This window comes from Camelus bactrianus, chromosome 29 (genome assembly GCF_048773025.1).
Source record: "Camelus bactrianus isolate YW-2024 breed Bactrian camel chromosome 29, ASM4877302v1, whole genome shotgun sequence".
NCBI classification, from domain to species: Eukaryota; Metazoa; Chordata; class Mammalia; order Artiodactyla; family Camelidae; genus Camelus; species Camelus bactrianus.
The window spans coordinates 25,270,762-25,392,657 of record NC_133567.1 but is presented as its reverse complement, the minus strand read 5'-3'; the positions used below and the strand labels follow the sequence as shown (position 1 = coordinate 25,392,657).

Sequence of the window (121,896 nt, the reverse complement as noted above, 5' to 3'; positions counted from 1 at the left end):
TCCATATAAAGGAAGGACTGCAATTTAAGAAATTGCAAATACACGGAAATAAGTAACTGGTGACTATATTAATGTCTTTAATTAGAAAATTTCCTTACCCTCCTAGAGCTTGAAGGAGCCTATTAACTTCCTCTGTGTCATTTTTTTAATGTGCAAAATTTGGATGATAAACAGTTACTGCCCTTGCGTGGTGAGAATTAATGCTTGCTGAGTAGCAAGTACTGTTTTAATAAAATAATCTTAGTTGTTTGCTTTGTAAAAAAAAATAAGAAAGTTTCCTTACGTTGCTTTGAAGCCAGTTTTTAAAATAATTTCCACTCACAATAGGAAAAAGTAAATAATCTTGTATTCGTTGAGTATCTTAAAAGAGGATCCTTAACTTCACAGCCTTTTAAAAAATAGCCTTTTAGTACAGCACATTTCAATCCAGGTTACGCTACTCCTTTCCTAACCAGCAGGTGGCGACCAGGCGCCCGGCTAGCTCTCCGGTCTACCCCGCGGCTCCCGGGAACGCGCACGCGCCGGAGGCCGCGCACGTAGCTCAGCGGCGATTCCCCGCGGCGCGTCGGCCCGGACCCCGAGGACCCGCACCCATGTGGAAACTGCTCCCCGCCACGGGCCCGGCCCGAGGTAAGGGGAGAAGGGAGACGCCCGGGGAGCGAGTTCCCGGAGCAGCGGCGGTGGGCAGCCGTGTGTGGAGCGGGATTTCCTCGGCGGGGTCCCGGTTCTCGCGCCGGGAGGCCGCGCTTCTGCGGTCCTGGGGTCGCGCGGGCTCCCTCGGCCGCGGAGCTCGGTAACCGGGCTGCGGCCGGCGGGCGCGGGGGCCGTGCGGCACCGGGCCCTCCCCCGGGGAGCGCCGGGCCTCGCCGCGGGGCCACTTCCCAGCTCCGCGGGCGGGCGGGACCTGCCCCGACCCCGGCCCCGAAGGCCTGCCGAGTCCAGCCTGGGCCGGGCCTCGCCGCGGGGCCACCTCCCGCCGGGCTCCCCGACCTCCGCGGGCGGGCGCGACCTGTCCTATCCCGGCGCCGACGGCCTGCCGGGTCCAGCCTGGGCCAGGGATCTGCTGTGACCCCTCATGTTTTCAGCTTTTGAGGAAACGCCCAGAATAAGTGAACACAGACTCAACCACAGGATGGCAACAGATGAGTGTCTGGAGCATATGGTTCATTTTTGTGACGAACCATTTGGAGGTGACTTGGGTAAATGACAGTCACGGGAAAGCATAGTTTGGTTTTTGTACGCCTTTTTCCATTTTGTCATCAGAACAACTGAAAAGGTGTTTTTTTTTTTTTTTTCCTTTTTTCCTTTTCTGCATTTCCAGCAACGGAAGATGTTAATCCCATGTTAATTTGTTGCCCAGTATGTGCAAATACTTATTAGTTGGTAGACGTGTAAACCTGTGATTGGATCTTGCCCTCAGGAAGTTTGCCCTATGATAAAAAGATCTATGTATAGGCTAAATTGACTGACAGTATAAGGAGGGATGGAGAGGGCCAAACGAATGGTAAGGGAAAAAAGTACCATGATGATACTATCGATATTAAAAAAATATAATGATTAAGGCATCACTGTGGACTCCGAGCGTTTTAGGGGTAGAGCAAAAACCGTTGGCCGACAAGTAGGAACAGTTTCCAGGAACACTTAGTTGTAGCCTGTGGCTAGCTGGCTCTTTGACTCCCTAGGGTGGCAGTGAGGACAAATGCCCTTAGCGCCGGCAGGTGGCATTCTTACCCTTTGAGGGATCTTGAACTCTCTTCAGTACGTAATGGAAGCTAGAGGGTGCCATCCTTCTAGGGAAAATGTAAGTAAACCTACACAAAAGTTTTTTCGTTGAAAGAGCCCTCTCTAGGTTAAGAATCTGATGAACAAAATGTAATCCAAATCTGATTAAGGCTTACTTGGACTGCTTCGTGCTTGTCTCGTTTATCTGCCCTCATCACTTTACCATTCCAGTAATGGACTTCAGAGCTCCCAGACTAAACTCCACAAGTTTCCAACACACATGCTATTCAATTTGTGATTTCCCCCAACTTTTGAAGCTAATAACCCTTTCCTATTGTTCTGAAAGCTACCTTTAACATAAATTCCACAAAATAGGCACTTGAATCTGGTCTGGACTTTTCTTGCATTGATCTATGCTTGTTTACTCTTGATCCAGTACCATACTTTGTAATTACTACGGCTTTCTGGCATATTTTACCATCTGGTAGGGGAAGTTCCCATAGTGTTCACATTTTTCTTGACGTTTTTGCGTTACATTTTCTAGATGGAATTTTGAATCTGTTCATCAGGTTCCAAACGTAGTGTTGTGATTTTGTGTGTTAATGTATTAAATTTATAATTTGGATAAGCATTGACGATTTTCAATATTATTTTCTCTTTGGAAAAATGGCAGAACTTTCCATCTATTTAGAGTTGCATCCTTCTCACTGAAGGATGCAACTATACTAGAAAACGCAAGTTTGATTTATATTAAGTTGATTACTAGCATTTAAATAGTAAAATAAAAATATTTAAATACTTGCCGTACCCGTATCTTAAATACATATTTATATGTGGGTGTATCTGTTAACTTACTTTTTAAAAATTTCTCTTAGAACCGTACAGACTTTTGACTGGTGTTGAATACATTGTTGGAAGGAAGAACTGTGGCATTCTAATTGAAGATGATCAGTCAATCAGTCGAAATCACGCTGTGTTAACTGCTAACTTTCCTGTAACCAACCTGGTAAATTACTAATTTTATTTCAGTAGCTTGTAATAAGAGGATTGAAATCACAAAAGATTACCTTGCTGTATATGTAAGAGAGAGTTCCTGAGACTTTTCATTTCATAAGGCTCTTTTTTCTTAATGTCAGTAAAATAAAACATTTATGTTTGGGAGTGGTGCTGGTGGTGTTTATTTTGAGATTTGAAGGTTATGTATCGGTATTTTACTGTTTGTTTTAGTGATTTAGACACTCAAAGGAAGTGGAATATATTTGTATTTATTTTCTTAAACATTTATTGAGTGTTTACTGTGTGTTAGTCACTGTACTGAGCCTGGAAATAGAGCAGTGAATAGACCATCACGACTCCTACTTTAAATAGCTTGTGTAGCTGTGTGAACACTGGTATTTCCCATATCACTTAGGTTTTCACGATAGAAACTGATTTATTTTACCAGGGAAAGTAGCTGTTGCTTATGCCCCACAGCTCCTTTGAATGGCTTTGAATTTCTTTTGGTGTGTTGGTCATTTTAATAACAGTGGGTTATAAAAGTAATGTAAATACATACAAATAGCTGTGCTCATGGTTGTTTAATGCAGGTGGCAGTAAGAAAAAGAAGCCATTATTTTGAACAAAGACTGCATATGGGAAAACGCTGGATCTGTTCAGTGATATTTAGGTTTTGTGCCTTTTAGATACAGAAAAATGTTATTGAAATTTGTAAAGAAAAAATAAAATTATTACTGCAAGTCAGACACTCTAACCTTTTCTCACTGGAATGATTATTACTATGTGATTTTGATAATGTTGAAAAAAAACTTTAGGAATGAAGCTCTCACATTACACATGAAACACAGAGGGGTCAGAAAATCGCCACTGATTTAAAAAATGAAGAAAATGTATGTTCTAAGAGGAGTGATTCTGGAATTAACATACTTTCTTTTAATTGCTAGTTGAGTGATCATTTTTTGTATGAAACCAAAACAGTAACTGTATTACTAGCGTATTGGGAGGTTAGCCACCTATGGCCTATTCAAAATGTTATTAATCTTTTCTTTTGAAATCTTTTCCCCTAGGAATAGTATTTACTGAGTGGTAAGAGACCTTAAATTATTTATCATTTTTTTTGCCAGAGTCAAGCTGATGAAATCCCTATATTGACAATAAAAGATAATTCTAAGTATGGTACCTTTGTTAATGAGGAAAAAGTGCAGAATGGCCTTTCTCGAACTTTGAAGACAGGGGATAGAATTACCTTTGGAGTATTTGCAAGTAAATTCAGGTAAGAATTTTTTAGTTGATATTAAAATGAACAGCTTTATTTTACACCAATCAAATTCTCAAGGAAAAGGATATTTATGGTTAACGAATTGGAACCAGTCTGTTAAGTTCCTGCTTCACCCAGTAGTGAACTTAGCACACCACATGTGGTCAGTGCTTTTTGTTAATCATAGGTAGTGACAGGAGTGAATGAGGGTTTGAGTGGGTCCTGGGACCCATGATGAGAGCTGGTTTTGTTTGATTCCGCATAGGTCAAAGTATAATGTTAAACTTTGATCATTGTTTTCTTAATTGTGACTTAAGACTTAGGAAGTGATACTTGCATAAGCTAGAGGGTTTAGTCATGCATAAAAATCATGCGATAGCAGCATGTGATGGGAGCTTCAAGTTTAAAGTGCCGTAAGTTGCCATCTCTGTAACTATGATAATATAACTTTATGTAACTTACTCTCATTTACAGAGTAGAGTATGAACCTTTGGTTGCATGCTCTTCTTGTTTAGATGTGTCTGGGAAAACTGCTCTAAGTCAAGCTGTATTGCGACTTGGAGGACTTACTGTAAACAATTGGACAGAAGAATGTACTCATCTCGTCATGATGTCAGTTAAAGTTACCATTAAAGTAGGTTGAATGCCTTGTTATCATGTTAAAATAAGTTCTGTGAATTTAATCTTACTCATTTACTCACTATACACAGGTGTTTTAAAAGTCATTTACTTTAAAATTACCCGAACTGTTGTAGATTTATATATACCGACCAATTCTGTGCCTGTATGTGGGCTAGAATGGTGTTTTAGAAAACCTGTTTATTATCTGGGACAAGCAGAGGGACATAAAATGTTATTTCAGATTTTGGTTTAGCATTTTAAAAAAAGATGTTATCTTTTCAACAAGAAATTCATTACAGTGCATAGTTTGTGTTCTTGGTCAAAAAACAAAGCAATTAGAGATCAACTGTCAGTCTGTAAAGTTAGCAGCTCACGTCTTTTCTATCAGGTTGTCTTCCTCCAGTCTCTGACATCATCCCATGATCTCATGCTTTTTTATTTAGTTGTTATTTGGTTTAAGGCCCTAATCACAAAGACTTTAAATTGTTAATGGTTTAATATTACCTTAATATATTGTCACAGCCTAGAGACATATAGATATGCACCTTTGGAAGATGCAGACGATTTGTTGAAACAGTGGTGTATTTTGATATGTTTTCAGATTTTGCATCTTCATCAGATTTGGTTATATCCAAAGCTAATTGAAGAATGACATTGGAAGGTGATTCGTCTCCTTTCAAACAGGTTGACTGTAGATAATGTGAGATTGTTTTAGGTTAATGTCTATAGTAAAAAGCAACAAATATTTATATTCCTTTATTAAATGGTGCAAAAATCCTTTAATATAGTTAATTAAATCAGAATATGTTTATTATAGCTAAAGAGGTATTGTAGAGAAAAGCTTGCTGCTCAGATTGAACCTCATGTTAAACTTGCGTCTTAGTGGGGTTATCTCTGACCAAGGAGCTTTTCATCTTTGTAAATTTATGAAACTGATTTATAAATTCCACAGAGTGATTAGCCTCTTGAGTACTAAATTATGCCAATAAACCCACAGATCATAGATTGATAAATCAAAATGTCCGTTTATTAGTTTATAGTAGTGATGCACCTTTATAGTGACCAGAATATTTGTGTGTGAACACCAACATGGTCCTCTGAAAGGTACCAAGTTACCTGAGAAGTAGACTAGGTAATCATGCCCTTGCTTGCTGGGTTTGGAATAAGACCAAAGTTAGTTAGGTGGTCTTGAAAGATGTTTTACTGAGTCTGTGACAGACCTGGAAACTAGCACCCATTCACCACAGTATACACTGTTCCAGTGACTGGGATGCTAATGGCCACCCAGTCGCTGGGACAGTAGAGAATACTGGATATATACTAAACAAAAGCTTGCGGAGCAATTCTCCTTTTTCAATATTTTTGATCAATCATGTGCCAGAAAAGAAAATTTTACCATTGTATTAATTTTTTTTAGTAGATTTTCCAAAAATATAGGTTGTCTTATGTTTTTAAAATTACTGAATGTTAGAACCAAATGGGAACTTAAAGATCATTCAGCTCAATTTTTATTTTCTGAAGAGTAAACTGAGGCAGTGAGCAATTAAATCCTTTGCCCAGTATCACCTGTATTGGATTTACTCAGTCCAGGGTTGGATTGCACGTTACTGCTTCATGCAAGAAGCCAATTACTTCATTCACATTTGAGGTTAGTGACTTTCAGATTCCATTCTTGAGAAGTACCCTAAATTACTTGCTCACATTTAGGTAATACCCCCGTTTATTAGATGCATACTTACAAATTCTTTAGTGGGATGATTTCCGAGAATTGCGCTGAGTCTTCTTTTTCATTGCCAGTGGTGTTATTTTTTAATCTTTCTTGAATTTTGTGGAGACATCTCATTTGAGGCTTATAGCTTCATTCACTTGCTGTTTGAAGTTTCTCCCCCAAACCCCCAAATGTATATACTTATTTTGAGGTTTTATCCAATCCCGGTTTTTTTTTTTTTTAATTTACTTTCTTGAAAAGACTTTGTTCTGTATAATAATCTGTGGGAAGGCAATTAGGCTAAAAAGATCTTATGTCTCTTGTTAGGGCAGATGTTACATTTCCTCAATTATAACTTTTTAACATTTTAATGTTTTTTAAAATAGGTATACATTTTAAAATTGACTTATATTTTATCTTACATTGTTTTGCCCCCTCTAAAGCAGTTTTTAAATTAATACTGTAATTGGTGGCTTCTTATGATCAAGTGATTATGTAGGAATTTGTATACTGAAACTATGCAGTGACCAAATACTGACTTCTATTTTATAGATTATGGCTCCTTTATAAATTTAAAGAGATGGAAAGAAAAACAGATTAGAATAGCCTCTTTGTAGTCTATAACTTAAAATTTTTCTTTAAAAAAATAGCCTATGAATATATGTATTCACATGTTTTCTTCTTTTTAGACAATATGTGCACTCATTTGTGGGCGTCCGATTGTAAAGCCGGAATATTTTACTGAATTTCTTAAAGCAGTTCAGTCCAAGAAGCAGCCTCCAGAAATTGTAAGGTATATTGTGTATTTTACACATAATAAAATACGACTGAAGAAATACAGTAGTGCTGATTTTGTTCAGGTTAATTCCCTCTGATGACTTTCAGGATGTAATTATGTTTCAGTTCAGTGTTACTAATGAAGTTTTATTTTTGTTAGTATGTAAAAAAAGTTTCCCCAATAGTTCTTTTGTTTTCTCGGTAAAGCAGATGTTATACATGTGCCAGTATTTAAAGGAAGACATTGAAGGGTGGTAATGGCATAGAGGGACAATGAATAGAGCACTTGAGCCAACGCTGGGCTTCGTGCAGGCGGGACCCCTGGAATCGTGTGGTGCAGCAGCCCCCTTCCGGAGCACACAGCCCTGAGCCAGACCGTGCCCAGCGCTGTGGCCTTGGGAATGGAGCTTACTTCTTCCAAGTGTCAGTTACCTCCTTTGGAAAATGAGGCTAATACCTATCCTGCCGAGTGTTTAGGGATTTAGTAGTAGTAGGGTTAGTATTAGTGGTCTTAACTAGTAGTGTCCTCAGAAAGTCTGAGCGAGTAAGTGCCTGTTAAAGGAAATGTAGTTGATTTCAGTGTCTGGGAAGATTCATAATAGCCTTATTTATTTATTTAGTGTTTTAGTTGCTTTGCTAAATTTGTGAACCACCAGACTGAAGATTCTGTCTGCTGTGTGTGTGAGGAACGCTTGTAGCACTGTGGCTGAGGAGGAGCATGTTTGGGGTTTTTCTTTTCAGATTGCATGGTTAAGATACTGGTGACTAGACGGTGGGTGTTTTTAGTCAACGTAAGGCCGTGCTTGCTTAAAATGTATGTCAGTATCTTGTAGTCTAGATGGCATAATAGATCTGAGGAGGTTTAAAAAATCTAAAATATTATGGAAGTTAAGTGTTTTATTACCACTTTGAAAAGATTACTACTATAAGCTGTGTCATCGGAAATAAAATGCACAACCTGTAAGTTGAGATTTATGTTTTATCCAGTGGACCTTCTGAGAACTTGAACCCAGGAGGCAGCCTCTCAGATCACTGTAAGAGACTGTTCCGCAGTGGCAGGGGAGAAGCTAGGATATATAGGAGTTTTGCCGCAAAGACCAGATAATCGGAATAACAAAAGATTACTGTTAATTAAAGAAAACCAGATATCTCAAGTTAAGGAATTTAGTGCTTTTCTATGTATGTGAAGGTGCAGAGGTCCAGGCTTGTTGAAATCATTTCTTTGAGATGCACCTTAGCTCTCTAGGGCCAGTATCCTGTTCTTTCCCATCCTGAATCCCGTCAGGGGTGCCATAGTGATGGCTGCAGAGGTGGGCTGCCTGCTTGTCTGCATCCTTAGTTCCCTCTGTCTACCATCAGGGTGGTGGCAGATGACTTGATGGCCACAGCATCCTTTGTTTACTGATACCACTGGCAGTATTTTTCGTTCACAGCTATTTTGCCCAGTGTGGGGCATTTTTAGGAACTATTTATACCTCATAATATGTATCTGCTTTTAGAAGTAAATGAAAACTAGATTTTCCTCTTTGTTTTAAATTTTCATTTGGGAGATTTCTTATATTTTATAATCTGGTTACAGTTAATATGCTTTGTTCTGGGAAGAGATCGTCAGGTTTTAAAATAGATGATTCTGAACCTTTTTTTGAGTCCTAATGTTGTGGGAGAATAGGTTTTTGCCTCATACAGGAAAGAATTTAAGAGCAAGGCCTGGTAAAGTGAAAGTAAGTTTATCTAGGGAGATGCGCACTCCACAGGCAGTGTGTCTCAGTCAGAAGGGAAGCTGCTTAGGAGACACACACTCCATAGGCAGGATGTGGGCCGTCTCAGAAAGGTGAGAGGGAGCGAAGCTGAGAGGCGTGGGGTATTTAAAGTATAAGTAGATACACTCTCCATAGGCAGAGTGCAGGCTATCTCAGAAGGCAAGCGAGAGCGACCCCAGGGTGCGGAGTTGTTAGGTTTTATGGGCTTGGTAATTTCACATGCTAATGAGTAGGAGGATTATTCCGGCTACTTTGGGGAAGGGGCAGGGATTGCCAGGAAGTGCCCCCCTCCGCCTACTTTTTTGACCTTTTATGCTCAGCCTAGGAACTGTCATGGCCCTGTGGGAGCACCATGAGGCTCAAGGTCTACTGGAAGTCAGATCTTCTGCCATCTTGGTTCCAACCAGCTTGTCCTGTCCTCAATGGCTGTGACATTCCTTCAGTGCTTGTGTCCTGCCCCCTTTCCTCCCACTTCCCTGTGAGAACATGAAAGCACTGGTCTCTCTTCTGGAAACTTCACTTACATACCACCAACTTGCATAGTATTTCAATAGAATTATATTTTCCCTGAAGCCTATTTATAAACCTACCTAGGGGAGTCAATAAATCCTATAAACAGTGACTCTTGTTACAGATAATAAACAGTTGTTAATTCTAGATTACTTGGGAGTGTGGGGGTCTGATAGGTTTCTACTACTAGTGATACGTTTTAAGGTCTTGGAGCTTTTAGGATTAGTCATTGATTCCTACTTATTGTTCAGATTCTCAGATTTATTTTACCTGGGTCTGTTTTTGATTTTAGATTCTGAATTTTTTTTCTGGCTTCAGTTAGTGACTGTAATAACTTAGATGGCTACAGTAAAACATCTCTACTATAAAATTGTGCAGTAACTCCTAAATCAGTGTTAACCAGGAAAGACTGTTGCATTAGTCCATATTTGATGGTAGCAATTGATGATCAAATTTTTAGTATTATTTTAAAATATATGGTTTTTTGTGTTAATAGAGTCCTATACCTGTCGGCATCCATTCTGATATGTTTGCTGAAGAGTTACTTGACTATATACTCAACTATTAAATAGAAAAATGATGAAATTTAAAATATGAAATAGGAGGATGAGTTTCAAAATGGATATGAAATAAATTGTGGTGACTCTTTTATTACAAAACTGCCTGTTCTTTTAGTTCTGTAAAAGCATTATCACTAGTCCTGGACTTAAATTAGGAAGCATATACACTATAATATTTTTACTTAATAAAGAGTGTAGTCCTTTTTAGTATAGTTATGTCTGCATCTCAGCACTATTGTCAAAGAGTCAGTAAGTCAAGGGGAAGACAGAATTTAAGCTTTCATGTACCTGACAGAGTTTGTGATGACCGATTTTCCTGTACTACCATCATAGTCCCAATGTTGATGAAGTCATTTTTAGAAGATTCCATTTTAAAAAAGTACTTAATTTTGCTGTTCTATACTCTAATATATTAAAGGAAGTTTATTAAAATATTCTGTATGATGTGAAGAAATGATCCTTCAGGGAAAAGGGAGTTTCCCTTTATTTGTAATTTTACAAAATCTCTCAAACTGTAGAACTTTATTTCAAAGAACAAGCACTGTTTCGGGAAAGCACTGTTGGGAGAGAGGCCTTGCCTCATACAAAACTTGCTGGATCTGACGAGAATGCTAGGCCTTGACCTCCCTGCACCCAGGCCATTTTTCACAGTTGTGTTTGCAGCAGAAACCTTGGAGGATGAGGTAATATCTCCCTTGCAAGATAAAGAGTAAGACTGCTTTTAGCTTGTAAAATGAGTAGCTCTTCTGTGTTGTCCCCGTGGGGCTTGATATGAAGGAGGCCTGCTACCAACACAGAGGCTTGTTGCTTGCTTGGTCTCTGACCTGGGAGTCTTGTGTCTTCTGCCAGCATCCATGAAAGAGGAACAGGTTAACTTACTAGCTTGTAATAAAATCCTAGGCCCAAGAGACACATTAGCCTGAAACAGTCTCAGTAAATGAAAGTTTAGGAAGTTTATAGAGTTGACCTTAAACAGTTAATTAAAATTCAAGGCAAAGAAATTTAACACATACTAGAAAATGTTTCCTGGACATGTAAGCTCAGATTTACAAATTGTGGATGCCATTGTTAATTAAAATCTTTAGAGATTATCCAAAAAGCAGCATATAGTAAGTATGTAGTTCTAGAAATCATGAGCATATATCTCTAGGACTAATGAAATAAACAGCTGTCTAGATGTTAGGCAAGTAAATACTGTGGTTTGGAATACAGGTTCCAGGACAAAAATTATACATGAATTCAGAAAAATTATGTATTTGGAAAATTTTGGGACAGAAGTAAAGATGATGTGCTCTGAGTTAGATGAACTTTATTGAGGATCATGTGAGCAATTTAAATAAAAGTTATAAAATATACATGGGAAAAAGTCAGCATTTCTAGATTAATATTTTATAGAATTTGTGAATAATATGTGCTAGTTACTACATAATAAAACACAATTACTTTATTTGTAGCTCTTAAAGTTTCTGTATAAATGTGCCAAAAATGTTTTAATTATTTCATTGTTAGAAGTTGGAGGTCACTTTATATTTGTGGTAGCCTTGTATTCAGGCAGTGTGCCTCTAACGTAGGTCTCCAACAAGTTAATTTACTGTCTTCTGATTTTCTTACTAGCTGTCAAATCACTAGAGCTTCAGAAATCCTTCAAAACTTCTAGAATGTAATTTTCCAGAAATACTGATTTTAAATTATATTTTCTTCATATTTATCTTAGTCTCTTCTTTCTTGTTTCCATCCTCACACTGTTCAAGAGAAAAAGACTTTTCTAGGTGTATGAAGTTCCAAAACATCTTCTATTAGTTATCACTGTACTATCGTCTATATATACATCATATATATGTATATATCTATACACGACTCCATTTGATTAGATTCTTGATAATAACAATGACCTTTTTTGAAGATCAGTCTTATTGGCTGTTGGGATGCAAATTTACTAGTGTTTTAGAAAAGCAAACTGTATTTTTCCAGTCCCAGAATTTTAATACTCAAATCTGTAATAAGAGATTTTTTAAAACTTTTCCTGTACTTCTAATTTTTTTCCTTTTTTTTTTTTTTTGGCTTAAAGAACAAAAATTTATTCTCTTGAGCTTTGGAAGTTAGGTGTCTGAATTCAAGGTGTCAGCAGGGTGGTTTTTTTTTTTAATTGAAGTACAGTCAATTATAATGTCAGTTTCTGGTGTACAGCTCAATGTACCAGTCAGGTATATACATACATATATTTGTTTCATTTTTTTTCATGAAAGGTTATTACAAGATATTGAACATAGTTCCCTGTGCTATACAGAAGAAACTTTTTTAAAAATCTATTTTTATATATAGTGGCTAACATTTGTAAATCTCAAATTCCTAAAATTATCTCTTCCCATCCACTTTCCCCAGTAACCAGGATTATTTACTGAATCTGTGAGTCTGTTTCTGTTTTGTAGATGAATTCAGTGTCCTTTTTTTTTCCTTTTTTCTTTTTAGGTTCCACATATAAGTGATATCATAGGGTATTTTTCTTTCTCTTTCTGTCTTACTTCAGTTAAGATAATGATCTCTAGGTCCATCTATGTAAAATAATGCTGCAAATGGCATTATTTTATTCTTTTATGGCTGAGTAGTATTCCATTGTATAAATACACCACATCTTCTTTATCCAGTCATCTGTCAATGGACATTTAGGTTGTTTCCATGTCTTGGCTATTGTATATAGTGCTGCTATGAACATTGGGATGCATGTATCTTTTTGAATTAGAATTCCCTCTGGATATATGCCCAGAAGTGGGATTGCTGGATCATATGCTGGGTCTATTTTTAGTTTTTTTGAAGAATCTCCATACTGTTTTCCATAGTGGGTGCACCAAACTACATTCCCACCAGCAGTGTAGGAGGATTCCATTTCCCCACACCCTCTCCTGCATTTATTGCTCATGGACTTTTGAATGATGGCCATTTGGACTGGTTGTGAGGTGATACCTCATTTTAGTTTTGATGTGCATTTCTCTGATAATCAGTGATATTGAGCATTTTATAATGTACCTATTGGCCATTTGTATGTCTTCATTGGAGAATTGCTTGTTTAGGTGCTCTGCCCATTTTTGGATTGGGTTGCTTTTTTGTTGTTGTTACTAAGTTGTATGAGCTGTTTATATATTCTGGAAATTAAGCACTTGTCAGTAGAATCACTTGCAGATATTTTCTCCCATTCCGTAGGTGGTTGTTTTCTTTTGTTAATAGTTTCCTTTGCTGTGCAAAAGCTTATAAATTTAATTAGGACCCATTTGTTTATTTTCTATCTTATTTCTATTGCCTGGGTAGACTGCCATAGGAGAACATTGCTAAGATTTACGTGAGAGAATGTTTTGCCTATGTGTCCTTCTAGATTTATCATGTCTTGTCTTATATTTAAGCCTTTAAGGCATTTTGAGTTTATTTTAATGTATAGAGTAAGGGAGTATTCTAACTTCACTGATTTACATGCTGCTGTTCAGTTTTCCCAACACCACTTGCTGAAGAGACTATCTTTTCTCCATTGTATATTCTTGCCTCCTTTGTTGAAGATTAATTGACCATAGGTCTGTGGATTTATTTTTGGGTTCTCTATTCTGTTCCATTGATCAATATGTCTGTTTTTATGTCAATACCATGCTGTTTTGATTACTGTAGCTCTGTACTATTGTCTGAAGTCTGGGAACATTATTCTTCCAACTTCATTCTTTTTCTTCAATATTGCTTTGGCAATTCTGGGTCTTTTATGATTCTATGTAAATTTTAGGATTGTTTCTTCTAGTTCTGTAAGAAAAAATATCCTGGGTAATTTGATAGGGATCCCATTAAATTTGTAGATTGCCTTGGGCAGTATGACCATTTTAACAATATTAATTCTTCCAGTCCAAGGATATGGGCTATCTTTCCATTACTTTAAGTCATCTTTAATTCCTTAATCAGTGTTTTGTAGTTCTCCATGTATAAGTCTTTCACCTCCTTGGTCAGATTATTCCTAAGTATTTAATTTTTTTGGATGCAATTTTAAAAGGGATTGTTTCTTTACTTTCTTTTCCTGTTGATTCATTGTTAGTGTAAAGAAATGCCACTGATTCTTGTAGGTTAATCTTGTATCCTGCTACTTTGCTGAATTCTTTTATTAGCTCTAGTAGTTTTTTTCTGGAACTTTTAGAGCTTTCTGTATATAGTATGTCATCTGCATATAGTGACAATTTTACCTCTTCTCTTCCAACTTGGATCCTTTTGTTTCTTTTTCTTGCCTGATTGCTGTGGCTAGGACTTCCAAGACTATGTTGAATAGAAGTGGTGAGAGTAGGCATCCTTGTCTTATTCCAGATTTTAGTGGGAAGGCTTTCAACTTTTCACTACTGAGTACTATGCTGGCTGTAGGCTTGTCATAAATAGTTTTTATTATGTTGAGGTATGTTCTGTCTATACCCACTTTGGTAAGGGTTTATTATCATAAATGAGTGTTGAATTTTATCAGATGCTTTTTTCTGCATCTGTTGAGATGATCATATCATTTTTGTCCTTTCTTTTGTGGATGTGGTATATCACATTGAGTGATTTGCATATGTTGAACCATCCTGTGTCCCTGGGATGAATCCAACTTGATCGTGGTGTATGATCTTTTGTATGTGCTGTTGAATTTTGTTTGCTAATATTTTGTTGAGGATTTTTCATCTATGTTCACCAGTGATATTGGTCTGTAATTTTCTTTTTTGGTAGTATCTTTGTCTGGTTTTGGTATCAGGGTGATGGTGGTTTCATAGAATGAGTTTGGGAGTATTCCTTCCTCTTCAGTCTTTTGGAAGAGTTTGAGAATGACTGGTAAGAGTTCTTTGTATATTTGGTAGAATTCCCCAGTGAAGCCATCTGGTCCTGGACTTTTGTTTGCAAAGAGGTTTTCTATCACTAATTCTATTTCATTTCTAGTGATCAGTCTGTTCAAGTCATCCATTTCTCTTGATTCAGTCTTGGTTGACTGTATGTTTCCAGAAACTTGTCCATTTCTTCTAGGTTTTCCAGTTTGTTTCCATATAGTTGTTCTTGGTATTCTCTTATGATATTTTGTATTTCTGTGGTATTGGTTGTAATTTCTCCATTTTCCTTTCTTATTTTGTTTGTTTGTGTCCTCTTTTCTTCCTAGTGAGCCTGGCTAGAGGTTTCTTAATTTTGTTTACTCTTTCAGAAAACCAGCTCTTGGTTTGATTGTTTTTTTTTTTTTCTATTTTTTTAACCTCTATTTTACTTATTTCATCCTTGATTTTTATTATTTCCTTCCTTCTGCTGAATTTTGGTTTTGTTTGCTCTTTTTCCAATTCTTTCAGCTGGTAGGTTATGTTGTTTATTTGAGATTGTTCTTGTGTTTTGAGGAAGACCTGTATGGCTCTGAAAAGCAGTCCTTCTTAGGACTGCTTTTGCTGCATCCCATAGATTTTATGTAGTTACGTTTTCATTGTCATTTGTCTCAAAGTATTTTTTTAATTTCTTCTTTAATTTCATCATTGACCCATTGGTTTTTTTAATAGCATGTTGTTTAATCTCCATGCTGTCGTTGTTTTCTCCTTTGTTTTTCCATGGTTGATTTCTAGTTTCATGGCATTGTGGTCTGAAAAGATGCATGAAATAATTTCTATCCTCTTAAATTTGTTGAGTCTCCTTTTGTGCCTGAGAACAGAATCTATTCTAGAGAATGTTCCATGCACACTTGAAAAGAACGTAAATTCTATTTTGGGATATGTTATGTCCTAAAAATGTCTACCAAGTCCAACTGTTCTATTGTGTCATTTAGTTTCTCCATTGACTTACTGATTTCCTGTCTGGAAGGTCTTTCTAGTGATGTTAATGGGGTGTTAGAGTCTCCTACTGTGATTGTGTTCCCATCAGTTTCTCCCTTTACATCTGTTAGTATTTACTTTATGTATTTAGGTGCTCCTGTATTGGGTGCACATATGTTAATGAGTGTAATGGTGTCCTTTATCTTTCTTTATGACCTTTGTCTATTTTGTCTGAAATCAGTATGCCTTCTCCCACTTTCTTGTCATTAATGTTTGCATGAAATATCTTTTTCCATCCTCTCACTTTCAATCTGTGTGTGTAAAGTAGTTGGGTCTCTTGTATGCAGCATATTGTAGTTTCCTGTTTTATTATCCAGTCTGCCACTCTGTGTCTTTTGATTGGAGCATTTAGTCCATTGACATTTACAGTAATTATTGATAGATGTGTGTTTATTGCCATTTTAACTTAGTTTTCCAGTTGATTTGGTATTTCCTCTTTGTTCCTTTTTGTTTTTCATTTTGTGGTCTGATAATTTTCTTTTGTATTATCTTGGTTTCTTTTTGGTTTTTGTGATTCTTGCGTGCTGTTGACTTGTGGTTACCTTGTTTTTCAAGTGTATTAACCCATTATTATATGTTTGTTATAAACTGATAGTCATATAAGCTCAAACACATCCTAAAAATAATGAAAAAAAGAAAAAAATCTATATTTTCTTGCTCTTCCACATTTAACGATTTTGTCCTCTTTCACATCTTCATGTTTATTCTGTTGCAACTCATTGTAGTTATTGCCTTTCCAATTTAGGTTTCCTCCTTTCTATAGCGTCCTGCTGCTTTTGTATTTACAGTAGACTTTTCAATATTTCTTTTAGCAAAGGTTTAGTGTTGCTGAATTCTTTTAGTTTTCACTTCTCTGTGATAGTCTTTATCTCTCCTTCTATTCTATAGGATAGCCTTACTGGATAAAATATCCTAGGTTGCAGCTTTTTCTCATTCAGGACTTTAAATATATCTTGCTACTCCCTTCTGTCCTGCAGTGTTTGTGTAGAGAAATCAGCTGAAAGCCTTCTGGGAGTTCCCTTGTAACTTACTCTTTGTTTTTCTCTTGCTGCCTTTAGAATCATTTCTTTATCTTTAACCTTGGCCATCTTGATTATAGTATGTCTTGATGGGTTCTTCTTGTTGGGGACTCTTTATGCTTCCTGTACTTGGATATCTGATTCCTTCTTTAGGTTTGGGAAGTTTTCATTCATAGTATCTTCAGATATATTTTCAATCCCCTTTGCTGTTTCTTCTCCTTCTGGGAACTCTATTATGCATAGGTTGGCACATTTTGTGTTATCCCATGTGTCCCTTATATTGCTTTCACTGGTTTTTATTTGCTTTTCTGTCTGCTGTTCTGATTGGCTGACTTTTGTTGTCCTGGCTTCTAAGTCACTTACTTGTTCCTCAGCATTGTCTAGTCTGTTTTGACAGCCTTTAGCTTGGCTCTTATCTCTGCCATTGTGTTTTGTGTTTTTAATTGGCTCCTCTTAATAGTCGCAATTTCCTTTTCAAAGTATTCTCTGTCTCCATTCATTTTAGTTCTTTCGGTGCTTTGATCACTCCCTATTTGAAGTCATGATCTAGTAGCCTATTGAGGTCTATTTCATTGATCGTTCTTTCAGGGGATTTCTCTTGTTCTTTTAATTTGGAGTAGTTCTCTGCTTCTTCATTTTGCTTATATCTCTCTAGCACTATGGATTATGGAGTATCAGTTATTTACTGTGGTCTTGAGGGGATTTTTTTTTTTTGAAGAGAATATGGAAATAAAACTTAAGAAAAAAACCCCAAAACAAATAAAACAACAGCAGCAAACACAATTTTTTTAAAAATTAAAAACAAATTTTTAAAGAAGAAAAAGAAACTTTTAAATAAAAACAAAAGAAAATTAAGGAAAATTTTAAAACATTTAAAAAGAAAATGTTAAAAAAAATTTAAAAACAACTAGTAAAATAATATAAAAAATATATAACAATTTTAAAAATTAAAAAAAAGTGCTCCTTTTTAGCCTGTGCTCCTCTGATAGTTTAGTTGTGAGGTCTGTTTTTAGTATGGATGGTTGCCAGGCCCTTCTTCCGTGTGTGTTGGCTGTTACGCCTTTGACTGGGGGTGTGGCCGGTGTTGTGGTGACCAGAGCCCGCCCTGGCTGTTGAGTGGGGCCACTTTTTCTTCTGTGGTTGTCACAGCCCTGACAGGGGCTGGGTCTGTTCCTCTTCTGTTGCAGTGGAGGCTTCCGGACCCATTTCTGAGCTGCCGTGCATACTAGGCGGGTTTGGAAAGCTTTAAGTACTCTTTGTTGACTCTGCCTTTGTTCCCACTTTAGCTGCAGGGATGTCATTGTGCTGTTCTGGTGTCCCTCAGGTTCTCTGGCCTCAGGGCTACCAATGTAGTTATGCCAATTTCTGGGTTGCACACCTGGATCATGGTGCACTATTAGATCAGCTCCTTTCCCAGCACCAACCACTGGCCCTGCACTCACCCTGCTGCGTGAACTCCGCTCTATTGTTCTAGAGGTCCGTGGGTTCCACCACTCTGTCTGTGCTGCTCCCCGCGCCACCTCTGCACAAGGTAGGCAGGCTGGCAGAGAACGGCCACACCAGCCCTTGCCCCTGCTGTGTGCCTGAACTCTGGGTTTTGGTCATTTGTCTTAGAGGCGTGGATACACAAAGGCACCGTGGAGCAGAAAGGTCCCGTCTGCCTGGGGCTGTAAACAAATCGCAGTTTTGCCTATGAGGTGGCAGAGGCCCTGGTTACGGATTCAGTTTTCATCCTCACCTCTGCCTGGCAGCTGAGCACTAGCAAATTTGGTGGCTGTGGCTGAGCCCCACCTCTCTTCTCCCGAGAATGCACCAGCAGTGGGGCCCTGGGTCTGAGGGGACAAAGGCTCTGACACCCCTCCTCCCAGCGCACACCAGCAGTGTTGCTTTTTTTTTTCTTAATGGGGGACCCACGCTGTTCTTTTCCATATGTACTCCTAGCAGTGGTGCACAGCACACTGCAGTCCCCGAGTCTGCCTCTGGGCAGCGGCCCCAGTCCTCCACCTGGCTAGGGCAGCCTGTCCTGGCCCCCCCACCCCCTGCCGGCTCGCCTTCTAGGGCTGGGGATCACAGGGACCTTTTGTGCCCATTTCACTTAGTTCTGTCTGCGCAGGGCTGCTGTGCACAGATCTGTGCCTCCATGGAACTCCGTCCCCACTGACCTCTTTGTTGGAGAGGTGGAGACCCAGCCTAAGAGCTCTATTCCTCCTTTGTTGCTCCCTCCCTGCAGGACTGGTCCTGCGCTAATTTCCTTTTTCTCATTTTTTTTTCTCCTACCAGATTTGTGATGAATTTTGTCTTTTGAAGAAGGTGATGTTCTGTCAGAGTTCAGCAGGTGTTCTGAGTGAATGGGTGGGTCTGTGGTTGTCTCTCGGTGTATTCGTGGGAGAGGGTGAGCTAATAATAAGCACGTCCTTCTACTCCGCCCTCTTGGCCACTTCCCCCTATTTTTAATTTATTAGGTGAAATTTTAATTTCTATTTTATATTATCAATTTGTTATTACCAAATATTTATTGAATGCCTACCGTGAACCAGGTGAGATAGACCTGTGGATGTCATGATGAGCCAGAATGCATTACAGTTTCTGCCAGCTTGGAATTTAGTGGAAGAAGCAAACATGAAATAATCATGCAAATAAAAGTTAGAACTCTGGCTAATGCCGTTAAGGAGAGCTAAGGACATATATCTTTAGGAACCTGACTCAAGGTATAACAAATGTTCACTCTTCATTGAACTAAACTAGAGTTAACTGTTCTCTGGATACAGTAAACTATTATCTGTGGCAAAACAAAGAGTGAAAATGTGAATAATAAAGCTGTAGGTAATTTTAAAATGTTTTATTCATTGGAAAGTAGTAAGAAACCTCATATCCTCTCATGTATGTATTATATATTTACATACCATTTTTGTCTGAGATTGGCTCTGTCATTTGGTGTTGTTACATTACTGTGTAGACTGATTCGTAAACCATTTGTATATATGTGAGACCTTTTACACTGAAAGAAATGTATGATAGAATAGAAAGAATTTTGTTAAAGGGGATGTAAGGCATTTGATAGATATTAAAATTTTATTCTATTTATAAATTAGAATGTCTTCTAATTTTCTAGTACTACATACTTTCTTATTGTACATTTAACTTTAATAGTTAAAACAGTTTCCACTATTCTCTGTATTGCTTTAAAAGTAGAATAAATAGAATTTTAAAGTCAGTTATTAAGAAAACCATAATAACTAGTGCATTGCATCCATCATGCTGACTGAATCTGTCTTATCTGCAAATAACTCACTCATTTGAGATTGTCAATTCTAGGAATCACTGCTTTAGTAGAGCATCCGTTGTAGCAGATTAAAACACATGAATTTGTGGTTCAGTCAATTATAAAAGTTTTTTAATTAATATAAATTAGATTAATATAACTGTTTAGTCATGACTCAGCTCACTTTATGAAATATGTATGTTGCCAAGTGTGGGAGCACCAACTTGAATTAAACTTTAATGCCACTCTGTTAATTGAGTAAGTGCTAAATGTCACTCTGTAAGATTCATGTAAGAGCATAAGTTTTGATTAACACACCAAAATACCACCCTGATCACTACATAAGTTTAGTTGCTTTAAAGCTGCTTTGCTAGCAGGAATCTGCTACAATCTGTCTTCTTGCCGTAAAAAAGCAGAGACATGCTTTGCTTGCTTTGCTTAGTTCAAGGTCATAGATCAGGGCTGCTTGTGCTTATGGAAAACCATGACTCGTCCCTTGCCCTAACCGGCAGGACATGCTTCGCTTATCAGGCGCAGGCAGATAGGGTAGGCGGCTGACCCTCACAGAAGACTGACTCGGCCCTTAGCTGGAAACAGCTGTGCTGCTTCCCATGCTTAGACAATTTCTGATCATTGGAGACTCTGTGGTGGTCTGGTTTTCGTTATCAATTGTTTGGAACACTGTAACCTTGCTCATGATTGAGGTTTGAAATAGCCCTTTGTACTATCAATATTGTAATTTCCTCACTAAGTATAAATGAAGATTATAATGTTTACGTTTTTCACAAGCTAGAACTACTGATCTGCATCCCTGCACGTACACCATGCCCCTTAACTCATTCCTATGACGTATTTTCCTTCTGCTTTGTCTGACTGTTCTCAGTAAACACGGGAGCTTTGGAGGAGCTTAGAGAGCTGGTCTCTGGCTCCCTCTCACTCTCTTGACTTGATAAAGTCTTGAGTAATTTCATTCTTCCGTGGTGGGACTTTTGCTGGACAAAACCCACAAAGAACAAAACCCACAAGTGGTGACCCTGACAGAATACACCACTCGCAGCGACAAGAACCCATGCCCAAGGAGAAATGTGGAGAGACAGAGGGAATTTAAGGAAATTAATTGTAAAGTACTGGATGGTGACTCTTAACAACCAAAACATTGTTGTCATATCAGATACTGCTCTCTGTGGATACTTAACTCTAGTGACTGGTTGTCCACATTGTGAATTCCCCCCATCCTACATTATCCTATCATCACTGTGATGATTTAGTAATTTTAAAAAATCTTTTTTTAAGACTATTTTTTAAAGCCATTTTAGGTTCACAGCAAAATTGAGAGGAAAGTAGTTTTTCTCTGTAAGCCCTGCTCCCACATATGCATGGCTTATCCTGTTTTTGATGTCTCTCACCAGAGTGGCACATCTGTTACAGTCTGCATTGACACATCGTAGTCACCCAAAGTGCATAGTTAGGGTTTAATCTTAGTATTGTACATTCTGTGGGTTTGAACAAATGTATAATGGCGTATATCCATCATTATAGTATTGTATAGTGTTTTCACTGCCATAAAAACCCTCTGTACCCTGCCTGTTCATCCTTCCAACTTACCCAGCTCCTAGCAACCACTGATCTTTTCCTGTCTCCATCATTCTACCTTTTCCAGACTGAAATAGTAGGGCCCATACAATGTGTACCCTTTCCAATTGGGCCTTCTTCACGGACTCACATGCATTTAAGTTTCCTCTACGTCTTGTCATGGCTTGATGGTTCATTTCTTTTTTAGCAGCACTGAATAAATTCCACTGTTTGAATGTACCACAGTTTATTTATCCATTCACCTACTGAAGGACATCGTGATTGCTTCCAAGTTAGGGCATAAGTTTAGCTCCTCTGGGTGAATAACGAAGCATGATTGCTGGATCGTATGCTAAGAACATGTTTAGTTCTGTGGGAAAGTGTCAAACTGTCCTCCAAAGTGACTGTACCATTTTGCATTCCACCACCAGCAATGAGTAAGAGTACCTGTTGCTCCACATCCTCACCAGCATTTGGTGGCGTCAGTGTTCTAGATTTTCACCATTCTAATAGTTGTGTAGTGGTATCTCTTTGTTTTAATTTGCATTTCCCTGATGATTCATGATGCTGAGCATCTTTTCCTATGCTAATTTTCTCTTTCTGTATTTCTCTGGTGAGGTATCTATTAAAAGTCTTTGGCCCAGTTTTTAAATCAGGTTGTTTATTTTATAACTGAATTTTAAGAGCTCTTTGTATATTTTTGATAACAGTCCTTTATCAGATGTGTCTTTTGCAAATACTTTATCTCAGTCTGTGGTTTGTCTTCTTATGCTCTTGATAGTATCTTTTACAGTGTGAGTTCCAGCTTACCATTTATTTCTTCCATGGATCACATGTTTGGTGTTATATCTAAAAAGTCATCTCCATCCCCAGGGTCATCTAGAGTTTCTCCTATGTAATCTTTAAGGTTTAGAGTTTGCATTTAGGTCTGTGATCCATTTAGAGTTAATTTTTGTGAAGAATATAAGTCTGATTCTAGATTCATGTCTTTTTGCATGTGGATGTCCAATTCCACCACCATTGGTTGACAGGACTCTCTAAGCTCCATTGTACTGGCTTTGCTCCTTTGTAAGAGATCGTTTGATTCTCTATGTGAGTCTATTTTTAAGGTGCTCTGTTGTCTTCTATTGATCTTTTTTTTTTTTTTTTTCTTTTCACCAGTACCACACTCTCTTGATTATTGCAGCTTTACATTAAGTCTTGAATTCAGGCAGTGTCAGTACTCCAACTTTGTTCTTCTCCCTCAATATTTTGTTGGCTATTCTGGGCCTTTTGCCCCTCCATATAAACTTGAGAATCAGTTTGTTAATATCCACAAAATAACTTGTATGGAGTAATTGGGACTGCATTTAATCTATAGATCAAGTCGGGAAGAACTGACATCTTGAAAATATTGAGCCTTTCTATCCATGAATGTTAGCAGTTTTCACCAGGAGGTAGAGAGATAAAAGCCAGTCAGTTATGAATAATAGCTATAACAAAAGATTTGATTATGTAGAAAGTTGCAACTATGGTCTAATGAGAGGTTTAAGAATTGTCTGTTGATTTTACTTCTCTGTTTTCCTCTTTTCCCTAATCTTCATGGGTGATTAAGCTGCACTTACAGAATTACATTAATGAGCTAAAATTTTATGTTTTTATTTTTTATTTTTTCCTTAAATTTTTATTTTGTCAAGTGTCAAATCTCTTTGAAAAGTTCCAAGAATAGTACAATAAATAGTACTCATATACCCTTTAGCTGTTCACCAGTTGTTAACATTTGTCACATTTGCTTTATCTCTGTATGTATAATTTTTAATTTTATCGTTTTATTCTTGAGCTGTTTGAGAACTAGCTGCAGATACCATGATACCTCATACTTTATAAAAGCTTGTGTTTTTAAATCTCACTTTGGAAGTTTTATTGAAACTGACAAAATGTAGCTTTTAAAATTCCCTGAACTTTTCCAGAGAGATTTATTAGAAAACACTTAACAGTAGTAGTTGATAGAATTCGAGTATGAACATTGCTAATATTGGTTCCCAAGCAAACACAAGATGCTAATGGAATCTGATCTTTAATGGACGATGTTTCTCTCAACCTTTGGTGGTTCACGGAACTTGTTTGATTCATGTATATTTAATTGTATCTCATTGCATTATATATTTTTAGAAAATAACGAACAGTTCCACTTTTCTGTGTGTCACCTGTCACCATGGATTTCTAAAAAAAGGAATTTAGATGCTTTCAATCTTTTTGTCCCAGTTAAGACTCTTACTTTTTTTAAAATAATATAATGGTATTATGGATATTAAGCTTTTCTAGTGTCTAGATTGCCGTTCCCACTTACAAATTTAATGGTATACATACAGAGTAGTATGTAATTAGAATGTACTTTATTTTTTTTTTGTAGTTTTTATCCACCTGTTGATGAACCAACTATTGGAAGTAAAAATATTGATCTGTCAGGACGACCAGAGAGAAAACAGATCTTCAAAGGGAAAACATTTGTCTTCCTAAATGCCAAACAGGTAATGTTATAAGCTAAATTTTCCCAAAGAAAACATTATAAAGTAGGATAGATTATGACAGTTATCAGTAGTTGTTAATGCATTTCTTTTTGAGACTTTGTGTAGAAACATAAAGTGGAATAAAAAACTGTGTAGGCACGAGAACCTGCCCAGTGTTCATTATATGACTATATTTTTTAACAGCTGTTAATTGGCCTATTAAGTTTATGTAAATATGTATGGGGAGGAGACAGAAAACTTGGTTGAAGTCCTAACGTGTTCGGTTAGTAAACAGCTGTTGCATGTCTTCTGTGTACTGAGATGGGGGTTCCAGGAGTTTATGTTGTAGGTGGAAAGGTCTTGCAGGCATGCCCCCGGTCACAGCGCTGTGTGGTGAGGGACTGCAGACGATGTAAGGATTCCACGGCTGCAGTGGTCCCTGGTCAAATAGGGATTTATCTCAGAGTGGAAGCTCAGATTATCCTCTCAAGAAGTATAACCACTTCTACTTCAAATTCTACTTCTATTTTACTTCCCAAATCAAATTCTTATAAAGTTACGAATGTATTTAAGAAATTAATTGTGGCTATTTAATTCCTTTTTTCTTTCCATTATTAGCATAAAAAATTAAGCACCGCAGTTATATTTGGAGGAGGAGACACTAGGTTGATAACAGAAGAAAATGAAGAAGATGATAGCTTCTTCTCAGCTCCTGGAACTTGTGTTGTTGATGTAGGAATGACAGACTCACAGATGTTAATTCCTAACTCTCAGAAAAAATGGATTCATTCAATTATGGATAGACTCCAGAGGTAAGGAATGATTCTTTATGAGTTAAAAAAAACAAACAAACAAGCAAGTAGGTGATTTTATCTGTAACCTTTGTTATACTCCACATAACAACGTTAAAGTATATACAAGAATTTTTATAATGATTTTATTGCGTATGCTGCTTGAAAATTTGTTGTGACTTAGTATGTTAGAAATAGAATGTATTTACCCATGACAATTTTTTCTGAGTATTTATTTTCTGCCTCTTTTTCATTACTTTAATAGAATGTACAGAATTTACTTATCTTAAAAAAGTATTTTTCTGTAGAATACATAGCAGTTGAGAAAGTTAAAATTCAAATGTGAAATTTTTTCTGAAACAGCGTAGAGCTGAAATGTATTTCTCCATTGATGATTACTACCCTTCATTGAAGAGATGTATAAAAATTTTTATCCCTCTTATATGTAGGCTATTATGGGAAAGCAGGAAAAAAGTGTCAAATATCCTAGAATTGTGTTTAGTGGGGATGGGGAGCAGTTAAAGGAGTTAAATCAATGATTTTTTTTCCTTTATTGGTGTTCAGAATCTTAGCATTGTTGAAGCAAAATGTATTATTAAAAAAATCAGTCTTGACAGTCTTTTGACTAGCGGAAACTAGTTAGGGCTTAGGGTATTTATATGCCTGAAAAGTCCATAGCTAGCTCCCTATTCATTTTTCCCATCTCTGAAGTCCTTCTGACCATGGAGATTGCTTTTTTTTTTTTCTTTTATGAGTTTGCTGAAATAAAAAGTAAAATTTCAGCCATCTGTTCCATGAATATTTTGCTTAATGGAGATGTATTAAGTGCTGTGGAAAAGAAAATAGCCATGTAACAAAAATACCATCTTACTATAACAAACCCAAATTTACTTTGATTCTGTTATGTTTTACGCACTGAGAATATAATGGGAAACAAGAAAGCCATGGTTCTTGGCCACCACTGGAGTTTACTGTCTAGAGAGAAAGATAAAGACAAGTAAAACAGACCATTACAAATATGTATAAAACAAAAGCAGAATAACAGAGCAGAGGGGAGAAGTTTATTCTACGTGGAGAGGCTCCTTTCGGGCAATATTTTATGTATGACCAGGCTTTAAAAGAGCCATTCAGAGCAATAGCAATAATACCTATGCTTAATGATACTATGCAGCAGATCCTCTTTCCAAGAGTTGTACGTATATGAAGACTTTAATTCTTACACAGCCCTGTGTATTTTTACTGTCATGGTCCCCACTGTGCAGATGGGGCAAAGTGGGGTTTGAGTAGAACACGGGGAGTGAACATAGGAGCCAGGATGTAAACCCAGGCAGTCTGGTTCCTGAGTCCACCCTCCTCACCATCACATCTTGCTGCCTTTCACGTACAGGACCCTGAGGTGAGAAGGTAGCTGGAGTGCAAGGCTGCTCAGAGGCTGGGCCCTTGACCATGAGGTGACATTTTGTTAAGGAGTCTTTGGCCCCTGTTTTGATTTGGTTTTTGATAGAGGATAGTTTTATAGTTGGAGAAAGACTGTGACTTGAAATGACACCTGTCAGTTTAGTCCAGGCCACTGAGCCACTGATAGCCATTGAAGGTGCAGTGATACCAAGCAAGTGGCCAGTAAAGCCAGCTACTGGCCGAATTTCAGACGACAGCCCAACACTGGGCTCAGCTAATGCCATGGCTGTATTGATTAGGTGTCAGAAGTGGGTGTAGGATGTCAGTGATTAAAATTAGTCATGTCTGAAGAAGACTGGAAGTCTAGAGGAACAGTGTAACCCTGATTTTTGTCCTTGTTGAGATATTCTCGTAGTATCTTAGCTCAAGTTTGAGAACTCTTCCCTGTTAAGTTAATTATTTTCTCTCCATCCTCTCCTTTGCCTTCTCCTCGTCTCTCCTGCTTCACAGCTTTGCACAAAAGTAGATGAATCATAATCTTTGGGTCATGATATACTATCATCACTGAACCAGAAATAATTCATTTGTTTATTTGTTCACTATTTGATTAGTTATTTTAAATAAATTTTTACTATTGTAAACTGCTACTAAGATCATGTTTGTCTGTTTCCTGTTGGTAGCTGTGCAGGATTTTTTGGGGGGTATATTACCACATTCCTAGGGTTAGAACTGCTGGATCGTAGGTTATATAAATGCTTAACAGTATCAAACTTTTCCAGTTTATACTCTGAACCTCAGTATGTAAGAGATCAAGTTAGACGCACATCACAGTCAACACTGGGTGTTTTCAGACTTTATCACTTCTCATTTGTCGTATCTCGTGATTTTGATTTGTTTCTCCCTGATCACCAGTGATGGTTAAACATTTCTTCAAATGCTTATTGGATTTGTGAAATACCTGTTCATGTCTCTTGCCCAGTTTTCTATTGGGATAATTGTATTTTTTTTAATACAGGTTTTCCCCAGTTTTATGTGTGTGTATTTAGTTCTGTATAGTTTTTTTGCATGTGTCGGTTCGTGTATTCGTCACCATAGCTAAGATACAGAGCAGTTCCATCACCACAGGGACCCCTTATGTTGTTATGTTATAACTCACTTCCTGTCCCCAAACTTTGGCAACCTCCAATTTGTTCTCCATTCCTAAAATTTTATTTAAAAAATGATACGTAAATGAAATTATATAGCATATAACCTTTTAGAATTTTTTTTTCATTCACCATTATTACTTGGAGATTTATCCAGGTTTTGTGTATTAACCTTTTTTTATTGTTGAGTAGTGCTCCATAGTATGGCTATCCATGACATGGATATTGTCTCTTTAATTACATTTTCTAGTTTACTGCTGAGGTATAGAAATTCACTTGACATTTAGATACTAATCTTATATCCCATCACCTTACTCGACTCTTCTTTTACTTCTAATAACTTACCTATTGTCTTTGTTTGTATCATTTGTAAATATTTCTCTCCTTTTTAATCCTCATGCCTTTGATACTGCTTTCTCTGTCTCTCTCTCTTTCTTTCCTGGTTATGTACCAACTGGGACATCCAAAGTGGTTGGGTAGAGCAGTGAGAATAGCCATATTTATCTCACTTTTGGCTTTAAAACAAGTGCTTCCAGTGTTTCCCCATTCAAGATGTTGTAATGTCTGTATAATATTATTAAATGTGCATTTTAAATGTTTTTATTCTATTTTATATAGCCAATCTTTGTAACTGATTTTCATGGTATATTTATAGCTTGAGAAATGTGAGTAGGATAACAAAGTACTGATTTTGAATTGCCTGGATTATAAGTAGGTACTTGTGATCACTTGATTATAATACTTCTTAAAATCTTTTATTTTAGTGCTATATTGTAATCACGCATAGAGTTGAACTCTAAGTTAACCTAATACATACAAAACAACAAATGTTAATAAGCATTTGAAAAATACCTTTTAAACTACTACAGCCACTTAGAATATCTTTAAGTGTGCAATGGCATGGGTACACTGAGATTTGTTCATTCACCCACTGAAGGACATCTGCATTTTTCCAGTGTTTGTTACAAATAAAGCTGCTGTGAATATTTATGTACAAATTTCTATGTGAGCATAAGTTTTGATTTATCTGAAATAAATGCCCAAGAGTACAATTCCTGAATTGTATGGTAATTGCATATTTGTGTGCTTTTTTTTTTTTTTGTATTTTTAGGAGTTCTTTATGTATTCTTTTTTTTAATTAAAAAAAATTTTTAAATTGAAGTATAGTCAGTTACAGTGTGTCAAGTTTCTGATGTGCAGCACAATGTCCCAGTCATGCATATATATACATATATTTGTTTTTGTATTATTTTTAATGAAAAGTTATTATTAGATACTGAATATAGTTCCCTGTGCTGTACAGAAGAAACTTGTTTTTTTAAATCCATTTTTATATATAGTGGCTAACATTTGCAAATCTCAAAACTCCTAAATTTATCCCTTTCCACTTCCTTTCCCCCAGTAATTATAAGATTGTTTACTATGTCTGCGAGTCTGTTTCTGTTTTGTAGATGAGTTTATTAGTGTCCTCTTTTTTCTTTTTTTTTTTTTTTTTAGATTCCACATATGATTGATATCATATGGTATTTTTCTTTCTCTTTCTGGCTCGCTTTGCTTAGAATGACGATCTCTAGGTTCACCCATGTTGCTGCAGATTGAATTATTTTACTGTTTTTTATGGCTGAGTGGTATTCCATTGTATAAATACATGACAGCTTCTTTATCCAGTCATTTATGTATTCTTGATATTAATCCTTTTTTTCACTTTTATGTATTATAGAATCTGTTAACCACTTTGTAAATTATCTTTACTATGTTGATGAATGAAAGTCCTTAATTTTAATATACTAAAAATTAACAATCTTTCAGTCAGTGCTTTTTGTATTTTGTTTAAGGAATCTTTTTCTACTCATAGATAAAAAAAAATTCACCTATGAGTTTTACTAATTTTTACTAGTATTTTGATATTTTGTTTTTGAAATTTGTTTTTAATTTATCTGGAATTGATTCTGTTTTATACCAAGGGACCTTACATGCATGGGAATGTTTTGGGTTTTATTCTATTTCATTGATCAGAATGTCTATTCTTGTACCAATACTACATTTACCACATTGTCTTAATTACTATAACTTAAGTCCTCACATCTAGTAGGACATACGTTTTCTTCCTCCTTTTCTTCAGAAGCATCCTGGCTATTGTTGGCTTTTTATTTTTCCATGTACATTTTAGAGTCATCTTTTTAAAAACCTTACAAAAACCCACGTTAAGCATTTGAAAAAGACCTCTTAAGCTATTACAACTACTTAAACATTTTTATAATAAATATTAAAAGTTTTGTGATTCTCAAAATTCACTTAGTTTCTATAAGCATCATTATTAAGTTGTATTAAATTATCTTTGTTGTATAAAGTCAGTCATTATTTACATTACAGACTAACAGAAGATAGGTTCACCATAAGATTCCTTTAATACGATTCATTAATACATGTAAATTTGGGAAAATGATTTGACTTACTAAACATAACATTATAACACATTTATAGGTAAAGCTTATATATATATAGTTCTTTGTACTTTTCTCCCTTCTTTCTCCCCTCTTCTTTCTCTCTTTTAAGGTTTATCTTAGAATTCTGATAATCATAGATTTGCTTAAAAAATCTATTTTGTTGCTTCATCTGAGTACTATTATTTTCTTCTGAAAATTACAGTGTTTAGAACTGGAAGAATCTATATCCTTTACTCTAGACCTTTATTTTACAGATGAAATAGCTAAATTACTAAAAGGTGGTGAACTTGCCTAATATAACATTGTCCAGTGAGTAAGCTAGTACCTTGTGTATTTGCCATTCCCTCTGTATGATAAAACTGTTATAGCACTTTGAGGGAAAAAAGATAGATTCAGCTTGACATCGTCTTAATAAAAGTTGTAAGTTTTAACATATTATCATACTTAAGCTATTTTATTCTAACAGGCAGGGTCTTAGACCTATTCCTGAAGCGGAAATTGGATTGGCAGTTATTTTCATGAGTACAGAGAATTACTGTGATCCTCAGGGCCAGCCCAGTACAGGTAACTAAAACATTATTTTGTTGATTCTTTAGCAACTTTATTTTTTGTAAATTGTTGCTATCAGGATTATATTTGCCATGGGTGACCACTTTTACTGTCTTTTAAACATGTATTTATCCATTCATTTATTCATTTGATAAATATTTCTGGCTGCCATGTACTAGGCACTGTTGTAAGTGCTGAAGATACAGTGGTGAATAAAGTAGATAAGATACCTGTTATTGTGAGTGTCATATTCTAAAGGTCAGGATTCAGACAGGTAATAAGCAAATAAACATATTTGGTACGTTCTGTTAAGGCCAGATGCAGAGAGGAAGCTAAAACAAGGTGGTAGTGACCGGGACTGGGCTGTTTTGGATTGGTGCTCAGGAAAGGTCTCACTGAGGATGGAACATTTGAGGCTCATGTCCTGAATGAGGAGAAAAGGCAGCCGTGGGAGGATCTGGGTAGCAGGATTCCAGGTAGAAGGAGCAGATCACAGTGGTATCTGTGTGGAGAGTGGATTCCAGGGGTCCTAAGTGGAAATGGGGGTATAAGTAGAAAGCTACTGTGGGGTCCAGGTGAGAGAGAGCCTGACGCCACGGTAGTAGTGGAGATGCAGAAAAACGAGCAGATTTAGGCCAAATTTTGGAACTAGACCCAGCAGATCTTGCCTTTGGAGGGTTTGGAAACAACTAGTTTTTTGGCATGAGTAACTAGTTGGAAGGTGATGCCATTTACTGAGATGAATACTGTGTATTACAATCATCTCAGTGCTGACCGTCACAAAAGCCAGTGTCCTCAGAGCAACTGTTACCTCTTAATTATTTAAAATGCGTTCCCCTATTTGTCTTGATTTAAGCCGCCAAGAAGGTGGTTTATTTATCTTTCCTTCTTGCTTCTTCACTTTAGATATTTTTACATTTAATCTCCCTAGTAACTTTTCTCTTTGCCTAGCTGTCAGAACATCCATTTGTATTCCTGTATACATTTGTTTGCCTCCTGGGTTATTTTTATAGTTACTTGTCAGCAGTTACTGACTTCAGGCTAAAAGACAAGTCAAGATGGCACTACCTAGTTGCATCCTCATGTGTCATTTACGTTGTGGCCCACTGAATGGCACCTGTAGAGTTGGACAGTGTACCTCCTGAGTAGCTGTACTCTGCAACCCTGGTTTAGACAGGTTAGGAATGCATTAAGCTAGATTTTGGAAGGAGTGAGCCATTAGAACCTAGTGACCAGGAATTGATTAAGTGTATAGGTCATTAGTAATATGATGATCAGTAATAATAACTACCGTGTCTTGAGTTGACAGAGACTGAAGTAAGTGCTTTACATGTGTCATTAAAATTTATTCCAAAACAGTCCTTTTAATAGATGGACTGATAGATGACATCACTTACATTTTGTAGATGAGGGAACTGATGTACACAGAGGTTAAGAAATTAACCAGAGGTCACGTAGCAAATAGTTTGATTCATACTGACTAAATCAAAGCAATTGTGATATTACTATACTGTAGTGCAGATAGCATGTATTTTAATGTGTAAATTTTAAAAAATGATGGTACAGTGGGTAACTGGGAGCAGATATAAAAGGATAGACGGGCTAGTGTTTGGATTTTATGATCTGGGTAAGAATGTTTATTCACCTGAGATCTCTACCCTTTCCCACTGAGTACACTAAATATATTTCTGCCTGTGCATAGGTAACCTTCAGATGCAGTTTTAAGTGCTTGTGAAGTTTCCGTTATGTCCAAATAACTTATTTTGGTAGGATTGTGATCTGATGAATATTCCCTCAGAATTCATGACTAACATGCTCAGAATTTATCCTCAGAGTTAAAATTAAAGACCAACTCTTCAGCATCTCTTAGAACCACTTTGATATGGATACGAAGAGAGAGCCATACTCTTGGAGAATCTGTTAGCAACCTGTACAACCTTTAGAAATAGCATGTGCTGTATATACTGTTTTGTTGACAGTGGGATTTCTGTTCTGTTACAGAAAAAAACAAAACCCTATCTGTAATTTTCGGATTTTGACAACACGAGAAAAATGTATATAAAAACAAAAAATCATTAGGTCTATGTGAGTAGCTCCCCTTGTGCCAGCCCTTGTTTGGGACAACTGTCCTTTGTTTCTCTTTTAGAAAACTGGTTCTCAATTAGATACGTGTTTCAGAAACATTTTTTAAATGCAAATTCACATTCTCTGTAATTCAGGATATTCTGGCATCAGAGCATCAGGTTTTGTTGGTGTGTTTTGCTTGATTTTGAGTTCATGCTTCTGATACAAACTCTAAGAAGCCGGGGAAGGACTGAACTAGAGAGGAGCCTTCTTTTATAAAAATGGAGGAGGCACTTGGACTGCAAACTTCAGTCATTCGTTATTCTTAAAAGACCTGAAAGTCTGCCTCTGCAGCTTCTGCTCAAGAGGTCTGCTACCAGCCCTTCTCACAGGCGCTGCTCTACTTGAACATTCCACATCTTTCTTTCCTGAGGGCTGTTATAATTGCCCCCAGTAATGGTCCTGCCTCCATATTCATCTCTACAGTTAAGTTTTCACTTTGCCACTAGAATCACCTTCTGTTTTCTTAAAAACTTACTAGTTCTCATTATCTATAGAATAAATCCCTAAGCCTTTTGTCTAGACTTTCGAGCCTTCAACAGTTCAGCTACAGCCTATCTCCTCCCATCATTATCTTTTTTTTTTTTTTTTTGTACACCTCCCATCAGCATACATGTGCCATATTAGTTACAGTTTTTATAGTTTTCACATCATGGTCCCTGTAACTAGAATGCCAGTCTGACTCATTTCACAAATACTCACCCACTTCATGAAGTTTTCCTAAGTTGTTTCCTCTCCTGTAACTTCTCCAAGCCAGATTAGTTATTGTTTTCTATATCCCAGTAACTTTTTTTTTTTGCATTCCCATTAGAGTTCCTTACTTTGAAATATAACCAGCTGTTTCCATGGCTCTTTAGCACATAGATTGATTGTAACGTCATATTAATTTTGGATTCTCTAACATCACCAAGCACAGTCCTTGTTTGTAGCTTGGTGTGAACATTTACTCAATTGAGCCAAGTATTGGTACACAAGATTATCTTTGCTAGGGTACAGCAGGATTTTACCATCAACTATTGGAAATGCACTTATGGCCAGAAGGTCCCTAGAGGTCATCTTATCGGTCTTCCTTTTAAAAGGTAAGAGATCTCAAGGCTGAGAAAAGCTAAGGTTCCATAGACAATTCATGACCAAGCCAGTCCTCAAATTGGGGTTTTGTGACTGCTAGACCAGCACCTTCTCTATTGTATCATTCCGTATAGAAACAAGGTCATAAGGAATTGCTAAGACTCTGCATTGTAATTAGTAGTATTACTTCTTGTGCATATTGATAGCTAGGTCTGTGTGGGTTCCAAGTCATGGACATCTGACTGACACGCAGTTTTAGAACACGGCTAGTTTTGGGGAACAAAGTAAATGGGTGTCTCCTTCCCTCCCTTTTCCTCCTCCTCTGTTTCCTCCTCTTCATTTATATCCATTCATTTACCTTTCAGCAAGTATTTATTGAACATTTGTTACATGCCTGTAATTATTTTAAACACTTGGAATAAAGATGTGGACAGAATAGAGCAAATCCCTACCCTCATGGTGTTTTAGCAAGAGAGAACATTGTAAATAATCTTATTGTTGACAAACATTAGTTATTTGGGGTTATTAGATTCAATTTATAAATACTTCTTTTAGTGATTTTTTAAACATTTTTTATTGAGTTATAGTCAGTTTACAATGTTGTGTCAAATTCCAGTGTAGAGCACAATTTTTCAGTTATACATGAACATACATATATTCATTGTCACATTTTCTTTTCTCTGTGAGCTACCACAAGATCTTGTATATATTTCTCTGTGCTATATTTGTTTAGTGATTATATAAGCATTTGTAATTATTATTTTAGCAAACTGCAAGCTAAAATGAATTTTACAGATATGTGTGTTTAAGGAAATGCCTCTGGAGCTTTCAAGGTGGTCAGATAAGGAGAGTGGCAGAAGTAATTTAAACACCTGAATTGGAATCAGTAATAAACATCTATTAAACACATCCTATGTCATGAGGACCTAACAGTGATATTTAGCTTTGATACTAGTAAATGTCAACTTTCAAAAAAAAAAATTCAGTTCCCAGTTTAATTTTGTAAACTTGTTTATGTCCATTGTATACCAGACATTGCTCAGAGACTGGAGATGTAGAAATGAGTAAGAATCTGTTCTCAAGAAGGCTCTAAGTCTAATAAGGGAAAGTAAACGAGTACAATGTGGTGACAAATAACGGCTAACGCTTGCATAGTGCTTACTTTGTTATAAGCACTTCTTAATGCTGTCCACATGCCAGTTCATTTTGCCCTTAAAACAACATGTGAGGAAAGTGTTATATGCATCCTCATTTCATAGATGAGGACACTAAGACATAGATGGACTGAGTAACACAGGCCACACAGCTAGTGTCACAGAGTTCAGTAGAGTGTGTTAGAAGTTAAGGGAATGATGTCAAGGGTGGGATGGGATCCAGAATGAGGGCACCTGATTCACTGTGGGAGGGTTAGGAAAAGTGTGCCAGAAGAGTGGCACTTGGATTAAGTTGCTATTCTGGTAAATGAAATGATGAAATCATCATTATGGTTTTCTGGAGTAGTCGAAAAATTTAAGTTTAAAACTTTGTCTTTTCAAGTAGCGTATTCCTTCTAAAAATTAAATTCACATTGATTTTGAATTGTGTAGAATAGTAGACTAGATATACTTTCTGTGGGGAAAAAATGTAATTTTTTAGTCTCCTGACTTACAGCATAATTTGAATTAAAATTTAAGTTGATTGTATTTTTATTTAAGTTGGTAGTAGTTCAACACAAAGGAAATGATGTAGCTTTAAAATAATTTGGTTCGAATAAGCCTATCGAGATGCCAGCAGTCTGCTTTCAGGCTGTTTCATTAAGTATTTGTTGGCTCCACTGACTGGAGACAACGTGTGCTGTGTTACCTACTTAATTCCCTCAGTGTGGCACAGCCTTAACAATTCTTAAGTGACCAGATGTCCATCTTGTGTCTAGCAGTTGTGATTCTTTCTTGCACTTGTCTGATTTACAGGACTGAAGACGACAACTCCAGGGCCAAGTCCTTCCCCAGGCTTCTCAGGCAATGGAAACCTAACGCCAGGTGTCCCGGTGAACACTACAGCATATGTAGCTGACACAGAATCAGAACAAGCAGATACATGGTAAAGCTTTATTGTTGACAGACTATCATTATATCAATAAATTAACAGTACATTCAAGAGTAAACTCAGTGCCTTTATCAAGTCATCTTTTGGAAGATAAAGTGTGGGAAAGTGGGATGCTGGGGAAAATAATATTTTGGGACAGGGATCAGCAAACTTCCCATAAAGGACTAGAGAATAAATAGTTTTGGCTTTGTGGGGCATGGTCTCTGTCATAAGCTACTCAGCTCTGCCGCTGTAGCATGAAAGCAGCCGTAGACAACATGTAAGTGAATGTGAGTGTGGCTATGCTCCAGTAAAAGTTAATTTGCAAAAAGTGGCAGGCCAGATTTGGCCATGCGGGCCATAGTTTGCCAGCTCCTGTCTAATTGTAAGATTTTTTTTTTCCCCTCACAGATGTACATGGAAAACTATAAAGGATTATACTATTTTATTTGTGACTGGTGAAATTAATTTGAAATAAGTTTCTTTGTATTATGTGATGTTACCTGTATTTGTACATTTCTTACAATTTTGAAGATACTTAATATGTGTGTACCTGGCTATCTATATTATCTATCTAAATAATTGATATTTGTTCATAAAGATAGTTTTTTAGTGGTTCTCTGTTTGAAGCGGTTTTTTTTTTTTTGTATCTTGCAGTTTTTGTAGTACTTGCTTACTCTATGTTTTTCATGTAAGACAGTGTATTTTATTTTAAATAATCCATAATGACCTCTTCATATATAAAGATACTTATATCACTATATTAGACCATATTTAAATTTTTGCTACACTCACAGTTTGTATTCAAACCAGGTGTAACTTTTAAAGAGAAACTATTAACATTTTGAAAGTCACTTAAGTGACAGCTTTGTTTTTGTGTGAAATGAGAATAGAAAGGCAGTATACATTCAGCCAGACATTGTAGTCCTGTGTGTGTATGTTTAATATAGTTTTCTGATGATCTAGGGTTTTATTCTAGAGACTTGCATCTGGCTGGAATATAACCATAGCAGTTCATCTAAAGTGACCTAAATACCCCGTTATCTATGATACAGGAATGACAGCTTATTCTTTTTCTAATAAAAAGTTTCCATTTTTAGGGGGGAGTGTATAGTTCATGTGGTAGAGCACATGCTTACCATACATGAGGTCCTGGGTTCAATCCCCAGTACCTCCTCTGAAAATAAATAAACCTGATCACCTCCTTCACCACCAAAATTTAAAAAAAAAATTTTAAAGTTTCCATTTGTTAAATTAATTTTTTTGTGTGGAAATAATTTTAAAATGTTAAACAAAGCAGAAAGTTACTTAGGAATATGACCTGGTTTAATTTATAATAGGGTACTAGGTTAATATTCCATGTGTGTTTTTAATAGTGGAGCATGCCTGACAGTGTGTGCTGTCGGGGATGAAGAAGAGAAAGGTGTCATCTGACTTCAGGTGGCTTTGATGAGAAAAGACCTGCTTTCTTGAGATAGTAAAATATATTCACTAAATTCTTGTCTCGAGATAATTATGATCTAAAGCTATATTATATTAGTACTACTTAAAGGACTTTGTTAGAAGTTTTTATAGATGAAAATTGCTATAAACTTGATTGTTTACCTTGTATTCTTGTTTTCTTGCTACAGCATGGATTTGAGTGAAAAGCCAAAAGAAATCAAAATCTTTGGACTGGAACGAAAATTCAGACTGCCTTCACAAGAAACATCCACTGTGAGGGACCCCCCCAGAGTAAGCGCTACTAGTAAGAGTACAGTGTCACATACTCTGGTCAGGACGGCAGTCCCGAACCATCAGCTTTCGCCAGCTAAACTCCCAGGTGCAAATAAAAGTGGAGATCGGGCTTCTCAGCAACCGCAGACCAACTCCATCAAAAACTACTTTAAGCCATCCACCCAAAAAAGGTATTTTTTAAATAAGACTCTGTGTCTCTAAAACGTTTAATATGTAGATTGGTATTTAGTCTGTGTTCTGCCTAAGCATGCTTCCGTGGAAAGCTTTTGAGCTCACGTCCTCTCAGAAATGTCCAGATCTTCTTCACTGTAGTTAGTCTCCCTCGCCTTGTCTCTTCCGTACCTTAGCTTCTCTGGGTTTCATTTCTGTACTTCTCGTGGAGAAGAGCTTTCCCACACCTGAGTTTTTTGACCAACTGATTCCCTTAGTCACCTCTCTCATCCCTCTAGGACGATGCTTCATCAGTTTTTCTCCCAATTTCTAGCACTTTTAATATCTAGGCTCTTTTATTCTGTATTCAGAGGCTCTGTCTCGTTTTTGTTTTTTAAAACCTTCCCTTGACTTAATTTCTTCCTTTAGCTGCTGCCTTTTGTCTTTTATAATCCCTGTTAAACTTCTCAAAAAAGGAGACTATTATTATTGCTCCTATTTCTGTGTGAAATACTTCTTAACTCACATGTCGTCTTGACATGACATCCTTGAAAGTAATTATTGACACAGTTGCCAACTCTAGTGGCCTTTTGGTAACATTCAACTCTTGCATCTGTCCACCTTGCCGTCTCTTCTCAGTGTCTGTGACAGTGGCCTGTCCCTATTCTCTGACCTTCTCCATTGCTCCCTTTGAGGACTTCTCTTCCTCCTACTGTGTGTGCTGTGCTTCAGGGCTTCATGACTTCATTATAGATGATCAATATGTTTGGTCCTAACTTATCCTTACTTGAGCATCACTTCTACTTTTCCACAGAAGTTTCCTGCTGTTTTCCCTAATAACAGGCCTAAAGTTTTTTCTCCTTTGTCACGGCATTGTATATATTTTTTGTTAGTAAATCACTTGGTCAAAACCTTTTACTCTTCTTGCCTCCCCAAACCAGTGATGTTGATTCTTTTTTTTCTTTCCTTTGTCTTATAAATCCCCCCCTACCCTTTCCATCTGTTTGTTTTGCTGGCTCCCTGGTTCTAATTCTGACCACCTAAATTATTACTAAATCCTCTTGACTGGTGTGTTCAGTACCCTGGCATAAGATTAGTATTACTAGAAGATCACCTTAACTGTTCTAGTTCACCGTGGATCCAGTAAGCTGCAGAATAGAGACCCAAGTTTCTGTGCCCTCTGTGGACCTCAGTACAATTTAAACAAGTCAGGTATTCAGTACTTATTGAATGAATGATACAGTGTTTTAGAGAATACCCTGAGTCACACAGTCACATATTACTTGCAATAGATAGTCTATTCTGTGTTCTGGATTTATAGCTACTCTGACTTCCTGTCTTGGATCCAGCTCTCATTAACCCATCTGGTTTTATTCACAGGGTAATTTTTCCCTGCCCACAAGTTCCCTACATTATAAAGTAAGCTATTGTTCCTTGACAACAAGCCTTTTGTATTTTGTATTTTTCTACCCTTTCCTCAACATTGATTCTCACCTACTGCTGCTTCAGCAGCCTCCCTTTTGTTTTAGCCATGGGGTTGATCAGTCCTGTCAAAACAGCAGAGTGTGTATGAATTATGTGCTGTTTCAGATGTCTGTTTTTTAGTTTCCAGTGATTCTGTTACTCAGCAAAACAAAAAATATTGCCAGTCAAGGGAGGAAGGGGGTGAATATTGCCAAACTGAAAAATTAACTTAGATGTGTTCATTTTTTGTTTTTGTTTTCTTGTCTCCTTTTTTTGAATCTAAGGGAAAGAGATGAAGAAAATCAAGAAATGTCTTTATCTAAATCAGCAAGAATAGAAATGTCTTGTTCTCTTTTAGAGCAAACACAGCCTATCACACCCTCAATGTGGACAAGAAAGGAGCAGCACCTATCTCGGAATGAGCCTGTGGGAAAAGAAACAGATAGCTCGTTTGCAGATGTAGATTTAAAATCCACTGTGAAAAATTCTGCCACTAAATCTCTTTCTACAGAAGAACTAAGATCAGAAAAAAGAAAAGAAATTGATGACTTAGCCATAGAAGATGAAGTATTGGAAGAGTTATTCAAAAACATAAAACCAGAGTTAGAAATGGAAGTGAAAGTTCAGAAACAAGAGGAAGATGTCAATATTAGAAAAAGGCCACGATTGGATCTGGAAACAAATGGCACTTTTAATGATGAAGCAAGACCAGAAAGTAACAAAATCTCTGTAAGTAACATTTTTTAATGAGAAGTATTGCAAATAGAAACTTAGAATGTTAAAAAGTACTTTAGATATTTGCATTGACAGTATGACCATTTTCATGATGTTTTTTGGGGGGAGAAAAATTAATGTCTTCTACACCTAGTATTAGGTATAAGAATTTGTTGGTTGATAAGGGAAATGTTCAAAATAGTGTGATTCTTTGACAGTGTTGTAATAAATGGCAACAAATAAAACTGTTATTCATAATTGTTTTAATAGATTTCCAAGCTATACTATTAAACCAGACATTTGGCCATGATGGTGAATATAGGAGATATTTTAATAGAGTAAACAGGGACAGAAAGATAAAATTAGTAAACACGAAGTATCTACTAAGTAAGTTTTTAGGGTAGAAGATGTATAAGATCATTAGGAATTTTTATTTTCATTTTTATTTTTAACGTCTTCAGCCTGTTCTCGTGAATGTTGGTAGTTTCTCTTAACCCACTTTGGTCCAAGAAAACTTCAGATTATTTCCTACTTTATTCATCAGCCAGTTACCTACTATTTGTAGACGAGTTAGCTCATTAAGTGAGAGCACAGACCTCATGAAATGAAAATTTGCTATTCTGACTGCTCGCATAGGTCTGTTAGCTCCACTCTTATTCATAGCATCCCCTCCTATAAATGGCTACTAGATGAGGATGAGGCTAAGTAAAAGAATGAGTAAGAATTTAAGTCATTGGAAGATACAATGATTCAGTATTCATTTGTTGAGAACCTAGTGTGTATCAAGCACTATTTAAATCTATAACTACTATTGGAAAATAAAAACATACGTCCTGTTTAGCCTATATTTTGGCATCATCACATGAAGGAGAAAATTCTCATTATTTGTTATTTCTTATGAGTGAATACTTAAAGCCCTTTCGTGGACCAGCTGCCTCGGAATCACCTGGTGAGCTTTTTAAAAATAGGGACTCCCGGACCAAAGCCCCAGAGATCCTGACTCGTTACATCCAGTTTTCTTCCCAGAAATATTTCCCCCCTTGTATTAGTTAAGGATTCCTTTTGCTGTCTCTAAAAAATTCTAAAATCAGTGGCTTCAATAAGATAGGGTTATTTTTTTCCTGCAAAGGATGCCCAGAAGCAGGTAACCAAAGCTGCGTGGTAGTTCCATGGTGTTAATTTCCTAGCGTCTGCCTTTCTGTTTTAGGAGATTGCACCTCTAGCCATCGTGTTAGCTTTCCTAGGAGGTAGAACAAGGTGGAGAGGGGACAGGGCAGAGCGCCCTGTGAGTTCCTGCCCACACTTATCTAAGGAGCTTTCTCAGAAACCCCGCTTGATAACTTGGGTTGCTGGCCGGGAGTGCTCATGCTCTGTGCCGCTCCCCAGCCCTCACCCTCAATTTGCAAGAGAGTCTGGGAAGTGTTTGAAGCTTAGCACGTGGCTGCCTCTAACAAACTTAGAGTCACATTGTCAGGAAGAGAGAGTGAGATACCTTCCAGCTGAGATACCTTCCAGCCAGACTGGGGACTCCAGAGACAGAGGAGCCCTTTATTAGTAAAGATTTAAGATTAGCGGGCACTTTCCAGAAGAGGTTAATAGAACCAGGTGGTTTATATGTCCTCTGAGTCACTTCTGTAGCATCTTCCACTGGGTAAGTTACCTCGGTAAGTTAGTTTAATGTGGCATTTGGTGAAATCCAAAGGATGATTTCCTAAGTTTCGTAAATTTATTTATATCTCTTTATAAAGATATGTTTATTCTGTTGACATTATGGGTTCCTATGTCACTTTAGCTCCAGACTGTTCCAGAATCTGTATTCAGGCTACTTAATATTGTAAGTGTTTAGCCTTTAGAAAGGTAGGCCCTGTTTATATTATTTTGGTCATACCTTTCCCTTGTAGGAGCCTTTCCTCCTGTATTTATTTCTGTTTTTTCCTGATATATTCTTACTTTCTTTTTCTAGTCTCTTTGTCCTTTTACATAATTTAATCTTTTTCAAATAGCCTTTTTTCTTTTTCTTAAACTCTATCCCAGATGGATTTACTACTACAATGGCCACAGCCCGGTCTGGCAGCGGTTGTAGTTTTAGTCACAGAACTCTTTGGTGCATCCTGTTTGGCTGCTAATCAATCTTCCTATATACCTACTTCGACCGCACATTCCCCCAGGACTCATATTACCCAAGGAATTAGAGCCCAGATCGGGAGAGATGAAAAGTGAGCACCATATGCCAGTGGTATGGGAATCATTAAACAGTTTTTTATCGACCTGAAAAGGCCTCTCATTCAGTAGCCAAGGTTTACATGTTATATAATGCTGTCAGGGAAAATAATTATTTTATTTTGCTCTTTGATTCTGTAGCATGATTTCCTGTCCTTATTTTACTATTTTAGAATTCATGATGTTTTGAATAAAAATATGGTGCAACATAAATATGTTGTAGCAGACTTTTGGAGGATGAATAGCAGTTTGGTTGTGACACACTTCTAGATATTCTAAAAGCTAAATCACTATTCTAGCAGTATTACTTTTTTAGTAAGAACCATGTTATCAAAGTATTTTTGCTTTCAATGTAAAATAAGTTTTTAAAAGTTTTTATTTTGAAAGAATTGCTGATTCACATGCAAATGTAAGAAACTGTATTCAAAGATTCCATGTGCCTTTCACCGTTTCCCTAACTGTAACGTCTTGAGTAAATTCAGGGCAGTGTCGCAGCCAGGAAGCTGATGTGGGCGCAGCTCATCAGCCTGACTCAGACAGTGTGAGATTACATTTAATTCTTCCATTTTTACCATTTTAAGAACTTGTCTGAAAGCTCTTGTGGATTCTCATAGATTAAAAGAATTACTCCTGATTTTTCTACCTAAAGAAGTGATTATAAGAAAAAAATATTTTTTAATCCTTTTATTTCAAAAACTTTTTGCAATTTTAAGAAGGCAGAAATGTGATATTTCTCTCTGACGTGGATTCCTTAGCTGTATTTCAGAAGGACAGTTTCTAAAATATGTTGATGACAGACCTACCATTTTTCTATTTGGGGATTTAAATATGGATTTTAGCATGTGTATAAGATTTCCTATAAGCTGAAATAGAAAGCTGTGGGCTAGATACCCCTGCCAGGATCTTATCTTTATATAAATGACAGCTGTGCTTGAGTTTTGGCTTTACTTTCAATTTCCCAGTCTCCATAAAATGCAAACATGACTCCATGTCGTTGTTAACGTTCCTCCTCTTAATAGCACCCACTGTCTACAGAATCTCTCTTCTTCACCTCATTCTACCCTTCTGTTCTAAATTAAGGTTTCCTCCTCTCTTATGACTGCAGCATCTTTGAAAGCCCAACAGTAATAGCTACCACTTACTGGATACCACCATGCTCTTTACAGCAGTCCTGCAGTGAAGTAATAACTAGACTCATTGAACAGATAAGGAAACTGACAGTAGGAGCTGTTAAGTAACTTGCCGAGGTCATTTAGCTAGGTTTTGACAACTGGGACAGAAACACAGGTCCACTGTGCTGCTTTGGCTTCTCCCTTTGTCAGCTTTCTCAGTATGTCATTTATTCATTTATTTAATTATTCTAGGCATTGGGCGTGCTTACATGAAGGGCAGTCTGAAGGGATAAGTCTGATAGGCCTTTAGGAGGTAGGATCTCCAGGACTTGGTGATTGACGCGATATGAGAAATGAGGACAGAGTATAGGAGAATTTCCACGCTTGTAGTCCAGGGGTCGGGGTAGGTTGTAGTCTGTTCTCTGAGATAGGAAATAAAAACTTGTGTAAGAGGATGAGCAAGTTTGAGGGAGCAGGGCAGGATGAGGAGACACGGGAGTAAAATGTTCTTACTGTGATAACAGCTTCCATGGGGTGATGGGAAAGTACTCAGTAAGAGGCACGCGACAGGCTTCGAATAGAAATGTTTACTCTTACTACTGATAAATAAAAACATCAATTCTCTTTAGTCCCTAAGCAAGCACGGAGTACATTTGTTTTTCTTCCCTTTCTTGTTAAAATTTTTCTGAGTTCGTATTACTCAATCATTGAAAATTTAATGTAAAATGATATACATCTCCTACTGTATCCAAAGGGATTGTAGTTTTTACTGAAAGTCTTAGAAAGCTATCTGTGGAAAATGCTTTTGTTTAGAATGTGGTCCAGAAAAATGGATATGAAGGATAGTATGATTGTGTACAAGGCAGTGTCCGTTGTATTGCAGATGAATAACTTGAACAGTTGAAATAACTGTCTTTCTTCTTGGATTAAGGGTGATTTAAAATTCAGTTCTAAAAAAATTTAGATAGACTTCTTGAAAAGTGTTTTTATTTTTGACTCTAAAAGTCATACACAATCTTGTAGAAATATGGAAAATAAAGAAAAACATAACAACAACTTGTTGATAACCCTGAAAATTACCATAGTTAATATTTTGGTATTTTCTTTTTTAAAGTCTTACTTTTTTAAGCAGGCATCAACTGTTAATGCAGTTTTACAGCCATTTTTATTCACTTATATTATGGTCATTTCTCATTTGTTAAATATTCTTTAAGTATATAACTTACATGAACTTATATTGCTTCTAGTTCTTTACTCTTGTAACTAATACTGCAGTGTCTTTTTCTACATGTATTTCTATTCTCATCTCATTTTTTCCCTAGGGAAGATGCTTGAAAGTCAAATAGCTGGATCAGTAGCATGAGTATTTGTAAGGTTTTCAGGGAGGTACTATCTTAGACTGGGAGTTCGAGATTTGTAGATACTGACAGGTGTATATAGAATAGATAAACGAGTTTTACAGTATAGCACAAGGAAATATATACAAGATCTTGTAGTAGCTCATGGTGAAAAAGAATATGAAAGTGAATATATTATATTCATGTATATATACATGAAAAACTGTGCTGTACACCAGAAATGGACACATTATAAGCTGACTATAACTCAATAAAATAAAAAAAAGAAAGGTACTATCTTATAATTCTTATGAACAATATTTTTTATTTCTTTAGCAAGAAAATGAAATTGGGAAGAAATGTGAGCTCAAGAAAGAATCACTATGGTCAACTAAAGAACTATCTGTGAGGAATTTTTATTTTATTTCATTTTTATAAAGATTTGACTTATATGGACCGTGATTTCATCCATTTCTCTCAGTCTGCATTCTTAGGATTAACTGATTTTCTTTCTATAATTTTGGTCTATTTCATAAATTATGCTTCCTCTGAAAATGAATAAATCATATTACAACCATTATATAGCACAGGAATATGGAGAAAAGCCTGAGTGTAATTCCCTGCCCTCTACTCTGTAGATATGTGACCTTGAATAAGTCATTTTTCCATTTACAAATTCGTCTTTTGTTTATAAAATCAGACTGATACTTTTCCAACAGGGTTGTGTTTATATCAAGTAGAGTAATGGATATGAAATATTTTTCTTAAAACACAAAAGTATTAGGCCAGCATTACTAGAGTTCCTGATTATATTCTGTCTCTATCACGTGAACTTTTCCTTTTGACTGTTCCCTTTTTTCATCTCTCCCTGACTGTCTTTATCTTAGTTCTGTTAGCAACTTCCATATGAGTGTATAGTAAAACAGTTTAGAAAACTAAGATGGTCAGCCTTGAGCCGCTGTAACAATGTGGATATGTAACTATAATTAGTTAATAGGAAATGACATAAAGAATGCCATCCAACAACATAGTAAAATGACTATAACTCAATAAAAAAATGTTAAAATTAAAAAAAAAGAAAAAAAGAATCCTATCTGGCAAAAGGAAGGAATCTTCAGGCTGATAAAATAGCTGTTAATCTGGAATAAAAAAGTGGCTTTCAGTTAATGAGGTGGCATGTCCAGAATTAATTATTGTTTTTTTGATGTGTCAAAAATAATAAAAAATATAAACTATTGGAAATCCAGGAAACCTTAAACATAGTCTGTGGGAACTTGTAGAATGGATTATGTAATAATCTTGGTGTATGGTTTCAACAAAAAGAAACAAGACAGTATTTCTTGCCAAGAAAATATATACAGGAAGATAAATTGTTTATTGGGATGGTTTTTATTAGAATAGGCTGCTAAATTTAAAATCCATTATGATTTTTAGCCTTTTATCATAGATGAGTATGATACAGATGTTTCTAAAGTTACGGAGCACTTGAGTAAATAATCTTCTGGTTTTGAAATAGATACAGTTTGATTTCAAATACAAAGTTCAGGTGCCAGAAATAAACCTTTTTTTTTTTTTTTTTTTTTTACTGTTGTTTTAGGGGTTTTACACTTTTTTCTGTAGAATCTTAAATAATGAGTAATTATCCTTCTTACTTCTTTTTCTTATCTATTCATCTTAATGCCGTTGAAGAACAATGAGGAACTTAAGGATGATGGTGAGGTGCTTCCACGGAAGGTGTTACTAACTGAATTTAGGTCACTGGTGGTTAGTAACTCTGCCTCCAGAAACGCAGCAAGTGTAAGTAATGATTATGGTCAACTGAAGAATTTCAAGAAATTCAAAAAGGTTCGTATTCTTTTAACTAAAATGTCCACTTAAAGTAGTTTAAAAAATTACTCTTGGAAGGATGTAAACTGAGAGTTAATGAATAGATATAACCAACTTTATTAAAGTTGAGTTCTTTAGGGTGCTGTTTACCTGGTTTTCTCTACCTTAAGCAGCAGGCGTTTGCCTGTATTGACAGCGTCCTCCCAGTTCTAATGTTGATCTATGACTATCTGACGGGATTGTTTAACTCCGGACTTTGTGAAGATAACGTATTTGTTAATAATAACTGAGAACATTACATAATGAAAACTAGGCATTTTATTACTATGTGTGTGTAAAACAGAATATAAATAGGTAGACTGACTATCTAACCTGAGTTCCTCCTCCTTTAGGAACTGATAAGGTATTTATTTTATTAGTATGGTCAAAAAGATATTTCTGATCCAGTCTGTATTCTCTTTGCTGGCTCTTTTGGGATCTTTGCTTCTTGCTCCATACCCATGACTGACTGCTAGGTTCTGCTTATGCATTTGATCAGAATGTAGTCATTTTTTCAGAAGTGACTTCTGTGGAGTACTGCTTTTCTCTAGAACATGGTCTGTGTGATTCTTGCTGTGACCTCAAGGTGCTGTAGCTTTTTCTCTCTAACGTGAGCCACTGTTAACATTTCTCAGTTAAATTTGTTTTCTGCCTATGACTTTAGAACCTTTTAGAGTATTGTAATGTTATTAAACAGTTCTAAACCCTATTTAACAGGAAGAATCTCTTCTACTTAGAGTGGAAGATATCTCCCACTTATATGGCACCCACGTACTCTTTCCCCCTCCGTGGCTGTGGCTTATGAGTAGCTCAAGGGCATTCTTACTTCGTGGTTATTTCATGTTTAGTGTCGTGTCACAGAATCTTATTGTTAAATCGAAATTCAAAAGACATACTAATGTTTTAATTAATGAAGTTACCAAAGAGAAAGTAATAATATTCACTGTAGTGAAGAAGTATAAATTAGTACAAACTTCTGGAAACTAGTTTGGAGAAATTTAAAACCTTTAAAAATACTAATATCCTTGACCAAGGAAATTTTTTGAGACTACAAAAGAAATTCAAACCAAAATTTATATGGAAAGAAGTTTAACTAGATTGACTTTAATGAAAGAATTTGTCTGAGTTTCTTCATATATGTGAAAATCAATGATGGCTCTCTTTGTCCTTTTAAAATATTGCTAAATGATGAAAACTAATTCAAGATTCCCTTTCCACTTCATATATTAGAATTTTAAAGGTGTGTCCCTTAAATATTTATTATTTATTCCCTAAGTATAATATTAGCAGTGTGGTTAATATGTATTCTTACATAATATTCTTTTTTAGCACCTCTTTATAGACAGTTAAAATTTCTATTAAAAATATAAACTGTGAAAATAGAGTTACCATATGATCCAGCAGTCCCACTCCTGGGCATATATTCCAGAGGGAGCTCTAATTCAAAAAGAAACATGTACCCCAGTGTTCACTCTTTACAGTAGCCAAGACATAGAAACAACCTATATGTCCAATGACAGATGATTGGATAAAGAATTTTGGTATATTTATACAATAAAATACTACTCAGCTATAAAAAAAATAAATAATGCCATTTGCAGCAACATGGCTAGACCTAGAGATCATCATTATAAGTGAAGTAAGCCAAAAAGAGAAAGAAAAATATATGATATCACTCATATGTGGAATCTTAAAAATAAAAAAAAAAGAAAAAGGGCACTAATGAACTCATCTACAAAACAGAAACAGATTTGAAAACATAGTAAATAATCTTATAGTTACTGAGGGAAAGAGGGAAGGGATAAATTTGGGAGTTTGAGATTGCAGATGTTAGCCACTATATATAAAAATAGATTAAAAAATAGATTTTTTCTGTGTAGCACAGGGAACTATATTCAACATCCTGTAATAAACTTTAATGAAAATGAATATATGTATGTATATGCATGACTGGGACATTTTGCTGTACACCCAAAATTGATACATTGTAACCAACTATACTTCAGTCAAAAAAATATATAAACTATTACCACCTCCAACATCTTTTGCTAAGGATCTATAAATTGGAAAGTTTTGAAGACTTAAATTTCCTTGAGTTCTAGGAAGTATTTAAATATTTAGAACCAAATATAATACTTTTAAGTTATAGTGTGTATATTCACCTTGAGTTCATTAATTTGTTAGGTAATGAGCTAAAGACAGTTTTAAATAAAAATTCCAAATTAAAAATCTTAAATTCTCCTTAGCACATAAATCTCAGTGACATGTCTAAATCAGGTATAGTATAGCCAAAAAATAGGACAAAAACATATGGGTCTAGCACAGTTACCTCTGTCTCACTTATTTTCATTTTTACGATCTTTAGTACCTAAATTATATGTGATTTACAATCTTTGCTTTAAAAAAAATGATTGTCTTAATTTTTAATGCATTTGACAAGGCTTACTATTTCACAGGTCTCATTTCCTGGAGCCAGAAAACTTCCACACATCATTGGAGGATCAGATCTAATAGCTCATCATGCTCGAAAGAATACAGAGTTGGAAGAGTGGTTGAGACAGGAAATGGAGGTTAGTAGGAAATGAGGCCCAGTAACTTGTTTGATTTGCAGTTCGATTCCTTCTGATTTCCTTAGAGCAAACTCTCCTTAAAGCCAAACTTAAGGTAAGTGACCTAAGGTTGTCCATTCTGAAAAATTCCTGAGTTACATAGCATTAAGATTAATTTGTACCTTTCTGGAACACTTCTTTAAGGGACTTCCAGATTTATTGATTGTATCTACAACTACACGCTGCCTAAGCTTCAGTAACCCAAACCTCTGTTATAACATTGCTCTTTTGGGAAAATGTGAACTGCTTCACAGCTCTACATGTTGGGGTGTAGTTTCCAAAAACTCACTGTTGACAGCTATCAGCTAATATATTTATAAACTGCTGTAATGAGAGCTCAGAGGGTAGACTACAGAAAATCTGCTTGTTTTGCCTTCTCCCTGGGTGTTTTGAGTCCTAGTAGATATTATGTAACAAGACTGTCCATGTGATCCATAATTCATTCAGCCTCAACCTTTTTTTTTAAACTGGAGAATTTAATAAAATTCAGTAAAGTGAGGAGCTTTTTAAAATAGAACTATTCTGTGGAAGTTAAGAATTCAGAAACACATGACCATTGAATTGAGTGGTAATCAGAGGCCAAATCCAAAGTTAGAAAGTCGTCTTAGTCTTTTTGCTGCCTGATTACTCAGTGTTACTGGTCCCAAAGGTGCGCTCCATCAGTCATCTCAACAGGCGGTTTGAAGTAGGGCTGTTTGGTAATTAGGGGGTAGGGGCAGTATCTCTTGTCCTCTGATTTGACGTAAGTTAAATATCACTTTCTTGTCAATGTATCTTAACTTCTTTTCTGTATATTTCACTGCTTTGTTTCTCTGGATTGTAATTTTGGTAATTTCTTCAAATTGTCTTCCAGTGTAGCACTTCTCTCTTCAGCTCTGTCTGGTTGGTATTTCATTCAGTCTGTTGTATTTTTTTTATCACTGGAAGTCTGTTTCATTTATTCCTAAGTCTTCTTGTTCCCTGCTGATATTTTTAAGGTCCTCTTTTGTGTTCTTTGTCTAGTGATATCAATACCTAAAGTGTTGATCTGTTTCATCTAGTTCTCGCTCATGTTTCCAAGTAAATATTTTGTGATCTTTGAACGTGAGCTGTTTGTTTTCCTTGAAACTTGATCTGTGGGAAGTCCTAAATTCTGGTTTATTTCCTCCAGAAAAGATATGTTTGTGTCTGCCAGCCTTGTTCTGCCAATTAAAGACCACTTGAATCTCTGCTTGTGATTCTTTTGGATCATTCAGGTAGTTAATATATACCTGGACCAGGAGCCTGAGTGAAAGCCAGCCTTTCATTGTAAACTTAAGTGTGATTTTTAAAATTTCTTCCTTCACCCTGTGTCGGGGTCAAGAGAGGCAAGGTTCTATTATTTCCTTTGTGTTGTAGGGTTTGTTCCACTTGCACCCTTTAGTATTGGAGTCTTTTATTATATTTCCTACCTTGGATTTTCTTTCATAACACTCATTCTTCATACAGACATCAAAGGACAGTCCAGGTTTTTTATGGTTTGCAGATCCACACAGAGCAGCGCAAAAGCTGACTGTGCTGCTTACTAACATCCCAGGATTTGTGTTTTGCTAAATTATGAGTTTAATGTAGTCTTCAGCAGTTTGTTTTTTAAAAATGCTTTTTTTTTATCAAAAAATTGTTCGATCACTCAAGAAAATAGGGTTATAGGATTATTTACTGTCAAAAAATGGGAGAGTGGAGGTAATATCCTTTCTTCCTTTCTTTTTTGAAAGAGTATTTGGCTTTACTGTTTTATAAATGTACCTTCCAAAGAATTACGGTAGTATGCAAAAGAATGAAGAAGTTAGAATCCTAATTATCCATTGAAACATTAAATGTGTAATGTTCCAGACGTCTCTTTATTGAGGAGGAGTGAGAGGTAGGGACAGTGTTGAAAGGGAGAGAAAGAGACTGATAGAAGGAAATAAAACTGAAAGCATTGCTGAATTTGTGTAAATGTTTCTTCCTTTCAGGATATTTTCTGAGATCCCTAAATATGAAAAACACTATCAGGTTAGAATCAGTTATTTGTTTCACACTCTACATTCTGATTTTAGATACTGTTTGTTGGCTCCCTGCTGTGAAGAGTGAGGAAATTTTTTATACTCCTTCCCTTTCCTTCCCCCACCTCATGTCAGTCCTCCTTTTCCCCTCTTTTTAGGTGACTTGCATGCCTACAGTATTCCTTCTTAAGCTTGAAAGTCAGTAACAATCAGAATATATCTCAGTGTGGATCACTCTCCGTTCATTTTTCCCAGAATACAGTATGCTATTTTGATTTGTATATGGAGTTCGTTTTTTATTTCGAGAAACTTTTCTGTTACATCTTTACAAACATTTTTATAATTGCTGGGTTTGCTACATTTAAGGCATAAGTTTCCTTTTATTAAATCACCTCTGCCCTCCACATTCATTTCTTCCACAGTTACGACGGTTTTATTAAGCTCTCTCACTCTACCAGAAATTCAGGCTTCAGTTGTGTCTGTTTCTCACCAGCTCTGTGACTTTGAGAAAATTACTTAACCAAATCTTTATGCTTCTGTTTCTTCCTGTGCAGCATGGGAACAATAATAGTACCTCTGTTTCACAGGGTTTTTTGTGAGAATTATATAAGATACTATTTACAAAGCATTTTTAACAGTGGAAATGGTGTTAGCTGTTTCTCATTAATTTTGAAATGGGATTATTACAGTTCTGAGTTTGTTTACTTAGCATTCATTCCCATTTGGTTTCATCATGTTTTTTTTTTATCATCTACCTTTCTTGTTCTTATTTCATTGCTTTCATGTTACTATTAATTTTATTTATTTTTTTATTCTTGGGTTATTTCTTGCAGACTAGGTTCTTGAACTGTCCTTGGCATGTTCTGTTCTAGTCTCTTCTTTTCCCATCTGGCTGTGAAGTGGCTTTTCTGGTTTCTTTAGTTTTGTAGCTATTTAAAGTCAAATGCCTGGTCCAGATATTGCTTGCTGTGTGAAGCATCATATGACATCTTACGCAAGGGTTGCATTCTAAAGCCAGTGGATGAGACAAGAATTGAATGCAGTTGAAATTACTCCTTCCCATTTTAGCTTGCTTGTGAAGAACGGGATTGCCCTGATGCCTCCACACTGGGAGTATGGCCGTGTGCTCAGTCACAGGCCTACTGCGTGCCCCATCTACTTCCTGTTGCCTGAAGACATTGAGTTGAAGAAAGGAGGGACTCAGCTGGAGCTATGTGCAGCTCCTTCTTGGGATTGGAATTAAATGTGTACCAGGGAGTATATTCCACTAAATCTCTCTTCTTTTTGTTAGAACGACTTTAGGTGCCCGAGGTAGGATTTGCTCTTTAAGATAATAGAGTTGACTTTCTCTTTCTGCAGGGCCCCTGCTTCTCTATAAAGGTGCTTCTGTCTTGATGTCTCATTTCCCTAGTCTTGCCCCAGCTGCTCTTCTGCATTCCCTGCCCTTTGTTCTTTTTCAGCCCTTCCTTCTCTACCTCTGCTGCAGACCAGTCTTACTTTTCATAATCACTTAGTCAGTTCCCGTCCTTTGCCTGAACTTAGGGTATTTTCATTTCTTGAATTTAGGATATTTTCATTTCAGTAAATGTAGTAGTTCTTTAAATTCTATCCAACCTGATTTGAATTTTGAAAAACTGGGAGATGCAGTTTTCCCAGGCTGTTAAAAAATGCCAGTAATATGAGAATTTTTGTTTCTTAATACTGTTACACTTAATGTTTTTACTAAGATACATAAGATAAAGCTTATTTTTCTTTACTATATTAAACTTTAAAATTAACATCCCCTGCTAGGAAGCTTTTAAGAGTGTTTAGGATAATGGTACCAGCAGCTTTTTTAACAATTGTGAAAATCATGTCTTCCCATTTATGTTCTGCTGTACCTATTAGAAAATGTAAAAAGATACAATTTCATTTTAACATTTCACTGTATGAATAGAAAATCATTCTGTAAGTTTGAATCCTGCAAGTCATTCTTCTAGGCCTTTTCCAGAGACTCAGAAGCAGTGTAACAGCCTGAGTAACAGCTGGTGCTCTTACTCAGGTAAGCCTGGTCGATCTCAGTTCTTCCATATGACAGCTTTTTGATCCTCTGCAAGTTATTAAACCTAAGTCTCTGTTCCCTTATTGGTTAAACTTGGTGTAAATAGTGTAAAAATAGTAATGAAGTTACCTGAAGTTAAAATGAAATTTTTTAGAAACAGTTTTCAGACAGTATTTGGAAGTACACAAATGTGAATTATTTACAGGAAACATAAACTGTCTGCATTAAGAGAATTATGGTTTTTTAGTAGAGTTATGATATAAATAATGACAACAGAAGGTAGAAATTGGTAAGCATTTAGGAGTTGTGCAGCTAAAGTTTTGGGGAAGTTCTTCAGAGCAGATGTTACTTTTAAATGAAGAAGGTCAGAATGTTATTGTTAAAGAGGTGAAGCACATTCCTTGACACATAGTAGGCACTACAAAATCACTGAATGAATGCAACCTTGAAAGATGGTCAGATGTGGAAAGACGTGGGAAAGGAGGTAATTTCCTGGGTAGAGGGAGAAACCTGGACAAAAGCAGAGGGTCACAGGGTGTTTATTAGGAAGTGAGTTTGGTTTTTTGTTTTTGTTTTTTCTTTTTTATGATTTGCTTTTAACTGGCCTACAGAGTTCCTGAAGAAGAGAGTGAGAAGGGATTGAGAAGGTAGGATGGAGCCAGGTTACGAAGAGCCTTTCCCATTTTTAAGAGTCAGACTCAAGAGCCTGTGTTTTCTTTGGTAGGTGGGAGAAGTCATTGAAAGGTTTTGAGTGACACATGGTAGGATCATAGCCAGACTTTAGGAAGATACATCCAGCACAGGGCATGTCCAGTCCTAACTCTCAAAGGTGCTTTAGAAGTGTGGTGAGTTTGTGTTTAAAATTGTCTTGTGGGTGAGGTGTTTCAGCAGCAGCTTCTGAGCCCTGATCTGGGGCTGTGAGAAAGAGAGCAGCATTACTTGGAGAGCTGCTCTGGTTGAAGGTGGGGTCAGTGTTACCTGTTCAGCCCCTTCATCAGCGGCATGATTTCAAAACACTGAGATTTCATTTGGTAAAAGGGTTCTGCTGGAAAAAAAAAAAAAAAGTTTAAAAACACAACAAGCTAGCAGGATACATGTTGGTTGCCTTTGAAAGGAGATTGGCTGCAGAAAGTTGTTTAATTAGAGAACTCTTGCATAATCTTGGTATGACGTGAAAATGGAAAGGATCCGTTGAAGGGAAAGAAGTCATAGAGGCATGAATTCATAGACCTGGTTACCTCCTGGGTGTGGAAATCTCGGAGCTGGCTGTGATCATCCAGCACAGCAGTTTTATTAACTGTATACATCACTGAGCAAATGTGTGAAATGACGTTTATTTTTACAGGTGCAAAATCAACATGCAAAAGAGGAATCTCTTGCTGATGATCTCTTTAGGTAAAGTTTAATTTCACCTTTCTCATGAATCTTTGAGTGATGTATGTAAAAATTCAGTTCTATTCTTAGAGTTTACATATTTATTTTGTCTGTCCTTGGAAATAGATGCTTAGTCCCTTCACCTAAAGAATGTTTAATATATGGATTTCTTTTTACTGCTTGAGTACCTCTTATTTGAGTTTACTGGATATAGCTTTTGAGATTTGGGCTTAACCCAGTTGTACTGTATCACAAAATATTTAAATTTAATGGGCACATTTAGGCAAAAGAAGGTTCCACAGCTGCATGAGTTTGGCTGATTTTTTAGCTCTGAATAGAATTATGAATGGATTTTGAAATAAGACAAACGAAATGCCAGACCATTTGTTTAGTTTTATTTGGTGCATACTTGAAAATAAGAGGCTGGATTAGAGTTTCAAAGCAGGTTTTTGTGGGAGGGTTAGAGGAGTTATAATGGGTGATTATAATTTAGTTCTGATTTAACATTTTTAGCATTCCTGCAGGCCCAGTAAGCCTTATGATAGTTAGCTCTCAAATGCTCGTAAAGTACAATATTGTGGGTAGATACTGGCTGGGGAGAACACTGTTTTCCCAGGAAATACTATATTTTTGAGTCTGTTCTGTAGCCACTTTCTTTAATTTCATTATTGACGGTATAAATCATTGATGACAGTGTTCACTCTTCTTTTTTGGGGATGGGTGGTAATTAGGGTTATTTATTTATTTTTAGAGGAAGTACTGGGGATTGAACCCAAGACCTCATGCATGCTAAGCTAGTGCTCTGCCACTTGAGCTGTACCCTCCACCCTACTTTTCATAAATATAGTCAAATGAGAATGTGTCGTTGCCCAACTACATTTTGTTTAGTTGCTATAGGAGAAAATTCTGTAAAATAATTGTATTTTAGGTTCATTATGCTCTTTTGCACAAATGGTATATACTTTAATTTGAAGCTGGAGAGGTCTATTGGAAGCTGTCCTGGAGAAAGTATAAAAATGTGTATTTATTTTTAAACTGTTTTCATTAATTATTTTAGTGCTTGGACAGGATTTTTTTTATGTTTTATTTTTACCAAATGTTCATCAAAGCAACATCAAAAGTTACTTTTGAAAGTAAAAATGTCAGTGTTTACCATCTGATCCTAAGGATAAAGTTCACGCTCTTAATTTTGTTTGCTGAAGTATGACTGTTTTGAAAGCCCTTTTACTTTAAAAGTAAAAGAAGTACTGTCATTTATCTAGATATTTGTTAACCCTGTTTTCTTTCTTTGCAGATACAATCCTAATATAAAAAGGAGAAGATAATAGGGTTTTTATAAAGAAGCCATGGAAAAGAAAAGCCGTTTTCTATCAAGAGTTCACTTCAGGTTTCTTATGGGATACATGCATCTAGTATATAGAAGAGATTTAAGTTTATGGCCTAAATTTGTTAAATAAAATGCACAAAACTCCATTTCTTTTGTGTTTGACAATTAGTATTGTTTGTTCTGTTTTTGGTCTTTGTCATCTCATCTTTTATGACAATTATTTTTCATTTTTAAATGTGGTTTTAATTTATTGAATAATTAATATAGTCATAGTTCAAAATACTAAAAGTATAAAAAGGTAAAAGATTAAAAAGTCTCCCTTCTACCACTGTGCTAGCAATTTTCTTCCCCTCCTCTGAAAAAATTCGTAGTACTCATTTCTTATGAGTATTTACAGAGATTTTTAATGCCTATTCAAATTTCTATGCATGCCATTTTTCAATAATTTCCTACAAAAATGATAGCATAATATATACAGTGTTCTGTGCCTTGTTCTTTTTCACGGCCTGGATTAGAAGGTCATAGGCATATCAGAACATAATTTTCATAAATAGTTTTAATTATCGTTTCTTTTCCATTATGCTGTAGTCTTCCCTGAGCTGAAGTAACCCAAATGAAATGGATTTCAGTGCCAAAGACATCACCCCCATATTATTCTGGTACTGGAAACGGCAGTGGAAGACTTACCAAGCTTCTGGATAGGTCTCACTGGGATGCGATAAGACCTGTTTGTGGGTCTAACTGTGCTGGGTGTCTTGCGCTTCTTGGACTTCTCATTTTGTATGTGTAAAGTAAACATGATAATTAGTCTTCTTTCTGCCTCAAAAGGAGATGATAAGAAAAAGTGGGTTTTTTTTTTCGAATTTTGTCATATAGACAGCTTTTGGCTGTACGCTAGAATTAGGGTAAAGTCTTTTTGTCAACTCTTAAGGACTGATGCATTTTGTCCTAGAAAATAGAACAAGTCTTCTGAACTGACTGAAAGCTTCCTAGTCTCATGTAAATTCTGCCACCCTAACAAACTTACCTTTTTAGGTTGTGAGAGAGAACATAACATGCAAAACTGCATCATAAATTAACTTGTACTATTCCTAGATCTTCATGGAATATTCAGTGTTCCCCCATAGTCAGACAAGGGAAGTCACCACATTTAAGTATCCGGCTAAGATACTTTGCACCCTGGACCAGCGCTCAGGACATACTATTTCCTTTCAGGAGATAGTCTGTAAATGTCACAGCTTTTTCTTGTTTCTTTGTTTCATTATCCCCTACAAATGTCAGGTCAGTGTTTAATAATGCTGTTGAAATCTTTTATGTCCTTTCTGTTTTTTTGTCCACTCTTTACTAGTTACTGAAAGGTGAATATTAAAATCCCCAACTATAGTGGATTTGTTTTTTTCTCCCTTTAGTTCTGTCAATTTTTGCTTCACTTTTTTTTAGTTTTATTGAAATACAAATTAAGGCATATAGTATAATGATTTGGTATAAATATATAAGTGAAATGATTACTAGTAAGTTTAGTCAGTCTCGATCTCCTCATATAGTTAGAAAGTTTTTATCTCTTGTGATGAGAACTTTTAGCGTATCTTAAAGATTATCAACTTCAATTACTGTAAAACGTAGTCAGCATGCTGTGCATTGTCTCCCTAGATCCTGCTCATCTTAGAACTGGAAGTTTGTTTAACTTTTGACCCCCTACCTCAGGCAACCACCAGTCTGTTCTTTGTTTCTATAAGTTTGTTTTTTTTTCGATTCCACATACAAGTGAGGTCATACAGTTTTTGTCTTTGTCATTTTATTTGATGTAATGCCCTCAAAGTCAATCAGTGCAAAGTGGATTAAAGACTTGAACTTAATAGCTGTTGTCACAGCAGAATTTCCTTTTTTATGGCTGGATGATAGATAGCCCATTGTGTACATATATCACATTTTTAAAATTTTTTTCTTTTTTTGGTATAATTTCAGAAAAACAGTAATTTTTCTTTTCTTTTAATTTTTTTTATTGAGTTATAGAACATTTTCTTTATTCCTCCTTTAATGGACATCTAGGTTGTTTTCATGTCTTGACTATTATAAATAATGCTGCAATGAACACAAAGATGCATATATTTCTTTGAAATAGTGATTTTGTTTCCTTCAGATATATAGCCAGAAGTGGAATCACTGGATCATAACGATACTTTAATTTTTAATTTTTGAAGGAACTTCCACATTGTTTTCCATAGTAGCTATACCAATTTACATCCCCACAAACAATGCATAGGGGTTCCTTTTTATCCACGTCCTCGCCAACACTTGTTATCTCTTATCTTTTTGATGACAGCCATTCTAACAGGTGTGAGGTGATGTGTCATTGTGCTTTTGATTTTATTTCCCTGATGATGAGTGATGGTGACCACTTTTTCATGTACTTGTTGACCATCTGTATGTCTTTGGAGAAACGTCTATTTAGTTCCTCTGCCCATTTATTAATTGAATCGTTTGACTTTTGCTATTGAGTTCTTTATGTATTTTGGATATTAACCCCTTACCAGATACATAGTTTGCAAATATTTTCTCCCATTCCCTTGGTTACCTTTTCATTTTGTTGATGGTTTCCTTTGATCTGCAGGAGGTTTTCAGTTTGGTGTAGGCCCATTTGTTTATTTTCCTTCTATTGCCTTTGCCCTTGTCAAATCCAGAAAAATCATTTCCATTACCTATGTCAAGGAGCTTACTTCCTATGGTTTCTTCTAGGAATTGTATGCTTTCAAGTATTATGTTCAAATCTTTAATCCATTTTGCATTGATTTTATTTATATGGTGTAAGATAATGGTTCAGTTTCAATTGTTTGCATTTGGCTGTCCAGTTTTCCCAACACCATTTATTAAAGAGAGTATCCTTTCCCCATTGTATATTCAAGGATCTTTTGTCAAAAATTAATTGACCATGAATTCCTGGTCTTATTTCTGGGCTCTCTATTATGGATGACCTGTATGTCTTTTTATGCCAGTACTGTACTGTTTTGATTGATACAGCTTTGTAATATACTTTGAAATCAAGAAGTGTGCTGCCTCTAGCTTTGTTCTTCTTTCTCAAGACTCTTTCTGCTTTTTAAGGTTTTTTTGGTCCATAAAATTTTTACAATTGTTTGTTCTATTTTTGTGAAAAATGCTATTGGAATTTTGATAAGGATTGCACTGATTCTCTACATTGTTTTGGGTAGGATGGATATTTAACAATATTAACTGTTGCAGTCCAAGAGCACAGAATATCTTTCCATTTATTTGTGTCTTCTATACCATCAGTGTCTGACAGTTTTCATTGTACAAATCTTTCACCTTGTTGGTTGAATTTATTCCTAAGTGGTTTGGGTTTTTTTTGTTTTTGATACTACTTTGTAATTTGGATTACTTTTCTAAAATTTCTCTTTCTGGTAGCTTGTTTTTGGTGTATAGAAATGCAACTGATTTTTGTATATTGATTTTATATCCTGCAACTTTATTGAACTCATTTTTTGATTCTAACAAGTTGTTTTGTTTTGTTTTGTTTTTGGGAAGTCTTGAGGGTTGTCAGTGTACATCCTGTCATCTAAAAATAGAAGAACTTTTTTTTTTTTCTGATTTGGAGCCTTTTATTTATTTTTGTGGTTATTTTTTGTTTGTTTATTTGTTTCTCTTTTAACTAACCTTTTGTACTTTTTAAAAATAATTTGCTGTATTTTTTAGATTCCACATATAATTGAAATCATATGATATTTGTCTTTTTCTGTCTGACTTACTTCGCTTAGTATGGTGAAGCCATAGCTGCCTCCTACCTCTGTGAGACTCCAAGACCAGTAGGTAGGTCTGGCCCAGGCTTCTATCAGATTATTGCTGTATCCCTGGGTCCCAGTGTATGTGAGGTTTGGTGTGCACCCTTTAAGTAGGAGGTCTCTATTTCCCCCAGTCATTTGGGACTCCCAAAATTAAGCCCCACTCACCCTCAAAGCCAAATGCTGTTGGCAGCTCATTTTCCGGATGCAGGACCCCTGGGCTAGGGAGTCCAGCGTGGAGCTCAGAACTCTCATTCCTGTGGGAAAACCTCTGCAATATAATTATTCTCCAGTTTATGGGTCACCACCTCTGGATATGGGACTTGATTATAACATGAGTCCGCTCCTCCAACCCGTCTTGTTGTGGTTCCTTTTTTTTTTGTATCTTTCGTTGTAGGTCTTTTCTGGTAAGTTCCAGGCATTTCCATCCATGGTGGTTCTGAAGGTCATCGTCATTTTGGTGTGCTCATGAGAGGAGGTGAGTGTAAGGTCTGTGTACTTCGCCGTTCTGTCCAGTCTTGGGAGCCTTTATTCGTTTTCTTGCCACATTGCTCTAGATATGACTCCAGTACTCTGCTGAACAGCTGTGGTTAAAGTGGGCTTTACTGGGTTTTTTTGTTACCTTAGAGGAAAAGCTTTTGGCTTTTTACTTTTGAGTATTATGTTGTGGGCTTGTAACATATGGCCTTTATTATGTTGAGGTACGTGCACTCTATACTCACTTTATTGAGAGTTTTTATCATGAATGGATGTTCAGTTTTGTTAAATGGCTTTTTCTGCATCGGTTGAGATGGTCCTATGATTTTTCTTCATTTTCTTAAAGCGTTGTGCCACATTGATTTGCAGAACCACTTGTCGAACCATTGCTGCATTCCTGGAATAAATCCCACTTGATCATGGTGTACGATCCTTTTAATGTATTGTTAAATGTGGTTTGCTGATACTTTGTTGAGGGTTTTTGCATCTGTGTTCATCAGGAATATAAGCCAGTCATTTTATTGTCCTGTAGTAGCCGTTTCTAGTTTTGGAATCAGGGTAATGGCTTCATAAAATGAGGTTGGAAGTGTTTCCTCCTCTCCAAATTTTTGGTGGAATTTGAGAAGGATTGCTATTAATTATCCCTTAAGTGTTTTGTGGAACTCATCAGTGAAGCCATCTAGACCTGGGTTTTCTCTTGCGGGAGGTTTTTGATTATTGATTCAGTCTCCTTAGTGTTAATTGTGATTGTTTATCATAGTGGGGTATTCTGTTACTGTATTACTGTTTATTTCTTTCTTCAACTCTGTTAATATTTGCTTACAGGTTTAGGTGATACTGTATTGAGTGGGTAAATATTTACACTTGTTGTAGCCTCTTGTTGGATAGACCCTTAATATAATATAATGACTGTCTTCGTCTTGTATTATACTCTTAGGCTAGAAGTCTGTTTTGTCTAAGGATAACTACTTATGCTTTCTTTTCATTTTCATTTACGTGGAATATCTTTTTCATCTCTTCACTTTTAATTTGTATTCTGAAAGCTAATCTGAGTCTCTTGTAGGCAGCATAGACTTTGGACTCATTTGTTTGTTTGTTTATCCATTCAGCCACTGTGTCTTTTTTTACTGGAGAATTTATTGTCCTTTTACATTTGAAGTAACTGGATAGGTGTGAACTTACTGTTGCCATTTTGTTGTTTTCTGGCTAATTTCTGTAAATCGTTTTGTAATTCATTTGTACCTTTCTTTTAATCTTGTTTTCTTCCTTTGTGATTTTGAAGATTTTCTGAAATGATATGTTTAGATTCCTTTGTCTTTTGTGTATGTACTGTAAGTTTTTACTTTGTGGTTCCGATAAGTCATACATATAACATTACGTATAACATCTTAGAGTTACAACAGTCTGTTTTACACTGGTAATAGCTTTGAATGCTTACTAATGTCTGCATTTTAACCCTTCACACCCCCACATTTTATGTTTTTGATATCACAATTTACATCCTTTTACCTTATGTCAGCATTGATAAATTCTTGTAGCTATAATTATTTTTCTACTTTTGTCTTATAGTCTTTATATTAGATTTATAAGTATTTACCCATCTCCATTACACTTTTCTAAATTTAACTATGTATTTACCTTTACCTGTGAGGTTTATATTTTCATGTTTTCCTGTTACTAATTAGCATCTTTCTTTTTAGCTTGAAGAGTCCCTGTAACTTTTCCTGTAAGGCCAGCGGAGTGGTGACGCACTTCTTTAGCTGTTGCTGCCTGGAAAGCTCCATCTCTCCTTCGATTCTGAAGGACGGTGTTGCTGGGTAGAGGATTCTTGTTTGGGAAGGTTTCGTATTGTCCGCAATTTGAATATATCATTTCATTCCCTTCTGGCCTGCCATGTTTATGCTGACTAATGTGATATTTCTATGGGGGTTCACTTATAAGTAACAAGTTGATTTTCTCATTCTGCTTTCAAGATTCTCTGTCTTTAATTGTTGACGGTTTGGGGTTCTTGTTTGGAACTCTTCATTCTTCCAGGATCTGAATGTCTTTGTTTCTTTCCACAGGTTAGATGGATGTTTTCAGCTATTCTTTTAATAGGCTTTCTTCCCTTTTCCCTCTCTCATCTCCTTTTGAAAACCCTATAGTGCCAATTAATGGCGTCTTTTTTGTTTTTTAAGCTGTATTTACTCTTCTTCATTCCTTTTTCTTTTTAATTCTCTGATTAGATGAATTCTGCTGCCCTGTCTTTAAGTTTGCTGATCCCTTCTCCCACTGCATCTGGTCCTCTGTTGAACCCCTGTATTGGATTTTTCAGTTCTGTTTTCTTTTCTTCAGTTCTGTGATACCGGTTTTAAACTTTTCTCTCTTTGTTGAAATACTCACTTTTTATGCATTGTTCTGATGTTTGTAGTCATCTTTATGGCTATTATTTTGAACTCTTTGCCAGTTAATTAAATTATTTATCTCTACTTACCCGCTTCTGGATTTTTATCTTGTTCTTTGGTTTGGAACATATTCCTCTGTTTCTTCATCTTCCTTACTCTGTGTCGGTTTCTGTGTATTAGGTAATGTAGCCACCTCTCCCCGTCTTGATGGAGGGGTCTCATGTATGAAGTAGACCTTTTCGTTCTGCCAGGCCCTGACTCTTAGTTGTCTGTCAAACCTTTGTTATCATCCAAGCCACCCAGTTTGTTCTTAGTGGTGCCCAGTAGTTGAGAGTGTGCCAACTTCTGTAAGTATTCCAAAGGAGAAGATCTCAGTCAGCACTAGATACAGGCTGATTAGAAGCAGGACCCTCAGGCAGCAGCTTTTAAAGTATTCAAATAGGTCTCTTGCATGGTGGGCTGGGAGTTTCTGTCTCTTCTGCACTGAGCCCTGGGTTTCTGTCTGTTTCTTCTGCACTGAGCCCTGGGGGATAGCCAGTTAACTGCTTCTTTTTTGCTATAAACCTCTGTGACCTGTGAATACAAACTCCTTCTAGTGAGATATTGATGATTTGGGTTTGGCTACAGGGAGAATGCAGATACAGTGTCTGCTAGCTTCCCTGATCCCTGGGGAGGATACAGTGTCCACCTGGATATGGGCTAAATTAGAAGCCTGACCCTAAGGCTGCAGCTTCTAAGATGTGCATTGCACTTCTTTCATGGGAAGACTGAGAGAAGAGCGTTTCTGTGTGATGCCTCTACACTGATCCCCAGGGGAGAGCTGGTTAAGAACCATTTCTTCGTTTGCGACAGTCCCGTTGAACCTGTGAACACAAGCCCAGCTGACTACCAGAGCCAGGCTGTCAAGGAGTGTGTCCTCTAGGGCACCAGACACGTGCACCAGAGTTTTGGGGGGAGCCACCAGTGACCCGCAGCTGGGCAGAGGGGGAATGCAAACGGAATACCTGCTGGTCTCCCTAGCGGACAGTAGTCCGTCCACAGATGAGTGCTACATTAGGAGTCCGACCCTTGGGCTGCAGCTTTTAAGATACACAAACAAGCCTCTCTGAGAGGAAGACTGGGAGATAGGCGCTTTGCCTGCTGCCTTTGTGCTGCGCCCTGACGGGGTGGCCACAGCAAGCACAAGGCAGTTAAGAACGGTTTCCTGTTTGCTCTAGTCCTGTGGGTCTGCGGGCCCTCGTCCTGTTTGGCTTTCAGAGATGGGTGTTTTGGGGGCCTGTGCCTCAGGTGGAAATCATACGTTAGGGTGTTTGATTTTGGGTCCAAACCCTTTACATCTCAGAGAAGAGTTGGGAGTTCCTTTTTGATTGTCACAGTGCCAGAGGTAGGATTTCCGGCAAGAGGGTTTCTCAGCCTACCACTTTTGATTTTTTTTTTTTCCTAGTTCACTGGATATGTAGGAATAACAGCTAATTTCTGGATTTCTTTCGTAGGGAATTGTTCTATGTGTAGCTGTAGATTCAGTGTGTCTACTGAAGGAGGTAAATTCAGAAGCCTTCTGTGTGGCCACCTTGGAGCAGAACTTTTCATATATCTTGAAACTCAAATTAGATGTGTATATACTTAATTATTGGTATGTCTTCTGGGTTTCCTGAAGTTTTTCTTATCAAACCTTTCTCTGTCTCTAGTAGGACTTTGTCTTGAAGTCTTTCCGTTCAATGTTTGTATGCTACATCTTTTTACTTATAGTCTTATCAGTATCTATATTTTCATGAGTCTCTTATAAATACTATGCTGCTGAAGTTTGTTTTTCTCCTAGTACGATGATACTGGTGTTTAAATTGGTGGTGCTTAATCCACTTATGTAATTATTTACATGGTGGGGTTAAGTCTGCCATTTTGCGTTTTTCTCCCTGGCACATGTTTTTTTTCCCCCTTTCTTTTCTGCCTTTGTTAATCAAATATTTGGGGGGAGGGAGTGGCCAAGATGGTAGAGCAGGATGACCTGATGACATCTCCCACGGGCACACCAAAATTACATCTATTTCCAGAGCAACTGTTGATGAGAATGTCTTAAGACCAGCAGAAGAGAACTTGCACAACTAAAAATATAAAGAAGGAACCACCATGGAACAGGTAGGAGGGCCAGAGATGTGGTGCAGTCAAGACATCCCTTCACGTCCCCAGTTGTAGGTGACCCACAAACAGGATAATCACTATTGCAGAGGTTTTTCTTGAGGAGTGAGGAGTCCAAGCCCCACAGTGGGCTCCCCAGCCCAGGGGGCCCTACTCTGGGAGGATGAGCCCCCAAAACATCTGACTTTGGAGGCTAGTGGGGCTTGCGTATGGGAGAGCCAGAGGATGTAGGAAAACAGAGACTCGGCTCTTACAGGGTACATGTCACACACTGAGAACCAGCACAGAGGCAGTGATTTGAAAGCCCAGGACAGACTCACTTGCTGATTTTGTTGAGACTCCATGAGAAGTAGCAGGGAACAGGGACTTCCCTTGAAGACCTCGATGCTGGCAGCAGCCATCTGGGGGACACTGGTGCTGCCAAAGGCCATTCTGGAGTCTTCTCTCTAGCTTATTAGCACTGGGGACCTCCTCATTCCTGAGCCAGTTGGTGCCAGTGTCAGGATTCCCCAGGACAAGCAACCAGCTGTGTGGGGACACAGCCCTGCCCACCGGTGGGGTGACACCAGCCCTGGGACTCTCTCAGGCTTGGCAGCCAATCAAACAAGGGTCCAGCCCCACCTACCTGCATGCATACACTAGTTGGCCCTGCCACAACAAAAGGGCCCACGCAGCCCCCGTGGGTGGCACCCCCGGAGGATACAGCTCTGGTGACCAGCGGGGAGTGTGCTGCCGGGCCCCATGCCTAGGGCCACTTCTCCAAGATCTGGAAATGTAACCAACCCAATACACAGAAACAAAAACAGAATTAGACAGAAAGTGGTGACAGACCAGTATGTTCCAAATGAAGGGATAAGATAAAACTCTGGAAGAAAAACTAACAAAGTGGAGATAAGCATTATCTACCTGATAACGAGTTCAGGGCAGTCACCATAAAGATGCTCAGTGAACTCACGAGAAGAATGGGTGAACACTGGGCGAAGTTTAATGATTAGAAAAAGGGGAACCAAACAACTGAAGAATACAATAACTGAAATAAAAAATACACTATAAGGAATCAACAGAACAGATGACATAGAGGAATGGATCAGGAGTAGTGGGAATCATACAAGCTAAGGAGAAAGAAGAAAAAATTTTAAAAACTGAGGTCAGTTTAGGAGACCTCTGGGACAACATGGAGTGTACTAACATTCACATTACAGGGATCCCACAAGAACAGTAAGAGAAAGGGGTAGAGAACTTATCTGAGGACACAATCACTGAAAACCTCCCTAACCTGAGAAAGGAAACATATCCTGGTCCAGGAAGCACAGAGAGTCCCCAAAAAGATCAAGCCAAAGCAACACCAAAGACAAAATTAAAATGTCAAAAATATAGGAATATTACTCAGCCTTAAAAAAGAATGAAATCTTGCCTTTTGTAACAACATGGATAGACCTAGAGGGTATTTTACTGTGTGAAGTAAGTCAGAGAGACAAATACTATGATTTGACTTATATGTAAGACTTAAAAAAATACGAACAAACATAATAAAATACAGATTCCTAGCTACAGGAAACAGGTCATTCCCACAGTGTGTGGGTGGAGGACGAGTGAAATAAATGAGGAAGGTTAAGTGGTACAAACTTCCAGTTACAAAATAAGCTGAGTCAAGGGGATGGAATGGACGTATGGGGAATATAACCAGTAATACTGTAGCATCTGTGTATGGTGACAGATAGTAACTAGACTTACTGTGCTTATCATTTTGTAATACACAGAAATACCCAACCACTGTGTTGCGCACCTAGAAAAAAAAACATTTTGGTATTCCACTTTATTGCCTCTATTGACTTTATAGCTACGCTTCAGAAATTCTTTTAGTTGTGAGGATATACATTTACTGCAGTCTACTTTAAATAACATTCCACTTCCCATGTAATGTATACATCTTATAAGTGTGTACTTCCACTCAGCCCACTGTCTGTAGTTACCATACATTTTACTTCTGTCTGCCTGAAACCTTAGTTTCAATTTCTGCTTTTAAATTTTTCTGGTTAAACAATTTTCTTTCCAACAGTCAACTAGGGGAAAAAAAGATCAGTTGGATTTTAAGTAATTTAAGGAATTAGAAAATAATTTTAAAATTGCCCTTCTTTCCTTCATCAGATACATGTTTCACTAGGTATCAAGTACCTACAATGTGAAGAACTTTAACATTTCTTACAGTGCGTATCTCCTGGGGTCAAATTTCCTCAGCTTTCATTATAGGATGTTTTCACTGGATATAGAATTTTAGCTTGACAGGTTTGTTTTTTTTTTATTTCACACTTTAAAGACATCATTCCACTGTCTTCATTACATTTGTTTCTAAGTTTTTCATTCTTATCATTATTCACTGTGTCTGTCAAACTGACTGCTTTTTAACATTTCTCACCTTTTTTTCAGCAATTGGATTATGATATGCCTACGTGTGGTTTCCTTTGTATTTATGCTGTTTGCAGTTTGAGTTTCTTGGATCTGTGGGTTGCTTTTTATTTTTTAAATCCAACTTGTAAATTTTTCAACTTTTATTTCTCCACGTTTATCTTCTCCAGTTTCTCTTCAGGGTGCCGGCTGTACCTGTTAGCCCTTTTGTTATTTACCCTATGTCCGTCTTTTAAATTCTTTTGCCTGTGCTTTAGTTTGAATAGTTCCAGTAAACCTGTCCTCTACTTCACTGCGGTTTCTCCTGCAGTGTCTTGTACATTCTTATGCCCATCTGGTGAGTTTTTCATTTCAGAATGTATTTTTTTTTATTTTTCTTCTGAGAGCCATCACCTATTCACTCATTGTAAGTCTTTTCCTTTCATATTTTGAACATATTTATAGAGTAACTTTTAAAGGGCCCTCCTATTTGTAATGTGTCAACTGTATCTTTTTTGAAAACTTTTCTCTCCTAGGTCACATTTTCTTGTCTTCACACTTAGTGATTTTTTTATTGCACGTGGCATATCGTGGCTGCTGTGATGTTGCTGAGTCTGGATTTTGTTGTCTTCCTTAAGTGCAAAGTTCTGAGGTGGCAGGCAGTTAAGTTACCAGCAAATCAGCAGGACCCTGTTAAGGGCTGGTTTTATGGTAATGTGCATTTATAGTAACTGTACTCCCAAGGCTTGGCCTATTTCAGGTCTCAGTTGAATGCCTGGCTTTTTTTTTACTTTAAAAAAAAAAAGTGAAGTTGAACAAAGTTCACATATTCAGACTGCCTAAAACACAGAGCTGTGATTAAGTCTTGTTTGTATTACTTCCAAAAACCCCCAAGATTCTGGTTTTTCATCATTTTCAAGAGCTAGACTTTTGAGGGATGAAGAAGACCACGTCATGGTATGACTAGTCAAAATATTTAGTGCTTTCCTCCCTCCCCAAATACGTAGTTGATACTGATGAATAATGAGGGATTTGGAATTATGGGACATAAGCTGATGAACTTAAGAGTACAAGAGTGTATTACAAAAGGCTTTAATGTTGCATGCAACACAGGGCAGCTTAGGTTTGAGGGAGAATTGAGAAATGGGAGGTTTTACTAGAAATGAAATTATTCACCAGCTTTACGTAGGGCCCTAGTGAAGCTTTATTTCCCATGAAGTCTTTTTTTCCTTTCTTCTTTTTCTTTTCTTTTTTTGGCTTTCATCACAAAAATGCTATTGGTTGGGTAAAAACAAGCCTTTGAGAAACAAGAGTATGTCTACATTTCTTATCCTTCCATAGAAACCATTGTTATAAGTATCATTTTCAATTTAGAAGTGATATTAAGAAATACATCCACTCCAACTCATTCAGAGCTCAAAAGAACAGGCAAACAAGGAAGTGCTCAATGCAGTCACAGGATATTACACTATTTCAGTAGGTGTGAAATTAATTTAAAAAGTTATCATCATAAAAACAGTATGTCATTTCTCCAATCAAGGTAATCAGAACATGACAAGAGTTATCAAGAGTAGAAGAATTCATCTGCAACAGCTAGTTGTACAAGTCTATTCCAAATAATTATATTTTAAAGTGAATTACGATTCAGTGTAAGCATTAACACTGCAAACATGGACAGAAAAATACTGACGTTTTTTAGTCCATTCTTTTTAATACTAAGAAAAAATATAGAGACTTTCACTAAACACATTCCAGATGAAGTAAATTTTGCCGAGAGAAAAAGACTAAGAAATTCAATCTGCCATGGAGAACTTCAGAAGCAGCTTTTTCTTTTTTTTTTTTTTTTTTCCTGTCTAACAGTAAATTTCTGGGGTTTTGTATGAAAAATACAGACATTGAGCATATGTCAATAAAAACCACAATAGAGCATATACTTCAATAAATAACCATAGGATTAAATGCTATGTCATCTCAAATGAACAAATTTCAAAGTAATCATCTTGGGAATGGAAAAGACAGGTTTAAACCTTTTCACAATTTTAAGCTTTAATAATTCTGGTAGTACTCAAATAGTATTCCAATATTGTAAGTACTTTTACCCAAATAGCTTAAGTTTCAGTGACAGACATTAACTCAGTGTTCACATAGAAATAAGTAGTTCTATTCAAAATTTATTGAACTGCAAATTAGTTGAAGTGTTATGCTAGTTAAATAGAGAATGCATCTCCAAGAAGTATCGTGGCAGGTTCCTGGATATCTAAGGATATGCCAACATTATTGGACTGTTTAAATTAGAAGCTGAGAATATGTTGAGGCTTCAACAATAAAAAAATCTTCAAAGGCCATCATATTTGCTAATAAATTAGATTTTATATAATTGATAATTTCAAAATAAATAAAACCTGAGTTGTATACGCCTCCTGTTCCCACCCCACTCTCAGCATACATACCTTCACATCCCATTTGCTTCAGACCAGTGTGTCTCAAACTTTAATAAGCATACATATTCCTTGAGGATGTTAGTAAGATGCAGTTTCTGATTCAGTACATCTGTTGTGGGGCCTGAGGGTCTACCTTTCTAACAGCTATAAATGGGCCATCTTCTGAGCAGCAAGGTGGCCCAGCATATAATGAGGACAATTTCTGGCCTGATGACTGTGGTTTTATAGATTCAATGCTGTAATATTTTGGAATCAAGCATAAATAACCAAAAAATGATTACAAAAAATAAGTTAGAAGAAAACAATGTTTTAGTTAAGTGAGACATTAAGGTACACCAAATTGGCAGTGTTTCTGTTTGTCTGACAGCGACACCTTTGATACATTACAAATGTAAATCAGGACACCAAGTTCTGGTAACTTTAAAAAATAGTCACTATACCTTGAGGCTCTCTCCCAGTTAATTCAAGTTCAGAAAATTCAAGCCAGTGCACTGTAAAACCACTATTAAAAATTTTTAATGGTAAAGTGTCCATATAAATCATTTGTAAACTTGCTTTAAGCTATCCCATCTCCTCCTCCTCTTTCAACAAACAAATGCTGCTTTTTCTTCTGTCTTGTAGCTAAACAGCGTGTAACACCCAATGCTCCTCCCTTTAAAAATCGAACAAAATTGTCTCCAACCAAAGGACCCAATGCAAAAAGGTTGGCTTCTTTAACGCACTCGTAGGTATATGCATCTATTTCCACAGGATTACCCTTACATGTGATTGGCTGGCTTGAGTTGTGGCCCAGGTAACACCCTTGCTCCTTCAGAAAAGAAAGATTGGGATGAGAACCTATCAACACTACTGCTGCAGAGAGCTTAAATATTTTCTTCAATCCAGAGATGCTTTGAAGAATGCATTTCAGGTCCGACTTAAAGGAAAGCACATGGTGCTCAGGAAAACTGGTATAATCAGGTAACAGACGTGAGTGTAAGGAATACGACTGAGTACACATCATATGATAGACTTTATGGTACTCTGGATAAAGCTTTTTGGGAAGCTGTTTGAAAATTAAGCTTGGATCAGTTACTCTTCTACGAAATACATGAATCACAGGGACATTATTATTGTAAGCACAGAGCACTGCATCAGCTGCAGTCAGCCCAGAACCCACAATCAGCACTGGGTCCACTTTCCCACGCAACTTTCCTTTGCTTATAGCAGCTCCAAATTCAGGCATTGAATGAAACACAAAAGGAAAATCTTCCCCTTCAATTTCCAGACGGCCAGGAGAATCCAACGATCCAGTTGCCAGCGCTACATTTTCAGCAAAGAGACAGAAGGGAACAGGGGAACCATCGGCTGTTCGCTGATAACCCCTGATTTCCCAGTTTCTCTTGATAAATTTTGACTTCTCTATCTGTAAAGGCTGTGTTGAAATATCTCTGTCTTGACCATCATTATCAATTTGATCTCTGTAGAGTCTTGATACAGATGTAATATAAGTATTCTCTCTGAAATTCTTCTGAAGACCCATGACTTTTACGTAGTGTTTATAGTAGTGAGCTATTTCCTCTGGCATAACTCGATCCCCTTTTATGTTCCTATAAAAGGAAAAGGAAAAATGTTCTGAGGATAATTATTTATTTTACTGACATCTAGTTGGTTTACAGTGTTGTGTTAATTTCTGGTGTACAGCGTAATGATTCAGTTATACATACAGATACTCCTTTTCATATTCTTTTTCTTATAGGCCATTACAAGGTATTGAATGTAGTTTCCTGTGCTATATGGTAGGACCTTGTTGTTTATCTATTTAGCAGTTAGTATCTACAAATCCAGAACTTCCACTTTATCTCTCTATCCCCTCCCCGACTTTTCCTCCTGGTAACCTTAAGTTTGTTTTCTATGTCTGTGAGTCTGTTTCTGTTTTGTAAATAAGTTCATTTTTTTTTTTTTTTTAGATTCCACATATAAGTGGTATCATATGGTATCTTTCTCTTTCTGGATTACTTCACTTAGTATGACAATCTCTAGGTCCTTCCATTCTTTAATCATTACAGATATAACAGATATTACAGATATAACTGTAACATGTAATTCTTAAAGACAACATCTAGGCACTAGTTTTAGTAAGTTGCTTTGTATTTTCCTAATGACTAAAAATAACTCAGATCAGTCTTCTGAACAAAATCCTCTTACACTTAAGTAACATTCCTCTCTCTCTTTTCCTACTCATAGAGATCTGTAAATGTATTCTTTATGAAAAAAGTACATTAATACAACTTTTGTTTTCCATTTGAACTTTAAAGCAATGGGCATTAGTATGCTTAAGCACTGCCCCAATTAGAGGTAAGTTGCAGTAAAAACCCCAAATCATTTCACATAATTCACTGTAATTTGTAACTAAAAAAAGTTCATAAAAATTTTCCTTTTAAGGCTTAATGACTATAATAATGAAGATATAGAATGCACTCTCAATTTTTACAGAAACCCTACATAAATAGTTACTATTAATTATTTCCATTTTGTAAACTAGGAAATCATTAGTTTAAGTTATTTGACCATGGTCACAGCATTAGAAGTTAGAGTCAGGATTCAAACCCTGCCAATCTTGGATCTGTTTCCTAAAGCAAAGGAAATAAAAGCAAAAATAAACAAATGGGACCTAATTAACCTTAAAAGCTTCTGCAAAGCAAAGGAAACCATCAACAAACAGAAAGACAACCTAATGAACAGAAGAAAATATCTGCAAATGATATAACTGACGAGGGGTTAACATCCTAAATATATAAACAGAGCATACAACTCAACATTAAAGTAAAAAAAAGCCTGATTAAAAAGTGGGCAGGAAAATCTGAATAGACATTTTTCCAAAGAGGACATGCAATAGGCCAAAAAGGCACATAAAAAGATGCTCAACGTTGATAATCAGGGAAACACAAATCAAAACCATAATGAGATACCGCCTCACACCTGTAGTAATGGCCATCATCAAGAAGAACACAAATAACAAATGTTGGCAAGGATGTGGAGAAAAGAGAACTTGTGTACACTGTTGGTGGGAATGTAAACTGGTGCAGCCACTGCTGAAAACAATGGAGGTTTCTCAAAAAACTGAAAGTAGGACTACCATATGACCCAGCAATTCCACTCTTGGGTATATATCCCCAAAAACCAAAAACACTAATTCAAAAAGATACATGCACCCCAATGTTCACAGCAGCATTATTTACAATTGCCAAAAAGATATGGAAGCAGTCCAAGTGTCCATCAACAGATGAATGTATAAAGATATGTATAAATATTTTTATATATATCTATATAATGGAATACTACTCAGCCATAAAGAATGAAAAATTTGCCTTTTTCAACAACATAGATTGACTTGGAGAATACCATACTAAATGAAATAATTCAAACAGAAAAAGACAACTAATGCATGCTATCACTTACATGTGGAATCTAAAAAACACAACAAATTAGTAAATATAATGACAACAAAAAAAGTAGATTCACAGATACAGAGAATAAACTAGTGGTTCCCAGTGGGGAGAGGGGTGGGAGAGGAACAATACAGAGGAAGGAGATTAAGAGATAGAAACTGTTATGTGTAAAATAAGCTACAAGGATATATGGTAAAACAGGAAACACAGCCAATATTTCAGAATAAGTATAAATGGAATATAACCTTTGAAAATTGTGAGTCACTATATTCTACGGTATATCAACTACACTTCAATTAAAAAAAAATTAAAAACAAACCAAAAAAACCCGGCTAATGTATAGAGTTTTCTCTTAACACTATACAAAGACAGGAACTAAAGCTAATACTTATCATAAGATTCATTTTCACATATTATGTAAATACATAATGCGCTCAGCTTAGTAGGATGCACACTTGTGTGTAAACACAAAGCTTTCCCTCACCCACATCACAGACGCAAGTATGTTGAGCAATTTCACTTTCTCACAAAAATCAAGAACTTACACAAATTCCCTGATTTTGCAACTTTACATTTCAAACCCCCAGAAAATTCCTTTTTAAAAAAAAACCCCAAAAGTAATATTTGAAAGGTTTAATCTCAGTTACCCATGCTGGCCTAAATTTGCTTTTCTTAAATCTTTCAAGTTAAGGATAATTACTGTAGATTAACTTGGTTTCTATCTAGCAGGAACTGAAGCACCCAAATGTTACAGCCCTGATCTAACAAAGGCTGAGTCACTTCCTGCTTTAATGTATTGTTTCTGTGAGTAAATTACAGCAGACTCTCTGTTAGTAATTCCTATCTAATTTAATATTTACTAGTCTTGAAAAATGATAGCTTTTCATATTTCTTTTTTAATTTTTCTTTCTCCCAGATAAATAAAAATGAAAAATAAACTTATTCTTTAAAGTTGAGATTTTCATAGTATCTAGTCTCATATTTTCATATTCCTATTAAATATTTACCTCTACAGTCAAGTAGCCAGTCACATCAGATTCTATTTCATTCTATCATTCCAAATTATTCATCATATACACTTTTCTGCTCTGAAAAGCCAAATATTTTTAAGTATGTATACATGAGATATGCATGCATGAAGTTATATATCCATAAAAATCAGTAAATAATTGTGAAAGGATATGTGGGTGTATAAGAAAGTAATTAAACAAAGAGTGGTTTAACAGGGAATGAGGTAAAACTATGATTAACAATCTGCAGACAAGCCCTTACCTCTGTGTGCTTTAGCTTTGTAACATCTCTTAATAGAAACTAGCTCATAATCAGTATAGCAGAGAGGTTTTATTTGAAAGACACATACATCGATATTCATCTAAAAATATTTTGAGATTTGCCAACAGACTCTTTCCCACTGAATACCAAAATTTTTAATAGTTTGATCTTTACCTTCGTTTGCTAGACACCCAATCTTTAAATTTAAGTCCAGGGAGCTCCATCCAGTTTCCAAAGCTGATTGTCAACATGGAGCCTTCCATATTCTATTTGAATAAAAAAAAAATGTACAATCAAAAAACACAATTAATCAGTAACATGGATTTTTTTTTTAACCAAACCCATCTCATTTCCTATAATTAAGTCTGGATAAGGAGAGCTTAAAGAAGTCCTAAATGGTTGTGTGAATTACCTCTGGAACTTTATTCCAATGAACGTTCAAATATTTCAATAACGTAGTACCTGTATTCCTTCTTTCATATAATTATACATTTATAAATCAGATTTACAATGTTACCTGACGCCTAAACAATGTTGATAGCTTTGGCCTGTAATCAGCGTAATCGGATGCAGAATATTATGTCAGAGGAACAAATCAGAATTTTCACATTATAAACAAAAGGGGAAAAATTCATTAATTTCTAACACCTTAAATGTCTTTCCACTTTAACATTAACAGAAGTTTTTTAATGGGCAGCAAAATAGCTTTCCCCCACCTCCATCAATTATAACTGTGAGCTTGGCTGAATACAGCAGGCGTCTCTTTTTAAAGCTAGAGAAATGAGCACTGGTTGCTTAAGAACATACTCACTCACTGCTGAGGCTAAAGCTGCCTTTAAGAAAGTGACTCCTTCAAGCCTGTCCTGCTTCTGCTTTGCTCAGCAAGAAAAATGAGGGAAGCTCACGGGCTAAATGCACCTTTCCCACTGACCTCAGTTGTTCCTTTCAACCAACTCATTAAGGCTATGTTTTTTTTTTTTTAATAGACTTTTTTTAAGAGCAGTTTCAGGTTCACAGCAGAATTGAGCAAAAAATACAGAGTTCGCACATAGCCCTCCCCACCCACACATATATACTCCCCTACCCTCAGCATCCCTCATCAGTGGGGCGTATTTGGTACAAATGATGAACCAACATGGGCACATTATTATCAACCAAAGTCCAAAGTTTACATTAGGGTTCACTCTTGATGTTGTGCCTTTTATGGGCTTTGACAAATGCATAATGACATGTAGCCACCAGTACAGTATCATACAGAATAATTTCATTGCCCTAAAATTCCCTTGTGCTCCATCTATTCATCTCTCTCCTCCCACCCTCTTCCCAACCCCCTGGAAACCACGATCTTTTTATTGTTTCTGTTGCTAGGCTACAGCTTTTTAAAATCTGAACTCTTCCTGTCCTGTTTTTATACAACCCAGTATTGGGGATGGTATTATTATTATAATTATTATTATTATCATCATCTAACAGAGCACTTACTATGTGCTACAGGTTATAACATCTATTAGTAATTTGTGACAGCAAAGGATCACCACAGGAAGAAAACGCAGCAAGCTGCCACCCGAGGCAGGCTGGGCCTGGTACTGGGCTCAGAGCCAGGTTTTAGGTATATTTCAGCTTTACCTGAAGGCTGGGGAATCTAAGATCAAATATAATTTTATAGTTATATATTTTATAATTTTGTATTTGATCTTGGATTCAAATATATTTTAATACATTCAAAATACATATTCAAATATATTATGAACATATTTGATTCAAATATATTGTTAGTAATCAAGGCTTATTCATACTTTAACTTTACTATATATAAGTGAAAGAAATAAAGTAATGCAGAGAGCAATCATTGCCTGCACAGTTTTCTAAGCAGAAAATATATTAAGTACCTCAGGAGTTTAGAAGACGTAATCTAAAACCTTAAAACATATATTACGGCTTTTTCAAGAAACGCAGTTTTATTAAGAATGCTACTCATAAATAGAGCAAATACAAACACTAGGCTAAAAGGCAAGATAATCTGGTAGCTGCTACCCAGTACCACAAAAGTAATTAAGATTAACGAAAGAGTCAATGATGTATTTAATCTTTGAAGTCCCCAAATACTCTGAAAGTCATCTGATAAATTAAATGTAAACAATTTTTAGCCATATAACATTGCTCTAATATAGGACTATATAAATGAAGCTGACACTAAAGATTTGATATTTAATGTTAAAATTCCCAGGAAGTCTGTACTTTGTAACAGAGCAAAAATTATTTAACATTTATTTTACAACAAATGAGCACCCACTACACACTAGACACTGTACTAACAGCTAAGAATAATTATTAGCCACTGTCCCCTAATGAAATACACTGAATCTTGATGCTATCAGTTCTATGGTTCAACCTCTGCTGTGGACTAGATTTTGTCACCTCCAAAATCCGTGTGCTGAAGCCTAACCTGACTGCGATGTATCTGGAGATGGGCCTGTGGAATGCAATTAGGGCTGGACGAGGACATCAGGGTGGTGCCCTCACAGCAGGACCAGTGGCTTTATAAGAAGAGAGTTCACACTCCCTCTGCCACATGAGGACATGCCAGAAAGCAGCTACCTACAAACCAGAAAAAGCTGTCACCACACAATGAACTGGCTGGCACCCTGACCTCGGATTCCACGGCCTTCAAACAATGAATCTCCTGTGTAAGCCACTCGGTCTATGGTATTTTGTTACAGCAGCCCAAGCAGACTAATACAGTTTATTTCTTTCACAATACATTTTTCATTTAAGATTTGAAAATGGAGGGAAATGATGGATATTGATATGAAATACTGTGTGAAATTTTGTAAGCTCTAAAATCAAATGGATTAAAACATTTCTACTATGCAAAACATTCTCGAAATATTTTCTATATAATTCCTAGAGAAACACTTCTTCTAAGACTGTATCAGTAATAAAATGTGGCTGGCTTAATTTCTACTAGTAATTAACCCATATTTAACTGAACATATTAAGTTATCAGATAAAAATGTGGTAATCATCATATACAATATTATATCTTAATATTTAAGAACCAAAATGGTCTTATCAAGATGACATATAATTCACATCCACTAAAATGATAAGAAAAATGTACTCACGTGCCACGCTCCACCAGGTGGGCCTTTACCGAGGACTAAGTGGGGGATATAATGATGTTGTTCTAATTTCCAATGCAAAACGGATGGATAATCATATCCAAAGTCAGCATCTGGATGAAGAAGTGTGTCAAAAAGCACAGCAACGGGATTGGAGGATCGACCCTCAAGGCCCTCAGACAAATATTCCAAGTCCTGAATGAATTAAAAACAAAAAACAGGATTTGGAAAAAACAAACAAAAAAACCCAGCTAACACAGTAACAGTGAAGGCTATTAGTCTAATCCAGTATTTCCCAGATAGTGTGCTATGCAACACTGAAGTTCCTTTAGGTCTTAACAGATTCTTGGGTCAAATAAACAGGAAGAAGATTGGATTTCAACAAAGCTAATCAAATCATTTTACTACAAAATTTGATGCCTTTCATATGCTAATATACCATGACACTTTAATGATAAAAAGCATCACTTTCCAAATTTATTTGAGCATACAGCACCTATTAAACTACACAAGGAAATAATTTAGGAAATTTTGCTCTGATTAATTCAGAAAAAGAAGTAACTCAGCAGAATATATTTATAAATCTAAAATTAAAATGTTATAAAGTGTTATTTAGAAGAAAGGATTTTCAGCTAAGAAACACAATGCTTATATAGTAAACTAGTCTTGTCTCAGGATTAAAAAAAAAAAAATGGACTAGCACGTAAAAAATAATACCTGATCAACAATGGAAAGATGTCTTGCTTCTTCTAATTTACCATGTAAGATTGCATTTGGATGTATTGCTTCTGATGATAAATATGGTCTGTAACCCGAAAGCATGTAAGAAAGGCAGATTCCTGAGGGTCCATTTCCTATTTAAAAAAGGGGGGAGAGAGGTGTATTGTGTGTCTTAATGCTCGTTTTTCTGTTTCACAGATGGCTTTTCTACATAAACTGTTCCTTCTCTAAACTCTTAAAACCAAGTATTCATAAGAGAAAATTTTTGTCTGCTCTCCTGTTTTCTTTTGAAGCTTCAAGTCTCTATGTAACTAACCCTCAAAATTAGATTTCTAGGCTGACCTCTTACCCCAAAAATATATCCCACATTTTCAGATGCTGCTTCTTCACTCTACCTGACTGACCCACTAATAACGGAATCACAATGTGTTCACAGCAACTTTACGAACTCCTCTGTTTTGGTGCCCTCTCCTTTAAACCTCACTCCTCACAGTACAATACATACTAGCAAAATCCTAAGTTTGTTAGTTTTTGGTTCTAACCCTGTTTTGGTCACCTACATCCATTCAGTGGTCTCTGCTATTCTCACTCATATTTTCTGATTCAGAGGATAAAAATCTCTTCCTGTTCCTCTTCAAGTTTCACCTACTCAAAGATCATTTCACATTCTACGTTCAAATGAGTTTTGGTAACAAAGTCCTCCCACTCTATTTCAAAGCCCTTAATTGCTGTTTCTGACTATCCAGTGTTCTCCATGTTTGGTCTCAACCATATTTCAAGTCCCATCTTCTAGTAACTATCTTCCTATATTTCTGTATGTTCTACCTAAAGCCAGACTGGATTTTATTTTTTATTGAACCTTCTTGAACTACTTTTGATTTCCATAGCTCCTTTAGTCTGGACTGCCACTTCTCTATTGCCATGTATCAAAAATTTAATCCACCTGGGACAATTCCTAGCCATCAGGAAAAAAAACCCTGTTGCTTGCCTAATATTTTGCCCCAAATAAAATAAGCTTAAAGATGTAAATATGAGTTAAAATCATAAGAATATTAGGAAAGAGGGTAATATTTCTACTTATAACGCTGGAGTAGGAAGCCTTAAAATATAACACAAAACTCAAAATGCAGAATGGAAAAGAAACCATTTAACATAATATTTTTTTTTTAAATGGCAAACAGTGGGAGTTAAGATCTGAGACAAAGAGCTAATTTCCTTGAATAAAAAAGCAAGAGACAAACTAAAGAAAAATTGTAATACCAACAGACACAGAAAAAGCATTTGACAAAATCTAACACCTATTCATGTAAAATTCTCAGCAAACAACAAGCAGAGGGGAACTTTCTCAACTTGATAAAGAGTATCTACAAAAACCTTACAGCTAACATCACACTTAGTGAGAAAATAGGTTTCTTCCCTACATGATCAAGAACCAGATAAGGATATCTCATCTCACCATTCCTACTCAACACACACCATGATAAAAGTCCTAACTAATGCAGGAAGACCAGAAAAGGAAACAAAATGTATACAACTTGGGAAAGAAGAAATAAAACTGTCTTTGTAAATGCCATGCCTATCTACATAGAAAATCCCAAAGAAGTGACCAAAAAGCTCCTAGAATTAACAAGCAAGTATAGTAGCAAGGTTGAAGGATGCAACACTAATATATACAAGTCAATTACTTTCCGATATACCAGCAGTGAAATTTGAAATTACACAACACTGATTATATTTGTGAAACAAAAGAAATACCTGGGTATAAATTTAGCAAAATACATATAAGATATACACAAGGAAAACCAGAAAACTCTGATGAAAGAAATCAAAGAATATCTAATTGATGGAAAGATATTCCATATTCATGGACAAAATGACTCAATATTGTTAAGATGTCGGTTTTTCCCAACTTGACCTACAGATGTGATGCACTCAAAATCCCAGCAAGTTATTTTGTGGATAATATACTGACAAACTGATTCCAAAGTTTCAATGGAAAGGTGAACGATCCAGAACTGTCAACATAATATTGAAGAACAAAGTCAGAACTGCTATCACCCAACTTCACTGCTTACTATAAAACTACAGTCAACAAGACAGGGTGGAAACGAAGAAAGAATAGACTAGTCAGTGGAACAGAACAGAGGGCCAAGAGACAGATCCTCAACACACACAGTCAATTTACTTTTGACATGAGGGCAAAGGCAATGCAATGGAGAAAGGATAATCTTCTCAACAAATTGTACCAGAACAACTGGACATCCACGTGCAAAAAACATGAATCAAGACATGGGCCTAATTATCTTTACAAACATTAACTAAAAACAGGTCACAGACCTAAATATAAGACGGTAAATTATAAAACTTCTAGAAGATAACACAGGAGAAAATCTAGGTGATACTGGGTTTGATAAGGAGTTTTTAGATAAAACACCAAAAGCAGGATCCATTAAAGAAAAAACTAACGTGCAGGACTTTATTAAAATTTAAATTTCTGCTCTGCAAAAGACACTGTTAAGAAAATGAAAAGAGAAGTCACAGACTGGGAGGAAATATTTGCAAAAATAAGTAGTTGATAAAGTACTTGTCTCTAACATATACACAGAACTCTTAAAATCTCAACCATAAGAAAACCACCAACACCATCAATTAAAAAGTAGGCAAAAGATCTGTACCTCAAGGTACAGAGATGGGAGGTAAGCATATAAATTCTCAACACTGTGTATCATTACAGAACTGCAAATTAAAACAATGAGATACCATTACACACCTAGCAGAATGGCTACAATTCAAAAGACAATACCAAGTGCTTCCAAGGATGCGGAGCAACAGGAACTTTCATTCATGGCTGCCGGGAAGGCAAAATGATACAGCTACTGTGGAAGGCAATTTGACAGTTTCTTACAAAGCTGAACATAGTCTTGCCACAGGATCCAGCAATCACACTCCTAGGTTATTTACCCAAATGGGCTGAAAACTTAACAGCCAGCCATGCAAAAATCTGCACGTGAATGTTTACAGCAACTTTACTCACAATTATCAAAGGTTGGAAGCAACCAAGATGTGCTTCTGTAAGCAGATGGATAAACTGTGAAACATTCATACAATGCAATAGGGTTCAGTGATTAAAAAATAAAATGAGCTATCAAGCCATGAAATATCTTAAATGCAGATTGCTAAGCCAAAGAAGCCAGTCTGAAAAGGCTACATACTGGGATTCCACATATATGACATTCTAGAAAAGGTGAAACTAGAGAGACAGTAAAAAAAAAAAAGATCAGTGGTTACGAAGAGTTGATGGTTGAGGGAAAGGATGAACAGGTGGAACACAGGAGGTTTTTAAGCAGTGAAATTACTCTACATGATGTTGTAATACGTGACATTACACAGACAGCAAAGCCCACAGAACTGTGCAACCTAAAGAGTGAAGCCTCAACTACAGATTTTAGTTAGCAGTAATGTAAAAGCAGTGGTTCACCAATTGTAAAAAATGTACCATATTAATGCAAGTGTTCATAAAAGGGGTAAATGGGAGATGGGAGGGAGAAGAAAGGGAATATATGAGAACTCTTTGCACTTTCCACTTAATTTTCCTATAGACTTAAACTGCCTAAAAAAAAAATAAAGACTATTAAAATAAATATGAAATATAAGAAAAACAGTGGGAGTTAAGAACTGAGACAAAGGATCAAAAAGAAATAGCACTCAATAGACAATTGTGGAATAAAAACAAGCAGTTCATACAGAAATACATACAAAGGCAGAATGCTCCCCAGCTCCCAAAGATTTCCCCATCCTAAGCCCAAGGACCTGAAGGTGTTACCTTACACAGAAAAAGGACTCAGCAGATGTGATGGAGGACCCTGAGATGGGCAGAGTGCCCCGGATTACCTACGTGGGCCCAATCTAATCTGTTAAGACCTTAAAAACAGAGAACCTTTCCCACCTGTGCTGAGGAGGAAACTTAACTATGGAAGAAGGTTAAAAGAGAAACAATACTGCTAGCTTTGCAGCCACAGATGGGGTCCAGGAGCCCAGGAGTGATAGTGGCCTCTAGGAACCGGAAAAGCAAGGGAGTATCCTACCCTGGAGCCTCCAAAAGGAATGCAGCCCTGCTGGTACCTTGACTTTAGCCCTGCAGGACCGTGTTGCACTTCTGTCCCATAGAACAGAAATAGATAATAAATTTATGTTGTTAAAGCCACCGGTTTGTGGTGATTTGTTAAGGAAAAACACACACGTTAAGGAAGTCAGCCCTTTATGTAAGCTCAAGCCAGCAGGCATGGCCCTAGATGCCTGAGGTCAAGCTACTCACTGGCGAGCTGAGGCAAAACAGAAAAAGATTGCTTTGGGGGAAGTGAGGTGGGGAGGCTCCGATGAAGGTAGCTTTTCCTTTTCTGATCCTCTCAAAGCTCAACTAGAACAATCAGACAGGCTTCCTTTACTTACTGCACGACACCCAGGGTGGAAACCCAGGGTTGGACATAGTGGGACACGGAACACGAGGTGTGGTCTCAGATGTCCTGGGTGAGAACTACCACAAAAGCCACCAGCTCCCCTCGAGGGGAGTCTGGCATAGAAGTACCCTGCTTCCCTTCTTTCCCTTCTTGACTGGGTCTCCCACATGTCAAGACAGAGCACAGGACCTTCCTCTCCTTCCTGGTAACGCTGAAACAGGCCGTCAGAGAACCAAAGGCAGCTGTATGCCATCGCGGGACATTATGTCCCGTAATTCCTTCCCTGGGTTTTGGTTTCACACGTAGCACTTGTCCAACTTTATGAGTTTGAATATTACAGGGGAGATATTCATGACAGGTAATTAAGCACATGCGATAGAACAAAATCATAACAAATATATAATTCTGAAGTAATTAGGTTTTTAATAACTTAATTTTTAATATCTTCCATGCCTATCTATTGAGGTGGTATGAAGATATATAATAGTACTATGATGGCTAAATTATTATAAACACAACTACAGGTTACTATAATCATTACAATGGAGCACTGACTATCAACTTGCACAAGCCACTCCACTTCTGAGCGTCCCTGTCTGCCAGTATCCTACACCACCAGGGCTGTAAGGCATAATTCAATAATGTACACAGAATGCTCTGTACAGGTCTCTAATAATATTAGTCATGTCATTATCATGACAGTTTCATACAATTAACACAACAGATACACCATATTTTAAAATAATACAGTAATATCAGTCTTCCAATGAAAACCTGTTGCATTCTAACACAGAATCTAGTATCAGATAAACCAATTACTCCCTCCAAAAATTTGGTTATTAGTTATTTTAACATATCAAGCAACCTAAGAATATTTTTCAACACAATCCTAAGAATGTGTGCTATGTAACTGTACAATCATAAAAGTAGTGAGAATCATAAAAGGAATTTTAAGAGACAAAATGCAGTAACTTACCTATTACTACCACAGGCAAAGTCACTGATGAATCTCCAAGTAAAGAAGTTTCTTCAACCAATGGCATAGCTGTAACTTTTCGCCCCAAATTATCACCCAAATATTGCACCAAGGAATTAAAAATCTCTCCTTCAGTTTCAGTGTCACTATAGTTTCTTAAAAAAAAAAAAAAGGAACAAAAACAACACAAGAGATATACAGTCAAAATAAAATCTTTATAAAACTCTGTCTTAGGACACCACAAATTTTCTAGAAAGAGAACATAAGCAAAACATTCCCTGACGTAAATCGTAGCAATGTTTTCTTAGGTCAGTCTCCCAAGGCAACAGAAATAAAAGCAAAAATAAACAAATGGAAGGTAATTAAACTTATAAGCTCTCGCACAGCAAAGGAAATCATAAACAAAACGAAAAGACAACCTACAGAATGGGAGAAAATATTTGCAAATGATGCGACTGACAAGGGCTTACCTTTCAGAATATATAAAGTTCATACAACTCAGTTAACACACAAAAAAAACAACAACCCAATCAAAAATTGGGCAGAAGACCTAAACAGGCATTTCTCCAATGAAGACACACCAATGGCCAACAGGCACGTGAAAAGACGCCCACGGCTGCTAAGTATCAGAGAAACGCACACTGAAACTGCAGTGAGGTATCACCTCACACTGGTCGGAATGGTCATCACTAAAAAGTCCACAAATGATAAATGCTGGAGAGGCTATGGACAAAAGGGAACCCTCCTACAGTACTGGTGGGAATGTAGTTTGGTGCACCCACTATGGAAAACAAAATAGAGATTAAAAAACTAAAACCAGACTTACCATATGATCTAGCAATCCCACTCCTAGGCACATATCTGGGGAAAATTAATTCGAATAGATCTATGCACCCCAATGTTCACAGCAGTACTATTTACAATATAGCCAAGACATGGAAGCAACCTAAATGTCCAGTGACAGATGACTGGGTGAAGAAGTTAGGGTGTATGTAAGCATATACAATGGAATACTACTCAGCTATAAAAAAAAACAATGAAATAATGCCACTGTAGCAGCATGGATGGACCCAGAGATTATCATATTAAGTGAAGTAAGTCAGGCAGAGAAAGACAAATATATGGTATCACTTATATGTGGAACCTAAAAAACGGATACAAACGAACTTAGATTTACAAAACAGAAATAGATTCACAGACATAGAAAACAAACTTACAGTTACCAAAGGGGAAAGGGGGACAATAAATTAGGAGTCTGGGGTTAGCAGATGCAAACTACTATATATAAAATACAAACAATAAGATCCTACTGTATAGCACAGGGAACTATATTCAATAGCTTATAATAACCCATAATGAAAAAGAATGTGAAAAAGAATATATACATATAAAACTGAATCACTATGCTGTACACCAGAAACTAACATTGTAAATCAACTATATGTCAATAATAAATAAATAAATAAAACAAACAAACAAAAATCCCCATATAACTCAATAAGCTGATCCTAAAAAAAAAAAAAAAAAAAAAACAGTCTTTAATCAGATTTTATTTAGGTCATAAAATATTCAATAATTCCATAAAAGGAGAAAAGGAAATCTTTCTGTTTAATGCTTTCAAATAAGCAGCTTAGCTACATGTCAACGTACACCACTTTGTTGGAAATCCTAAATACAGCTGTCCCTCGGTATCCAAGGGGGATTTGTTCCAGGACCTCACTCCCCCTCCCCAAATACTAAAATGCACACTCAAGTCCCTTATATAAAACGGCTTATTATTTGCATATAACATACCTACATCCTCCCATATACTTTAAGTCATCTGTAGGTTACTTGTAATGCCTAATACAATGTAAATACTATGTAAATAGTTGTGAACACAATGTAAATACTATGTGTGTAGTTACCAGCATGCAGCAAATTCAAGTTTTGATTTTTGGAACTTTCTGGAATTTCTTCCTTCCTGAATATATCTGATCCACAGTTGGCTGAGTCCATGGATGCAGAACCCATGGATATGGAGAGCCGACTGCAGCTGCTAATGTCTCTTTAGTATATTGAAGGCAAGTCTTAAATAAGAAGTTATTTTTAATACACAGCATTATATTAGGGACATTTGTGATTCTCTGAGATCTAGGAATACCAAGTTTCTCTTTCACTTTTTTTCTCATTAATAAAAAAGTATATTAGAGGAAGCATATTTGGAACAAAATAGTCACATATATTTTAAGGAAAATTTACTGTACTTATAAATTAGAAAATCTTGCACTTGGGTAAAAGAAATAAGGTTTATACACCTTTTCTCAAAGAGATACTGAAAAATGGAAAAAATCTTAATACTGATTTCCAATCTACCATTTTTTCTAGCTGCCTCCCCAGAAGCTGGTTTCAGCATTCTGAAGTGCTCGTGCTCGTGCGGGAAAGGGAGTCCCCTCCCAACAGCTGATGAGCTGCATTACACTAGGGGTTACTTCAGAATAGAACTCCTGAGTTAGTCTTCATTCTCATCAAGTCAGAAACAGGCCAGTGTCTGAAAATATTAAACTGAGTACTGACTACTGGGTGACTGCTTATCACTGTTTCCGAAATGATAATTCGGGGTATGGATCTGTTATTTCATAGGACTCACTGATCCTGGAAGAGGATTAGAAATGGAATTAGGCACAGACCAAGACTTCTGCTTCCCTATACCCTTCAAAGTTCCCAAACTACCCTAGGACGGGGCAGCATTCCCCAGAATACACTTGACAGCTTTCCTACCCCCAATATTTGGACTCCCCTAATGATACATGGAGCCTTTTGGCCAGAAGAGCTAACCTTTGGATATGGCCACTAAGGAAAGCCCCTCCTCACACTGCAAGCCCGACCCTGGAAGTGTCTTATGCTCAATCTACCCCTCTCAGGTCATTCCACCTACTGCCTCTGATCAAATCCAGGTGGACTAGCTATCTTGCCTTCTCCTGCTTCTTGGCAACTGAACTCAGCATGACTGTATTATACCTGGGCCTGCCCCTGACACTGCCCCTAAGTGTGTGCCAAGGACGGTTTCCCCAGCCTCATTTGGATGCTTCTGATGAAAGTCCTTTTGGACACCAAGGACTCAATACTGTGGTTGCTGTAAAGGCCACAGTTCTTTCTCAGTAGAGGGAGACCTCACGGTCAGTTCCCTAGTGACACCCCTACTTCAGACACCACTGCTTCCATATATACAACCTCGGGTGTAGTTAATAAAAATGATCATCACTCTTACAAAGTTTCTGGTGATTAAAAAGATGTCTCCTCAAAGCTTAACAAATGTTTCATATTATTAAAATGGGGGATATTATAGGGGTTAGGGTCAACTTGAGATGACACAAATATTAAGCTAGACTACGTGAATACTATCTGATGTCCCCTACATGCTAAGAACTAATAACCCTTTGAATGACTGAAGGAAGGCATTTTAGCAGTTTCCACCATATTTGATTTTATAAGCAAAACTCAATGATCTAAAATGCCTTGGCTGGTTTAAGTTTACAAATAAATGCTGTGAAATGAATACTTAATATTTAAACTCCTTAAGAACAAACCAACCATGGAGAGAAGAGAAGTTCTGGCTAAACTCCAAATCATTTTTGCTTAAAGGTACAGGAGAATTCAATTTTTCTATAACTTATCAAGAGCCATTTAATACTCTAAGTCAAGGAGTCTCAAGCAACCATCTCCCCCCCTTTTTTTTCTGGCAGGCCTCAGAATTTTAATACAGCTATCAATGCTATAAACAGACTATCCATTTTACAAGGACCTTTCATTACACTGGACTTAACCTCTCAAATAATAGATATTAAGAAAACATTTAAGAGGTTAAGACAAATAAAATGCCTCCTCTGTTGGACTTCCATTAATCAAGAAAGACAAAGTTTTCAACAGCTCAAAAACATCAGAAAAACAACAGATCATTTGATCAGGGAGATTGGAAAATGCTTTTAAAAAAACAAACAAAAAAGACCTTCAGTGAGATATAATATGCATACCATAAAACTGACCCTTCTCAAGTGTACAATTCAGGGCTTTTAGTACAGTCACAAGGTTTTGCAATCACCACCACTAATTCCAGAAAAATTCTACCACCCCAGAAGTATACTTTGCACCCATTAGCATTCATTCCCCATTTTCCCCTTCCCCCAGCTCCTGGCAGCCACTAATCTATTGTCTTACTAGATGTGCCTACTCTGGAAATTTCAAATAAATGGAATCCCTCGTACATTATGTGGCCTTTTGTGTCTGGCTTCTTCCACTTAGCATGTTTTCAAGGTTCACCCATGTTGTAAAATGTATTGGTACTTCATTCTTTTTTATGCCAGAATACCATCCCACTGTACACCTGTTAATACTTTTGTTTACCTACTCATGAGTTAACGAGCCAAATGGTTTCCACTTTCTGGCTATTACAAACAATGCTGCTATGAACATTCGTGTAAACATTTTTGTGTGGCCAAATGATTTCATTTCCCTGAGGTATGTTCTCAGAAGTGCACGCAATGGCCGGGCCATAAGCGCTACATGTGACAGCTCGAGGAATTAGTGAACTAGTTTCCCACGTTTGCACCATCCTGCATTCACACCAGGGATATGATGTTCCAATGTTTCCACATCCTCACCAACACTTGTTATTGTCTTTTTTTAGCCACTCTAGCAGGTATAAAATAGTATCTCACTGCAGCTGTGACAAGCATTTCCCTAATGACTAATAAATAAGGGTAAGCAGCTCTTCACGTGCTTATTGAGCATCTGCAATCTTCTTTGGAGAAATATTCAAATTACATACCCAATTTCCAACTAAGCTGTGTTTTGCATTGTTAAGTTTTCAAAACTCTTTATATGTCCTGGATACAAGTCCCTTTTCGGATATATGATTTGCAAATACTTTCTCCCGTCTTGCGGGCTGTCTTTTCACTTTCTTTATATTATCTTTAGAATCACAAAAGTTTTAATTTTTGATCAGGTGCAATTTATGTTTTTTTCTTTTATTGCTGTACTTTTGGTGCCATATCTAAAAAAAAAAGCACTGCCTAATCTAAGATCACAAACCTGTTTTCTTCTTTCGGTTTTACAGTTCTGGTTCTTACATGCAGGTCTTTCGTCCATGCTGAGTTAATGTTTGCATATGGTGTGAGAGAGCGGTCCAACTCGATTCTTTTGCTTGTGGATATCCACTTCTCCTGGCACCATTTGCTGAAGAGACTGTTATTTCCCTGGGATCCCACGGAAAGGAACCGACCATAAACAGAGGGACTCATCTGTGGACTCTCACTACTGTCCCACTGATCTACATTTATCTTTATTCCAGTAAGTTCTGGAATATTGTAGGAAGTTCTGAAATCAGGAAGTGTGAATCCTCCAACTCTGTTCTTTTTTCAAGATTGCCTTTGCTATTCGGGGTTCCTTGCAATTCCATGTGAATTTTAGGATCTGCTCATCAGTTTCTAGAGAAAAAAGGCAGCTGGGATTTTGATAGGAGTGTATTTTTATAGATCGATTCAAGGAATACTGCCATCTTAAGAATACTAAGCCTTTCAATCCAAGAACATGAGGTTCCTTTTCAATTATTTTGGCCTTCTTTCATTCTTCTCAGCAATGTTCTCTCATTTGCCATGTACAATTCTCACCTTCCTTTTGTTAAATTATTCCTAAATATTTCCTTCTTTTTGGTGCTAGTATAAATGGAATTGTTTTGTTAATTCCCTTGCCAGATTGTTCACTGTTAGTGTACAGAAATACAATGAATTTTTGTATGTTGATCTTGTATTGTGCAGTATCACTGAATTGATTTACTAGGTCTAGTAGGTTTTTGTGTGTCTGTGGGCATCAAGCAATTTGACTCAAGTCTCTCCCAAGACTCAAGTAAAGTACAGACAAAGTTTTAGCTTATCTTAATTCTCTACACAGTATAAGTAGTATCTGTTGATTTTCTACTAACTGGTATAATCTTTGGGTATATAATCCATATTAATGGTATAAATTATTTGTAATAAACTTGTATGGTATTTGATAAATACTGGTTTAAGAGAGGCATGAAAAACTGAATTAAGAGAAGCAAAAAATGAAAATAAGGTCCACTGGATTTACATAAAGCATCAATGAAACAAAGGCCTGCTAGTAAGTATTCTTTCTAAAAATTTCAGAGCCTAAATTTTAAATTTAATATTGCTGTATATATTCTACAGTATCTGCATACTATTTCACAGGTCAGTGAGCAGTGTAAATACCCACTTAGGAATCCAATTTGCTGAATGTTCGTTCTACTTATAAGAAGTATTATACTGAGTAATTTAAAAAAATCTACTTTTATTTGGGGAACTAATTAAATTGGAAAACACATATAATTAAATTTTAGGAAAACAGTAAAGAACAAAACTACACATATGCAAAAAGTTACCCTATGGTTAGGCATCAAGTTAAGAAAGATTATTTTTCAGATGATTTTAGACACCTTCCAGGTTTGTTTCTGAAACATGGTCCAAAGATTCAAAACAAATTTAAAAGGAGCACAGATATAATATGTGAGTAACAGAGACTTCTCTCGCATCCAGCAATACTTCTTTAAATGACCATTCAAACTAAAACAAAATGCTTTACTCCCTGGGTTCTTAGTCATTGGAAGCATGACCCTGGACTGTTACCCAAGTGAGACTACCATAGGAAAAGAAGGTTCTAAAGTCACATGCTTCATCTTCCACAACAAAGTATGGGAGTTTCCTCCCTTGAAAAGTTAAGTAGACAGTGCTCTCACAATACTTAGCCTTTCAGATATTAGACAAGATCTGAAATGTAACTGCTGTCACAACTGGTTTTAAAATGTGTTTTCCTAATGAAATTGCTCAGAAAAACAGTTTTAGTAAATTATAAATCTCTTTATAAGGAACTGTTTTAAATAATAAGTAAATGTTGTCTTTTCAAAATTTTAAATAAGATAGAGCTATTCTTACAATGGAAATACGGTCTATCAATTACAATTTTTATCCATTGGCCAGCAGACTTGTTTTCCTTTATCCTTCAAGATCAAAACACGGCAAATATCTTGTTTTCATCCCCTCCTCCAAATTTCTGTACAAAGAGGTAAGCATATGGTATTCAATATCTAGGGTCAGTTGAATGGATATGAATACCAATGTGTCCTCAGAATTCAACTGTACCTAAAGGTGTCAAAAAGCTTTTGGACAGTATTTTTTTTGAAAGGCGTGTTATTTTCTCTGGGGCTTCAGTTTAGCAAGTTTTCACTAGGGGAACTTGTTTTCTAAAGCTCGCCAACGTGGATCTGCTACTCTCAAATCACTGTCTGCCAAGTAGGTAACAAACAAATTTGCTTGGAACTTAAAACCCCACTGTTTATTACATAAAACAATTTTTAATATTCAGAATTTAGAGACTCCAACAAAACTCACTGAGAAGGTGGTCAAGCCAGGAGTGCTGCTCTGTCACATCAGGAATACTGAGTCTTCTCTGTGCCTTACACCTCTTTTGAGATTTGCTGAAGCCTCTGGACCTCTTCTTTGAATATCATTAAACACAATAGGATTTACAAGGAAACTAGTAACAGTTATAAAAAGTAAACTTGTGACACGTTTTTATGTACTTCTCTACTGTACTTAGTAACAAGTTCAGTGATGTATAATAATTACTGTAATCTTGAAGAAATAAGCAAACACTATTTCTAGGTATCTGCAACAACTAATGTGATGTGAAAATAATTGTGATTTCTACAATGACAAAGTCACAAACACTACTGTGATTTACTACTTATATTCATAACTGAAGAAGACAGATTTTGGTTCAAGTTGAGTGAAAATTCCTGGTACCTTTCTTTACATCCAAGTTCACGGGTCACCTAAAGCCTATACATGCAGCCCAATTTTAGAACCCTTGGTCAGAATTTCATATTTTACAAAAGACGTTTTGCATACCATTATTTTAGCACATTCATGTATGTAAAGCAAGGCGCTTTCTAAAGTCTTCACTAAGCTTAACATTTCTTCAGCCCAGCATGAAAACCAGTTTCAAGTTGTTTTTGGTCTTTCCATAACTGAAGTGGCCAACTGCGCTAAATATAATACATTCCCTTCTATTTTAAAACGTTTTATCCGTATCACCCCTAAAAACTTTCTCAAAATGTTAGTCCTGAATCGCCACACTTTTCAAATTTCATACAATATATATGACTTACAGTGACTTAACACCTTACTAGGTCAGAACCTATTTGGAACTAGATGCACACTTAAAACATAATTCCCTATTTCCCTTCAACCTAGTAACTTCGGTTATCAGATTTTTTTAAAAGAAAAAAAAAAAGGTTCAAGGTGTGCGTGGATGGCTGGGAGGCCATTCACAAGCCTTCACTCAAACTTTGCACTACTGAGAAGTCTCAGTTCGCAGTAACCGACTCTATCCCGGCCTAGCCGGTCCCGCAGTCCCGTGACCGGCGTGGTCCAGCGAGAGGAACAGGGGACAACGGAGGAGAGTCCCCCAGAGCCAGGAGCCGAGGTGGGGAGCCTGGACTAGGCAGGGGCCCGGGGGAAGCCGCGGCCGAGGCGGGAGGTGGCCGCAGTCCGGGAGCCAGCCTTCCGCCCCCGGCTCGCCCCAGTTTCAGACCCCGCGCGGCCTCTGCCCCGTGCGGCCCCGGCCCTGCCGCGGGGCCCGGCGGCCCTGCACCCCCGCGCGCTGCCCTTCCTCCCCCGGAGCAGAAGTCACCTGAAATGAGCGGCCAGGGAGCAGCGGCAGCACCACACGGGCATGGAGCGCGGCGCACCGGGAAGCCGAGCGCCTCCGTCCGCGGGGTCGCCCGAGGGGGGCGCCCGCCGGGTCGCGGGGTCGCGCCCCGAGCCTCGCCGTGGCGCGGCTGCCCGGAAGCTGCAGCTCGGCGGCCGGCCGGGCTCCGGAGCGGCGGAGTCCGCCTCGGGCCGGCGGCTTCCGCTCCTCGCCTGCAGGGAGCCAGACGCGGGCGGCGGACGCTCTCCGGGAGCCGCGATGGGGGCGGAGCGTGGCGGGGACGCTGCGACGGCTGCGGCGGAGGCGCGCGGGCTCCTCCTCGCAGGTGCGGAGGCGGCGGCGGCGGCGGGCGAGGCCCCGGATTGGTGGAGCCGCGGCCGGGGCGCGGGGTTGGGCCTGACCGGGGGCTGGGGTCGAGGTCCGCCCGCCCGCGGCCGACCCGCTGCGTCGCGGGTGCTGGGTGCTGGGTGCTGGGTCCTGAGTCCTGGGTCCCGGGCCCCGGCCTGCGCCGCGCCGCCCCTCCGCGTGCGCCCGGCCCGCGGCCTGGGGGGTGAGCGGAGCGGGGCGGATGCGCTTCGAGAGGGCCCGCTGACGAGGCGAGGAGGAAGAGCTGCTAACCGCGGTGGCGGGACGGCGCGGGGGGAGTCCTCGCGCGCCGCACGGCCTCCGCGACCCGAGCACCTGGGTGTCTCCGGGGTGGGTGTGCGCCAGCCCCACGCCGAGGACGCCCGGGAAGGACCGAGATCCCCGCCCCAGGAAACTCACTTCAGCGCCTCTCCCCCCGGTGGCCTGGGCTCCGACGCCCTGAGCTTCCGTGTGCTTTCCGCTCCTGACGCTGCATCACAGTCTCCTGGGGGGACTCACCGAACCGCAGGTGCCCAGGCCCCACCCCAGTGGGTCTGATGCGGGAAGTCCGGCCTCCCGACTGCGGTCCCCCTTCCTTAAGTCAGTGGCATCACTGATTAAAATCTAGGTGCTCAGCCCCGCCCAAGATTCACCGAGTACTTTTCAAGGAGCAGCAAGGGCAGAAATGTGTATTTTTTATTCTCCCTCCAGGTGACTGTGATGCAAGGAAAGTTAGAAAAGAAGGGAGTAATGCGTGTCCCTATTCGGTATTATCAAGAAATTAAAAAAAAAAAAACAAACAAACACAAGAAGTGATTGGTTGCATAAACTATTATACAGAGCTGTCTTTCTGTCTGCCCTCCCCCCAAAGCCTTAATTATTTTTGCAGTTAAAATCTGAGATACATCAGTTTCTGTTTTTAAATAGTTTTTTAAGTTCTCAAGTTTTGCTAAATGTTGTCATTGAACAAACTTAATACCTGCCCTTGGCAGATATTTCAATCTGCAGAGCCTAGAAGAAAATTATAGGACTCAGACTTCCTCCAGGATTACACAATCTAAGAGAAAAAATAGATGTATGTAAATTTATTTTTTTTTGTTTTTCTCTGAATTATTGACAGCTTAATGTTCATTGTACTTTAATGTTGTTTCAGAAAGTGAAGCATAAGTTAATTTTCTGTTATTCATAATATTATCCCTTTAAAGGAACTAAATTTGTGAAAGCTATGCCAATTCAGAGAACTGAAATATTTAAAACTGTAAGAAGGTTTATAAGTACTTTATATAACTTTTCTTTTATGGATTGTTTTCACTTTGAGTTTTCCTGTGGTATTTTCAGATCAAATAAAATGGGCATATCAAATCTTGGGCTTAATCTGGATTGTATTTTTTAAAATATTTTTACATTTTCTAAAATAAAAATTCTAGGAAGTTTGTGCCATGAATTGAATTATGCTCCCCACCCACCAATTTGTATGCTGAAGCCCTAACCCAATATGACTGTATTTGGAGATAGGGTCTGTAAAGAGGTAATAGAGGTTAAATGAGGGCTGTAATCCAGTAGAGCTGGTACTTTAGAAGAAGAGGAGCCCTCTCTTCCTGCCAGGTGAGGATGCAGGAGAAGGCAGCAAACTATGAAGAAAGTGCTCACCAGGAGCCGAGCCAGAATGCACCTTGATTTCAGACTTTCCAGCCTCCAGAACTGTGAGAAGACAAGTGTCTGAGTTTGAGCCACCCAATCTGTGGCATTTTGTTATGGCAACTTGAGCTGACCAAGATAGTATATTTTTGCATTTTCTAGAGACAAACAAACAAAAATTAATGTAAATTACTCAAAATAAACTGTTGTATTTCACAAATTAGGTAACTCTGTCAGTGGACCATGTTCCATGTGGTAGTTGGGTAGACTAAGACTCAGTTATAGAAGGTTCTAGAAACCATTCTAGGAAAACAGTTTCTCCTTTATTGAAACTCTGAGAAGCTCAAATACTTTTCAGATTTCTTGTCCTCAAGCCCTTTGATACTTTTTGGTACAGTGAATACCTCTGTTTAGCTGTCAGTTTGGAATTCTCATCAGTTCCATTCTCCACCTAGATGGCAAATTTTAAAAAATGCTTCCATGACTACACAGAAAACTGGGGACAGAAGTTGGTCCTGGCTACTTAAAATGAAGTTTGCTCCTGCAAGTTTGAACTCAGGGAAGAGAAAGAAAAATATCAAGGGGGCTGCTTGGTAAAAATACAGTTTATTTTTGTGATTATTATAGCAGTCAGGTACAGTCACAGAGAACAGAACTCATCAAATTCACTCTAGATAAATTAAGGATAAAAATAATTTTTATGGGGTATTGAAGAATCGTAGGAGGGCTGCAGAAACATAGGTAGAACTCTGAGAAAAGTACCCAAAGTCACAGAGCATGAGCAGTCCACTGTCTGGGAGGCGGAATTTCCCCTTGTAACTGTTTAGAGTTTTTATCCTGAGGCTAATACGATTGACATAAGGGGGATTAACAAGAGAAAAGAAACAAATTTAATTCAGGCACATGGAGATCTCATAGAAATAGGACCTAAGAAGTGGCTAAAAACAAGCAGCTTTTATCATTTTTAGGCAAAGACAGTAAATTTGTAAGCATTTGATAGGACAAAGGATTAGGTTTTGGGTGCCCAATTAGTGAAGAATCTAAACAGTTTGGGCTTCGGATATTAAAGTAGCAAGGTTTGTTGATATAGTCTTCTCGGCCCAAAATTCCCTATCTTTGGTGAAAGGGTGTCCGTCTAGTTCCAGATGCAGGGAGTGCATCTTTCGCATGAGAGATTTATTTCCTGCTTTCAGGAACATAGAAAGGAGAGTCAGAGTCCCCTCTTGTGCTGGCCATTTCTTCAGTAACTGTAATTCAAAACAATCAACATGCCATTGAGGCATATTTTGGGGGTGCCTACTCTGGGCCCCCAAACCACAAAGATTGCTGCTGCCCATCGGTGGCCAAGATGCTGCCTGCCTCCTTGAAAGCTTCCACTACAGCTGCTTGCTCTAGAACTACACCTGGCGTGCAACACTTTATTTATTGTCTGTCTCTCTCTACTACAATGTAAGTCCATACCGTCAGAAACTTTGTTTCTCTGCTCACACCACCATAGGTAACATTCACTCACCCAACCAGCAGGGCTGATGTTGGGTAAGCCTTTAACTAAATGGAAGGAAGAAACATGAGTTATGACTCATTTCTCTGCCCCATTGCCTGTGAGGTCAGCTTGTAGGCTCAATTTGCATTAGTACAAGATTAGAGAAGAGAAGGAAAGTAGAGAACAGTAGTCAGAGACAGAAAGTATGACAAAATAATTTATACAGAATTAACTGACGTTTCCAACATCAGAATAGAACTGAGAAAATGGTTGGATGAAACTTACAAGAAAAAAAAATACAGAACTAAAGGGAGACATGAGTCTGCAAATGTGTAAGATCTGCTGAGCACTAAGCAGGAGAAAAGAAACAAACAAACAAAAAACCCTGCATGTAGGCGTGTACCATTCAGGATTGCAAGAATAAATAGAAGATCCTAAAAGATTCCAGAGAGCAAAGAGAGGTCTTCCATAAGGGAATGAGAATCGGGCTGCTAATAGACTTCTCATCAACAGGACTGGGTATTAGGAGCTAAATAATTCCCTAAGAGTTCCACTTTCCCAAGTCAGGGAAATGACTTTGAACTTGGAATTCTATATCCAGCCAAACTATGGACAACATATGGGGGCAGAATAAAAAAGAAAATTAAACACTAACTGAGAAAGTTTTATCTCCCAAATACTCTTTTTTTTTTAGGATGTTACTTGAGAATGCTAGCTGGTAGAACAAGGGAGTTGCCCGAGAAATTGGAGCAGAGTGGATGTATGAACAATGGAACTAACTCAGCAAAGCAGTAAGGGCAAGTTCCAGGATGACAACTGTGCAGCAGAACTGAGAGCCACCCATCCTAATTGAAAGGAGGCTACGGAGATGTAGGAGAACTTCCTGCAGAAACAAAAGTGTTCCCAGATGTGCGAGTATCCTGAAAGTGTTGGAGAAACGTATACTAATGATGTCATAAAAATAGACAATTCAAGACAAAAAGGAAAAGGCAGGAGGCTAGTAGGGGTGAAGGTGTATAGCACAAAGTATACAAAAACATATATATATATATATAGTCATAGACTACAACTTGCCTGGGCAGATACAACATGTACATTGTTTACCGATTTTCAGATTTACAGTTCACTTGTAGACAAAGCAAGAATCCTTTAACTGTGGCTACAAAACAGGTTATGAATGTTAACTGTGATCATGTAAAAGAGAAAAAGAGAGATGAAGAGAATGGTATGGGATACAATATTCTTATTTGACAAAGTGAAGGGATACTGCCTGAAACAAGAAATACACATTTAATTATATTATTTAATATCACAAATGTAGCCAATAGAGAAGCTAGCAATAGTGATGTAATTTATTAGGTGCTATAAGTAGGGAAAATTTGGAGTAGTTAATTTTACTAAATTCAATGGTCAAAAGGCCCCCTACACACACACACACACACACACACACACACACACACACACACACGCACACCAGTTTACAGTTCTGATCTTGCATTTACCCTCAGTGTCCCCATGCTGTTCTTCAAACATAAGAGGCAAGTTCCCCTTGTCTATCTCAGCAGGAAGTGAGTAGGCCAGTGATACTTCCAGTATGAGCAGCATAAACATATTATTCAGGGCTAGTACGTTAAAGAGGTAAACTTGACTGCTTCTGGGGAGCAGGATTGGAGGGCTTGGGAAAGGATGGGTTGGGGCTTGTTGTTTGTGTGTTCAGCCCACTTGAATTCATTCATTCATTTGTATAACAAACAATTTGTTTTGTGCCAAAAATGTGCCAGGCACACAAAAATGAAACAGATGATTTGGGGAGACGAGATATTTCCTACCATGACCATGCCAAAATTTGAAATTGAATATTAGACAGCCTTGTTCTTAAAATTTCTTTTATTAGGTGATTGATGTCAACATGTTCCCCCACTCTTGCCCTTGCTCTTCTGCTATCATTCTCCAGCACAAACTTTTTGGTCATCTGGGACCCATACTCAGTCTTGTTTGTTGGTGTTGTGGGGAACTCATGAATGGGGTGGCAAAGGAGAACTGCTCCCTGCCCTACCTTCCCTCTCCAGTGGCGTGGCTGGAGAGGTCCCAGATTTCTGTGGAGGGGATTTGTGGTTTTGGAGTCCTAGACAGTGATGTGAAACTGAAGTGAGCCAAAGCAGCAAGGAGGAAGCTCAGTATGGGAGCAGGAATGAGAAAAGCCTTTTCTCTCTCTCTCATTTTTTTTTTTAACTTGTACAGGTACCAGAGTAGTGCTTCTCAACCATGGCTGCATATTAGAGTCACCTGGGGGCATTTAAAAAACCCAGTGCCCAGGCGTAAACTCCTCCCTTCCCACCCTCACCACTACCAATTAAATTAAATCTCTGCTAAAGGAACCTCAGGCATATTATTCAAATCATAAACACAGAAGTTATAAGCAATTTCTGCACAATTGATTGAGTTGAATAATTAGAGCTTCAAACCACTTTTCATTCTGATATTCATAACAGAGTCAGAAAGAACAACACCTACTTCTTCGACCTTATAATACAGTTATAATAGTGTGAATAGACAATGTATAGTTTTCATTGCATTGATAAGGTTAATTCAATGGTCAAAAGGCCCCCCTACACACACAAACACCAGTTTACAGTTCTAATCTTGCCTTTCCCTCCAGTGTCCCCATGCTGTCCTTCAAACGTAAGAGGCAAGTTTTCCTCCTGAGAATTTTTCATTGGCTGATCCTTGTGCCTGGGACCCTGTCCCCACCATACCCAAGCAGCTAAATCCCTTGCCACCTTGAAGCCTACCTCCCAGATGAGGCTGTTGATGAAACAAAATTATTTTAAGGCACAAGAAAAATTTAACAAAATCTGCTCTGCTGTTTGAGCCACTACCCCCTAAAAAGACACAGGAATGCCTTTGCACGCACACACACACACACACACACACACACACACACACACACACACACACACACACACACACACACAAAATCAATCAATCAATCAATTTCCTACTGGTACCAGCAAGGTAACACCTTAGGAGATGACATTGCCTCCTCAGTGACGTAAAGAATCATGACCATCCACTACTTGCCAATATGTTACTTTGCTATATAACCCTTTAACTCAAAGGCTTATCTAACTGTGCTTTGACCTCCTATGGGCAAAGCAGTCCTCAGAGCTATCTGAAAGACTGTCTCCTGGGTTATAATCCTCAGGTTGCCTCTAATAAAAATTTCCATTTCTTTCTTAGATTGACTATTCATTAATTTTTTGGGCAGGAGTTCAATGGAAACATAGGTGGCTTTTTTTTTGTAAATTTAACTTAAACTGAAAAAAAAACCAAAACAAGTAGATATATGGTCTGAATGAACTGTTTGCTACTGAAATGAGAGACTAAATTACTCAGCTCTGAAGAATGAGGGACATCTGCTTCTTTCAGCCACAGAGTGTTCTCACCTAGCAGAAGTGTCAGGATCAGTCCTTGTGACAGGCAGTGGTCCCATAGAGAAACTCATTACAAGCATTAGGTAAAGACTGCTTTTTCAGGGATACACAAGTTAAGGACTGATCATCTGGTGCTCTGAGCACCCACGGTGGTTTTGGACTGTCAGACGGAGAGACTATGACACTTAAAAGAGTTGAACCAACCCAAAGCAACTCTTCGGAGAGCTAGACCCAGAAGCAGCACACATCTCATCCACCACACTGTCCTCAGAAAGTTGTTCAGATTGTATCATATATCTGAACTAAGCTACTAAATTAATAATGGGAAATTTTGTCCCAAAGGCCAAGCAGTTCCCTAATGGACAGCCACCTATGGGGACACCAGCTGGCTTTATGTGTCACACTTAGGGAGCTGATAACGTGCAAGTACTTATGTAGTTGGGAACAGAGGGAGGTCTTGCCCTGAAAATGGCCAAGATGGAACTCTTCTGACATTCCAAAACTGACTTCGGCACACAGTTAGAGAAAGCCAGCTTGATTAAACAAAACATCTTTTCCGAATTCTGACCCTAAGGGAACAGAGCTTGCTTTTCTCTCCCTGTGCCTCGAGATGTAAATATTCTGTCAGGACTCTCAGCAACTTTTATCTTACTCTTATCTAGACCATCTCCAATCCTGAGACTGAAAAAAAAAAGGAGAAAGAAAGAAAGAAAAAGAAAGAAAGGAAGGAAGGAAGGAAGGAAGGAAGGAAGGAAGGAAGGAAGGAAGAAAAACCAGGGTGGAGGGGTGAGGGATGGGAAGGAGGCCTTTGTAAACTCAAACAGAAAATCTATGTGGTCTCAGTCTGTGTCTATATGGATGTATGGATGTCTGTGTGTACATTACAGATAGGATATAATTTACCTCTGGATGGTATAACCAAAATTAATCTGTAAAAGAGCTCTATTTAATTGGTTTAAAGAAAATTAAGCACTTATATAAATACTCAGAAATATAAAAGAAACCAACCCAAATGAATTTCAGGTTTATGCGACCTGGGAAATATTTAGTATTGAAGTAAAATTTGATATTAAATTAAGTTTAAATGTATTGGTTTAATGAATCTAGACATGTTTAGAGTCATCAATATTAAGTATAATAGCTTCATTGTGCCTAGATTTACTAGAAATCAAATAACATCTTGTTATAACTATTGCAAAATCATCAACAAGAAAAATAACTTAGAATGATGAAACTTTTAAATACGTTAGCTAAGAGTCTTTAGGCGAACCCTTTAAGAATAACTATGTTTTAGATATGTCTATCTAAAGCAGTTCCTCCCAAATCCTGGTAACTTGAAACTTTAGAGTTTTGCTAAATTAAGTTAAGTGATGTGAATTAATTGAATATCCAGATAATTTCTTACTGAGATAAAATCCTGGACAAATCTAAATTACCTACTTTTGTCTTCTTATTAGAGAAAAACTAAAGACGTATGAGTTTCTCGGACACCCATCTTGTGCCACATTGAGGAAAGAAATTATGCTGTGAGAAATATGTATATTTCTAGAGGTTATAGAATATATTCATTGGTTTGACAATCAGGAAATGCTGGTGTGACAAACAGTTCACAATTACTTCTTGGTTTTGCTAGAGATTAGAGTTTTTAAAGTTAAAGATTGTAGTATATATGTAATTAAAGTTACTAGAAACATTAAGGGAAACATTTCAGGATGCAAGGAAAGTTAAGATTTGTGTTTTCAGTAAAAGAAGGTATGAGGAATGGAAATGCCATTTGTTAAAGGAAAATAAAGTAATTTTATCCTAAAGTTGGTTATTTCTAAATGGGAAAGAAAATAAGGGACAAACTAATATGGATATAGAAAGCTGTGGGAGGTTTGTGGAAAAGGAAACCTGAGAAAAGAGATTTGTGCCTGATCAGAACTGGCTAAAATTAGATTTAATTTAATTAAGTAAATAACTTTTGTTATTGAAAGTAAGTTGGTGCAAGACTAGAGTTTGGTTTTCTTCCTCTGCTAAGAGAATAAAGTTTTCCTGGAATACAGACCTACTTTTGATAACAGATTGTAAGTTTCTTTACCTTTTAAGTTGTAAATTTTTGTGTTTGCCTTCAAAATCTTTTATTGTTACTTTGATTAAGCGAATAAATATTGTTTCACAGTGATCTTTGATCTATTTGACCAAGTGTTAAAAACTTTTTGATATTTTTGACAAAATTCCTCAAATTCTAAATGAAGTTCTTTTGACCTCTGTGTAACTTTAGAATGTTTCAGAGGGTCCCTGAAGCATCTCAAAGAGAGCTATTAAAAAAGTAGGATTATTTGATATGTTAAGTTACATAGGCAGCATTGTCAAATGAGTGATGATAAACTGTCTTAGATTATATTGTATGGGTAAATGTCACTAATATAAATGTTCTAGAAAGTACATGAAATTTCTAAAATTGGATATGTCTTAGTATATACTATGAGTCATAATTCAAGTTATTATCTTAAAAAGTTGTATGCCATAGCAAAAATCAAGTTTTTTGTCAATTGCATTGAAATTAAATCTTTGTCATTCACAAGTAGTTGTTTTACTCCGATCCTTCTGCAAACATGCTTCATCTTCAAGACAATTCATAGAAAGGACTTTTTGCTGAGTACAGGTCTCTGATAAATTTCAGATCATACTGATGAAATGGGTAAGAAATTCTAAGTTCTACCAGAAACACTGATGGCTTCTAAACACTTAAAAGATTATTAAGATCAAGGAATAGTTACATAGGAGTGAGTGAACTGTTGAATATGGTTGTAATTTTTATGGTTTTTGTCTGAAGCATTACTGAAATATTGCTTTTATCTTTGTTTTCTACATATAAGGAAATCTTTCCCCTTAGGCTAATTATGACTTCCAATAATTTGGTAAATTACACTTTTATAAGCAGAATTAAAACATTTATCTTTTATCTCAACCTGATCCCTCCAGAATTTGGAAACTCTTAATGGGTATTCTTATTTTATGGTAATATAGTTATTTACATAGGTTCAATAGGAAACTGTTCCCCGTATAACAGGACATAATTGGAAACACTGTTTATATTACCATGGCTCTGACTGGACGGTCATTATTTTGAAGATGTACGTAGAATTGGATATGACCAGATAGCTTTTAAGAACTAAGGTGAACTTTATGAAGCCATAAAGCCCCTTGGGGAAATGATCTGGTGCCCTGCTGACAGAGTTCCCAGCAGCCTTACCAGGTAAATGAGGAAGGCCACCTCCTGGAAGGTACAAAAGTCTCAAGATATTTTGGAGATCTTGAGAAGACAGAACTTCACCCAAATCTGTAGATACTGAAGGCAGAATCTGATAACATGCCCTTGGTGTGGCTTTCCTGGCCTTGAGAGGCCTTTTAAAAGTTCAATCTGAGATTCCTAATGAAAAGTTCCAGCAAAGCCAAATTTAAAACAGCCTATATGATCAATTACACTTATGTAAATAATCAGGCCAAGTTTATTGAAACCAGACTTCTTTTGCTAAAGAAATTAGACTTAATTGGCTTTATTTGGCCAAAATTAGAACAATTTTAGAGAGAAAAATATGTTTTAGCAATATAACTTTGCGGATATTAAATTCTAGCAATATATAATTGTCTTTGAAGTTCTATATTTACTGCCCAAGACTCACTTCATGGATGACTCCTCACTACTATGTTACATTATTATAAAGTTTAATTGAATTATTAAAAGGACATTCTAAGTTTGTTTTTGAAGCTTATCACAGTAATCTATCTCTGGATGAAGATCAGATGCCCCATGACCTGAAACCAGGATATTATGCATTTTGGAAAAGACATCAAATAAAGAACACTTTATAGCCACTTTGGAAGGGGCCAAATCAAGCCTTTTCTGAATGGACTGCAACTTCTGTTTCTGACACCCAGCTTTGACTAATTGAGACCAGTACTACCAGACCAGGACAAGAAGAAGGCAACATCTGAAGTAGACAGCTGAACCAAGACACTGAACCAGACCTGTATACTAATTACCTTGATGGTGGCTCACACTTTTGCTTATGAACCAAATACATTTCTTTCTTGGGCTCAATCATATGAAAATCTCAAAAATCAGTCCAGTTGCTGGGTTTGTGGCCAATTACCGTGTGTGTAGTACTCCTGGGTTACCATGATGGATTTCTCCTCTTAGAGTTTCTAACTATATGACCCTTAGGAAGTTTATTTTAGAAGAAAAGAATTATAGTTCTGTTTGGGCCACTATTGATGATACTAGATAGGACCCCTCACTTGGCCAATTAATCACCCTTGTTCTGATCATGGCCATAAATATGAATTTTATTTAAAGTTACTTAGGCTCAATCAGAGCAATGAGCTAAATTCCAGTCAAAGAATGTAACTTCACAATTATGAGGGACCCTCCTTCAATTATGGGATGGATTTATATGGCTAACACCAGGCCTTGGTCATTTAAGTTTGAAGGCTTTCATATTGGGAACAGTTAAATCATACTGAGGATAGTCAGCCTAATAACACTAGGAAATTGGGCTGAGTGCCTTATGAACAATGCCAATAAATCATTACCTTTGAGAACCAGTGACTGCTTTGGAACCAATTGGCTAAGATGACCAGGAAAATATTGAGTTGCTCCTAACAAGACCCAGTGGATTTATGGAGCAACTTTATGGCCTTGGTTCTCCCAGGTTGGTTAGAAAGATGCACAGTTTCCCTTGGGCTAAACGTCATCAACCAGCAACCTTGAAAACAGCCCCTGCCAATCTACCTTTAATGCAGGTAACTGGTTTCAATTAGTCTTCCAACGGTATGATCAATTGGCCATGATATTTGTTCCTTCATTGGGAATAGAAGATACTGTCGCTCACACAGCATCTTTAACAAAATTTACTCAGCAAGCTTTGAATTATAGTAGTAAAGTATAGTAACCAACCCATTAGTTTGCTCACTTCAGAAGATTCCATTATGAAAAAAATGGTCCCATGGAATCACATGGCCCTCGATAGTCTAACTGCTCCCCAAGGGGGAACTCGTGCTATGATGTGTACTAAATGTTGTGTTTTTGTACCTGATGTGTCTTCTAACATAACCCACCTCATGACATATATGAAAAATCAAATTTCCACTCTGAATGATCCTCTTGCCAGTTTAGGGGAAAAATGGGTTGTTTCTGTTTTTCAAAATAGGTCAAAATTGATTTATTAGATTTAAATATTGATGCTTTGTTGGTACAAACCTATCCAGTCAGTATCTTTCAAAATGCATTACCTTCCCTTAATCTATTTTATTCATAAGCAGGCTTCCACAGTTCCCTCCAGAGACTTCAGAGTTTCTACTTATGCCACCATAGATGATAATTTCATAAGAACACTGACATTATTTTTTTTCTTTAAAATGTAATTTTATTATTTTGCTCCCAACTTTATTCTCTTTTAGTTTTAAAAGACTATTTGGTCTCCCCAGTTAATAAAATGTTTATAACATAGCAGTTCTTTTGTATGTATATTCATTGTTAAATTGTTTCTTGAAATGGATCTCAGATTCTTAACAGGTACTTAACTGACAGTGACTTACTCAGAGATTCTTGCTTTTATTGAATTTACAGGCTATTTTGTAATTATTCCCCATAGATTTGAAAGAAAGAACTGTAAAGTGAAATACATCACGGATGAGATTATTTGGAAAGAAAACTTGAAGTTCCATCATTATATAATTTATTCTTGATGTTTCATGATTTAAAAAAGGGATTGTTAATCTGGCATTTTAAGGCATTTAGAATTATAAAATTATTAAAAAAAAAAAAAAAAAAGACAAATGACCTGCATTTATGCAATAGTGATGTTAGCAGATATATAGTATTATTAAAACAACTCTATATTTATCCTTGTTCTCAATCTTAAAACAATTATAAAATCCCAGATATAACAGCATTAATCATAAATGTGAACATGTTGCTATTTATTAAATATTTTTAAGAATATGTACCAGTAATGATAGTTACAATAATCATTTGATTGACTGTCTTAATTGCCTGTTGTGTTGCTATAACTAGAATGTTTGATAGGGTGGTTCTTTTGGGGGATTGCCAAGGAATGTGCTTTTTTTGTGTGCATTTTTATGTTAATTTATGACCTGTAATAGTAATCAAAACTAATGCTAAGTATGTTAGAAATTTAGTGTGGCATCCAGAGCTCAGAATTAGAGTTTGGAATCACTTTCCATCAAAGCATGTAAAACACATCGAGTTTCCTTGTGCAATTCCTGGGGGAAAATTAACTTTATTTCCTGTTTAAAAATATATGTATGCAAGAGTTAATCTCCAGAGTTAACTAACAAAAGGCACCAGAGTTTTGGATAAACTAAATAAAAGAGATCTGAAATCTATCCACTCAGTTTTTTTTTTTTCCTTATGAGTATATATTTTATTTGCAGAAAGAGTCTATTTGGCTTTTTTGCAAATCTGTCTGCTCTTATTTAAAATACTTTCTTGTTCTTTCAGTATGATTTATATTCCTTCCTTCCTTATAAATATTTATTTCAAAGTATCCTTCAGACTGGATTGTAACCTTGCTGTGCGTTTTCTTCTATTTATTGTGCCTGCTAGTACTTCCTCACAGTGATTCATTTCCTCAAGTAGACTGTGATCTCTAGTGTAAATTCATCTCCAGCAGGGATTGATTTGCTGGTTTATGCTGCATACTCAAGATGTAGAATCCTAACCACAGCCCATTTCAAATTTACCTCTACCTAGACTGGATGGGTTTCACCATATCTAGATCAGTTTTAACAAACATATTTCAGTTTAGGATCATTTGAGTCAAGCATACAGAATGAATTTTGGCTCCACAGCTACCCACAGGCTGAGGGACTGGCTTCTTTTCCACCCAAACCTCCTTGCAGTTTCCTAAGCAGGGTTAGTGGCTGAAGTTTTTCCATTTCATGGAAAAGTCAGCTCCTCATAACTCTTAGTCATATGCAGAAAGTTTATAGTTAGGTCTTTTGGCCAGAACTGTACTCTCAAGCATAACACCTGGTTTCAGCCTGTTAATTAATTAGGAGAACCTTATAATTCATCTTCTAAGTCAGGACACTTGGAAAATTGGAAGGGGACTTATTATTAATTATTCTGAGAAGGTGGGGGGTGTAGCTCAGTGGTAGAGTGGGTGCTTGGCATGCAGGAGGTCCTGGATTCAATTCCCAGTGCCTCCGTTAAGGGAAAAAATAAATTAAAATGCTAAGGAAAAAAAAAAAAAAAAAAAAGACAGGAAAAGGAGCCTTTGTGCCAGAAGAACTGGTAACAATTTAAATAGTAAATCAGCCAAATGGAACACACAAGGTCTTTAGTTCCTCCCTGAACTACAGAGATAACAGTATTTGAAACACACTGCTAAGTTCTTTTACAGATGCTAGAGCCCCACCACATGGAAGTTAAATACATGATGACCATGAGCAGGTAGCCCCACCCTCCAAAACAGGCTGAAGACTAAGGATCAATCATCTTAATCCCTGTAACACCGCCCTTTTATCTTGCCACCATCAACCAATCAGAGAATTGTGCACAACTGTGCCCAAGACCTGATCACACACCCTGCAACTCCCGTCCTCACCTTGCCTTTGAAAATGATTTTCTGAAACCCTTCGAGGATTTTAGAGCATGAGCTGCCTGGACTCCTTGTATGGTGCCTACAATAAATTCTGAGCTTCCCTTCACCACAACCCGGTGTCCATAGGTTGGTTTTATAGCCCGAAGGTGAGTGGACTCAAGTTTGGTTTGGTAACAAAACCAGTAATGTGTGAGGTAACCCTGCCATCACCCTAGTGTGTAAGCTATTTTGGCTTCTGCTCCTGCTCACCCATCACTGCCCTACATTTTCCATTCCTTTATTTCTATAGTCTGTAGATTTTCTCATTGATTTATAGCTTGACAGTACATCCAAAACTTCCATTGTTATATCTGATCCATGTGTTTTGTGTCGGGAGGAAGAGGTCCTTCTAGTATTAACTTGTTCTGATATGTTAACCTAAAATTTATTAATTTCTTTAATATATACAAGTCTTCCTAATCTCTCATTGTTTCACTGCTTCTTTTGAGTTCCAATTGACTTTATTAGTTATTTCCTTACTATTATAATCACATTTATTTGGCATCCAATTATGGCCAGTAAAACTACTTTGGCAGTATAATTTATATCTAATTACTCATTACTCAGAGTCATTCAATGAGACTAGGACCTAACAAAAGCTAAGAAAGTTCTGAATAGACTGAAGTACCAAAAAAAAACCCCAAAAAACAAACAAACAAAAAAACTAACAGAAAATGACATGGAACAAAGCAGGCCTGTTTTTCAATCTGAATTAATTCTAAATGGGCATTAGGATTTTGGCTTGCAATAGAAGCCAGCTTACCGGATTGGGGCACAAGGTGGTAGAGCTGAACACATCGGTAGAGTCCACACATGTGCTGAGTTTAGCTATACATGACACAGCCAGAAAGAAATCCAAGGAAGCCAAGTGGTCATGAGCTCTTAGAGAGATGTTATAACCTGCTGGAGCTGATCCATTGTGTTACACCTACACTTCAGTTCCCTACTTGTTGTGCATCCCCTTAGACATACGTCCTTTCCTGGTTATCTCTTTAAGACTGTGTACGTCGAGGCAGAGCACTCAGGACTGTCAAGGAGAAACCTGGTCAAAGGTAGCAGCTGCCAATAAGCGTCCATTAATGTAATCTGGCTTTATTCCAACTACAGCAACTGCCTCCTCTATCTCTTTCATGTCTTTAGTTCCGACTTTTCCCTCATGACCACAATGCATCTTTTCCTCCAATATTGTATTTCCATCCGGGCACTCCTAACTGCCAGCCCCTCCTGATGGACTTTGTTTGACAAAGCTTTTTATTTTCTTACATGGAGGAGTGGCCTGTAAACCCTATGTAATTTATTGATATGCTAACTTCTTGGTTTCATCTTTTGAAGGTATATTTTAGAGCCAAAACCTGGAGTGAAATAGACTTAAAACTTTATTCACTTTAATGACGGAAATATTATGTTCTTTTTCCCTCTATAAATAGTCTTTTGATTACTTGAAAAGTATATTTTGGTTTGTATCAACACAGTAACTACTTCTCTGACTTTAATAATGTGTTAACCTGAACATTGAAAGAGAAACTTTACATCTAATGCAAGCACAAGGAAATGACATAGAAACACATTTATGGACCTCATCTATCCTACGTATTTAAATCACACACTCAGGAAAATCCTAACAAGTGCCACCATTCTCATCTCTGTCTTTGAATCTGTAGCCGACCTGCACAGGTTAGGATTCCTTGGCAATACGTCAATCCATGGTCTGTTGAACACATATTTTCTTTTCTATTTATTTTATCTCAAAATCTATCTGTGTGCCTTACACTGCTTAAATTGAACTGTAGACATTATCCCTTCCCAAAAATATAAATCTTAATCTTAACATGGCAAGCAAGGTATGTGGTTTATTTCAACTGCTGTTTAGCTCCTCACACTTAACCTTCCACTGGCCTCCAAATCCTAGTAGCTATAAGAATACATCAAGCTATTTCTTGTCTTGAGCCTTTGTGCCAGCTATCTTCTCTTTCTGGAATGCCCCCTTTTTATGACTGAGTAGTATTCCATTATATGGAATACTACTACCACAACTTATTTACCAATTGATGGACATTGGAGTTATTTCCAGTTTGGAGCTATCATGAATAAACATTTAAAATAAAAAATGCTATAAACATTTTCATTCATGTCTTGGTGCAGAAGTTTTCATTTCATTGTGGGAAATACCTAGGAGTGGGATTGCTGACTCATATGGTAAGAGGACCCTCGTATTTAGAAGAAATTCCTGTTTTCTAAAAGTGGCTGGATTACTTTGATTCCTCAACAGTAGTGTATGAGAATTTCAGCTGCTATGTATCCTCAACAACACTGAGTATTGTCAGTCTTTTTAATTTTGGATATTCTGGTGGTATATAGTAGCATCTCATTTTGGTTTGAATTTGCTTTTCATGAGTGATTAATATTGTTGAGTTTCTTTTTATGTGTGCATTTAGATTCTGAATACAAATTCTTAATCAGAGAAAGCATCTCTCTGTAAAAGTCCACTCAATTAATTCCTCTCAGTATCTGCAGGTGCAGTAAAGGTAATACAGTAGTTTGTGAAGCCATACTACCAATCCTGGATGACTTATCTCCACATTTCTTGTGACAGAATCACTTAAGCCATGGTTGTTTTGGGTTTCTCTCCCTAGTAGGTGAACCCAATCCAGACAGGTAAATTATACTATCCTGCTGATTTCTTCTTAAACTTCCGAAGAATTTGGTTAATTAATTTCCTTCTAAAAGCATACATTAAAGTCAAAGGAGTTGGAGTGGAAACATTCATGGAGTTCTTGGTTGCTGGTGGAGTGACTTGAATTTACATTCGTAGGAGAATGTTACAAAGAAGCAATTTTGGGTCAACACAAAACTTTCTAACAAAAAGCAGCATAACTATTGTAGAAGAAAGAGACTGAGGAATTTAACTCAGTTATGGACTGGCATTTGCTAACCGTGTGGTAACAGACAAGTTACCTAAACTCTCAGATGCTGTCTCCTCATTTGTAAAATGGGAATAATTTTTGGTCTCTCTACCTCAAAAGATTATTGTAAAGATTAAATGAGATATAGCCAAGTCATGGAAACAGCCTAAATGTCCATTGACAGATGACTGGATAAAGATGTTGTGGTATATTTACACAATGGAATACTATTCAACCATAAAAAATGATAGCATAATGCCATTTGCAGCAACATGGATGTCCCTGGAGAATGTCATTCTAAGTGAAGTAAGCCAGAAAGAGAAAGAAAAATACCATATGATATCACTCATGTGGAATCTTAAAAAAAAGAAGAAGAAGAAGAAAAAGAAGACAAATGAACTTAAACATAAAACAGAAACAGACTCACAGACATAGATGGCAAACTTGTGGTTGCCAGTGGGAAGAGGGGTGGGAAGGGACAGACTGGGAGCTCGAAATTGGTAGATACTGACAGGTATATATAGAATAGATAGACAAGTTTATACTGTATAGCACAGGGAAATATATACAAGATCTTGTGGTAGCTCATGGTGAAAAAGAATGTGAAAATGAATATATGTGTATTCATGTATGACTGAAAAGTTGTGCTGTATGCCAGAAATTGACACAACATTGTAAACTGACTATAATGCAATAAAATAAAGAAAAAAGATTAAATGAGATAATATACATGAAAGTTCTGTGCAAATGTAGCAGAATTAGTGGTAGTGACAGTAATAGCAGAAGCAGTTGTAATAGAAGTAAAAATTGGAGTGCAATTAGCATTGGTTGGCATTCAAAGGCACTGCCTCAGGCAGGACTGAGCTTCCTGCCTCCTGAGGAAGGAATAATGTAGAGCCTAGGCAGCACTTAGCATGTGGCAGGAGGGAATCTGTTGGATGAAAATTCAACCATCTTGCCTCTAATGTTCTTTCCAAGCCTAAGCCTCTGTATCTTCATTACTGTCACCACACTGCATGCCTTTTCTGGTCTCTTGGCAATGCACGACACTCAGTACCATAGAAAGCAGGGACACAGTGTGAAATAAAAGGTAGTGAGATATTTTAAGTACTGTCATTATAAAAGCTGTTCATTTTAATCCCTGCCACCTCCTTCAAAACAGCATTAGTGAAAAGCAAGCAGGATTCAGCATTAGTCACTTTCAGGAAAACTAAGCTGAAGTTGATCTTTGTTTAAAAATAAGGAAAGGGTTTAAATTGTAGACACAGAGCTCACATTCTGGAATTCTTGAGAGCAAAGATGGTCAGGGTCACTGATAACTGTCATGACATTTTTATGCTGGGAGACTGCTGTATCAGAGTAAACAGCAACCAAGCAGCCAATACAAAGCATAAGGTAAAATGAATACATGTGTATACGTATGCTTTTTATAATATCTGAAGGCATGGACAAATATTAAGAGGGAAAACAGGATATTTCAGATAGATGCATTTAGTAATTATTTTTCTAAAAAAAAAGTCATTGGGAACAAGGTGTTTTGGGTTTATCAGATATGTGGAATATTTTAAAAACATTTATATTTAAATGCTTTTCAAACATGTTTAAGCTAATAACCCTCTCCCTTTAAAAAATATTTGAAATATATAAATTTTTTTTTGAAAATAATACCTGGTCATTACAGAAAGTTAAGAAAAAGGGTATACTTCTCTATAAAAAGAAGAAAATGAGAATCATGTCAATAAATGTAATTACTGTCAATTTTTTTGTGTATTCTGTTCTATAATATACATACATGTACTCATATAAATACATAATAAAATTATACATATGTAGATGAACACTCTTTTAAAATCTTGCTTTCATTAAATATTCTTTAAAAATATGACTTTAATAGTTTCCTAGTAGTATATCCTATATTTTCTGTTAACCTACGTAATCATATTCCCTCCTGTTAAGCATTTAGACATAAACATGAGACTTACTGACTTAAACATCTAAACCAGGTAAATTCCACTCCAAACATTTATATGTGTTTTTTTTATCCCCTAGTGCAGTGTAAAGGTGGGTTGCTTCAGAGAGTCGAGGTCTTTCTGTATCAAATCCAATTGTCTGCAGACAGCTAGCTCATCATGGGCCTATCTCTATGATAGTCTTCTTCCTCCTCTCCAAATATGGCCACGGTCTGACAAAGAATTCTTCCAAAGAAAGAGGGAAAAATAAATCTTTTTGTGTTCTAGTGGATGCCACATGTTCACAGATTATATTAAAAATCAAGCTGGTCACTGCATTAAGAGTTCATTTAAGGTAAATAGTTCCTTACTAGAAAAAACAAGTTCGTTGTCTGGAATTAAACAATCTTAAACTAAATTAAAGAACTTGAAGATGCAACATGCTACTTTCTGCAGAGAATGTTAAAACTAGTTTTTAATTTTTTTTTATTGAGTTATAGTCAGTTTACAATGTTGTGTCCATCTCTGGTGTACAGCACAATGCTTCAGTCATACATGAATATGCATATATTCATTTTCATATTCTTTTTCACCATGAGCTACCACAAGATCTTGTATATATTTCCCTGTGGTATACAGTATAGTCTTGTTTATCTATTCTATATATACCTGGCAGTATCTACAAACCTTGAACTCCCAGTCTGTCCCTTCCCACTGGCCTCCCCCTGGCAACCACAAGTCTGTATTCAATGTCTGTGAGTCTGTTTCTGTTTTATATTTAAGTTCATTTGTCTTCTTTTTAAGAAAAAAACTAATTTGATTTGAAAATGTAGACACAGAAACACCATCTGGAAAAAAATTGAAAAGGCAAGACTTTAAGAATTATATTTCCCTTGTATTTTTGGAAAAATCAGCCTGATAATTATGCAAATAAGACAGATCTTAATGGCTAGTTAAGTGAGGTCAGAAACAAAGCAATCCAACTGAAAACTTAGAAATGGGAATGTGGAGTGCTAGGTGGGAGGGCAGGGGGATGAGGAAGGAGGATCAGAGCACTCTGATCCAGAGCCCACGGCATGAGTCTCCTCACTCCTCACAGAATCCAGAGAAAGCCTCCACCTCTGGAACAAGGTTTATACCAAGAACACATAGGCATCTCCAAATAACTCAAATGGCCTACACCCAGGCTCAGAGACTGCAGATCTAAAGTTCTCTGCAAGACGTCTCCCTAGGATGATCCTTCAGTGAGACCTGGGACAGTTTGGGAACGAGACCAATGAAACTGCATCTTTAGATGCTGCTGTCCCTTGGATATCATGTTAATTTGTCAAAAACAGTTGTAAGCAAGGATGCAGAGTGAGTGACTGGCATGATTCTAAGGGACCAGTAAACGAGACTAAGGAAGGGACACAGTGATTAATACTTATAGAATACTTGTTGGCACTTCTAAGAGCATTATATATAGTAATCCATTTAAGCCTCATAACAACACCAAGGAAAACATTTTTTCATTATAAAATACATTTTATTTCTAATTACATTATAATAAATCATCTTTGCATATCAGCCATTGGACATAAATCAAGCAGAGACTTACATCCAGGCAAAAATAGCTTAAAAAGGGCAAGTAGATAGTTTCTTAAGGGGACTGGGCGGGTGTGATCTAAACAGCTCAGAAAGTCACTAGGCTGCTCATTTACATTCTGAGAGCAGATGGCTTTTTTGGCTTCGGACAGGTTATCATTGGTGAGTGATTACCTTTTTTACCCTCTATGTTTAGTGCCTTCCTAGGATAGTGGCTTTTCCCAGGTTATTCCCCTATTTTAGAATGTTACTGGCTGTTAGCTTAAAGGTTAGTTAAGCAGTGTCAACTAGAAGCAAAAATGTTGACTTTTCTGTTTACTTAAACATAAATCTGGAGATTAGAAAATGCTATTAACATGGGGAGCAAATAGGAGCAAAAACTTAGAGCCTGATTGCTGTCCCAGAGTGCTTTACATAGATCAGCATGTTTAATCTCTAATACAGCCTTGTGAAAATCCTCAGGTGTGGCAAGGGAGGTTAAGTCATTTACTCAAGATCACACAGCTCAGATATGGTGAAGTCACAATTTCAACCTCTGAAATCTGGATCCCCAATCCACTCTCTCAACCGCTGTCGTCTGAGAACATCAAGGCTACTCCCACCCAGGTACGCATGCTTGGACAAGTCACTGCATTTCTCAGTTTCTCTACTCTCCTTTCCTTGATTCACCTGCCTCAGAAAGCTGTTGAAAGTGAGAAATGAGATGACATATATGAATGTATAACTAACACTACGGGGTATTGGTTTTCATTGCTTTTATGCATAAAGCTCTAGCAGTTGTGAGACCTGCCTTTAAAGATAATGCTAAAGATAATCAGTGCTTCCTGTTAGTGTGGACGGAACTCCTAGTGCTGACTGTCTTTGCATAGAGCCCAGTGCTCCTGTGTTTTCGGACAAGCCCGGGGAGATGAGCACTGGGCTGGATATCCCTTACAGCCTGGGTCTACTGAAGCTGAGACTGAAAGAAAGGTGACTGGTGGTGCCACAAGACTCAGAAGACCAGTTGGTTTATGCCTCATACTTTTGTTTGGTACTATTCCTCTCTCTCCTCCCCCCAATTCTTTTTAAATCAGTGGCTGCTACTGCATCTGCCCTGGCACTCCTGGCTGCTGGGGACCATTCCTTTACGCTGCTCTGCACTGCTTCAGGTTAGGGCTAAGTGTGGGGGAGAGATTACTCAGCTGCGAGGTTGGGTGAGGTGTGGAGTAGGGCTGGAGGCAGGCTAGATGTAACATTTGTGCTTGACAACAGTTAACCCACCCCAGTAAAAGCTAAATCACAACAGTAAGTATGCGAATCATGGGGGAAAAACACTTCAAAATTGTTTAACAATTAGTATAACACTAGAAATAAACAAAAATTAGAGAATAAGTTTAAACCAGAATATTAGGTGAGAGAAAAAGAGGGAAAAAATATCTTTCCTTCTTCCTAGTCCAGTGCCTTTTCAGTTAGTGCAGAACTTTTCAGAGAGGAAATTAATTGTAATAAAACAACAATCAAATTTCCTGCTGGCCAAGGGAAAAGACAAAACCTTGTAGGTTTACATTTTTCATTTCATTCTCTTTCACTTAAAAGTTTTGATTAACATTCTGATGGTGAGATTGTCTAAATTTTAGGTAGCTTGGTAAATAAAACTCTATAATTTATGTAGTTTTTATTAAGGCCTACAGTTGATTTTTAAACGTCTGAGAGAAAACATAAACAGAATATTTTAAATAATTATTCTTTAATTTTTGTTATTTTTAGTGTCACACTAATTTTTAAATCATAAATAATTCTATTATTCACATGCTTACTGCTATGACTTTGACATTTGACATTCACTTTGCTTTTGGTCCTTGTGGACTGCTAGAGATTATATTGGACAATTGGGACTTGTTTGAATAGTGTAAATAGAACATTTGCAACAGTCAAAATGTGAGGAAGATATATTGTTTCTATTTTGGAAAATTCTTTGTAGAAGTGGTCCTTTTTTTTTTTTTTTCCTAAAAGACAAAATGTTTCATTTTTCACTTGAGCTGTAAACATCCCATTTATACTAGCTGGGGCAGAGGCTGGGGAGCTTGGGGAGTGTAAGGGATATGAAATCAGAGAGAGTTTGGAGAGTAAGTCAAATGATTAAATTCCTAGTGTGTAGTTATTTCATCAATAAGTTGTCATTTCCAGACATAAATGTCTCTGATAATACATGCAAGCTTTTAGCATTTGATCCTGTTTTGGAGAAAACTAGCTTAATTTCAAAAGAAAAATCTTGTCATGTGTTAGCTGAGTTCTATTTAAAGTTCCTGGTACTTAAATTATAATCAGCTCTCTCTGCCTCTTTGTTCCTCAGCCATGTGAATTTGTTGTGTTTATTTGCATTATAGTGTATTTCATTTTATTAACTCAACAGAGAGAGACCACCAACTGCAAAGTAAGCTATGCAATAAATGAATTAAAAATACGGTATGTAAATTTTCTGTGGCTAAATCAAATAAAAAATATCATACAGGTCCACAACCCCACATCTGAAACTCTTGGGGTCAAAGGTGTTTCAGACTTTTTTTTTTTTAAAGCATATGCCTTTTATCATGAAACATGATAATCTCATCAGGGTTTGAGGCAGCACCCTGTAATCAAACATATTAATATGTTCACAGCAAAATATATGAATATTCACACGAAGTGGAGTAAAGACCATAAATAATTTTACATCATTTCAGACAGGTTTTGCTGCCCAAGGATTACTCCAAAATTATGAAAAAGACATTTATTTTCAGAACCTTTGCATTTTTGAACTGAAAAGAAAGGATGACAGATCTATAATGATGCCACAAAGCTTCTTTAGTTGCAAGATACTGTATTCCTCTTTAGTCAGAATCTGTGTATTTTACTATGTCCAGAATAAAATAAGTATTTTAAAAGTAGTGTTTTTTTTAGAGCAAAACCATTTTAAAAAGAAAAAAAAGTCAAATTAATGTTTTTTATCCCAATTTCAGATATGTTGAAATGTCTATCTTAGAATATAAAAATACAGTGATTTCTGCTGTATGGTAGATGTTGACATTTAAAAACACAGCTTTCATACTACTCTTTTCTCATGTCTTTAACTCCAGGTATAATATTAAATTGGTATCTACCATCACTCACTTTAGAACTTTATGATTTACTGTGAAATGATACCATGTCTGAAATTTGCCTCAAAGAAGTAGGGGCTAAATAAAATAAGGTTGGAAAAATGTTAGTAATTGTTGAAGCCGAGTGATGGGTGTTCACTATATCATTTTCTCTATTTTGGGGTATGTTTGAAAATTTCCATAATAAAACGTGTGTGTGTGTTTTTAATAGGGAGGAACAAGTTCCCCTTTAATAGTCTTAAATATTATGTAATTACTTTTTCTCTTTGGATTTGGATTTCCACTCCAAGCTTCTAACATACTTTTACCTTAGTGTAATATTAAAGCTTAAAAATCTTTTCTTAATCACTGTGATGCAGGAAAATGGATGTGGGGCACAAGAAGGGCCGTGTCCCATGTCTTGGTTGAGCCCCTGGGATGTGCCCTGCCAGGTGTGGGTCCTTGGCTTCACACAGGAAAGAGTTCAAGAGCGAGCCACAGTTGAGTAAAGTAGATTTATTTAGAGAGATACATACTGCATAGAGTGTAGGCTGTTTCAGAAGGCAAGAGAAAGGCCACAAGGTGTGGGGGTTGGGTGATCAGGTTAAAATCAGGTACACATTCCATAGACAGAGTGTGGGCCGTCCCCAAAAAGGAGGGAGTGAAAGAAGCAGCCATGAGGTGTGGTGTTGCCAGCCTTTGTGGGTCAGTAGGTTCATGCCTAAAAGTGGGAGGACTATTCCAGCTCCCCTGGGGAAGGGGTTGGGATTCCCAGGAATTGGGCCACTGCCCACTTTTTGGCCTCTTATGACTAGCCTTGGGACTGTCATGGCCCCTGTGGGCATGTTACTTATCATGCTAATATGTTACAATGAAAATATAATAAAGCTCAAGGTCTACTAGAAGTCAAACCTCCTGCCATCTTGATCCTCCTCAAGGCCTCCTGGGATTTGAATCTCCCCGCCGTCTTGGTGCTAATTGCTGTCATTCCTTGAATGGCTGTGCCCTGCACCCTTCCCTCCTGTCTCAATACAAAAGTAAAAAATTTGTTGTAGCAGTGTCTTTTTGAAGTCTTTCCAAGTTACACACACAAAAATCCCATATTGATTTATTATTAAAATAGATCTGTTATTAAAAGTTATTTTAACATGTATCAGCTGATCAGTTGAATTAAGTCTTCCTTCAATTCTGATGAAAGCAAAGAATTGGAAAACACCTCTCTTGCAAAAATGATTGTTACTCAGTCATTATAATAATTCACTTTCTCAACACCAACTTCAATACTTCAGATTTTTCCTTTGTTTTGTGCCCTGTAGGCGTTTATACCTGAAGTTATGTTACAGCAAATTTGGGGATGACTGGCATATACTTTTCTTTCATAAAGAGGGAGATAAGCCATTATAAAGGTCTCTTGGGAAAGAGTTCATGTAAAGATGATGATTCTTTTAAAATAGCCACATCTTTGTATCTTACTCTTGTGAATGAAAAATATCTCAAACCATGCCAATAAACAGAGAACACTGAAGCCATCAAGCCATCAGCGGCTGCTGCCACCCACCAGTGAGGACAGGCCTGCAGCCCGGCCTCTGCAGCCACTCACAGTGGTGCACCCTGAGGGGAATCAGAACAAGAAAGGACAGGACACTGGCCCTGGATAGCCAGGTGCTTGTCAAAGGAATGAGTTCAATGAGCCTAAATGTTTGCTTCCTCCCATACACAGCAAAGTGCTAAATTTTTTAACTTGAGATGCCTGGTTTTTTTTTTTTTTTTAGATAACAAGTAATCTTTTATTGTTCCAACTACCTGGTCTTTGTTGTAAAGCTCGAATATATCCTAGCTCCTCCCCTACCTCTTGGGAGCAGTTCCTCAGGGAGATCTGAGAGGCTGTCATCCTGGCTTGAGTCCTGTGTAATAAAACATAACTCTCAAATTCTGAGCTGTGCATTTATTTCAGTTGATACTCTTTTTGGCTGAAAATAATATGCATATTTTTAAAGTTGCAAAAGTAATATATAGGCTGGCTGGGAAAAAAAAAAGTCAAGTGAAATAGTTGTTTATTATGTTATTTAAATGCTCGATTAAAATTTGAGTGAAAGGCCTAGTTGAAATTAAGAGACAAAGACCAAGGACAAAGGAGAAGAGTGCTCTTTACAGTATCATGTGAATTGACAGGGAAAAGTTTCCCAATGTTTTTCCTCTTTTAAATGTCTACTGAATTCCAAGCTTCTGCATAGAGTTAAGACAGTTTATTCCAAGAGGCTGGGTTGGAGTAGAAGACTCAAAGGCTAATGATGTGAGCAAAGCTTGACACTTAGAGCTGTGCCTAGGTGAAAACAGCAAACAGGTGGAGAGTTCAGAGGTCAACCAAAACCAAAGGGAGCCTATAGTGAGTAATCAACCCCGGGCTACTGAATCAAAGATCTGGGGGCATAGTGAAGGGGTGGGTGAAATTGACTTGGGAACAGATAGGGAGGGAATGAATGGGATCCAGGAAGTTACTTATTGTCTAGAACCTGAGTGCTTCTGTAGGCTCTAGAAACCTCAGAGGTAATTATTTGTATCTTTCTTTCATCAGTGGCTGGGGCATGGTCACGGGCAATTTGTCCTGACTTAAAGGGCTTTGATAGACATAGAATTCTAACAATTTAGAGTTTTATCTCCTTGAATTAAAGCATCTTGAACAGCCTTCTGTTAAGTTGTAAATGTGCCTGGAAAGGATGTATTATCAGGTCCTTAGACAGAGTGAAATAATCAGACTTTAAACAATGTATAGTGCTCCAACATTTGTTAACATTCATTGTGTACTTAAAACTTGTTCAATTTTACTAAATGTAAATTACACTTCAATAATTCTAATTAAAAATTCAAGCAAACAAAAACTTTGCACCTTTCAGATTTTAGGGTTGGAAGAAAGAATTTTCATTTGAGAAACAGTTGGTCTCATTGGTCTCCAGAGAACACTATTTCCTTAAATTTCCTTCTCGAGATTTTCTCAAGTCAGTTTCTATCCATGCAACACTTTTTTTTTTTTTTTTAGGAATATGCTTTTCTGACTTCTTAAAATGTTTACTCCTTTTAGACTAAAATATTTTCATTTAAAAATGTGGAAAATTAACAAATCTTATGAAATTTATGTTTCTTCCTTATCTACTTTTCCCTACAACTTTCACTTCTGAGATGTGTCTATTTTTAATAATTCAGTTTTTATTCTGTTGTACCTTGACTTTTGAACATTCAGATACACATTATTTTTTATAGTCAAAATGTGTCATGCCTCAGCACACTACTCTGTAACCTGCTTTTTTAATTCAATGTCATATCATGGGTAGATTTCACTGCTTATATATCTACTTCTTTATTTTAAATGTCTGAATTTTATTCTGTTGAAAGAATGTAGCATGATTTATTTAACTAGTCCCCAAGTGATTTACTTCAAATTTGTTCTAATTCTGTATGTTTCCAAAATGCTATTAAGAATATTCTTGAACATGCATCCTTGTCCATTTATGTAAATAGTTCTGAGAGATACTAAAAAATGGACCTGCTGAATCAAAGAGTATGTATATTTTTTATAGGTACTATCTTATACTCCTAAAAATAGTATATAAAAGCATCCTTTTATCCATTGTGATGTTTTGAATCTTTGCCTATTAGATAAATAAAAGTTGTATCATACTTTAATTTTTATTTCCCCACTAATTAGTAAGGTTAAGTATTTCATGTTCATTGGCTGTTTGTATTTGTGACCCTAGCACTGACCTACTAAAGGAAACTGGGACATATTGGGCACATTGATTATTTTGAAGTAAAGGGGCTTAAGATACAGCAGGTGTAAAAGGCTAGTCTGACCCTTCATTTTCTTCCTGAAAGCAGGAGATAAAACTCTCATGCAGAAATACCCTCCCTGTACCAGGAGGAGGGAAAATCTTCACTCCAGGGACAGAGAACTTGGGGCCAAGAAACCCATACAAAGTCTTGTTAAACTAATCCTTATCTTCCTAATTACTTCTTCACCATTTATCACTCCTAGCCAGACCCCTCTGTCTTACCAGTTCTTTACAAATTTATTGTTTCTTTGTCTATAAAAGGTATAAAGCCTCCCAGTTCTGACCACTTCTTTGGGTCTTCATTCTCTTGGGAAGGCTCCCATGTACATGTAAAAAGTTAATAGAATTTGTATGCTTTTTAATCTGCCTTATGTCAGTTTAATTCTTAGGCTCAGCTGGAGACCCTTAGAAAGTAGTGAAGAAATTCTTTCCTCCCCTGCAGGGGTTATATCTCTGACTATTTTTTTCCATTGTTTGTAGGAGCGATTTGTTTATAAGGGATATAAGTCATTTGTCTTACAGGCTGCAAATATTTTCTTTATGTATCTGTAAAGTCAGAGTTTGGAATTCTGCTTGGGTTGAGAGGAGATTTAACATTTTATTACAAACTGAAAATATAAGGGTTAAAATCAGGGACCTCCTCAAAGTGCTTCTACTGACCATCAGTGATTTCACACTAAAATTTGCCTGAGGCTCAGTTTCCACCTCTGTTAACAAGAGATAATTCCTACTGCATGAGATTTCTGTTTAATATGGAGTATGTTCTTGACCTGATTCTCTGCAGATGCTTCATAATTTTTTTGTTGTGTATTTTTATAATTATGTCCTCCAAATCCTGCTTCACCTTGATTTGAACTTCATTGTTATTGTTCTGACAATTAAAGAGACACAGTTTTAGAAAACTATGATATATTAGTTGTGAAGGGGACAAGATTGAATCTGTTACGAGCTTCTTTACTATAAATATCTTTTAAAAAGCAGAATGGGTTCATGTTAAAATATTTAATATTTAAATATTACCTGAATAATATTATATTTTAAAATAGCTACCAGAGAAATAAGAAGTAAATTATCATTAACAAATATTTATTGTGTACCTATTTTAGACAAGGTGAAAGATGTGAGAATATTTGTCTTTTAAGTAGTCTTTCATAAATATTAATGCTTTAGAGGAATTTTTATATTCTAAATTACTCTATATTTGAATATATTCTATATTCAATATAATTTTTAAAAAATTAAACAATTTAAAGTTATTTGGCAACAATTATACATTGCTGGCTTGTAAATTGATATAACATGTTTGAAAGGTAATTTGGCATTACAGGATGCTTTGTTGAATCAAAGATGTTCTTGACCTTAAGATGCAACTTTTAAATTTTATCTGTCATGAAGAAAGAAAGAAAACATGCCATATACTTAGAGTGTTTTCTTTCATTTATGGCATTTATTTTATGCTTACTGAGTTATTTTAGACTTCTCTAGATATGAAATGTAATTATTTATAATTCTAGTGCATGTGAAAAAAGGAAAATATGAGCAAACTTCTTTATATTTGAAATCCAACTCTTCCATGCCACTCTTTCTCTGGGAATTGTTTATGTCCATATCTTTCTACATAATTCTGTCCTCTGTGCTGTGAAAGGTAAAATATTAAGTTCTTTCTTCAGTGTGAGCTCCCAGTGGCTAAAATCCATTTTATAAATTTTGAGAAATGTGCTTTCTTCATCTAATGAGAAGGTGTCAATGAAACATTTTTGGAGAATAATCAGGACTCATTTCTTCTTCAAATGGTCCCTGACAGTTTTGTTAACTAAGCTGAGAAGGGTCACAGTGCTGCAGTTGTCACCAGGTATAACAGACAGGATGGTAGAGGGCAGGGCACAGCCATTCAAGGAATGACAGCAATTAACACCAAAATTGTGGAAGTTTCAACTCCCACGTTGCCTTGAGGATTAAGATGGTGGGAGGTTTGACTTCTAGCAGAACTTGAGGCTTCACTATATGCTCATTGTAACATT

The 121,896-nt window shown here is 36.9% G+C and overlaps 2 protein-coding genes across 9 annotated transcripts; one reads left to right on the top strand and one right to left on the bottom strand.

The window, feature by feature from the left end:
* The first annotated feature begins 502 nt into the window (after positions 1 to 502).
* Positions 503 to 55,771, top strand: NBN (nibrin). 7 transcript variants are annotated; one of them, XR_012503186.1, is made up of 18 exons: positions 503 to 630; positions 2,598 to 2,728; positions 3,843 to 3,991; positions 4,451 to 4,610; positions 6,995 to 7,098; positions 23,989 to 24,106; positions 24,704 to 24,897; positions 30,333 to 30,430; positions 35,557 to 35,686; positions 37,303 to 37,578; positions 39,307 to 39,751; positions 44,742 to 44,810; positions 46,095 to 46,250; positions 48,728 to 48,841; positions 51,952 to 52,924; positions 53,649 to 53,769; positions 54,270 to 54,319; positions 55,593 to 55,771. XR_012503186.1 is itself a non-coding variant. In XM_074354979.1 (16 exons), exons 1-16 carry the CDS (start codon positions 594 to 596, stop codon positions 55,621 to 55,623), a joined length of 2,262 nt encoding a protein of 753 aa, XP_074211080.1. In that variant the 5' UTR covers positions 503 to 593; the 3' UTR covers positions 55,624 to 55,771. The 7 variants fall into 7 exon arrangements, 4 of the variants coding, with proteins under 4 accessions (XP_074211080.1, XP_074211081.1, XP_074211082.1 ...); XR_012503187.1 differs by lacking the exon at positions 53,649 to 53,769; XM_074354979.1 differs by lacking the exons at positions 51,952 to 52,924; positions 53,649 to 53,769.
* Positions 55,772 to 68,952: 13,181 nt separating this feature from the next.
* On the bottom strand, positions 68,953 to 92,867 carry OSGIN2 (oxidative stress induced growth inhibitor family member 2). 2 transcript variants are annotated; one of them, XM_010949730.3, is made up of 6 exons: positions 92,731 to 92,867; positions 83,221 to 83,375; positions 77,785 to 77,921; positions 77,071 to 77,262; positions 74,120 to 74,211; positions 68,953 to 70,831 (listed from the first exon to the last, which is right to left on the bottom strand). In XM_010949730.3, exons 2-6 carry the CDS (start codon positions 83,285 to 83,287, stop codon positions 69,799 to 69,801), a joined length of 1,521 nt encoding a protein of 506 aa, XP_010948032.2. In that variant the 5' UTR covers positions 83,288 to 83,375; positions 92,731 to 92,867; the 3' UTR covers positions 68,953 to 69,798. The 2 variants fall into 2 exon arrangements, with proteins under 2 accessions (XP_010948032.2, XP_074211084.1); XM_074354983.1 differs by lacking the exon at positions 92,731 to 92,867 and adding an exon at positions 91,948 to 91,991.
* Positions 92,868 to 121,896: the final 29,029 nt, after the last annotated feature.

Bases quoted from the DNA above. Each gene is read 5' to 3' on its own strand.
- NBN (XM_074354979.1), top strand. From the start codon at position 594: ATGTGGAAACTGCTCCCCGCCACGGGCCCGGCCCGAG. The intron at 39,752-44,741 runs GTAAGTAACATT...TTATTTCTTTAG, and splicing joins CAGAAAGTAACAAAATCTCT to CAAGAAAATGAAATTGGGAA. The intron at 44,811-46,094 runs GTGAGGAATTTT...ATGCCGTTGAAG, and splicing joins GGTCAACTAAAGAACTATCT to AACAATGAGGAACTTAAGGA.
- OSGIN2 (XM_074354983.1), bottom strand. From the start codon at position 91,991: ATGCCCGTGTGGTGCTGCCGCTGCTCCCTGGCCGCTCATTTCAG. The intron at 83,376-91,947 runs GTGACTTCTGCT...TTTTTTTTTAAG, and splicing joins TCCCTGGCCGCTCATTTCAG to AAACTATAGTGACACTGAAA. The intron at 77,922-83,220 runs GTAAGTTACTGC...TTTTTTAAATAG, and splicing joins TTTGCCTGTGGTAGTAATAG to GAAATGGACCCTCAGGAATC.